The sequence below is a fragment of the Tripterygium wilfordii genome, chromosome 21 (genome assembly GCF_013401445.1).
Source record: "Tripterygium wilfordii isolate XIE 37 chromosome 21, ASM1340144v1, whole genome shotgun sequence".
NCBI lineage: Eukaryota > Viridiplantae > Streptophyta > Magnoliopsida > Celastrales > Celastraceae > Tripterygium > Tripterygium wilfordii.
Genome location: NC_052252.1, coordinates 15,517,353 through 15,640,332, shown reverse-complemented (window position 1 = coordinate 15,640,332; position 122,980 = coordinate 15,517,353). Strand labels below are relative to the sequence as shown.

General features: G+C 36.3%; 17 protein-coding genes and 1 long non-coding RNA gene across 52 annotated transcripts; 7 read left to right on the top strand and 11 right to left on the bottom strand.

Annotated features, from left to right (window-relative positions):
- The first annotated feature begins 3,905 nt into the window (after positions 1 to 3,905).
- Positions 3,906 to 5,362, top strand: LOC119989512. Of its 2 annotated transcripts, none has more exons than XR_005465821.1 (2): positions 3,906 to 4,034; positions 4,991 to 5,362. It is a non-coding gene; the product is annotated as an uncharacterized LOC119989512 (long non-coding RNA). The 2 variants fall into 2 exon arrangements; XR_005465822.1 differs by having other exon boundaries at positions 3,910 to 4,034; positions 4,984 to 5,362.
- Positions 5,363 to 13,865: 8,503 nt separating this feature from the next.
- Positions 13,866 to 16,361, top strand: LOC119990092. Of its 2 annotated transcripts, XM_038835916.1 has the most exons (6): positions 13,866 to 13,983; positions 14,093 to 14,208; positions 14,482 to 14,538; positions 15,119 to 15,330; positions 15,439 to 15,660; positions 15,994 to 16,361. In XM_038835916.1, exons 2-6 carry the CDS (start codon positions 14,100 to 14,102, stop codon positions 16,216 to 16,218), a joined length of 825 nt encoding a protein of 274 aa, XP_038691844.1. In that variant the 5' UTR covers positions 13,866 to 13,983; positions 14,093 to 14,099; the 3' UTR covers positions 16,219 to 16,361. The 2 variants fall into 2 exon arrangements, with proteins under 2 accessions (XP_038691844.1, XP_038691845.1); XM_038835917.1 differs by lacking the exon at positions 13,866 to 13,983 and having other exon boundaries at positions 14,012 to 14,199.
- Positions 16,362 to 18,592: 2,231 nt separating this feature from the next.
- On the top strand, positions 18,593 to 20,006 carry LOC119990097. Of its 2 annotated transcripts, XM_038835932.1 has the most exons (4): positions 18,593 to 18,687; positions 18,786 to 18,867; positions 19,002 to 19,279; positions 19,772 to 20,006. In XM_038835932.1, exons 2-4 carry the CDS (start codon positions 18,790 to 18,792, stop codon positions 19,800 to 19,802), a joined length of 387 nt encoding a protein of 128 aa, XP_038691860.1. In that variant the 5' UTR covers positions 18,593 to 18,687; positions 18,786 to 18,789; the 3' UTR covers positions 19,803 to 20,006. The 2 variants fall into 2 exon arrangements, with proteins under 2 accessions (XP_038691860.1, XP_038691859.1); XM_038835931.1 differs by lacking the exon at positions 18,593 to 18,687 and having other exon boundaries at positions 18,727 to 18,867.
- Positions 20,007 to 26,033: 6,027 nt separating this feature from the next.
- LOC119990096 lies at positions 26,034 to 32,383 on the bottom strand. Of its 6 annotated transcripts, none has more exons than XM_038835928.1 (8): positions 31,132 to 32,372; positions 30,360 to 30,506; positions 29,488 to 29,565; positions 28,938 to 29,076; positions 27,048 to 27,089; positions 26,840 to 26,955; positions 26,522 to 26,740; positions 26,034 to 26,408 (listed from the first exon to the last, which is right to left on the bottom strand). In XM_038835928.1, the coding sequence occupies exons 5-8, from the start codon at positions 27,076 to 27,078 to the stop codon at positions 26,178 to 26,180; spliced, it is 597 nt and encodes a 198-aa protein (XP_038691856.1). In that variant the 5' UTR covers positions 27,079 to 27,089; positions 28,938 to 29,076; positions 29,488 to 29,565; positions 30,360 to 30,506; positions 31,132 to 32,372; the 3' UTR covers positions 26,034 to 26,177. The 6 variants fall into 6 exon arrangements, 4 of the variants coding, with proteins under 4 accessions (XP_038691856.1, XP_038691858.1, XP_038691857.1 ...); XM_038835930.1 differs by having other exon boundaries at positions 32,120 to 32,372; XM_038835929.1 differs by lacking the exon at positions 28,938 to 29,076.
- Positions 27,792 to 29,232, top strand: LOC119990091. 2 transcript variants are annotated; one of them, XM_038835915.1, is made up of 4 exons: positions 27,792 to 27,918; positions 28,257 to 28,543; positions 28,611 to 28,829; positions 29,003 to 29,232. In XM_038835915.1, the coding sequence occupies exons 1-4, from the start codon at positions 27,849 to 27,851 to the stop codon at positions 29,207 to 29,209; spliced, it is 783 nt and encodes a 260-aa protein (XP_038691843.1). In that variant the 5' UTR covers positions 27,792 to 27,848; the 3' UTR covers positions 29,210 to 29,232. The 2 variants fall into 2 exon arrangements, with proteins under 2 accessions (XP_038691843.1, XP_038691842.1); XM_038835914.1 differs by lacking the exon at positions 27,792 to 27,918 and having other exon boundaries at positions 28,111 to 28,543.
- Positions 32,384 to 36,300: 3,917 nt separating the features above from the next.
- LOC119990098 lies at positions 36,301 to 37,872 on the bottom strand. Its single transcript, XM_038835933.1, has 3 exons — positions 37,705 to 37,872; positions 37,283 to 37,560; positions 36,301 to 36,586 (listed from the first exon to the last, which is right to left on the bottom strand). The coding sequence occupies exons 1-3, from the start codon at positions 37,804 to 37,806 to the stop codon at positions 36,568 to 36,570; spliced, it is 399 nt and encodes a 132-aa protein (XP_038691861.1). The 5' UTR covers positions 37,807 to 37,872; the 3' UTR covers positions 36,301 to 36,567.
- A 3,856-nt stretch (positions 37,873 to 41,728) lies between these two features.
- On the bottom strand, positions 41,729 to 43,986 carry LOC119990093. Of its 3 annotated transcripts, none has more exons than XM_038835919.1 (5): positions 43,695 to 43,986; positions 43,425 to 43,493; positions 42,894 to 43,069; positions 42,565 to 42,789; positions 41,729 to 42,103 (listed from the first exon to the last, which is right to left on the bottom strand). In XM_038835919.1, exons 1-5 carry the CDS (start codon positions 43,798 to 43,800, stop codon positions 41,879 to 41,881), a joined length of 801 nt encoding a protein of 266 aa, XP_038691847.1. In that variant the 5' UTR covers positions 43,801 to 43,986; the 3' UTR covers positions 41,729 to 41,878. The 3 variants fall into 3 exon arrangements, with proteins under 3 accessions (XP_038691847.1, XP_038691846.1, XP_038691848.1); XM_038835918.1 differs by having other exon boundaries at positions 41,729 to 42,106; positions 43,695 to 43,974; XM_038835920.1 differs by having other exon boundaries at positions 41,729 to 42,106; positions 43,425 to 43,481; positions 43,695 to 43,969.
- A 4,728-nt stretch (positions 43,987 to 48,714) lies between these two features.
- LOC119990099 lies at positions 48,715 to 63,137 on the top strand. Of its 2 annotated transcripts, none has more exons than XM_038835935.1 (4): positions 48,715 to 49,141; positions 49,387 to 49,443; positions 49,537 to 49,682; positions 62,828 to 63,137. In XM_038835935.1, the coding sequence occupies exons 1-4, from the start codon at positions 49,111 to 49,113 to the stop codon at positions 62,990 to 62,992; spliced, it is 399 nt and encodes a 132-aa protein (XP_038691863.1). In that variant the 5' UTR covers positions 48,715 to 49,110; the 3' UTR covers positions 62,993 to 63,137. The 2 variants fall into 2 exon arrangements, with proteins under 2 accessions (XP_038691863.1, XP_038691862.1); XM_038835934.1 differs by lacking the exon at positions 62,828 to 63,137 and adding an exon at positions 49,763 to 50,290.
- On the top strand, positions 56,196 to 59,770 carry LOC119990094. 5 transcript variants are annotated; one of them, XM_038835923.1, is made up of 7 exons: positions 56,196 to 56,341; positions 56,451 to 56,563; positions 56,807 to 56,863; positions 57,063 to 57,119; positions 58,662 to 58,741; positions 58,817 to 59,035; positions 59,160 to 59,770. In XM_038835923.1, exons 2-7 carry the CDS (start codon positions 56,458 to 56,460, stop codon positions 59,364 to 59,366), a joined length of 726 nt encoding a protein of 241 aa, XP_038691851.1. In that variant the 5' UTR covers positions 56,196 to 56,341; positions 56,451 to 56,457; the 3' UTR covers positions 59,367 to 59,770. The 5 variants fall into 5 exon arrangements, with proteins under 5 accessions (XP_038691851.1, XP_038691850.1, XP_038691849.1 ...); XM_038835922.1 differs by having other exon boundaries at positions 56,200 to 56,341; positions 56,439 to 56,563; XM_038835921.1 differs by having other exon boundaries at positions 56,282 to 56,363; positions 56,483 to 56,563.
- A 176-nt stretch (positions 63,138 to 63,313) lies between the features above and the next one.
- LOC119990100 lies at positions 63,314 to 64,925 on the bottom strand. 2 transcript variants are annotated; one of them, XM_038835938.1, is made up of 3 exons: positions 64,580 to 64,925; positions 64,035 to 64,241; positions 63,314 to 63,570 (listed from the first exon to the last, which is right to left on the bottom strand). In XM_038835938.1, the coding sequence occupies exons 1-3, from the start codon at positions 64,647 to 64,649 to the stop codon at positions 63,527 to 63,529; spliced, it is 321 nt and encodes a 106-aa protein (XP_038691866.1). In that variant the 5' UTR covers positions 64,650 to 64,925; the 3' UTR covers positions 63,314 to 63,526. The 2 variants fall into 2 exon arrangements, with proteins under 2 accessions (XP_038691866.1, XP_038691865.1); XM_038835937.1 differs by lacking the exon at positions 63,314 to 63,570 and having other exon boundaries at positions 63,581 to 64,241; positions 64,580 to 64,921.
- A 533-nt stretch (positions 64,926 to 65,458) lies between these two features.
- LOC119989531 lies at positions 65,459 to 77,530 on the top strand. Of its 11 annotated transcripts, XM_038835129.1 has the most exons (8): positions 65,636 to 65,820; positions 66,065 to 66,121; positions 66,323 to 66,379; positions 69,248 to 69,304; positions 69,856 to 69,935; positions 70,011 to 70,229; positions 73,141 to 73,264; positions 75,310 to 76,134. In XM_038835129.1, exons 1-7 carry the CDS (start codon positions 65,748 to 65,750, stop codon positions 73,237 to 73,239), a joined length of 642 nt encoding a protein of 213 aa, XP_038691057.1. In that variant the 5' UTR covers positions 65,636 to 65,747; the 3' UTR covers positions 73,240 to 73,264; positions 75,310 to 76,134. The 11 variants fall into 11 exon arrangements, 8 of the variants coding, with proteins under 8 accessions (XP_038691056.1, XP_038691054.1, XP_038691055.1 ...); XM_038835128.1 differs by lacking the exons at positions 73,141 to 73,264; positions 75,310 to 76,134 and adding an exon at positions 65,459 to 65,616 and having other exon boundaries at positions 65,741 to 65,820; positions 70,011 to 70,397; XM_038835126.1 differs by lacking the exons at positions 73,141 to 73,264; positions 75,310 to 76,134 and adding an exon at positions 65,459 to 65,616 and having other exon boundaries at positions 65,729 to 65,820; positions 70,011 to 70,397.
- On the bottom strand, positions 76,835 to 78,226 carry LOC119989533. The gene is made up of 3 exons (XM_038835134.1): positions 78,043 to 78,226; positions 77,662 to 77,942; positions 76,835 to 77,107 (listed from the first exon to the last, which is right to left on the bottom strand). Exons 1-3 carry the CDS (start codon positions 78,079 to 78,081, stop codon positions 77,014 to 77,016), a joined length of 414 nt encoding a protein of 137 aa, XP_038691062.1. The 5' UTR covers positions 78,082 to 78,226; the 3' UTR covers positions 76,835 to 77,013.
- A 2,570-nt stretch (positions 78,227 to 80,796) lies between these two features.
- On the bottom strand, positions 80,797 to 82,430 carry LOC119987870. 2 transcript variants are annotated; one of them, XM_038832775.1, is made up of 3 exons: positions 82,114 to 82,430; positions 81,487 to 81,764; positions 80,797 to 81,045 (listed from the first exon to the last, which is right to left on the bottom strand). In XM_038832775.1, the coding sequence occupies exons 1-3, from the start codon at positions 82,306 to 82,308 to the stop codon at positions 81,009 to 81,011; spliced, it is 510 nt and encodes a 169-aa protein (XP_038688703.1). In that variant the 5' UTR covers positions 82,309 to 82,430; the 3' UTR covers positions 80,797 to 81,008. The 2 variants fall into 2 exon arrangements, with proteins under 2 accessions (XP_038688703.1, XP_038688702.1); XM_038832774.1 differs by having other exon boundaries at positions 81,487 to 81,767; positions 82,114 to 82,397.
- Positions 82,431 to 87,022: 4,592 nt separating this feature from the next.
- Positions 87,023 to 91,154, bottom strand: LOC119989294. Of its 3 annotated transcripts, XM_038834730.1 has the most exons (5): positions 90,994 to 91,154; positions 88,901 to 90,647; positions 88,404 to 88,820; positions 88,047 to 88,318; positions 87,023 to 87,464 (listed from the first exon to the last, which is right to left on the bottom strand). In XM_038834730.1, exons 2-5 carry the CDS (start codon positions 90,638 to 90,640, stop codon positions 87,443 to 87,445), a joined length of 2,451 nt encoding a protein of 816 aa, XP_038690658.1. In that variant the 5' UTR covers positions 90,641 to 90,647; positions 90,994 to 91,154; the 3' UTR covers positions 87,023 to 87,442. The 3 variants fall into 3 exon arrangements, with proteins under 3 accessions (XP_038690658.1, XP_038690656.1, XP_038690657.1); XM_038834728.1 differs by lacking the exon at positions 87,023 to 87,464 and having other exon boundaries at positions 87,830 to 88,318; XM_038834729.1 differs by lacking the exon at positions 87,023 to 87,464 and having other exon boundaries at positions 87,830 to 88,318; positions 88,901 to 90,652; positions 90,994 to 91,152.
- An 8,448-nt stretch (positions 91,155 to 99,602) lies between these two features.
- LOC119988477 lies at positions 99,603 to 100,722 on the bottom strand. Of its 4 annotated transcripts, XM_038833528.1 has the most exons (5): positions 100,573 to 100,712; positions 100,383 to 100,493; positions 100,179 to 100,271; positions 99,759 to 100,094; positions 99,603 to 99,721 (listed from the first exon to the last, which is right to left on the bottom strand). In XM_038833528.1, exons 2-4 carry the CDS (start codon positions 100,455 to 100,457, stop codon positions 99,792 to 99,794), a joined length of 471 nt encoding a protein of 156 aa, XP_038689456.1. In that variant the 5' UTR covers positions 100,458 to 100,493; positions 100,573 to 100,712; the 3' UTR covers positions 99,603 to 99,721; positions 99,759 to 99,791. The 4 variants fall into 4 exon arrangements, with proteins under 4 accessions (XP_038689456.1, XP_038689455.1, XP_038689454.1 ...); XM_038833527.1 differs by having other exon boundaries at positions 99,630 to 100,094; positions 100,383 to 100,487; positions 100,573 to 100,722; XM_038833526.1 differs by having other exon boundaries at positions 99,630 to 100,094.
- A 5,972-nt stretch (positions 100,723 to 106,694) lies between these two features.
- Positions 106,695 to 108,180, bottom strand: LOC119989995 (ribonuclease Y-like). The gene is made up of 3 exons (XM_038835794.1): positions 108,023 to 108,180; positions 107,618 to 107,898; positions 106,695 to 106,898 (listed from the first exon to the last, which is right to left on the bottom strand). Exons 1-3 carry the CDS (start codon positions 108,146 to 108,148, stop codon positions 106,862 to 106,864), a joined length of 444 nt encoding a protein of 147 aa, XP_038691722.1. The 5' UTR covers positions 108,149 to 108,180; the 3' UTR covers positions 106,695 to 106,861.
- Positions 108,181 to 114,910: 6,730 nt separating this feature from the next.
- LOC119989705 lies at positions 114,911 to 116,380 on the bottom strand. 2 transcript variants are annotated; one of them, XM_038835381.1, is made up of 5 exons: positions 115,863 to 116,380; positions 115,683 to 115,775; positions 115,531 to 115,602; positions 115,286 to 115,463; positions 114,911 to 115,183 (listed from the first exon to the last, which is right to left on the bottom strand). In XM_038835381.1, the coding sequence occupies exons 1-5, from the start codon at positions 115,983 to 115,985 to the stop codon at positions 115,125 to 115,127; spliced, it is 525 nt and encodes a 174-aa protein (XP_038691309.1). In that variant the 5' UTR covers positions 115,986 to 116,380; the 3' UTR covers positions 114,911 to 115,124. The 2 variants fall into 2 exon arrangements, with proteins under 2 accessions (XP_038691309.1, XP_038691308.1); XM_038835380.1 differs by having other exon boundaries at positions 115,683 to 115,787; positions 115,863 to 116,377.
- A 986-nt stretch (positions 116,381 to 117,366) lies between these two features.
- LOC119988583 lies at positions 117,367 to 122,553 on the bottom strand. The gene is made up of 4 exons (XM_038833665.1): positions 122,535 to 122,553; positions 119,934 to 120,982; positions 118,698 to 118,978; positions 117,367 to 117,572 (listed from the first exon to the last, which is right to left on the bottom strand). Exons 2-4 carry the CDS (start codon positions 120,054 to 120,056, stop codon positions 117,536 to 117,538), a joined length of 441 nt encoding a protein of 146 aa, XP_038689593.1. The 5' UTR covers positions 120,057 to 120,982; positions 122,535 to 122,553; the 3' UTR covers positions 117,367 to 117,535.
- Between the last annotated feature and the right edge of the window lie 427 nt (positions 122,554 to 122,980).

Sequence of the window (122,980 nt, the reverse complement as noted above, 5' to 3'; positions counted from 1 at the left end):
ATGAAGGAAGACAACTATGAGGGGTATAATTTTTATTACTCCCCAGATTGAATAGAAATACATAAAATTGTTCTGATTCCATCTCTTCCACTATGACTTTCTTTTTGTTTAGCCTCTTCTTCACGCGTTCTGTTTTTGCTCTCTTCTTTGAAAGAAATTATCCCAAATCCATATGCTCAAATCCATGAATAGAAATGGCATTTATGATATGCATCCAGATCATATTTTCAATGCACCTACTGCCACTTCAAGAAATAATCATGTGTAGGGTAAAGACTATATGTTGACAGGAAACCACTGTCGTTTCAGGGACAAACTGAAAAAAGAATAATTTATTCAGTGGCAGTAGATTTGCAGATCAACAGTAAGTACATACTACAGTCTGCAGGTTTTACATTTTCCTTAACATCTACAACGTCTGCAAATGCTAACATAACCATGTGTATCAACTTCTGCAAACTGAATTTCTTTGAGACCTTGGAGATGAACCTTGCAGGCAGCCAAACTACACAGATTGTTTCATATAGGAGCACCTAGCTGGATATGCATTTTCCACAGCTCATAAGTTCTGAGTCGCAATTAGCAGTAATTTGCACATAAATTGGTCGTCTGAATTCAGTCTTATGTCTACCAAGCTTTATGAAGTGCTATTTCTCTGATAAAGCTCAATCTCCACCAAAACCAAACTCCTCCACATCCCTACCATATAGATTCCTACACATGCACCCACATGTACACACGACACACTACCTCACAACATTCTCCACCACATCTTAGCAACCAAAAGAAATATCAAAGACATCCACAGTAGATAACTTTAGCTACTTAATTTTTCAAAAAGCATATAGACATTAAGGAGTACTTGCATTAACTGGCTGATTCAAGTGCGTTTTCTCGCCAAGACAGATAATTGAGGTACTGAATATACCAGCGAATTATTCAGTTTGATAAGAACATTCTAGACCAAAACAAAAACATCAATTGATTAAACAAACACATCTGATGGCACCAATAAAATTATCGGACGCATCAAGATGACAAGATGTGATTTCTTCCATAGAAAAATGAACACAGACAACAATGATTATGTCGAATTACCTTAAAAAATTTATGTTAATTCGGTTACGACAAAACCAAACATTGGGGGGGATGTAACCTCTCAAAGAACCAGTGTATGAATAATGCGTCACATAATATTGAACATGATTGTTCCATGCTCAAGTACAAAATTAAATAACTGATTATGCATAGGCATAAACATAAATAAGAAATTACATAACATTTTCGATTTCAATTTGCAATTTGAACATTACTATATCATGAAGTGCGGGCTCAAAGGTGTGGAATTTCTTCTCAATTCACCAACAAAAGACCTCTGTAATCACGTTCTGTGTAAACTGTAAACTAACAATATTCACAAACCATGTAGATTAGGGGTGCATATTGCACAACGCAAGTCTAAGTCCACCTCGAGCAACAAGCACAGTACGAAATAGGCATACATATAGACTTCAGGCTAGAACGAGTCTCATATATATTATCACAAAAAAAGTAAGTCATAGTTGCCATGTAGCAGAGATAATTCTTAGAGTCATAATTGAGTATTGATGAGACAAATTGGCAGGAAAAAATAGCTGCTCGTACACAGATTTGATAGACTAATCACTATATCATCAACATCAACTCTTAACACTGTAGAACATGTTGATTGTAATTACATTATTTAAATCCCAATACTGGCAATCAGCATATAAGTTATAGTCTTCCATCTTCCCTATTTTCATCCTCTCAACAACAATAAGGACCTTCCTCTCCCTTGCTCTACGGAGCTATGAACCAATTCAGAATCAAAGAAATAGGAAAATGAACGCCAAAAAAGACTCATGCATAGTTAGGGAAACCAACAATAATCAGCTTCCTTCTATCCAATCAAAGAAACATGAAATTGCAAGCCAAAAAAACAAAAACACATAGACTAGGGTTTGGGGAAACCAACAGCCATCAGCTTCCTTCCACCACAATAAAAGCAAAAGGCAAAGGCAATTACATGCCCCGAAGACACATATACATAGGCTAGGATTTGGGGAAACCAACAGTAATCAGCTTCCTTCCACCACAATCGAAGAAATAGTAAATTACACACCAGAAAGACACACAGGCATGGGCTAGGGTTTGGGGACAGTAATCGGCCTCCATCATTTCCGCCGCATAAGGAAGCAAGCACCACAAAATCAAGGGAGAGCTGTATGTCAACATTCTCCTAAATCGCCAACTCGTTATGCTCAAGCATTTAGGCACATTCTGGCAAAGAAAAGAGCGAAAATGGAACGCATGAAGAAGAGGCCGAACAAAATGAAAGCCGAAGTGGAAGAGATGGAGTCAGAACGTGCCAGAATGCTTCAGCAGAACAAATTGGCGATGGAGGAGAATGTTGACAAAGCCGATGGAGTCGGAATGTGCGAGAACGCTTCGGCAGAAAAAGTTGCGATTGAGGAGAATGTTGAGTTTAGGGTTTACCTCCGTCGATTTCATGGTGAGCTTAAACTAATAAGTTAAGTGATAAGAAGAGAAGAATAGAAGATAGCCCAACCAAAGTACCAAAGAGCCGAGTAATAGAACAAGGCCTGAAATCATATCAGGCCCAACATACTAAGTCAGCATACGTCTTATTAAAGAGCCCAGGTAATAGAACAAGGCCTGAAATCATATCAAGCCCAATATACCAAGTCAGCTGTCAGCATACGTCTAATAACCCTTCCCCACAAGTCTTGCCTTGTATTTGTCAAAATACAAAGCATTCACAAACGGACATAATCCATGCCAAACTCCTGCTTATAACCCTTCTCCACAAGCTTTGCCTTGTATTTGTCAAAATACAAAGTACTCTCAAACGAATAATTGATGCACAAGACACACTACTTCACAACATTCTCCACCACTTCATAGCAACCAAAAGGAATAGCAAACAAATCTACAACACATAACCAAAGCTCGTCAATAAGGATGGCCACTCATACTACCAAATTTCTCAAATTTAAATTTGAAAATTTGAATAGCATTCGTTGCACACACCGAATGATTAGAAAGCTGATTGAATCGTCTCAAGAGTGTGGGAAAGTAAAAAACCAATCAAATAAGAGGATTTCAAAATCATTCGCAGGGGACTTCCTCAGTCAATTAATTTGATTTGAAACCAAAAGGTTGTCAAATATCATAAGCGTAGTGACCAAAATTCATATGATCCCACTAAACCCTCAAACACGGGCCCAAGGCCAGTACTCTTGTACTTCACAGGTCCATTTGGCATCAAGGCACACTCGACATTCAAAACCGTAGCCCTTCAACTTCCGGACCCACATATCACGAGACCACAAATAAACAAGTCTTACGTCACTTCTGACACTAATGATGGACATCACGTCTAACATCAACTTTACCGTATGTAGGATGTCATTTCTTAACATGATTCAACTGACGCATAAAAGGATACGGCGTCACGACCCTACAACCGTCAAGGCGCCAAGACGACTCACACATCCATTATTGGACCCAACAGGTGACGTATCTTCAGGTATGATCTTGATCATATGATGTCAGATAATTTATGTATGCTTAGTTGATGCAGATAAGAGTTGGAATAGGAGTTGCTATGGGTCCAATTCAGAAGCCCATGAACTTGTCTCTAGAAGCCAAGCCCAGCCCGGCCCAAGCTGTAAACAAGAAGCAATAAATGCAACATGTATACCGGAGAAGATGACACTTTTGGATGATGAAACAAAGCTTCTTTACTTTCTGATGCATTGTGTGGTCGTGAGGCCCAAGGTTGTTTATTCCAAGTTGCAAGAAAGCCCAAAGCCCATCTAACTAAAAGCCCAATTGCTTCTCTCAGTGTCCATTTTGGTTAAAAAGAAAGACCTGGTAGACATGACCAGTAGCTGAGATATTTTGTTGAAATCTTAGTTGTTCGTAGTTTCTTCCTTAGTTCGGGGTCTTTACTTTCGGCACAAGTGCTCGATCGAGGGTTCTCCCCGTTGGTTTGTAATCTCTCTTTCATCTTGATTTTGTAAACTTCCTTCTTATTGTATTTAGGTTGTTAATTTCCGATGGACATGTATAAGTTTGTTGGAGATTAGTTTGTGTTGTTATACTGAGATGATGTTCCTGTTATGGTGCTAGAGCATGATGCTTGGAGACTTTAGACACGCTAGGGCGACCTTTATGGGTTGCTCAGCTTTTCTATTAGTTTTATGGTGATGCACATAACCTGTTCGACTAATGGTCTGAACCAGAATCTGCATCACTTCCATTTTAATTTATGTTATTATTGGTGTCTAGTAGCTGGGAGAGATTCACAGCCTTGTAATGAAGAGAAATTCTCCTCATTCTGGGAGTGATTTTCAGACTTCCTTTGTAACCTGTTTGTTGTCTATTGGAGCATTCCGTGAGTGATTCACGGTAGTGCTTGAAGCTGAGAGAGATACTTAGTCTTGGAAGAAGTCCTCAGACTTTTATGTTTGTATTTTGCTGTTGGTTTGGTCTTTGATGGTATTTGGATTCTTGTATTGTTAGATCTTTGAGAGCTGCTAATATATTCCTACTGTTAGTCCAATCCTTCCACTCTTTGGCCAACACGTATCCTACCTCCATACTCTCTAAACACCTACCCTGACACTCCCATCACTTTTCGCCTACAAACTTCGACACACTGACTTATATGTGACTTTACTCGCATATACTCTGAGATGGACCAAAAAGGACACGGGTTGGTGACATGACTTTCGAGTTGAGACTCACACAATTGCTAGCAGAGACATACTTTTCCGACCCCTCACTAAATACTCAATCAAAACACCATCTCCCGCCGGTCTCTAGTCCACGGTCACCTTTCTCATTCATTATATTGACTTCACCATCAGAGTCTCTACGATTGGGGCACCTCCCAATATGGTCTTAAAAATTCTCATGGTTGCTTTTGTTGTGAAGTTTGCAGGATTCGAAGGTGCAAACGAGCCTCCATATCATCAAGATTGACTTTTTAATGATTGTAGAAATTGTCCCTCCAAGAGGGTCTGCTGATTTTGTCTCATGGCCATCAAGAAGGTAATCATGGTATGGAAATGTAGTTTGAGGCTGCTGCATGATGGGCCAGGAGTTGCTGTTGGCAAATTGTTTTTTCGGGAGACTATGCTATGACTGTACGTGCTCAAATTATATCTGCGTGTATTTTCATGTGTATGTTGTGTCAGCAATACTAGCTATAAAAGTTGGACAATGGCGGATTAATTCTCTGGACACAGATACAGCAATGTCAATAGTCAGCAAAATTCATCAACAGAATATATAGAAGTTCAAAATCATTTTACATCACTCCTTGCTAATTTTGGGGGAACAGGAAGCCGCAGCAAAAAGATTAAAAAAAATGGTGAAATTGTCTTGTGTTTTAATTGTCTTCTTGTTAGCGAATAATCTCCTCGGGTGAGTTATGTTGGAGGTCGTATTGATGGGTGTGAGGGTTGTTTCCATGATCTTATGTTCCTTTAGAATGCAGTCGACATTTGAAAGGGGTTTGGAATGCTTGGACACTGAGTGGTTTGAGGCAATAAGGCAATACAGAAAGTGAACAACTAAAATGCAACTTCTGGGTAGTTAGATCTGGTATGATTACAACTTAATGGATCACAATTACCTTATATGCTTGTGCCATTCAATCAAAATCAATGTAAAGTATAACTAGCTGTAACCAAAGCTTTTCACAAAATGCATTAACCGATCACAATAACCTTATCTGCTCGTGCCATTCATTCAAACCTTATTATAGAACCAGCAGAAAGCTCACATATATATTTGTGTTCCACTACAATTTCCAGCAACTTAACAGAGTACAACATTACATCAAATTATCCAAACTCTTCATATATAAAATTACAGCAACTTAACTTAGCATAAAATTGCAACAGCAAACTTTATCAACTAAACAGCAACACCAGAGCTTTTCCACAGCATCATTCCTGCAATCATAACATTGAAGCAGAACATCGAAACAATTCTTAAAGAGGCACAACATTGAAGCAAAACATAAACAAAAAAAAAATCATTCCCTAAAATATCCAGAACCCACCAAGTCAGTGACAAAATAAGCAGCAACATTGAAAGGACTTTTTAAAGATCACAAACGGGGGGTTTAGTGACAAACAAATAATCATGTGTCAGTTATAAATTTACAAGATCATCTGCAATGAAGATTCTCAAGTAATTGGGGAAACTGGCCTGTTATACTGAAGAGATCATTAGGATCAGGGAACTAGCTGGAGCCCTAAAGTTAAAGCACAAAGTAGAAACTTATTATTAAGATGCTGGTTTTAATCCAAATCGTAGCTCTGAATGACTATTGCAAACCTGATATATGGGAGGGGTTTCGCAAACAGGTAAAGTCCAAACCTTTGCGGACAACTGATGGATGTCAACATTCTCCTCAATGGTCAAATTCTTCTGCTGAAGCATTCTGGCACATTCTAACTCTATCTCTTCCACTTGGGCTTTCTCAACATTCTCCTCAATGGCAACCTTGTTCTGCTGAAGCATTCTGACACATTCTAACTCCATCTCTTCCACTAATTGAGCTTTCTCAACATTCTCCTCAACCGCCAACTTCTTCTGCTGAAGCATTCTGACTCCATTTCTTCCATTTCGGCTTTCATTTTGTTCAGCCTCTTCTTCATGCGTTCCATTTTCGCCCTCTTCTTTGACCTTATTGCAGTCAGCTTCTCCATTGTAGCCTTCAGTTAGTTTTGTTTCAGGAGAACAGATGAGAATCAGCTTCTCCATTGTAGCCTTTTATGTTAGAGAGGTAAAAGGATATGTTAGAGAAGTAAAAGATCTGTATTTCACTCTATGTTGATTGTGTACAACATGCCTTTATATAGGAGTTGAAAAGAAAAGTAAGAAAAATAATGTCAATAAAGTAAATCAAAGATTTTGTTGATATCTTTGACAAATTCAAAGATTTTGTTGATTTGTCAAAGATATCATTGATATTTTGTTGATATCTTTGACATCCCCCCTCAAACTCAAGTTGGTGCAGTAGAAGTAAGCTTGAGTTTGGAAACTAAGTCTCTGAAACGACCTGGCAGGAGTGGCTTGGTGGAGAGATCAGCAGGTTGGTCAAGAGTAGATATTAAGCAGAGTTGAATAGTTCCCTGTGTGACATGCTGACGAGTAAAATGGCAATCAATCTCAATGTGTTTGGTACGCTCATGGTAAACATCATTGCACTTCTATTATCACAAAATAGAGGTGTAGGACTGGGAGATTGAACTCCCATATCTCCAAGAAGTCAACGAAGCCAAACAATTTCTTGAGTGGTAGTAGCAAGTGCACGATATTCAGCCTCCATGCTCGAACGAGCAACTGAAGTCTGCTTCTTGCTTCGCCAACAAATGAGAGAATCCCCTAACAAGATGCAAAAGCCAGTGGTTGATCGTCTATCAGTGGGATCACCAGCCCAATCGGAGTCAGAGTAGGCGCGCAACTCAAGTGAGGAAGCAGCAGAAAAATGAAGGCCATAATAAAGAGTTGCTTTGATATAACGCAATATATGAATGACTGCTTCATAGTGGGAAGAGCGAGGAGCTGACATGAATTGACTAACAACATGTACAGCATAGGCTATATCAGGGCGGGTGACAGTAAGATATATGAGACTACCAACCAATTGTCGATAGAGGGTGATATCACTGAGAGGAGTACCATCAGAAGGTTTAAGCTTGATATTAGGTTCCAGTGGAGTAGAAGTAATCTTACTATCTGTGAGACCTGCCCGAGCAAGTAAATCAGAAGAATACTTAACCTGAGATAAATAGTACCCGGTAGTGTCCGAGAGTACTTCAAGGCCAAGAAAGTAACTTAGAGAACCAAGATCCTTCATCTCAAATTGTTGTTGAAGATATTCCTTAAGATCAGTGATACCAGAATAATCATCTCCTGTAATAATCATGTCATCGACATAAATTAGTAGAAAAACACAGCCTAAGGCTGTCCGACGAACAAAGAATGTTGAGTCATAAGAACTGGATTGAAAACCACGTTGTTGAATAGTAGAGCTAAACTTGGCAAACCATGCGCGTGGAGCTTGTTTGAGGCCATATAAGGCACGACGAAGGCGACAGACTGTATTAGGGGGATGTGAATAGCCAGGAGGAGGTTTCATATAGACTTCTTCAGCAATATCACCATTGAGGAAGGCATTCTTCACATCCATCTGTGACAATGTTCAGCCTCTAGCAGCAGCAATAGCTAACAGACTGCGTACTGAAGTAAGATGAGCAACTGGAGCAAATGTCTCTTCATAATCAATGTCATACTCCTGAGTAAAGCCTTTAGCAACAAGACGGGCTTTGTATCGCTCAATAGAACCATCAGGCTTGGTTTTTATTTTGTAAACCCATTTGCAACCAATAGCAGACTTATCTGGTGGGAGAGAAACAAGATCCCAAGTATGAGATTACTCAAGTGCCTGCAATTCTTCAGACATAGCTTGTTGCCAAACAGGATTAGATTTGGCCTCCGAATAGAACTGAGGCTCATATAAGGTAAGAGTAGTGGCAAAACACTGAAAATCATGAAGTTTAATAGGAAGTTCTCTTACCCGGGTAGAGCGTCGAATAGTAGGGGAACTGGTAGTGTCTGCAGTAGATCCATCAGACAAGGAAGACAGTTCAGGAGCAGGCAAAGTAATTTGAGTGTCACCTGTATGAGACTCAGAGGGAGATGGCTCATTAGGAAATAGATCAACCATGTTAGCGGGAGAAGGAAGAGATAAGAAATGTGATACTGAGGAGAACAAAGTGTTTTCCAGAAATACGACATGACGAGAAATGCGAAGTCGTTTGGAGATAGGATCCCAACATCTATAACCTTTATGTTCTATCCCATACCCAAGAAAACAGCAAAGATGAGTACGAGGTTCTAATTTAGTGTGTTCATGTGGTTGAAGGAGAACAAAACAAACACATCCAAATACTTTGAGTAAATTGTAGTTAGGAACAGACCCATAAAGACGTTCATAAGGCGATTGATTACTAATGACTGATGAAGGAATCCGATTGATGGTAAACACAGCAGTGAGAGCTGCTTCACCCCAAAAACGTGCAGGACAAGAGGCAGAGATAAGAAGAGCCCGAACAGTATCTAATATGTGTCGATGTTTACGTTCGGCTCTTCCATTTTGTTGGGAAGTACCTGGACAAGAGCGCTGACAAATAGTGCCATGGTCATGTAAAATGGTTAAGAATTTAGAATCCTTATATTCCATGGCATTATCAGTGCGAAAAGTTTTAATAGGACATGAAAACTGAGTTTTAATCATCTGAGAAAATTCATGATAGATTGTAGTAAATTCAGAACGAGTTTTCATGAGATAGATCCATGTAAAACGAGAGTAATCATCGACAAAGATTACAAAATATTTGGATCCCCCCATAGAAGCAGTAGGAGAAGGTCTCCAAATGTCAGAGTGCACAAGGTCAAAAGGTGCATGAGAAACAGAATCACTATTATTGAACGATAAAGCAGATTGTTTAGCTAGAGGACAAGTTAAACAATCAAAATGATTATTAGAAACAATTCCCAAATGACTATGAGAAACAAGAGACTGAATACGACTAACAGAAGCATGACCCAATCGAGAATGCCAGAGACTCAAAGAGGAAGCTGGAACTGTGGATGCAGCGAACTGATGACACGGGAGAATAGGATGCAAAGGGTGCAAAGAGATGAGCTCATACAGTCACCCAACTTTACGGCCTGTCCCAAGTGTCTGTCCCGTCTTCGGATCCTGTACAGAACAGCCAGAAGGAGTAAAGAGAATATTAAGACCAAGTTCACATAACTGACCAACGGATAACAAGTTCAAAGTGAGTTGTGGAATAAGAAATGTATTGGACACTGATAGGTTTGGAGTAGATATGTGACCAATATGACTAGCTTTTATCCTTGAACCATTGGCAGTTTGTATAGATGGCAAATGAGAAGAAGAGTGTGTGGAAGTGAAAAGAGTAGAGTCAGCAGTCATATGATTGCAACATGCTGAGTCAAAGAACCATGATGATGATTTACCTGACACAGTGGTGGATGCTGAAATAGAATGGTTACCAGAGTTAAAAAGGAATTGACGAAGTAGTGACTCAAGATCACTGGTCAATTGAGTGGTTGTGGGTACATGTTCAGGACTCTCCTGTGCAGTATGATCAGTTGTGGCAGCGGAAAGATGTGTTCTGGAATGAGTGCCCTGAGTTGATCCACCTTTGCTGGGACAATCTTGTTCATAGTGTCTGAGGAGTGGCAAGTACTGTGTCGAGATGTCGTGGTTGACGGATTGAGAGCCGTGTTTCTTCAGAAACAAGATCATCAAGGGCTTGATCAAGAGTGGGTAATGGCTTCTGATGAAGTAAGGCTGCACGAGTAGGCTCAAAAATATCTTGTAAGGCCATAAGAAATTGAATCAGCCGGCGATGGTATTTATATGTGGTAAAAGCTTTGACATCTTCAGTATTCTTCCAGACTGGTTCAGTAGGAGTGAGTTGATCCCAGAGAAACTGCATTTGAGAGTGAAAGTCAGTGACAGTTTGTCCGGATTGTTGACGTAGCTGATTGAGATTCTGAATTATCTGATATTGATGAGAGAGATCGGTGGCAGTGTAACGATGAGCAAGATAATCCCAGAGAGTTTTGGCAGTATCAAATCGACCAAAGTGAAGATTGATGGAGGATACTGAAGTATTACGAAACCAAGTGATGATTTGATGATTTTTGCTATCCCAAGTTTCTAAACGTTCAGCAAACTTATCATCAGCTTCATCTTTGGACTGTGTAAGTAGAATGAAATCACCAGTGACATATCACCAAAGTCTCCTACCCTTGAGAAAGCTGCACATGGCTTGTGCCCATAAAACGTAGTTACGCCCATCTAACACAATGTTGATGGGTTGAGAGATATCTGACTTGTCCATAAATGCAATAAACAGGTGGAAAAATAACAACCAGATCAAGGAATGACGAAAGAAAGGACTGCAGTAGGCAAGAAAGATGAAATAGAATTTGAAGGTGAGAAACTGATATGAAATAGGACAGTGATTACCAAGGCTTCGATACCATGTTAGAGAGGTAAAAGGATATGTTAGAGAAGTAAAAGATCTGTATTTCACTCTATGTTGATTGTGTACAACATGCCTTTATATAGGAGTTGAAAAGAAAAGTAAGAAAAATAATGTCAATAAAGTAAATCAAAGATTTTGTTGATATATTTGACAAATTCAAAGATTTTGTTGATTTGTCAAAGATATCATTGATATTTTGTTGATATCTTTGACAATAATTACAACCCCATAGAGGATAAATTCATGCGAGCCCGTGACTTAGAACGGATAATATATTTAATGTGTTTAAACTGAGAATTTCAACGGATTCTGCAGTGTTCTCTTTGATCATTGGATTGAGTCATATTGCTTAAGACCTATTTATATAATTTAGAATCTAGAAACATATAATCAGTAAATTATAAATAATAATAAATAGGGAAAAATATTACAATGGATCTCAATCCATCAATGAACAATCTAGCTAACCTAATTATTAGTATTATCTCTTAATGACTCATCGATCATTGCCATTGTTGTGCCCAGAAAAAAGAGATTACTAATGGAAAATTGAAGGCAAGCATAAAACGTTTGAGAGCTGAAATGGTAGAGATCGGTGAAGAACAAAAGAGAATCAAAGAGGGACAGACACAAGTTAGAATCAAATATCAAGAGCTAAAGGCAGAAAAAGCGCAACCCAAGATGGAGACCAATCTCATCTCACAGCAGAGCCTCGGTATCCAACAACGTCTCATTCTACTCTTCAAAATCTTCAAAGCAAAATTTTTAACAAAGATTTTGCAAATGTAGCTCAACTCACTAATTAGTCTCTCCGGTGAGTGTGTGTGTATGTGTATATATATTCTCAGCGCAGCTCAGCTCAATGAAATCGAGGGAGATCGAGTTGGATGTCAACATTCTCCTCAATGGCCAACTTGTTCTGCTGAAGCATTCTGGCACATTGTGACTCTATCTCTTACCACTTGGGCTTTCATTTGGCCATTTTCTGTGTCACCACTGTCCACTGACATGGCCGACCCCGTGGCGTGATTACCTGTTTAAAAGACTAAATTTCTAATATTGAAGACCTGAGTAAACAGATATATATTGTACAACATGAAGTGAAGAATAGGAATGAAGAAAAGAGGTCAATATATATATGCCTGGATAGTCATTTCGTTCTGTTATTGTTTCTAGGCAGGTTTTGTTGCGCTCTTTTATCGCTACTTATACTCGTCTTCAAGGGATCGTACTCATCAAAAACATAAGTAGAGGAGATGCCTTATTAATAGATTGGGAAAAGTCAAATCGACAGAGGGTTACTTACAGGGACGTAGTCAGGAATTTCAATGAGGGGCACCCAAATTTTTTTTTCGGCTATATATATATATATATATATTATTTTATATTATTAAAAATTGACAAATAACAAACAAAATAAAATATCTTTTACAATCATTAGCTCTAATTAGTGACCATGAAATAGTAAAGGAAGTAGCTACAATTTACCTATAATTAACTTTATTTTTCCAATTGAATCTGTGGTCAACAGCTTAAAGGAACCAACTCTTGAGATTTGAGAGAAATAGTTTGTCTAAAAGGCTAAAATAGGCAAATCACAAAAATGAAGGCACAAAATAGGAAAATGAAAAAAATGAAGATAATATATTAATATATAGGCATGCTGCCGTGAGAATAGAACTTGGGTGGCATGCTAAATTATCAAGGTAATAACCACTGAGCAAAATTTATTGGTACTGTAAACGTATCTGTCTATCAGTTACTTGTCTTCCAAACTTGGAAGGAAAGTCCTACTCTCCACACGAGTCCCATTGTTTATTACAGTCGCGCGTTTTTTTTTACGATTGGTAGCACAAAACTACATCGTTTAGGTGTGGTTTTGTTGGGGTGTATTGGTGGTCGTTCGATTTTCTGACACTGGCCTTTCATCATCACCGTTCAAATTGATGCATGCACATTGAATCGCGACAGGTGTTTACTCCTATGTCGTCTTCTCTATTGTTCATTCCTCTCTTTCATCTGCACGATTCACCCCCTCCTTCCACACCTCTGTGTTCGGTTCCATTTCGCAGTTGATTCTGTTTACCAATTTGCATCTAAATCACACACATGTTCGGAACACCTCTGTCCAGTGATCACCATCGACTTCGATACCACTTGTTAGGGAGAATACCGAGTTTATAGATGAGAATTCACGTGCACCTTCATACATTTATACGCACCCATATGCTCGTACAAGCTAACAGACATGTTTGGAACCCATATGCACCGAAAAGGGTAATCTATTAGGTTTTGGGTCTATCCAGGTATATAAACCACTTTTTTTTTTTATTATTATGAGACTCCAGTCACTTGTGAACTCAAAACATATTGGACAAGATTAATGTTTGATAAGCCATGTAGTTATGCTATTCATCCTAGCAATTGGGATCCCAGTGATTCTAATTGCTGAGGTGTATGGACCAGATTTAAAGTACATGTAGAACCCATTACATGCTCTTTAAATCTGATCCATACACTTTAACAATAGGGATTACTGGAATCCCAATTGCTTGGACGAATATATTTTTCATAAGTCGTATATGTATAACTAAGCACCCACTAAATAATACAGAGCAGTACATGCATGTGGGTGCATGTGGACCACTATATAGGGCACTAAATAATACAGAATAATATAATATAATGTATTGGGTTTTAACCGTGGGCTCAAAAAGCTAATCTGAGAGAGATATGTGGTGGACAGCCAGCCGACCGACCTATCTCTCTTTCCATCATCAAGGGAATTGCAAGTATTCGCGCGACATCGTGCGAAATATACATCTTGCATGTTTTTCTCTCTCTTTCTCTATACATACATGTGTGTGCTTTCTGTTTTTCTTATCTGACTAAGATCTTCTTTCCACAATTAATCCCATCTTAATTAGTTTCTTTTGCAGTTAATTAATGGCGTGCCCTGGTTCATCATCAGATCTCTATGAAGAAACTGAAGGGGTAAAGTTCTGGGAAGGTTATAGTACTGATGATCTTCTAGTCTATAATCCGTGTAATCCGTGTAAGTGTTTTATTACTGTCTCTGTGTTAAACGCAGTTTATTCTGTTAGTAGCTAATGCTCCTTTTGGTAGTAAAATTAACCATAAAAAGGAAAAGATAGCTAAGAATTGTCGCTAATTGCTCTAAGATATGGATTTTTTAAGTTGCAGATTCAGAGGTTGACTCAATTAATATTCGGATCTTAGTGTTTGATTCTGAAATGGGTGTTCTTGCGCTGCTTTTGTTCTGTTTGCGACTCTGTTTTAATCTAGTTCAACCTTATGAATGTTGCAGATAATACCGGATTGGATCTTACTGTATCGCAAAAGGATCTCCCTTGGCAAAATCAAGGTACATACTATGTTTAGATGTATGTGTCTATATATATATATATATATATATATATATATATATATATATATATATATATATATATATATATATATATATATATATCCAATGTTTAGGACAACCTATCAAAACGAAGCTCCCACCTCTCACAAATCTTTACCGACCAGCCATAACCTAAATCATGCCAGAAATTGGCTGGAAATTGAGATGGAAGTCGCGGCACTGCCGCCTCTTCCCTTCGTCTATCCAGCCAACTCTGACGTCCTCTCCGACCACCGACGGTACCATTCGACTCATCTAGACGAGGCACACCTTGCCCAACCACTTTCAGGCCTAAAAAGTCGTCAGAATCCGACATCCCATGTACGACTCAAATGGGTCAAATTTTGTGTTCTAATTTTCTTTTCAACTTTAATCCTAGACATTGATTAGATCTAATGATTGAGATAAGACGTCTCTTTATAGGAGAATTCTCATGTACACACATACACACATATATAGAGGAATTATCTTATAAGATCTTAAAATGAGGTCATGTTGCAAGCCAATTAGTATCTATCTTACTAAGGATACTCTACAGAGCTAAATGAAACTTATCGAACTTCACAAAGTCAGTTGAATCACCAACCACTACAAGAATTAGCACCAACGGAAGCTGGGACGAGTAATTCAGTCCGCAAGCGCAGGGGTAAGAATCCATCTCTTCCACCTCCTTCCAGGAACTCTGGAAAAACTCTAGTATCCAATGAGAAAAAGAGAGAAATCGACAAACGATATCGAGAGAAATGCAAGGTAAATGTTGATTTCTTTTTCTCATATCAATGCTCCATGCATGCCTTTTGGTTTTTCTTCATCATCAAATTTGCTTCATTTATTTATTTATTTATTTTTTTGGTGTAGGAAAGCAAAAAGAACATGAAAGGGCTGTTGGATCTGCTTGGTGGGGAAAATGAAATTTTGCATAATGAGAATAGGAATTTGATGATGGAAAAAGAATCCATAAACAAGAGCTTGCAATCGGCAGAAACAGAGACAAAGTACCTGAACATTGAAATTCGCAAGTTGGAGAGTAACATGACCAACCAACAAGTTTTCGTTGATTCATTCTTAAAGAAATTCGAAGTACAATTCCTCTCCCTCCCGGAATATATAACACCAATACATATTTCTTATTGCAATGTTAGCCATATTTCCAGCGTGGATGTGATTTGCAAGTACTTGTTTTCATGTTTTGTGAAGTTTGGTTAGTCATTGTTCGTGCTAATGCTGTGATTAACAAAAGAAGTTTTGGTTGGAATATTGAATTATGTTGAGTTTTGTTAACTCCCACATTCAGCAGTTTTGACATTATTTCTTGCCATGAGAATTCTCGGTTACCATAAAAAAATTAATGATGTGATTTACGAGTTTAGGGCTTATGAATTTGTGCTGATTGTTGTTTAATTCTTTTGACAGGATGATGTGTCGAACAATGTGAATCACCAGCTTGAAATAACAAAGCTTCAGAATGAGATCATGATATTAAGACAAACTAATTGGGATGATTGGTTGATGGGCAAAGTACAACTCGTACAAGACATTGGGAATTTGGAGCATGAGAATAAGGTACTCAGAATTCAAGTTGCTGCACTATGTGAGAAAATTCACAATGATCTTGACACAAAACCATGTATTTTTTGAACTTTCAATTTCAAGTTATTACAATTATTGTTCATCATTATATTGTTTGTATTGAATTATGCACTCAATCAAGACAATTGTGATTTTTCTGTTGTATTTCAATTTTATATATCAATATATGATAAGTTTTACCTTTTCTCCAATATTATGAAAGGTTGGAATGTGGTCCTAGGGGTGTCCATTCGGTTTTCGGATCGGTTTTTAACCAAAATTGAAATGTCCAAATTGATTCGGTTATGATGTTTTAGAATCCATAACCGAACCATATATGTTCGGATAACCAAACCAAAATAACATATTTTTCGGATAAGATCGGATCGGTTTTCGGTTTTCGAATAAATGAAAAAAGTATGAATAAATCTCAAATAGAGTGAGAAAATAATCAATGATCGACTCCAACTTCATCTAACAAAGATTGATAAAAATTCATGATAATGATAATAAATATATTATCTCATCACAATTAAAGAAAAATAAATTTACAAGACTGAGAGAAATAATAAGATCAAAAAAAGAAAGAAAACACACATGAAGATGTTTCCCCCACTTTCGTTTTATCAATAATCAATCTTAAGGTATATGAATTTTAAAATGATAAAGCCACCATGAGTTTCAACTAATCAATCTTAATTTTTAATTTGTGTAATTATTAATCAGAGTTTTACAAATACTACTTGGCATCCAATAGTCCCATATCACAATATGTAACTTATATATATATATAATATATAATATATATATATATATAATATGATATATATAATATATAACATATATATTTATTAATATTATTTGTTTTTTTTTGTTATAACCATAATCGTAACAGAAAAAAACATAACCGCAAAAATATCCAAAAATTTACTAAAATCATAACCATATCCGAATCAAATAATCACAGTTACGGATCGATTTCTCGATTGTGGATCGATTGTGAACACCCCTATGTGGTATAACAACCACCTTACTTACCATTCTAAGAGGTTTCAGCACCATTTGCACTTGACCTGTCAAGTCTTTATTTAATGCATCAAAATTAATTATTCTAAGTTTCTAACTTACTATATAATCAAGAATATTGAAATTACAAGCACAACACTATTTAGACTCAACGTTTATAGGTGCTATTTGGTGAACAATTTGAACCAGCATATAACATACATACTATTTGTTCAACCAAACATTCATTTGAATATAACATATATGCTACAATTTACTTAGTATTTGGCAAATGCTACTCAAACCAACAATTTCAAAAGTTAGCATTTGTGAATTTTAACCAAAATATTAAGAAATACATCTCTCACTTGAGAAAATTGATTGTGTACCTTTACATGTAATGTATCACAGGACCACATTGCATTTTCGACAATTTACTATTGGAACTAAATCAGTATTTCATAATTGTGAGAGAAAAGAAAATCACATAAACTCACACACGACCGGCCCGTGCGTAAAGCAGTCCAAACTAGGGCTTTGGGCACCAAAGCAGCATAATTTAAAAAAAAAAAAGTTATTTATACCCATCCCATTAAGCGAGTGGCCTATCCCAAAATCAACCCAAAAAAAAAAAAAAAACTAGTTCCTTCCCCTTCTTCTCAGGTTTCAACATGCACACATACCGCCCTCTGTTTTGAATTTGGGTGTCACTTAGCATTCGCCTCTGTTTTAACCAATGCCTGCACCTCTGTTTCCATTCTTGACCTAACAAATTTCTTGTTCAGGTGCCTACTTACAAGCCTGAACCCGAGATCGGGAGGCCGAGGCTGATACTATTGGTCTTCAATCATCACTGCTTCCAATCAGACCTATCCCTTACACTTATAGTTATCAAATGTTAGGGATCCTAGTCATCCCAGTAATGAATCTTATCCCTTGATTGATGTAAGTGTATGAGCCCACAAAACTTGGTGATTAAATGAGAGAGTGACACATCTTTTACTGGGATAACTGAGATCTCTATCACTTTTGTATAGTTATAGGTACCCCTCACATCTACTTACGAAGGACTGCGAATAAACGAGAAGCTGAACTTTATTTTCCCTCTCTTTTCTAGCCTTGGTTGTGAAATAAGGACGAGCTCTCTGATGAACAACCATATGTCCGTTTTGTTTGAATAGTTCCCATGCCATGGACATGATTGGTGAGGAGGCTGTGACTGTCCACCTAATTATTCTGAACTACCAAATCCACGAATTATTTAATTAATAAAATAAAACTTCTTAACAAAGAATTAATAATTTGATTTAAAACTTCTGATACAATTTATCCCGCGGCACGCTCTCCCTCGCGCGACTGATGTACCACATCGCGCGACACTTGCAGAATTCCTTTAACAAAGCCAAGTGGACAACCGACTCCAAACCAAATCCTGGCGTTCTTTAGGCATCAATAATTCTCAAAAGTAGGGACAAAACGTGCGCGCGCCTCTCAATTCAATTCGTTCGTAACTTTTGTCTTCAGGAAGCAACGGTAATATTCAGCATTCTTGTTACGCATTCACCATTACATATGTTATACATCCATTCATTTATTATATATGCTTAGCCGCTGATGCACATCTACTTCAGAACCATGAAGCCTTCACGATTGCTTAGTTTGAGATCTTCTGCTCCACGCAATACAAGTCTCAAATTACGTTGCAGAAAATCGGTATTTAATTCAATTAAATGTTGTTGTTCTGCAGCATTAATGCATTCTCTTCTATGTATTAGTCAGATATGTAATTGTTTTGTGTTTTGCATTTTTTTTTTTTTCTTTTTTGGGTTTGTTCCGTTACATTACAGCATGTGCAGAGGAGTAAAATAAAGAGGAAAATACGGCGATTAAGAGCAGAGATGGCGGAGATTAGCAAAGAGCAAAGATGTATTAGAGAGGGTCAAAGGAGAGTGAGAGAGAGGTTTGAGGAGATACAGTCACAGCGCGAGAAGCTCTGGCAGGAAACAGAGCTGATTGCAAAGAATAGCATTGGCATCCAAATGAAGCTAAATTTGATGTCCGGAATCATGAAAGCAAGAACTCAAAATGACTCTGCTCTGGTTGCCCGACTTACCTGCTCTCTACGGTTGGTTTTCTCTTGCTAGCTTCCTATAAGCTTTCTCATTCACAATGTCCACTTCCAGTTTTATTTAACGTTAGGCATACACATGTGATTATAGTGTCATATCAATTACGTACGTGAGAAAAACATTAAGTGGTTAATGTACAAGAATGCATAAGCATGTTGATCTAAGACTAGTGGCAAAGTATTTACATAGAAAACCGATTAATATGATTGAAAAGCCACGTTCTCAGAATCGCGTGAAATTTGATTGAGAGACTCGTTTTCTTTGTAAATAAGTCGCCACTAGTCCTACATCACATGCACGGAGGTGTGCATGAGTAATCTCCGATCATATCTCCCAAAGCATTTAATAGCATGAATGGAAATAGTTTACATGTTATAGTTGAAATCAAAAGATGTCTAGGCATTACTGCATATGACTTCCCTTCAAAGAATGAATTTGATCATACTGCTTACAACATTACTTACATATATGCATCCTCTCATTGGCAGGGAATTGATATCCAAGCCAAACCAATATTGAGAATTGCTTTGACGACTTGTGAGTTGTGATGGTCACTCTTGAGGCATCTTATGGATATCTAGCATGTGTTGGCAGAAGCGTGCGCTTAATATAAAAGATTGCTGTGAGACTATCATGTCATATCAAACAATTGTATGATCGAATTTGATTTAGTAAGAAATGTGAAGGACTATTATTGTATTGGAATATCGTATTAAATTGTGATAGCTTTCTTTAGCATTTTAAAGTAAAGTCCTTCGGAATTTTCAACTAAAGTCTTTTCACAAGATGAGAAAACACTTCAGCATTAAACTAAAATGATGAAAAATCAAAGTAAATGTAAATAGTTATTAAAAAGTAACTTGTGTTTTTGGGGAAGAAAAAAAAGAGTAACCTGTTGAAAACCGAAAATGATAAACATCTCAGCTATTGGTATCCCACCTGTTGAGCTGGACTCATAAGATCCAAAAGTGAATTCATAAGTTTCACATGTCCCACATGATGCATATGAAATTCTATACGTACAACTTAACAACTGAAAAAATTGAAATACCAACAGCTGAGATCTCTATCATAATTGTTTGAGAAACAAAAGTAACTCATGTAACTGCTTCAAATTTTTAAAGTAAAAAAAAAGTACTTATGATGCCTTACAAGGCATTCCAACCCTTCTATCAAGCAGACTAGCAGAGCCTAAGAAAAATAGAAAAATAAAATGCAGGAATTAGAAGGTAGGGGTCACCATTTGGTCTGTGGGCCAAAGTCTGGTCTGGGCCCGAAATTATAGGCAGCCAAGCAGCTGATGCATAATAGAGCTCTCATGTCTTCTATTGTGGAGCTAAGAGCTCTTAGCAAAACATAACCAAAATAAATAACAGACATGATTTCAGTTGAGTCAGAACAATATTCTTCATATGATGTGTTATAAACATTAGTTAAACCATGGACCTTGTTTTGGTTTCGAGTCCTTGTGAGGGCCCAACAGTCGGTCCTGGATTCTTTTGTGGGCTTCTGTTTCAGAGTAATGACAAGGCCCAGGCCTGGTATTAAAGCCTGTTAGCTCTCTATGAAGTGCACGCGCAAAATTAGTTCTGGAAAAACTCTCTGAGGTCCAGAGAGATGAAGTTTATAGTCAACCTTTGCCTCACAGATAGCTTTCTTTTTGGAAAATGACATATTAATATCTTTTTCAAAACTGTTACACATCTAGGTCCACTCCAAAAAAACTTTACTCTTCATAAGTCTATTTTTATTTTTTATAATATTTAAATAATTTAAATTTTATCTTATTCCTTTTTTGTTATTTTTCAAAGAGGATTAGATCTAATATAAATTTCTCTCTTGTTATATGTTATATCTCTCTTATCTCACTACATATTCTCTCTCTACTACATCTCCCTCTTATCACAATAACTATCTCTCTCCTACTGAATCTCTCTCTCTCTCTACTACATCTCTCTCTACTATGTCTTTCTCTCTCTCTCTCTCTCTCATCTCTTTTTGTGGCTATCGTTTTAGTCCAAATATGACTGGACATTATGCGTCTCTATGAGGAGAGTCTAATGGTGATGGTGGTATTGCAAATTGTGGTCGAAATCGACTGAATCTGAAGTTTTTTTTTCAAATTATAACACTGGCCGACCAATGTTACTATTTTAAAATAGTAACATTGGTAACACTGGGTGACTAATGCTACTATTTTGAAATAGTAACATTGACTGACCAATGTTACTATTTTAAAACGGCCATATCCGGTGATAGTTTTGGGTCGTACCTGACTGGGCATTGTGCATCTCAGTGAGGGGATTCTAATGGTAGTGGTGGTATGGCGAATCGCCGCTAAAATCGACCAGATATAGTAACATTAGTAACACTAGCCGATCAATGTGACTGTTTTGAAACAGTAACATTGACCAATGTTACTGTTTAAAACGGCCATATCCGGTGGCCGTTTTGGGCCATACCTGGCTGGGCATTGTGTGCTTCAATGAGGAGAGTCCAACTATGATGATGGTATGACGAACCGCCATCGAAATCGATCGAGTCTGAAGTTTTTTTTCCAAATAATAACATTGGGCGAGATGGATTTATTACCAAAAGTTGTCTTCCCCCATTCCCAAATCGTAGCAATAAAGCATATCACAATTTCAACTCTCAACTGTCAAGTAGCCAAGTCAAGGGACACATGGGTAGGACCTACGTGAGACATGGGTTAAATGTCCAACATGATTTGGTGTGCCACTGCAGCACCATATCACGGCTCCTCTCTCTAACATAATGAGATAGTGAGAGACAGAGGGTCCTCTCTGACTCTCTTCTGGACAAAAAGTGATGCATTGAGAATTGACAGTAGAATGATATCTCTCATGATTGGCCTTCTGAGTTTGAGAGGCAGCAGTGAGCAATACCTGCACTCTGGCAAACCCCATTCATACTCTAAGAAGAGAGGAGAGAGAGAAAGAGAGAGAATAGAAGAGGAGGAGTGTAGGTGTTGTGGGAGGAAGAAGATAAGGGTAAAAATGTAATTAGCATATTAGTGGTACCTTAGAGGGATAAAGTTTTTTGGACTGGACTTAAGTGTCCAAAAGTTTCACAAGTGGTACCGGCTTGAAATTTTCCCCTTTCTTTTCCAAAATTATTATTATTATTATATACATATATATAATACATATATTAAATAGTCAAAGTCGGGCCCAACTCAAAGGCTCGAAGCCCGAGGCCCGACCCAGAGGCCAAAGCCTTAGAGGCTGGGCCGATCCTCATTTTGAGGGCTAGACCTGACCTAAAGCCCGATTTAAGCCTAGGTCAGCAGTGACGAAACCATGAATTTTGATCATTGGGGGCACAAAGGTAGCGCGGGAGTGTAGGGCAATTCCCCCATAATTTTTTTGGGGGTTTTTTTTATGTAATGTATTTACGAATATAGACTGGAAACAAAAAAGAACACATTTTAGAATTAAAAGTAAGAAGAAAATATATTGTAATTTATCACAATTGTTTTTCACGAATTTTTATATTTTGAAAATGTGATATTACAACATCAACAATAGTTCCAAACAACTATTTTTCTATATATCTTTATTTAGAGTCCCCTCTCTCTCTCGAAAAGAAAGAAAAAATTAGAAAACTTTGGGAGAGGAGGAGGAGGCGCCTCCTCCTCTCCCCGCCCCCTCCCCCTCCCCCTCCCCCTCCCCTTATCCTCTTTTGCCCTTTTTTCCTCCCCTCACCCTTCTCCTTCTCCTTTCCTCTCTCTTTTCTCCCTGCCTCCATCTACCCTTCTCTGTTTCTCTCCCCCTCTTCTTTCCTCTTCTTTTCGTCCTATGAGTTAGATCGGCCATTTCTTCACCCAAATATGTTTTATTTTGTTATGTTTTTGTGTTTGAATAAGGATTTCGCAGGTTTTTCTTCTCCAGATTTTGATCTCCTCCATCTATCGCAGATCTTCGATCATTGACGTTCTCGGTGCTTCGACGACATAAATTTGGATTTTTAGTGATGAGATTTTTAGATTTGAGGAAGTTTGGCCTCTCTTGTAGATCCAAGTTGTAATCTGTGTTTTTTTTTCTGTTTAGTATTTGTTACCCGTCTTAGCCCGATAGAGTCGACCCGTTGGACAGTGGTTCGGCGGTGTGTGATGTAATCCAATGTTGTACAGCAATGCCTGGCGATATCTGGTTTATGTTTTATTACTTTGTTCTTTTTTTTTAGTCATTAGGTTGTATTCCACCTTTATGGTGGCCCTGAGTGCCTACGGGCCTCAGTTACTCAATTTATTGGGTAACCTAATACAATGAGGTCTATGACATTCTTTTCAAAAAAAAAAAGAAAACTCGTTTTCTATATAACATACAAGACAATCATAAAAAATTGATCACTCATTCGATTACAAAGTAAAAGGCAGTTGAGCTTGACAATGTAAAGGGCACACAATATAGTTGGGTTAGAGATTAAGGGGCTTCAGAATTGGGCTTGACAAGGTAAAGAGAACACAATAGAGTGGGGTTAGGGGTTGTGACTTAGGAAGATTGGGTCAAAGTTACTTAGTGGGCTTTAGTAAACTGGGGGCCCTATTTTTTTTTTTAACTGAGGGCTTATGTATGAAATCGTCAAGAACACATGTATATTTAGTGAAATTTTCAAAAGCCACTAGGGGCCCGTGCCCTCGATCCGTAAGGCATAGGTCTGCCTCTGCAGGCCGGGTTGGCCCGATGCCGACCCCTATCGGAAGGTATAAAGTCGGAGATGACAGGGATCATTGAGGAAAAGAAAATGCATAGACTAGGAAGAGCGAAGCTAGAGAAGGGAATAGAACTAATATGAAAGCAGAGTGCCACAATCCGTGTTCAGATATTCTGCTTCTCAATTATGCATGCGATGGTGACTTGCTTTGATATTAGTTCTTTCCCTCTCCTTTAAATATCTCTCTGTTTCAATCTCCCTCTTTTGATGTATTCCTTGATAAGATAAAATGTCCTATACAAAAAATTGGGAAAAATCAAAGTGCTTATAAGCTAAAATATAAAATCTCTCAAAATAGAGGACCTTTTAAAAACAAACTCAAACAAGCCTTGCGACATAAAATAAACAATACCTCTACAAGTGTCAAGTTGTTTGGGTTAATTCTTTTTACATGATATCGAAGGAGGCAGAGGCGGCTCTAAGATGAGGCGACCTAATAGTTGACTGTTTATAATGTCTTCACTTTAATGGATGATTATATTAATTGCGGTAACTCAGAGTCATTAAAACTAGTGATTATAAAATTTATTTTTTTATTTAGCTTGTTCTCTTAGTAATATAAAATAATATATATAATTCATGAATCTAGTATTTCAGATCAAGTTACATCCTTGTCCCTTGGGTCCCATATTTTCAAAAAATACTAGTCATATACTAGCATTTAACATTTTTCAAATCAAAAATAAATAAAGTTGAGAGAATTTTTTTTTTTAGAGTTTGCTTAAGACCCTCAAAATCTTAGTTACGCTAGTGGGAGCAAGACCCAAGTATGATGTAAGGTTTATTTACCTTCCCATTTGAGTCATCTATTAGGTTTTTTGGATGTTCTTATGAATAGATCACCATAATGTACAAATTAGTTGGTAATATATGATTTGATATTTTCAGAACTAATTATAAATGTGTAAAATATGTAAGAGCAATTTTCTATATTCCTCACTTTTCTAAATCACCAAGTTTTGCTTTTGTCAGATCCCCATCATATTGTCTGAAGCATATGATTTGATATTTTCAGAACTAATTATAAATGTGTAAGGGCAATTTTGCAAAATATATTTTCAGATCTCTCTGTATTCCTCACTTTTCTAAATCTCCAAGTTTTGCTTTTGTCACATCCTCATTATATCGTCTGAAGCATATGATTTGATATATATACACATATATGCTTTTCATTTTTGTATTAAGGATTATTTTCTTAGCAACATTCATTGCATGTAGCATTTAGCTTTTGAAGTTGACACAGACCAATCATAAAAGCAAGGTGTTGTTGCATGGTTGTCATTAATTTGCTTTTGTTTGTCTTGTCTTCACTCATCCCCACTTTCTGCTACTCCAAGGGTATCATTCTGTGCCATATTATTATTTGACTGGTTTGTTGCTATATATATTTTGTCTATTTGCATTGATCACTTGGACCACAAAAGAAATATTATTTATTTATTTATTTATACTCACACATGTTTTTTTATTATTCAATAGTTTTATTGGAGGAAAACCAAAATACATAATGGTAATGTTTAGCCGTTAATATATCCTTAACAAATGCTCTTGGAACACCCATTATCAATACCCTTGACTCTCTCGTGCACCCAAAATCCAACCACATATGAACCATTCTCATTAGTTTTATATGTTTCTCATCAAGGGCTTAATTATCAAAAAGCAGGTCAAGTCCAATTTGTGCAATAATTATAAGGTACTAAAGTTAGTTGTCAATTAACACAGTTGTGCTAAAAAATCTTGGATTGTCATTAGAAAAATACACCTTTTCTAAGAAAAACAGAGTTTTTTTTTTTTTTTTTTCTTTCTTTCATTCAAAAGATGTCAATTTGGCTGAGAGATTGACCCAAAGTAGTAGATCCAACAAATACCCAGTTGTTCAGCTCATAAACCAGTAAGTTGATTACACTAAAACTAAAATAAAGAATTTATGAAGTGAATACACGATTTTTTTTAAAGATGTACTGTTGTACATTTACATAAACTATTATAAAGAATTAGCCAGAAAACAAGCAGTTGTTTAGCTGATAAACTATTATATGAGATTTATCTTTCCCATATCAGACTCCTAGAAAAACATCCATATATTAAGTTAACCATGAAATTTCCATGAAATATTGAAGTCATGATATCTACCCAATTAATACACCTTATAGATTATGCCGCGTATCCTTGTTGGCCGTCCTCATTAGTGTTTACGGACTCAATTAAGGCTTGGTGTTGTAGTTTGAGCGACCTTTCTTCAACTTCCAATTCTGCAATATTTTCCAGAAGAAGTTGTTTTTCTGAGTCCCAGTTCTCCCGATTCCAGTCTGTTTGTCTTAAGATAGAAATTTCAATCTCAAGTTGTCTGAGTTCAGACACGCGATGGGAAGTGTCGGTAGCAGCCTACAAAGATTAAAGAAAGATACATTTATTCAGAAAGAATAGAGCTGGAAGGCAACAGTACTAAGTCATGCATATATGTTTCTTGTAATTGATTATTAACCCTGATCACTTACCAGCTGATTCGAATATAAATCCACCAGCCATTTCCTAGTCACAATACCATGATTCAAAGTATCGATATTGGATTGAAGTTGTTGGGTTTCCTCGGCTTCTGACTGAAAATGTTGAGCCATTGTGTTTCTTTCGGTCATCAAAACTTGATTTTCCAGCTTCAGACTTGTGTTCTCTTCATTGACAAATTGCAAATTCTCCTTCATTTTATTTTCTTGTTCCTGCATACACTATCACAGACATGAGACCTCAAGTTTTTCAATTGAAAATCCACATTTTGATTAATGTCGATCTGTTCTAGAATAATTCAATCATTTAACCTTTCTTCTCTGGCGGGATGCCTTATCAATCTCTCTCTTTTTTGCACCTTTTTGCTGTAGAGTATTGGACAGCCGAGATGGTCCGGCAGGTTGATTATCGCTTGCTTGATATTTCTCTAATTAACAGCAAGTCAACATTCATGATTCATGAAACAATTAAAACTTGTGAGAGAATTTCTCCAATTAAGAGAGTAACTAATAGAATTACCTTGACTCGGCATAGAGAATTGTCCCTCCATTTCCTGATCATCTACAAATTGCAGAAATAATTCATCACGAATATTGTCAAGTACCACATAACATGTATATTTCTTTTCAAGGCAAGGGAAAATAAGGTCAAATATTTCTAGCTAGTTAAAACTTCCTTGCACTACCAGAAACTAATTATCCAAATCTTAATGTCACTGCCGGACAACAATATTCCATATAATCCCAGAATAAGATTACTAAAACATGAATTATACCCCCAAAATATTGTTTTCATTTTCTGCTTTGGTTTAACTTTTGTTGGGTGAACCTATATGTATATATATAAATCCAAAGTTGACCATATAATAAAGAGTAAACTCTAGCAGCATTGAAAGATATAACAGATCTAACAAATTATGAACAGATCCAAATATTCAAGATCAATCTTCATGTACATGTATCCTTAATTGTTAAACTATTTGAACAAAAGATAAAGGAAGGGTATGCAATTAATGATATAAATTGCTTACCCTCTGAAGTGAAGTCCAAGTTGTTATCCATGGTATCCTTCTACAAATCTTCCCTTTGGTTTATAATCAGTACTTATCAAAGCTGACAAGAGAACCCCTACCGCGAGATGGTGGTGTGGCAATTTGCGACAAACTCGCGATGATTAGACATGATCGCGTGATGATAATACATATGTACCTTTTAAGTTCATGATTAGCACTGTTCTCTCATCACTTTCTGTCTGTACCTCCATTTCGGAGTCTAAGCTTTGAATTATTTTTCTGGTACTCAAGTTCGTCCAAGAGGACTAATGGAGAAATACAGGATACCGACATCCCCAGATTTAACGAGTAGACATCTTCCCTCAACTTTTGGTGATGGTAAGGACAACTTATTCTATCTTTTTCAGACCTTTATTCATCAAATTCTTTGTATCATGAATGTGTTGTTTACTCAAATCAATAAAGATCTTACCAGATCTCTGCTTGTGTGTAGTCCGTATATCTTCCTAGATTATTCTACGGTTCGATTCTGGTGCCATTCCTTTTGAAGTTCTGTTTCTGCCTTTATCTTCGAAGATGTAGTGAAGAAATGGAGATAGACAAAGTCTCCTATATATGGCTTGTTTTTGCATCTTGCACAATCATTGATAGAATAGCAGTCGACAGTCATGTTGAATGTTTTATTGTATCTTATTGTTTTTCTTCTTGTTTTGCAGGCAATATTGGAGCCATTCTTGAAGAATCACAAAAGCGTTTCAGCTTCCCTGAACAAGGTACCTTAGACTTGGGCTTACTTAATGCAGGAGTATCACAATTTACTCAGGTTGCTGGTACAAGCAGAGGAGTAAATGTGACAATTCCAAACCATTCAGATGAACCAATTATATCTTCTCGAATTCCAAATGCATGCGATACTGGAGGAAATTTTCCTAAAAGTGAGACAAAGCTTACCGAGAGCGAAAAGAAAAGATTGTGCGGCAAAGCTTACCGAGAGCGAATGAAGGTAAATTTGTGTCTTTTAAAGAAGTTCATGTCTTGCTTTTTTCACTTGTTTGTATTTCCTCTGGCAGCTTGAAAGAAAGAAGAGGGAGTCTGATTTAGCAGTGGTTGGCAGCGAAAATAAAGTTTGGAAGATGGAGAATGAACGGTTGAGGTCAGAGATCGATGTGATGTATCAAAGTCTGCAAGCAATAGCAGGTGAGAACCAGATACTAAAGACTCAAGTACGTTGTTTGAAGAGAGAGATGAATCAACAAGTAGTTCTCGTGGACGCATTTTCACATAAACAAGTAAGATTTTCCATTTCCTTTATTTCACAGGTTTCTTTGTCCTTTAACATGTCTTGTAGTTTTTGAATATTTCCTTGGTAAAAGAAGATTTTTCCTCTGAGTACTCACCATTGAATGCTCATTGAGTTCCATCTTTGCATTCCAAGTGTCATGTTGAGTTAATTTTCTCACAGCTGCTGCAAAGTCATGAGGATCACCAGCTTTTAATGCTTAGACAAGAAAGAGAGAGACTGCTCGGAAATGTCACCTGGAATCCTCAGATGGAAGAGAAGAAACAACTTTTGGTGAGAAAAGTCAATTTGGAGCATCATAACAGAGCCTTGAAATTTCAAGTTCAAGCTCTGTGCGAGAAGATCTACAACGATAAAAACCATGAATAGAGACAACTATGAGGGGGGTTTTTTTTTTTTTTAAACATGAAATCGTTCTGATTCCATCTCTTCCACTTAGGCTCCTGTTTTGTTTAGCCGCTTCTTCACGGGTTTTGTTTCTACTCACTTCTTTGAAACCTTTGCTCTCAGCTTCTCCAATGTAGCCTCTATTTGGTTTGGATTTTGTAAGGGAGGAACAGATGAGTAGTTGCATAAGGGAGGATAAAAAAAGAAAAGAAATTTGAATGTACCTGGCTCATTAAAATACAAGATCTAATGGTACTGACCTGCCTACTTCTATTTGTCATACAAAGGCACCGTACCCTGTTCTGTGTCTTCACTGACATGACTGATTCTTCAATAATCTGTTAAAATTGTTGGTCACAGTTAAACTAATCAATATTTCAGACTAAAATTGAAGAGAAACATGAGGGAGGAAGGGATAGAGAACTTCCTTTGAGAAGTAAATATGCACATATCTAATTCTTTGTCAAAACATTATGATTAGCAAATAATAATCTTAACATCAGCGCTACAATTCACAACCACAAAAGAAATAATGCCAAATCCATATGCTCAAATCCATGAATAACAATGGCATTTATAAATTATGATATGTAGCCAGATCATACTTTCATTGCACCCACTGCTACTTCAAGAAATAACCATATGTGTAGGGTAAAGACTATATGTTGAAAGGAAACCACTACCGTTTCAGGGACAAACTAAAAAACCAATAATTTATTCAGTGGCGGTAGATTAACAGATCAACAGTAAGTACATACTGCAGTCTGCAGGTTATACATTTCCCTCAACATTTACAAATATATCAACTTCTGCAACCTGAATTTCTTTCAGAATTTGTACATTAACCTTGCAGCCAGCTAAACTACCCAGATTGTCTCATACATGACCACCAAGTTGGATATGCATTTTTCACATCTCATAAGTTTGGAGTCATGATTTATGGATACAATAATATATAAGTAGCTGAATATATTATGACTTAAAACTTTCACATGAAAACATAATACTTTTAAAGAGAGGAGGAGGAAGGGATGTTATAGAGTATAACGTGACCAACTTATTAATTAAGAAATACTTTGTTATGGAAGTCATTATCATTTTAAATCCAAGGTGCACCGGCAGTAATTCGTACCCAAAAAGCTCTGAGCTACGACTTGTCTCGAAGTTCAAATCACATTCCATTGGAAAACCCATTATGAAATATGAAGGATGGAAAAAATCATATGGTGCCCATTCAGCAGTCCACTGTAAGGCAACCAAACTTCAATCATTGTCTACCCTGCAAAGCATAGCCAATTTGTGTCACAAAATTGATTGAACTTGGATACGAATGGTATTTAACAAAGGCAAAAACTGAACTTTTAACAGTTCATCAATATGCCATATTGTCATCCCATGAATGAGATATTACATCAGCTCCATAATTATGAACCTCACTAGCAATAAGGAATATGCTAAAATTTAAAAAACTGCATATACATTATACACTCAAGGGGTCCAGATACGCATGATTCCATTTGAAGCACTCTTACATCTAGAAGCATAACATAGAAGATCAGACAGTCTTTTTGCCAAGCTTTAGAAAGAGGCAGTTAAGAAAATCATCTAATCCAAGTAGAAAACTATAGGACTACTCAAACCCACAAGCATTTCAATAAAGGAAACGAAAAAATGGATATTTTATCAAGAGTTGTTGGATTTAGCCTAAAACCACATCAAGGAGTAGCCTAAAACCTTCTCCTAAATCTATTTACTGGAACAATGTGATGTTACCAGGAATGGATGCCAGCAAAAACATTTATTTAAAGGGATTTGTGAAGAATCAATTTAACAAAATCATGCCACTTATATAAATTGTTTAACACAAGAAACAACTTCAAAGTTTCTCATAAGGATAAATGTACCAAGATTATGAAGCAAGGATTCCTTTGATAAAAGGACTTTCCATGGTCATGTTTTGATACTGAAGTTCCCTATCTTCAGACTATGGCCAACTCTGATAACGTGAGTACCAAAAAGTCCCGTAATTCAAAATAGCAATCTTCCCACTACAAGTAATTAGCAGTAATTTGTGCATAAAGTGGTCTTCTGAATTCAGTCATACGTCTACCAAGCTTTATGAAGTGGTATTTCTCTGAGAAAGCTCAATCTCCACCAAAACCAAACTCCTCCACACGCCTACCATATAGATTCCTACACATGCCCCCACACACATACACAAGACACACTACCTCACAACATTCTCCACCACATCTTAGCAACCAACAGAAATATCAAAGACATCTACAGTAGACAACTTAAGCTACTTAATTTTTCAAAAAGCATATAGACATTAAGGAGTACTTGCATTAGCTGGCCGATTCAAGTTTGTTTTCTCAACAAGACAGATAATTGAATTGAGGTTCTGAGTATATTCTGCATCAGCAGATTGCTCAGTTTTATAAGTACATTCTAGACCAAAACAAAAACATAAATTGATTAAACAAAAACGTCTGATGGCACCAATAAAATTGCCGGACCGGCCCAGACGCATCAAGGTGTGATTTTTTCCATAGAATAATGAACACAGATAGCAATGATTATGCCGAATTACTTTAAATTTTTCTGTTAATTCGGTTACGACAAAACCAGAAGTGTGGGTGGGGGGGCATATAACCACTAAAAGAGCCAGTGTATGAGTAATGTGTAACACAATATTCAACATGATTGTTCCATGCTCAAGTTAAAAATTAAAGATCTGATTATGGCCAGAAGACACATATGCATAGGCTAGGCTAGGATTTGGGGAAACCAACAGTAATCAGATTCCTTCCACCACAATCTGAAGAAATAGCAAATTACACACCAGAAAGACACATAGGCATGGGCTAGGGTTTGGGGACAGTAATCAACCTCCACCATTTCCGCCGCAAAGAAGGCAAGCACCACGAAATCGAGATTGAGGGTCCTCAATCGCCAACTTGTTGTGCTAAAGCCTTTTGACGCAATCTGTCAAAGAAGAGAGCATTTCATATTTCATGGTGCTTGCCTTCTTATGCGGCGGCAATGACTCGGTCTCTGAGCCGCTTCATAATCTTGTTACATTTCTCCTTCTGAGAAACTATCAAGTTGTTTCTTGTGTTAAAACAACCTACAGTAATAAGTTAAGTGATAAGAAGATAGTCCCAAGTAATACATAGAGAGCCCAAGTAATAGAACGAGGCCTCAAATCATGGCAGGCCCAATACACCAAGTCAGCATACGTCTCTTGAAATAGAATCTACGAGACAGGGGACGAATCCTTTCAACTTCTGCTGTTGATCTTCATATCTATCGCCACTGAATAAATTATTCGTTTTTTAGTTTGTTCCTGAAACGGTTTCCTGTCAACTGGAGCAAACATTTCTTTGTAATCAATGCCAAACTCCACCCTTCGCCACAAGCCTTGCCTTGTATTTGTCAACTTTTCTTTCTTTCTTCAGTTTTGTTTTATAGACCCAGTTTGCACCAATCGACCTTTGTCCTTTAGGAAGATCGACCAACTCTCAAGTCCCATTTTTCTCAATGGACCTGATATCTTCATCCATGGCTTTTCACCATTTTGATTCCTTGTTTGCTTAGTGAAAAGATATAGGATCACAATTTGTAAACAGGGGCAAATGATTTAGTCTATCCTCATCTAATTCATCAAGGTTGTCTATCTTGTAGTCCAACATCCATGCTTGTCTTTTTCTCGGGCATAGGGGCTTGTTGAGCTGCTCTGGGCCTCTGCAGATGGTTGAGAAGCACTAGTTATGGCTGCTGGTGAGTCTGGCAGATTTGTGGAAACCGGTGATGGCTGCTAGAACTTGCTTTCTTTCTCTTTTTCTTCAAATGGTGCTGAAATGTGTTGCTTTGAATTATTAACAATCCATGAACGCTTCATTTCTTCATCAAATATAACATCTCGGTTGATGATGGTTTTTAGGTGATGAGATTGCAGAGCTTATAAGTTTCGGACTGCTCATTGACACCAAGAAAGATACATTTTCTCCTTTGTTGTCCAACTTTTGCCTCTTCTCATCTGAATCATGGGTGCCGAGCTGTAGAATTTCTACAGTAGAGCCCACTGTAAAATCAATATGAGTGTCTAAATATTTTTCAACATGAAAAATGTATATAATGTTTTCGATTTATATCCAACGGCTCAGGATTGTCATGCACTTTTCATGTTGAATTTGATTACAAAAAATATATCGTTGGATTCGTAACACCAATCATAATATCAATATAATTTTTCAGATTTTTTATAAAAATTTTAAGTTCCTTATGAAAACAGTGGGGGCTGCTGTAAAAAAAATTACAACAGTCCCCTGTCATCCCTGAATCATGCGCAAAAGCTACGCAACCAAAGACTTTGAAATGATCTACTGCTGACTTTTGTCAATTCCAAGCTTCTTCTGGTGTAATATTCTTGACAAGAAGTGTACGGCACCTATTATTCCCAATGTCCGTGTATGAGCAATGTGTTTCATAATATTCAACATGATTGTCACAGAGACCAGTGGTGGTATTGCGCAATGCAAGCCAAAGTGCACCTTGTGTAGCTTGAAATTAACATAAGTATAGACTTCCAGCTTTAATGCAAATGCAGAGATTTTGCCAATATAAGTCTACGAGGTAAAACATAGTTGATATTAAAACAAAGTGATACTGTGTGAGAGTTATAATAGTGAGTCTCACTTGTCATCTCACTGACAAAAAAATCCGTGCTTATCAAAGAAAACCAAAAAAAAATTCCGCATTTTACACTTGAATTTCTATATAAAACTATAAAAGACAAAGCCTGGACAACAAAATTTAGCGAAACCTCTCTCCTCGTCAGTCATTTCATTAGTGATATCATAAAAGATAAATTAAAAAGATAGGTCATTTTCACTACATATCACAATATCCAAGTGTTCGGACTTTGATGGTCAGTTCCAATGAACCAAAATAAAATACTAATAAAGTTTGTTCACCAAACCATTTTCTATTGAATATATCTTCTTTCTTCTTTAAAGATTCACATAGTTTTTTTTTTCTTTGTTAATATTAATAAGGTTTTAAGGTTTCCATTATATGACCACTCGATAATTGTTCTTTTGGTTTCAATCATGTCAGTTTGTGTTGGTGTTACAAAACTTATTTTATATCGCACACACTATATAAGAAAGGGAGTGGAAAAATCCCAAGAAAAAAAAAACCTAAGAAAAAAAAAGAGAAAATATTGTCGATTTGGTTCGAGCATCGCGCGATTCCGGAACCTATTTTTCTCTCTCATTTTCTTGGAACCGATATTTTAATTAATCTATATAACTAACTATATTTTTGAAGCCCAAACTCTTCGAAACACAATCAGGGGCATACCAAGAGGGAAGTCGGTTCCATTTTGGCATCCTCCTACGGCGGGTAAATACAAACTAAATGTCAACAATGATAATGGCCATGATATTTACAATCTTATACACATTGTAAAATTTAAATCTTTAATTGGATAGCTATATTAAAAATATATAGAAATGCGAGTTCCATTTATAACTTCACTTCAACGGTGGTGTTAGAAATTAATTCACTTATAAATCACTTTGATTTATCTCAACTTTATGAGATATATATTTTATCCTAAACACTCTCTGCACTTGTCAATTCGATTGTGCGAGACCCAACAATTAGACTATACATGTTAGTTCTTTGTGGTATCCCTCACTTTGTAAGTGATCTATAAGGGCATATAAAGCATTCATACGGACATCCAAAATGCCCAACAAATGACCAAATAAGAAAAGTAAGTGTGATATCATATAAAAATTCCAACGCAAATAATTTATAAATGTATTGTTTGTTTTAGGCCTCAAAACCCACACCCAGGGGTGGAGGATGGGGACTACACTTGATTGTAGCCTAGTGCAGATTTTTCTTTTAAAAAAAAACACTTAAGCAGAATCTCGTTCTTTGCCACTGCGTTCTCTCCGCCGTGTCAGATTCTTGATTCTTCTCCGCACCATTCGCGCCTCTTCCAGATAGTTTCTAGGTCTTTCCTTCTTTTATTTTGATCAGAGATATTTTCGTCCTGGGCCTTTACCTTAAAGGCCTGTCTTTACTTACTTGGGCTCTTTATCATGATCTCATTATTGGGCCTATATATTTTCAGGTCCATCTTTTCAAGTCCATCTCTGGACTTCTTCTTTACAATGTTTATTTTATTGTTTTCTTTACAGGTCAAAGACCTGATACATACAAAATGACACAAATGTTACATCTGTGTCGTTTTGTATCAGAAGTATTGCAGAACATGTTGTATTTGAAGGCTCAAGTAGCCGTTGTAACATTACTGTTTTGAAATATATCAGTACATGAATTTCTTCTCTTCTACTTCTTCTTCTTCTTCCTTTCGACTACTTCTTCCTTTTCAACCTATGTTTGATTTCAATGTGTTATCAAGATATTTAACTTTCTTCTGGGAGGTTGTAATTTGTGAAGAGGTGCAATCCAACTTAATTAACAAAATATTTTAATTCACACTTTCACAAATGTTCTAATCTTCTAGAATAAAATAAGAGGTGTAATGTTATAGTTCTTAAAAAAACATTCCGGAGGTGTTGCCCCCGGACCCCGCCAAACTTTCTTGGCCACATCAAAGATATATGTTTTTAGTAGTAGTCTCCCCTAACATTGAATCCTGGCCAAGCCCCTGTCCGCACAATTTTGTTCTTCAAAAGATCTTCTATAATTGAGAGGTGTTGAATATTAACTTATAAGTACTTTGATTTCTCTCAACTTCCCGATATGGGACATTTTATCTTTAACAAGAAATGTATCAAATAGGGACAGATTGAAACATAGAGATATTCAAATGGCGTAGGAGTTTTAAAATGCTAAAGAAAGGAATCGCGCCTTAAAGGAATCAAAGAAATTCCCAGTTCAATGTGTTGGAAGGAGTTGGGTTGTTAAGAGTTGAGTTTAGGATTTGAAATCCTTATTTGGGAGAAAGGTGAGTTGGGATGTGTTGAATGTGTTTTTCTTTCATTCTGCGTCACATTGAATATGGTAGAGACAGTGTCAGGGGATCGATGTAGGGAATTTATGTAAGCTCGATAACAATTTAATATCATATTACAATACAAACATAATCTTTTACATTTCTTACTAAATCAAATTCATACTTGTTTGACATGTAACACTCAAACTTATCTTTTATTTTTAGTTCACGCTTTTTTCAACATACCATATCCATACATAAAACTCCTTCATAACATTACTGGTGTGTGTGTGTGTGTGTGTTAGGCTTGCATACGCCACAAGATTGTCCATCATAATCGTCAAAGCAATTTTCATTGGTTTTACTCGGAAATCAAATACCTGCCAATGAGAGGATGTAAGTAATGTTGTAAGCAGTGATCAAATTCATTCTAGAAAGGGAAGTCATATGCAGTAATGGTTAGACATCTTTTGATTTCAACCGTAACATGTATTGTATTACCATTCATGTTATTAAATGCTTGGAAGATATGATCGGATATTACTCATGCAAACCTTCGTGCATGTGATGTAGGACTAGTGGCAAAATATTTACTAAGAAAACCGTCTTGTCAACCATGTCAAAACGAATTTTCCAATCAAATTTCTCACGATTCTAACATCGTGGCTTTTCAATCATATTAGTTGGTTTTCTTTGTAAATACTTTACCTCTAGTCCTACATCAGCATGCTTACACGTTCTTGTGTATATTAACCACCTAATATTTTTCTCACCTAACTGATAATATCACTATACCCACATGTTTGTACCTGACGTTAAATAGTTGCCCCCTTTTAAACAAGATTTTGAGTTGAGAGTAATGACTTTATACGTACACATACTTGCTTAAAAACCTTTGCATGTGGTTTATATGCTAATTTGAATCATTTATCTAACTTTGGACATATAGACATTTCTTTTCCATTTTCTAGGTAGATTTTTGTAGATATCCGTTCTACTTAGCTTGAACAAAAACTGGAAGTGGAAATTGTGAATTGAGAAAGCTTATAAGAAGCAAGCAATAATGGAAAACCAACCGGAGAGAGCAGGTAAGTCGAGCAACCAAAGCGGAGTCCTTTTGAGCTCTTGCATTTATGATTCCGAACATCAAATTTAGCTTCATTTGGATGTTAATGCTATCCTTTGCAATGAGCTCCGTTTCTTGCTTCAGCTTCTCGCGCTGTGACTGGTTCTCCTCAAGCCTCTCTCTCACTCTCCTTTGACCCTCTCTAATACATCTTTGCTCTTTGCTAATCTCCGCCATCTCTTCTCTTAACTGCCTTATTTTCCTCTTTATTATCCTCCTCTTCACATGCTGAAACGGGCCAAACCAAGAAAAGAAAAGAAAAACAACACAAAACACAAAACAAAAAACAGTTACATATATGACTAATACATAGAATAGAATGCATTACTGCAGAACAACAACATCTAAGAAAGTTAATAATTGATTAAATACCGATTTCGTGCTTCTTCTCAATTTGAGACCTGTATTGCGTGGAGCAGAAGATCGCAAACTAAGCATTGGTAAAGGCTTCATGGTTTTGAAGTAGATGTGCATCAGCGGCTAATTAAGCATATATAAATAAATGAATGAATGTACGTAAAGGTAATGGTGAATGTGTACGCAAGCACGGTGAATATTACCGTTGATTCCTGAAAAGTGAAGACAGAAAACTAACAGATTGAATTGACAAAAGAAAGCACCCTTGATTTGATCATTGGACGTAGCTCCGACGTTTTTTGAATTGAGAGGCGTACGTTATTATGTCCCCACTTTTGACAATTATTAAAAACGCCAGGATTTGGAGTCAATGGTCGGCATGGCTTTGTTAAAGAAATTCTGCTAGCATCGCGCGTCGTAGTACAGCAGTCGCGCGAGGGAGATCGTGCCGCGGTCGGTTGGTGCCTCACAGAGTCACCGAGAAGCCAAGACCAAGATCTGGTGAACGCTGATACCGAGCCGACATGGGATAGCTAATATTTCTATAAAATAAATGGTATTACAAAAATAAAAATGATAAAGATTTCAACTTTTGAGTTGACGGCACAAAATTTGAATTTGTTGGCTCCATATGTCACAAATGATGCACATAAAATCATATGCGTACAATTAAGCAGTTAAGATAGTTGAGATATCAACTATTGAGATACCTATCATATATAACTAAAAAAAAGAGTCAAACAAACACACACGCTATCAATCTTAGCTTTTAGAATTGTACCGTGCATCAAAATTGTATCGGTTGGAGGGTTGAAATTTTTGAGGTTTAATCGGTACGATGAAGGTTGAATCGTTGATTATAATACACAATAAATTAATACATATTTACACTCATATATTATATAAGATAAATTTTATTTATACCACAAAAACTTTTAAGTTTACACCACTTTTAAAATTCTTTTTATTTAGATCCACATCCTTATATGAAATACCTAATACACCGTTAAATGAAAATAAATATCAAAAATATATATTGTTAGGTTAGTTGTGTGTGGATGAGAGGGTCAGTAAATTTGTTCACATTTAAACCATTAGATTTAGGTTATATCATCCAACGGATATCGTATTTTATCTATTATTTTATTAATTAAAGTCTCCCCGCTCTCAATTTCACCAAATTTACACCATTTAATCAATAGGTATAGTCAAATCCAATGCAACCATGCATTGAATGGTGGAGATTTGACGGAATTAGCTGGACTAATTACAGCTCCCCCTATCCCATCAATAACTCCTCTCTCGCAGTTTCTTCTGCAAAAACATCGAACAAGACAATCTTGTTTTTGAAACTTCTAGTGTTGTTTATCTTATTACCAATGTTACTGGATCTATCTACCTTCTTTGACATATCAATTTTAAAAAAACATGAATATTTTTAATATCCCTTTTCTTTCCATCTCATTAGATAATAACCCTTGCATACAAGATCTTGAAATCACCGTCGTGTCGGACCCACTAATAATTGGCCTTAAGATTGATGGCAACGGTGGCAACCCATGAGGAAGAGAGAGGAGTAGTGCACAGTGAGAAGAAAAATGGAAGAGAGAAGTCGTGATGAGAGGGCAGAATAAGATGGAAAAAAAGAGAGGCTTAAACAATTTTATCTTTTTTTTTTTGAGAGAAATACGAACTTCTATTAAAACAACGCAGCACCATACATAGAGGAGTAGACTCCTCGATTACAAGATAAAAATAAAAACACTCCTACTACATCAAGGGTAAAGGATTGACTCAGGGCAACAACAAATGTCGCAAACAGGCTAAAATAGAGTTTAAACTCGTTTGAAGAGGCAGACAGGGGTCTGAAAGCAGCAAAAGCACGATTAAGGATTGCCTTGAAACCTCGCCAGAGAATGGAGCATGTACTGTAGTCTTGAGACATATTCTTTACAACCTGATGCAGAGTAGTCAAAAGACGGACGTCGTCGCCGTCGTCGCCGCCAGATAAAGCCTCATCGTTGTCCAAGAAAATCAGATCTGGACAAGAGAGGAGCCAAACCACCATATCGGTGGACGAAACCCTTAGATCTGAAGGAAAATCCATCAGATCTAGAGGGACAAACACAGAACAAAGGAAAACAGACTAAAATTTAAAAAGTAGAGTTGGAGGTGGAGAAAAGTGGTTGTGGAGGTGAAGGTGGGTATGGAGGTGGTTAGAGAAAGGGAGTGGGGGTGGTTGGGGGTGGGTGTGGAGGTGAGTGGGGGAGGAGGAGGAGAGACCTCTCCTCCTCCACGGCTGCACTTTTGCTGGAGTAGTTGAGAGAGTTTGGAGAGAGAGAGTTTAAGTGTAATTAGATATAAAACAATTTTATCTTTAATTTTGAATAGAACATCACAACCGTTGGATGATATAAACCAAATCTAATGGTTTAAATGTGAACATGACAATTTAATTTTAAATAGAAGTGTGTAAGGGTATTTTAGGTTAATTATTATTAATTTGATTTAAACTTATACTAAATTGGTGTAAATTTATAAAATAAAATTTTGTAGTGTAAATTTAATAATTTTTGACGTGTAAGTAAAATTTCTCATTATATAAATATAAATAAATTAGTTATTTTGTTCTAAGCCCGGCCCAAGCCTTGCCTAGTATTTGTCTATTTGATCACTTGTCTTACTCTTGGAAATATATATTTCAATAATTGTACTTCAAATGAATATTAGGCTTCCAATGGACCGTACAAACACAAAGCTCAGTCCATTGACAGGCAAAACTTCTAAGTTCTAACCCAATAAACTCCCCAACCTTATCCTACCTCCTTCCAATATAGCCGCATATGACATCGTCTTCCATGGATATTGGTTAACTTTAATTTGTGCTTCACCCTGCCATCATAACCAAAGATACACCAACCACAAAGACGCACACATCTTTCTCTTTCAATATAACCCAACCTTATACTCATAAACAATTCAAAACCCATGCATGTGACGTGGAGGTCTTTGCGAATGAGTTTCTGGACTGTTTGGAGCGTTGAAAGTTCAAGAAACGAAGTCCAGTTTAGTGGTTTATCTGTAAACCTAAAAGTGGCCGTAACTTTTTGATCCGCTTGAAGTTATGAGGCCCATAATATCTTTTTAAGGACCGATTTGAAATTCACATGGGGTAACCGGGGTGAAAACAGGTTGAAGAGTTCAAATTAGGACCAGAAAACGGTGTTTAACCTCTCTGCGGAGGTATTTTAGTTTTTTTTGGATTTCTTTATTTGTTGTCAAGTAGTGTTCGGTTTTCTAGACTTTTTAGGGTTTATGATTCATGTATATATGTCATTAGGAGAGTTTTGTGGAAAGATATATTACTTTTGTCTTCAATAAGAATTTTGATTTTATTCAACTCTTTGAGTTTCAAAATTCCGATTGCGTCAGCATGTTGCCCAATCTCCTCTTTTGCCCAAATTCCCCTTCTTCTATCTCCATAAACAACCTCTCAAATCCTATTTCACTATTCTTTTCATTGATGTCGCCAAAGAAGACAAGCCCATATCCACCCCAAGAAGTTTCTGGCAAACTCGATGTCGCAAATCAAATTCCATTTCTAGTTGCCGTCGAGAAATCTCCATCAAACTCGAAGACAAACCCGTATCAAACTCATGTCGCCGTCGAGAATCTTTGTCGGCGGAAAGGTGAACTGGTGAAGCTTGCTGGTTACTTACTTGGACGATTTCTTGTTTTAGAAAACCGGTGGTTTACAATCTAACCTCCAAATCACGGTACAACCGCCTGTTAGGTTTAATGTCTTATAACATGAGCAAAAAAACAGGCCGCACAGCCGATTTCAATATTCTTGATCCCAATAGTAAGTTAGAAACTTGGAATAATTAATTTTGATGTATTAAATAAAGACTTGGTAGGTCTAGTGCGAATGATGCTGAAAAATGAAAACCTCCTAGAATGGTAAGCATGCTATTGCTAGCTATCTTGTTAATTTAGGTGCTTGTTGTACCACATTCCAACCCTTCATAATCTATTAATCTTGGAGAAAAAGAAAAGCATATCATATATTGATACTACATTATTCATATATCTTGTAGGAATACAACTGACCAAGTCTGCCATTGAGTGCATAGTTCAATAAAAATAATATAATGATGAACAATACTTTTAATAATTTGAACTCGAAAATTCATATTTTACATGCTTTCGTGTCAATATCATAGTGTATTTTCTCACATAGTACATCACCTTGTAGTCGGAGAACCTTATTCTCATGCTCCAAATTCCCAATATTATGTACAAGTTGTGCTTTGTCCATAACCCAATTGTCCCAATTAATTTGTCTTAATACCATGATCTCATTCTGAAGCTTTTTGACCTCAAGCTGGTGATTCTCATTATTCGACACATCGTCCTGCTGTCAAAAGAATCAAACAACAATCAACACAAATTCATAAGGCCCAATCATAGCATTAACTTCTTTTTTTTGTGATCGAAAATTCCTCAGCTCAACATGTTTATTGAACAGTTGAACCAGCTCTAAACTCAGGCCACCAACCCACTTGCTGGGCCTAGGAGGAACAAAGCTGTGCAAATTTGATGTTTCCACAGAAATTGGACAATTCAAAGAGGACAATATTGTTGGTATAAGTGGGATAAGCTTTACGACATTCCATATTTGCAAGAAGTTACCATAACTTGACTTCACTATCCCAACCAAAGCTTATTTGTTAAATCACAAACATTAACAATAACAATGAATAACCAAACTTCACAAAACACGAACTTGTAAATCACAACTACACTGAAAATATGGCCAACATTGCAATCACAAATATGTATATGGTGTAATTCAGAAAGGGAGAGGAATTGTACTTGGACTTTCTTTAAGAATGAATCAACGAAAACTTGTTGGTTGGTCATGTTACTCTCCAACTTGCGAATTTCCATGTTCAGGTCCTTTGTCTCTGTTTCTGCCGATTGCAAGCTCTTGTTTATAGATTCTTTTTCCATCATCAAATTTCTATTCTCATTATGCAAATTTGTATTTTCTTGACGACCAAGCTGATCCAACTGCCATTCCATGTTCTTTTTGCTTTCCTACACCCAAAATAACAAATAAATAAAACAAATTCGATGATGAATAAAAACCAAAAGGCATGCATGATGAAGCATTGATATCAGAAAAAGAAATCAACATTTACCTTGCATCTCTCTCGATATCGTCTGTCGATTTCTTTCTTGGAAAGAGGTGGAAGAGATGGATTCCTACCCCCGCACCGGCGGACTGAATGACTCGTCCCAGCTTCAGTTGGTGCTAATCCTTGTAGTGGTTGGTGATTCGACTGATTTTGTGAAGTTTGATAACTTTGATTTAACTCTGTACAGTATCCTCAGTAAGATAGATACTAATTGGCTTGCAACAATATGGATAATTTATTTAGCATGATGCACATAAGTACATGAGACGCCGGATTCCGACAACCATTTCGGCTGAAAATTGGTTGCTGAAAATATGCCTCGTCGGTGATCAGAGAGGACTTTGGAGTTGGCCGAATCAGCATAGGGATAAGGCGGGGGTGCTACGACTTCAATCTCAATTTTCAGTATGATTTAGGCAATGGCTGATCGATAAAGATTTGTGTGGGGTCGGGAGCTTAGTTTTGGTAGGTCAGTCGTCCAAAATGATGGCTATATAAATAAATATATTATCTATCTAAAACAAAGTATATTACCTTGATTTTGCCAAGTGAGATCCTTTTGCAATTCTGCAAAATCGAGTCCGGTATTACCTGCAACAAACACTAAGATTCGAATATCAATTGAGTCAACCTCTGCATCTACAACCTACACAACCCAGATCAGATCTTATATATTTGGAAACCATAACTCTACAATTCTTACCCATCTTTCCCTATTTACGGTTAATATGAACTACCAAAAGTAGCATTAGCTACTAACAGAATAAATTGCCTTTAACACAGAAACAGTAATAAAACACTTACATGGATTATAGACTAGAACATCATCAGTACTATAACCTTCCCAATCATTGTACTCTGCCCCTTCAGTTTCTCTATAGAGATCTGACGATGAACCAGGGTATGACATTACTTAACTGCAAAAGAAACTAATTAAGATCGACGGGGTTAAATGTGAACCGAAGATCTTAATCAGAAAAGAAAAACAGAGAGCACACACACATATATATAGAGAGTGAGACTAACAAGATATATATATTTCGCACGATGTCGCGCGAATACTTGCGATTCCATTGATGATGGAAAGAGAGGTGGGTCGGTCGGCTGTCCATCACCTATCTCTCTCAGATTAGCTTTTTGAGTCAACAGTTAAAATCCAATAAATTATACTCTATTATTTAGGGCCCTAGATGGTCCACACGCATGTACTGCTCTATTTTCTTTTGTGTTAAGGACAGGGAAAGTTGAGTCACCTAATTAATGAGAAAAGAAAGCACACTTGATTTAATCATTCGACGTTTTTGAATTGTGGTGTAGAAGTCGCACGCTGTCGTGGAGAATCGCGCGGTGTGTGGGGACTATGGTTCGAGTGCAACGTCACACTCATACCCTGTTATTTCAACCACGCCACAAAATATGACTAGGGCTGTTATTGGTATGGTAAATTATCCATTGGTATACCGTTACCGACATATTGGTTACCGAAAATCACAGAAAACTGGTATACCGTTACCAATACTTCGGTATGATAAATTTACCGCTACAATTGGTAACGGTAACGGTAAACAAAGTTCAAAATCGGTAAATTTCCCGATTACCGACATATATTAAATATATATTAATATTATTAGTTTTATTTAAATTAATTTGATTATGACCACTAGATTATTCATCTCCTATAATCTAAACCATTGATTAATTGATTTTAGGGTTATAACTTAATCTTATTCTGATTAACTTATTCTTCATATTTACCAGTTTACCACTTACACAGCCCTAATACCTACGACCTCTGTCCTCTGCCTCTCGTCGTTCACCTTACCTTCTTACCTTTCTGACTTTCGAGGTTCGATTTTCGATCAGGAACACAACCTCTACCTCTCATCTGTGCACTGAACGTCTGCACCTTACCTTTGGCTATATCTGATCTCTCCGACTCTCCCTAGTCTTTATCGGCTCTCATCTCTGCCTCGCTCGGTGCTACACGCCTACAACTTTTCAGACGGGACGCTCACGATTTCTACCTATCTCCTGCCACCAGTACACGAGTCTATCATCTCTGCCTAGTCTTTCTCTCTGATCTCTCATCTTGTCGTGCCTCACTACCTCCAAATTGGTAACTGGTAAGTCAAGTGAACAACATAGGCTTTTGAGTTATGATTTCTGAATTTGCCTTGAACTTGCCTTCAATAGTGAAATAGGGAGATTTTTGTAAAAGGATACAGTAGACATGGTCAATCAATTTACTTACATTGTTTCGTTGTGAACTTGCAGTTGTATATATAGTAGACATGGTCAATCAATTTCTTGTTCTACCTTATACCCTGAGCATACTTGTTGGAGTTAAATAACATACGGATTAATGGATATGCTTGAATCTAACAGTTTGGAGGAGCTTGTATTATTGATTTATTGTGTAGACTAATTAACTATTATTATTTTTGGGATAAAATTCTGCATTTGATTCCTTTGTATACTACAGTTTACACTTGTGTTGTTAACAATTGTACACTGTAGGCTTTATTTCATTGTTATTGCAGTCTGTTATTTGTCTATTTAGAATCTTGAATAATTGTAGATTTTATAGGATGGAATCCAGTCACTCAAACAACATGAATATCTCTCAAGCTGACGTTGTTGAGCAACCTATATCCCAACCTACAACCCAAACAGAAGCTCAATCTATTGCACCTCCTCATAAAGGTAAGAAGCCTTCATGGGTGTGGGAATATGCCACTAAGGCTATAAGAACATATTCAGAGGGGACAGAATACCAAGTGGGGGTTTGTAAGACTTGCAAAAAGGAGATAAAAGCCGACAGTAAGAAGTATGGGACAACAGGGCTTGCCAACCACTTATCAAGGCAATGTAAGAAATGTCCAGCTTATGGAAGGAATTTAGTTGTTGAGAAAGGCCAAAGCACTATTTCACAAGAAAGTATGGGGGGTGCACTAGTCCCACATGTATTTAACCAAAAGAAATGTGAGGAGAAGTTAGTTAGATTTATCATCCGTGATGAAATGCCTTTTAGGATTGTTGACGGAGTGGGGTTTCAAGAATTATTGAGTGAGTTGTGCCCTAGGTTTAAGATACCATATAGGCAAAAAGTCCCCTTGTTAGTGTGGGATCAATACAATTTTGAGAAGGGTAAAATAATGAGTATAATAAGGGAACGAAGAGTGAGTATCACAACCGACACTTGGACGTCCATCCAAAACATAAATTACATGGTTGTCACCGCCCATTTTATGGATAGTGATTGGAATTTACAAAAAAGAATAATCAATTTTACAAAGATCACTAGTCATAAGGGTGATGACATAGGGAGGTGTTTGGAGGGGTGTTTGAAAAGTTGGGGGATTGAAAAAGTCTTTAGTATTACGGTTGATAATGCTTCCGCTAATGATGGGGCTATTGAGTATATGAAAAAAAGACTTGGTGAGATGAATACTCTTTTGCTCAAAGGCGAGTATTTGCATATGAGGTGTGCTTGTCACATCCTTAATTTGATTGTTAAGGATGGCTTGAAGGAGCTTTATAGCTCAATTGAAGGCATAAGGAATTGTGTAAAGTACATTCATTCATCCTCGGCAAGGTTAGACAAGTTTAGGGAATATGCCATCATGTTTAAAATGGACCAAATGTCAAATATACCCATGGATGTCCCGACTAGGTGGAATGCAACCTATAAAATGCTTGAAAGTGCCTTGAAGTACAAGAAGGTGTTTGCTAGAATGGTGGAAGAAAATGCTCCTTTCTTGAGTTATTTCAATGAGAAAGATAAGGATGGATTGAAGAGGGTAGGACCACCATGTGAGGAGGATTGGGAGAAGGCAAAGGCCTTTGTTCATTTTTTGAAGAAGTTTTATGATGCTACATTGTCACTTAGTGCAACTAAGTCTTGCACTTCTCACTTAATCTTTGTGATAGTGTCGGACTTGTTGATTGATACTGATATGAAAATTGATGATGATAGTGATCCGGTGTTGCAAAGTGTGGGGATGTCAATGAAGCTAAAATTGAATAAGTATTGGGGAATTTTTGAGAGTGTTAACAAGATGATATATGTAGCCCATGTTCTAAATCCTAGATATAAGCTTGAATTAATACAAATTTCCTTTGAAGACATGGGGAAGGATGTTGCTACAATAAAAAAGAGTGTCGATGACATCAAAAAGTGCTTGCTACAATTATATGATGTATACAAAGGGGCTAGTGGTCAAGATCAATCTTCCACCACTATGGGCACCATCACTCGAGTCAATACAAATTCAGGTTCCCAATCAAGTGGGCTTTCTCATGTTGAGATGAAACTAAAAAGAAAAAGAGAACAAATGGAAGTTGCAGAGATTGCAAATGAAGTGGATAAATACATTTCAGATCCTTGTGAAAAGCTTGATGGTGACTCTTTCGATCTCTTGACTTGGTGGAAGTTGAATCAATCATGGTATCCTATTCTTTCAAAGGTTGCCAAGGATATATTCTCAATCCCAAGTTCGACCGTGGCTAGTGAAAATGCTTTTAGCTTGGGTAGGAGGATTGTGGATCCTTTTAGAGCTTCATTGACCCCAAAGATGGTAGAGGCATTGGTGTGTACTAGTGATTGACTTAGAGCGAATGAATTTAATTTCTATAAAGAGCCAACGGATGAGGAAATTTCTTTATACAAGGAACTTGAAGAATTTGAAAAAAGTAAGCAACTCTTGCACTTTTATTTTAGTTGAATTGTTAATATGTAATAGTTATGTGAATTGTTAATATTTATTTGCATTGTTCACTTGTTTGCATAGGTATGAATTCACAAGCTCTACCTTCCGAACTACCTATTTCGGCTTCACGTCCACCAAATCCACAAGCTTTGTAAGTGCTTATTTTGAACTGTCTGTAACTTTATATGCGTTGTGTAGACTCTGCTTTTGAACTACTTTTTTTCCTATTTATAACTCTTCTTATTTGCTTTTTATTCACATACTGGGCCCATGATAGCAATATGTGAGTGCATGCCTCTTTGAGTTCACTGACCATTGCAAACTAAACCATTTCTACAGCCATGATAGTTCATAGATTTAATTTAACATCTAATTTAATACACTAATATTATATGCAGGTAAGTGTCCCATGCAACAACTTATGACTTATCAATTATGGCTACAGTGAGTTGTGGACACTGCACAAGCCTTCTCTGTTTCTCTTTAAGCAACCAAAAGAAGAAGAATCCAAATGTTTCTCTGTTTCAGGCCAGGATTTGGTGGTGGTTTTGGACTTATGGTGCTGCACTACTGATTACTTTCTTTTTGTTGAGTTTCTTTTGCATTATGTAGACTTTGAGATCCAGTATAACAATTTACTTATTGTGATGTTTTACTTATATTTTAATATTTATCTGAAAGTGGAATGTGGATTATATGTAATGTGGATGTGGATTATCATATATAATTATATATGTGGAATTAAGTGGATGTGGATTTGGTAGAATGGGTAAACAGTTTTTATTGTTTTTAGAATTGACACATTTTTCCCTAAACCCTAAAGGTTATATTCATTGGTAAATTTACCAATTACCGTCTTACCGTTACGGACAGTCGGTATACCGACACTTCTGGTAACGGTAATGGTAACATTTTTTAAGTTACCGAAAGGATCGGTATGGTAACGGTATTCCGTTATTGGTAACGGTAACCGTACCAATAACAGCCCTAAATATGACATTGAGGGATTGGGGATGACTGTGATATTATTATTATTATTATTATTTTTAAGAAGAATGGATTTATTACGAATATGTGAGAGAAGCCAACCAAGTAGAAAGGGGGTCCACCAAGAACCCGGAACACAAACAGCAGAACAAACACAAGAAACAACCACACAGGAAGCCCATCGGAGATGCCTTTCATGTTTCAGTCAAATTTTCAAGACATTGATTGAAGTTGTAAAAACACATTGATTCCTAATTTCATCTGTCACTCGCGCGAATCTCTATTCAAACGTGCGAGTGTCGTGCGAGTGCTTGATGCTCATCTTTGGAAAAATAAAAAAGAAAAGAACAAGAGAGAGAGAGAAATAGGTTCAGGTATCGCGCGATGCTCGTATTGTATCGACAGTTGTTTCTTCTTTTTTTTTGTAATTTTCTTCTTTCATAGCGAATAATTAAAGCTTCTTGTCATCGGTTGATTATCAAGCATTGTTGAGAATTCAAAGGGAAGATTTGCAGAAGGATTCCATGGATAACAACTTGGACTTCACTTCAGAGGGTAGGCAATTTATATCATTAATTACATATCCTTCCTTTATCTTTTGTTCAAATAATTTAACAAGGATGCAATATTGACATGAAGATTTGGATCTTTTGTTAGATCGGATAATTAATTTCTGGTAGTGTAAGTTGTAACTAGCTAGAAACAGTATTTGACCTTATTTTCCCCCTGTATTCAAAAGAAATATACATGTTACGTATTACTTGACAATATTCGTAATGAATTGTTTTTGCATTTCGTAGATGATATGAAAATGGCATCTCTCAACATGGAGGGACACTTCCCTATGTCGAATCAAGGTAATTTTATTAATTACTGTCCTAATTGCAGAAATTCTCTCATGCACAAGTTTTGTTTAATGAATCATGAATGACTTGCTGTTAATTAATCAGAGAGATATCAAGCCAGCGATGATCAACCTGCCGGACCATCTCGGCTGTCCAATACTGGAAGTAGAAGAAGTCAAGGAGCTATTACTGAAGAACAACAACGTGAAAGAAAGAAAGAGATTGATAAAGCATTTCGCATGCGAAGAAAGGTTAAATGATTGCATTATTCTAGAACAGATCGATTTTCAATTCAAAACCCTAAGGTCTCATGTCTGTAATAGTACTGCAGGAACAAGCAAAAAAAATGAAGGAGAATTTGCATATTCTCAATGAAGAGAATACACGTCTAAAGAGGGAAAATCAAGTTTTGATGACCGAATTAAAGAGACTCAATGGCTCAAAATTTGCAGTCAGCAGGCAGGAAAACCCAACAAATCCAATCCGAAATCCTTAGTTTGAAACGCGATATTGCCGGTGGAAAGCACTAACTGATTTCATGAGTTACCCAGAAATTTCTATGGTGTTCCACCGAATATATATAGGCAACTATAACTAAGCAAGCAATTAGAGAAGTATAGTGAAAGAGTTGTGCTGGGCACACCTTGTCAGAGAGCTTATATGTGAAGAGTTGTAATAAAAGTTTATTCGCTAGTATAATAAACGTGAGGTTCTCTTAAGAGTATTTGAGCTTTAAGCAAACTAGCAGTGAACCCACGCTTTGCACGAGCTTTATTTATCATTAACTTTATATATAGTTGAAGAGCATTGCGCGCCCGTTGTTTATCTTGAACTCTGTATATGTGAAGAGTATTGTACGGCGTTATTTATCTTTAACTCTGCATATGTGAAGAACATTGCACGACGTTATTTATATTTAACTCTGTATATGGGTGAAGAAGCTTGAAAATAGCTGTTGATTAGAAGTTTAAACTTTTAGGAGTGTAAACAATCTATCGATTATGATCCTTTTTTAACATAAATTTACCAACCAATCATTGAGATCATGAGATGTCAATTTTTTCAGTTAATAAATTTTTTCTAGCAAAATATGTGATCAATCGATCGATCGATTCGATGGTTTGTTCCATTTCTACCATTTCCAATTTTGATCATCTCAGATATTTTTCAATTGTTCACATGAAAATAGCATTTTATAAAATGAACAATTCTTATTTATATATTCTCTAACGTCGATCTCCCTTCTCCCTTCTCGCTTCTCCCTTCTCTCTTCTTTGACCGACTGGTAATTCAAAACAATCAAATCCTTAATTTTATTATTCTATTCAATATGTCTGAGAATTAATCTAAATCCGTGTCAGTCTCAATTAGGCTGTAATGCGCAACAACATATGAAATATTTCGAACAAAAAACTTCGAAAAACAAAAACCATATCAAATATTTAGATGAGATATCATAAGCATTTTCAATTCGCTAGATTGAAGTGACCCAAGGGGGGTGTAGATCAAAATGGCCTAAGGAGGCTGTCGATCAAAGTCAGAACAAATATGATTTGACTTTTTTGTTCATGCAGGCAAAGGAATAGATAATTGTAAACCTTGACCTCCTGCCTTTGCTTTTGCTGCCACTTTCGTGTCTTCGATCTCCAGGTAACTATAATTTTCATCAGTCGTCACTGTTGCGAATGAAAACAAATGCACATCAAACAATAAAAAACGAAGATAGAACCAAACGAAAAGCAATTGCGAGAGAAGAAAGTGTTATCAATAACCATCGTTCTTCAAATCTAAGAGAACTCATTTCTTCAATATAATTCTTGGATAGACTATCGAAGAAGATGTAGATGTTATGGTAAATGTATAACCTACAGACTGCAGTATCAGTATGTACATACTGTTGATCTACATTGGAGAAGCTTAGAGCAAAGGTTTCAAGGAAGAGAGCAGAAACAGAATGCGTGAAGAAGAGGCTAAACAAAACAGAAGTCTAAGTGGAAGAGAGAGAATCAGAACGATTTCATGTATTTCTATTCAATGTGGTGTGTGAAAAAATATACCCCTTGTAGTTATCTCCATTCATGAATCTTATCGTTGTAGATCTTCTCGCACAGAGCTTGAACTTGAAATTTCAAGGCTCTGTTCTGATGTTCCAAATTGACTTTTCTCTCCAAAAGTTGTTTCTTCTCTTCCATCTGAGCATTCCAGGTGACATTTCCATGCAGTCTAGCTCTTTCTTATCTAAGCTTTAAAAGCTGGCTATCCTCATGACTTTTCAGCAGCTGTGAGAAAACATTACACTTGGAATGCAAAGATGGTAATTATCAATCACTAATAATCGACAAGGCTCATGGTTAGATTAATCGAGTTTTAAGTGATTATGATTGTAGTATGATCGACAACAGCTTTAAAACGTCAAATAGGAAAATATCTTTTACAGAGGAAATATACAAAAACTGCAAGACATGTAAAGCACAAAGAAACCAGAGAAATGAAAGAAATGGAAAATCTTACTAGCTTATGAGAAAATGCATCCACAACAACTTTCTGGTGACTATTTTTTCCCTTCAAACAACATATTTCAGTCTTTAGACCCTGGTTCTCAACCACTCTTGCTTGCAGACTTTGACCCATCACATCGTTCTCTGACCTCATCCGTCCATTATCCCTCTTCAAATTTTTATTTTCGCTGCCAACCCTTAGTAAATCAGACTCCGTATTCTTTTTCTTGAGCTGCCAGAGGATATACAAACAAGTAAAAAAAAGGAAAGATGAACAACTTAATTAAAAGACACAACTTTGTCGCACAACTTTTCTTTTCGCTTGTACCAGCAGCCGGAGTAAAATGTGCTACTCCTACGTTAGGTAAGCGGAATTCATATTGTTATAATTGTGCAAAACTTAACTAGGAGACTCGATGCGACATGATCATCATATTTTTGTCAAACTGTTTAGGGTCTCAAATAAGCATTTTACAATTTTTGGACATTTTCATAATTTCATGTTTTTGTGCTATTCATTTCATTTAAGTTTGTAGCCTACGACTCATTAATTTTTGTTTTGAAGAAATTAATCAAAATTTGATAGTGTTTTTTCTTGTTTGGTGGATTCAAGTTTTGTGTTCTAAGTTAAACATTGGTTTGACCTTAAATGATAGTTTTTGGTATGTTTCCAAAATTTTGGGGCCCTAGCCACTAGGTGTTGAGGGGCCTTGGCCAGCGGCCCATGTCGCCTCACGGCCCCCACCCCACAGACACCCCTGCGTCAATCTATGTATCTAGATAAGTCCAAGGTACCTTTTATAGGGATGCTGAAACGCTTTTGTGATTCTTCAAGAATCGCTCCAATATTGTTTGCAAAACAAAAAGAAAAACAATAACATACTGTAAGCTTTGCGACAAAACATTCAACATGATTGAGATTCTATCAATGGTTGTGCAAGATGCAAAAACAAGCCATGTATAGGAGTCGGTGCCTATCTCCTTTTCTTCAGTAGATCTCCAAAAAGAAGCAGAAACAGAACTTCAAAAGGAAAGGCACCAGAATCGAACCGTAGAATAATCTATTAAGATAGATGAAGCGCGGTGTATTTGATTATACGGGGAATACACAAGCAGAGATCTGGTAAGATCTTGATTGGTTTGAGTAAACAACACAAACATGATACAGAGAATTTGATCAATAAAGGTATGAAAAAGATGGAATAAGTTGTCCTCACCATCTAACGCAGGCATATCAACAAAGGAAAGCAACAACAAATCGAACCAACATTTGATTAAAAGAGTAAAATTCGAATTCTCTAGAGAGAAAAATCTCTAGGGTTTCAATGATAGATAATGATACTAGGGTCGGCTACAACCCTAAAATGAGCTAAAATGAAAAATGAAAAATTATAAAAAAAGATACCCTTTAAAACAGAAAATGACCCATTCGAGACCCGAAACTAGGATGGTTCGGTTCAGAACGTCGTTTCACTTCAGTTAGTCAACATTTCAAAATTTTTAGTTGAGCAACTTCACGTTGAAAATTGATTTCTACTAGTTGATACAAATGATAATTTTCTAGTTTCTACAATTTTCTATTTTGATTATTTCAGCCCTATATCACCACCGCCAATCACCATCACCAAAAGTTGAGGGAAGATGTCTACTAGTCAAATCTGGGGATTTTGGTATCCTGCATTTCTCCATTAGTCCTCTTGGACTACGATCAGAACAATAATTAAAAGCTTAGACTCGGAAATGGAGGTATAGACAGAGAGTGATAAGAGAATTGTGCTAATCACAAACTTAAAAGGTACATATGTCTTATCATCGCACGATCAAGTCTAATCTCCAGGCGATCATGTCCTAATCATCGCGCGACAGATTGTGCGATATTGAACGATAGAACAATGAAGCTGGGAGATGAATGATGATTCAATCTCTCAGCCAAATTGACTTGCCTTTTGAAAGAAAGAAAAAAAAACACTTTCTTGTTTCTTAGAAGAGATTTATGTTGTTCTAATGACTTTAGTGCACAACTTTGTTAATTGACAACTACTTTAGTACCTTATAATTATTTCATAAACTGAGGTTAACCCACTTTATAATTACTTACCTTGCGTTAATTTCTTTCATGATTGGTTTCGTCAACTTCAAAAGTCTCCATGCAATGACATCCTCAGATATTTCTATGGATGAGACAATATATTTGCAAATCAATGACAACCAACCATCCCTTGCGTTAATTTCTTTCATGATTGGTCTTCGTCAACTTCAAAAGGCTACATGCAATGACATCCTCATATCTTTCTTTTTTTGAGATACAACTAAAGTAGATATAATGCTATACTACAACACACTATCCAGAGTATTACATCCAGGCATATAAAAGTGTGTTGTAGTGGACATCCTCATATCTTTCTATATATATATTCCTCTCTCAACAACTTTTGCTTTTGCAACAACCTCATTTTGTATTGTCGGGAGCATATTATTTGTTAGAAAAAATGATAATGAGTGACGTTAGTGCATTAGAGAAATGAAAAAGGTGTTTTGAAATCTTAAAATAAATGTATTTTAAGTTTAAAAAATTAAGTGAGGGAGTGTTCATCACATATGGTAAACATTGATATGTTATAGTTACTCTTTAACAAGTGCCCTTAGAATACCCATTATCAATAGGATGGGAGTGACTCCAATTCTTAGCTCCCATTCCTTCCCAAAAATCATGTGTAAACCATGATTTTTATTTTTAAAAATACAATTTAGAGTTTAGAAATTAATGTTTGGGATTTAGGGTTTAAGGTTTAATATTAGAACTTATGATTTAAAAATTAGATGCGCTAAGCCCAAAGCCACCATGGCTCCGGCACACCCATCGTCTAGTAGTTCCTATCGGCTCCGATATCCACTTGTTAGGAAGATTACCGAGTTTTCAGAAGAGGAGTATCTATAGATAAAAACAAGAGTGCTAGGTTTTCTTGAACACTTCTCAACAGTATATTGTTTACGGCTATCGAGCTAGTGGTGTGCATTTTCATTTATATTGAGTATACAATGTAAAACCTTAGAGAGGGACCACCATGGTGGTTGACAGCTGTACACTTAAATACATACCCAGGAAAGTAAATCAAAGTATATATTAAATCATACTTTAACACACCCCTGCAAACTTGTGAGTGGTAAGGGTCGTTCAACTACTCCAAGTTTGTCTCTGAGACATTGAAACCGAGAATGGGATAGTGGTTTTGTCAAGCAGTCTGCCACTTGATCATGAGAAGGAACATATCGTACATCGAGCTGTTTGGCTAGAACTTTGTCTCGCACAAAGTGAATGTCAACTTCAATATGTTTGGTTCTGGCATGATAGACTGGATTAGATGCTAACGCACTTGCACTTAAGTTGTCACACCATGTGATAGGGATTGAAAAACACTTCAGAGACAGTTCTCGAAGGAGGGATTCGAGCCATGATAGTTCACAAGCTACTTGTGCAAGCGCTCTATACTCTGATTCGGCATTAGACCTGGCCACAACGTGTTGCTTCTTTGAGGACCATGAAACTAGAGTGTCTCCAAGATAAACACAGTGTCCTGCTGTTGATCGCCTATCATCCACACAACAGGCCCAATCTGCATCAGAAAAACCCTGCAGGAGCAACTTAGTACACGGTTTAACATGCAGCCCCATGTCCTTGGTACCTTTCAAATATCTCAGAACTCTTTTCACTCCCTGCCAGTGGATAGTAGTAGGAGCATGAAGAAATTGGCTCAACTTGTTAACAATGAAGGCAATGTCTGGCCTGGTATTGGTTAGATATTGAAGACCTCCAACAATGCTTCTATAGGAGGTTAAATCCTTCAGAGGTGTTCCAGTGGTGAGTGACATTGGTCGTCCAACAACAGCTGGTGTGGGGCATGATTTGGTCTCGGCCATCGTGGTCTTCCTAAGCAGATCATCAATATATCTAGTTTGTGGTGTGCATTTTCATTTATATTGAGTATACAATGTAAAACCTTAGAGAGGGACCACCATGGTGGTTGACAGCTGTACACTTAAATACATACCCAGGAAAGTAAATCAAAGTATATATTAAATCATGCTTTAACATCTATAAGCACCTCCGTGCATGCCTGTGTACCCATGTGCACTTATAGACTAAGATACGTGTTTAGATCTCATATGGGCCCAAAAGTTTAACAAGATATATAACTTAAGTACTCACACTAAAGTTAATGATGAAAAATAAAATACAGAGCAGTACATGCATGCGCACCACATAATATACGAGTATAAAGTTCTGAGTTTTAACTGTTGATTCAAAAAGCTAATCTGAGAGAGAAGTCCTGGAGCAGACCATCGACCGAGCTCTCTCTCCATCGTCCATGGATCGCAAATATTCGCGCGACCTCGTGCGAAATATTTATCTTGTTAGTTTCTCTCTATATATATGTGTGTGTGCGCTCTCTGTTTTTCTTTTCTGATTAAGATCTTCGATTCTCATTTAACCCCGTCGATCTTAATTAGTTTCTTTTGCAGTTAATTAATGGCATACCCTGGTTCATCGTCAGATCTCTATAGAGAAACTGAAGGGGCAGAGTACAATGATTGGGAAGGTTATAGTACTGATGATGTTCTAGTCTATAATCCGTGTAAGTGTTTTATTACTGTTTCTGTGTTAAAAGCAATTTATTCTGTTAGTAGTTAATGTTACTTTTGGTAGTTGATATTAACCGTAAATAGGGAAAGATGGGTAAGAATTGTAGAGTTATGGTTTCCAAATATGTAAGATCTGGTCTGGGTTGTGTAGGTTGTAGATGCAGAGGTTGACTCAATTAGTATTCGAATGTTAGTGTTTGTGGTTTTGATCTAATTAAACCTTATCAATCTTGCAGATAATAGCGGACTCGATTTAGCAGGATTGCAAAAGGATCTCACTTGGCAAAATCAAGGTAATATATTTATTTTTTTAGATATATGCTCTAAGATATGGGTTTTTTAAGTTGCAGATGCAGTGGTTGACTGAACTAATATTCGGATCTCAGTGTTTGATCCTGAAATCGATGTCCTAACAAAACCAGAATATGTAATATTATCCGACACATAGGCAATATATGGTTTTGATCTAATTAAACCTTATGAATCTTGCAGATAATACCGGATTGCATCTTACAAAATTGCAAAAGGATCTCCCTTGGCAAAATCAAGGTAATACACTATATTTAGAGAGAGATATATATAGCCACCGTTTAGGACCTACGAAAATGAAGCTCCCGATCCTCACAAATCTTTACAGACCAGCCACAGTCTGAATCATGCCGGAAATTGGTCAGAAATTGAGATTGAAGTCGCGACACCGCGGCCTCTTCCCTTCGTCGATCCGGCCAACTTCGACGTCCCCTTCAACCACCAACGCTACCATTCAACTCATCTAGACGAGGCACACCTTCCCCAACCAATTTTCAACCTATATAGTCATCGGAATCCGATGTCCCATGCACGACTCGAATGGGTCAAATTTTGTGTTCTAATTTTCTTTTTGATTTTCTTATCAACTTTAATCTCAGTCGCTGATCAGATCCAATGGCTGAGATGAGACTCTCTCTATAGGAGAAGTCTTGTGTACGCATATGCATATATATATATATATGCCGTGATTTAGACAATTATATTGTCAGGGATGTTTTTCTAAACATAAACTGTGAGGATTTTGATTCCAAAATGTACCAAAGTTACCGTTCCAGTGCTTTTGCGTGCCATGACTATGATCATTGTTAATCTTCTCACATATTACTAACAAGCTTAATTAGGACCAGATATATTAGGATTCCAACATCGGATCTCTTTGGAAATTGGCCTGAAGCATCTAGGGCTTCTTTGCGTCTTTGTGCCTCAGATCAATTGGGCTCGGGCTCTCATTGTGCGTTGTATTGTTTGGGCCTTTCCCTTTGTGGGCTAATAGGTTGTTGGTCTTTTCCTCACAAGTCAACAACACTTTCTTTTTTTTTTTCCCCGAGTCAAAAACACTTTTACTTGTTTAAAAGTATTGCTTTATTCTTGTATACAGGACACAAGATTTGACCTGTAGTTGTCCCTGTCTGGTTCTGTAGCTGGCTATATGCGGCTTTTACATTTCTATCCGTTTGTATCTGAATACATTCAAACTTTATCTTCTTGATGCTTCTCTCTCAACTCTCTTCTTCTTCTTCATTCCATCTTCTCCGTCTTTTTTAAACCAAACATGTTTTCTCTTACTTAGAAAACAAAGAATAGAAAATAAAAAATGAAAATGAAAAACAAAAAATGAAAATAGAAATTAGAAATTAGAAAACAAATTAAAGGCACTCTTAAGATTCCAACATCGGATCCTCTTTTGACCCCATAAATCTACAGCCAAATCTAACATCTTTCCATTTCTGGCATCTGATTTTGATAAAAGCATCATCAAACGCTAAAGAAAAAAAAACAAAAGCATCATAAAAGCGAGGGATAGTTGCATGGTTGTCATTAACTTGCTTTTGTTTGTCTTGTCTTCACTCATTCCCACTTGCTGCTACTCCAAGGGTCTATCTTTCTTTGCCATATTATTATTTGATAGGTTTGTCGCTATGTTATGAAAGCGTCAAAAAACTTTAAAATGTTCATTTCAAATCCTAAACAGTTTGACAAAAATATGATGACCTTGTCGAATCGAGTCTCTTAGCCAAGTTTCACACAATTATGATAATATGACTTGCTTGCTTAACGCAGGTGTAGCACATTTTAGCCCGGCTGCTAGTAGAAGGGAAAAGAAAAGATTGTACGACAAATCTTACCACGAGCGAGAGAAGGTAAATATGTGTCTTTTAATTAAGTCGTTCATGTTTTCCTTTTTTTTTTTAACTTGTTTGTATTTCCTCTGGCAGCTTAAAAGAAAGAAGATGGAGTCTGATTTAGTAGTGGTTGGCAGCGACAATAAATATTTAAAGGGAGAGAATGGACGGTTGAGATCAGATAACGATGTGACGTATCAAAGTCTGAAAGCAATAGCAGCTGGGAACCAGATACTTAAGACTCAAGTACGTTGTTTGAAGAGAGATTCAAATCAACAACAAGTTCTCGTGGACGCATTTTCACGTAAACAAGTAAGATTTTCCATTTCCTTTATTTCACTGGTTTCTTTGTCCTTTACATGTCTTGCAGTTTTCGCATATTTCCCCCGTAAAAGAAGATTTTCCTATTTGAGTGCTCATCATTGAATGCTCACAGCTGCTGAAAAGTCATGAGGGTAGCCAGCTTTTAATGCTTAGACAAGAAAGAGATAGACTGCTTGGAAATGTCGCCTGGACTCCTCAGATGGAAGAGCAGAAACAACTTTTGGAAAGAATAGTCAATTTGGAACTTCAAAACAGAGCCTTAAAATTTCAAGTTCAAGCTCTGTGCGAGAAGATCGACAACGATAAGAACCATGAATAGAGACAACTATGAGGGATATATATATATATATATATATATATATATATTTACTCGGAAGCATTACATGTCCATAATTGTCTACACTTCTCCTCATGCCACCTAGATTATGGACACTTATGGACACCAAAATTATGGACACATATCATTTTGGATTTTTACATGAAACGGTTTCGATTCCATCTCTTCCACTCAGGCTTCCGTTTTGTTTAGCCTCTTCTTCACGGGTTTTGTTTCTGCTCTCTTCTTTGAAACCTTTGCCCTCAGCTTCTCTAATGTAGCCTTCATTTGGTTTAGGAGGTTTTGGAGAACAAATGAGAAGTTGCAAAAAGTGAGGATTAAAAAAGAAATTTGAATGTAATTAGCTTATTGAAATACGAAATCTAACGGTATGGACCTCGAGCCTCCTTCTGTTTGTCATACAATGGCGCCGTACCATGTTCTGTGTCCTCACTGACATGATTGATTCTTCAATAATCTGTTAAGAATCTCTGTCGCAGTTAAACAGATCAATATTTCATATTAAAATTCAAGAGAAACAAGAGGAGGAAGGGAGAGAGAACTTCCTCTGAGAAGAATTAACTATATATGTACATATCTAATTCTTTGTCACGACATTATGATTTGGAAATAATAATCTTAACATCAGCTGTACAATTCACAATTTAAAAGAATCATCAGATCAGTCGTTGATAGTGAACACCATGTGAATCGCCAAGCAAGCTTTGAGAATTACCTTTTGAGATGTAGATCCGTGTTCTGCGAGGGGGGCTCTTTTTGTTCATTTTGGAAAACTTTCTCTTCTTCTTCAGTAAGATGAGTGATGATGGGTAAGGTGTTGGACTTTTTTCGCGCTCTCTTTTTCTAATTTTTCAACATCCAAAAGTGATCGGGGATGTTCGGTACAGAAAGTACCAAATGATCGTCCTATACTAAGTCTGAACCGTTGGATGAATCCAACGTCATCCAACGGTCCAACTCTCTACAATTCTTACCCATCTTTCCCTATTTACGGTTAATATGAACTACCAAAAGTAGCATTAACTACTAACAGAATAAATTGCTTTTAACACAGAAACAGTAATAAAACACTTAACACGGATTATAGACTAGAACATCATCAGTACTACAACCTTCCCAATCATTGTACTCTGCCCCTTCAGTTTCTCTATAGAGATCTGACGATGAACCAGGGTATGCCATTAATTAACTGCAAAAGAAACTAATTAAGATCGACGGAGTTAAATGTGAACCGAAGATCTTAATCAGAAAAGAAATACAGAGAGCACACACACATATATATAGAGAGTGAGACTAACAAGATATATATTTAGCACGATGTCGCGCGAATACTTGCGATTCCATTAATGATGGAAAGAGAGGTGGGTCGGTCGGCTGTCCGTCACCTCTCTCTCTCATATTAGCTTTTTGAGTCAATGTTTAAAATCCAATAAATTATATTCTGTATTATTTAGGGCCCTATATGGTCCACGCATGTACTGCTCTATTTTCTTTGGGAAACACTATTTAAACCTCCTATTTTAAACCCCTCCCCTAGATTGTCATGTCATGTCTCCTTTTTTTTTTTCAATTAATATGTCATGTCCCATCTCACTCACATACACACATATATATAGATATATACACATATATATATAACTTTTTAATTATATCTATCTATCAATTGTATATGGATATCCATTGTATATTCTCTGTCCTAATATATTCTTTGTATAGGACAGAGAATCTAGACAGAGAATATATTCTCTGTCCTAATATATTCTCTGTATAGGGCAGATAATATATTCTATGTATAGGACAGAGAATATATTCTCTGTCTGTACATGTGTACACATATATGTCTATAAATTGAGAAGAGTTCACAGAGTATTTTAGAAAGCTGCAAGAGATAGCAGTAGTGTGTGAGAGAAAAACTAGAGATAGTCTTAAAGTAGTCTGTTTTTGAGATAAAAAGAGAGTGAACCTATTGTGGATATGGATTACTTGAGTGATATTTATGCAGCTGCATGTACACCTGAATGGGTTCAATGTAGGCATACTTGTGCAGCTGTATGGGCGACTCCGTAAGCGGAACGATTAGATGCGTACATGCACTCATATGGATTAATCAAATCTTTATTGGAAACTTTTATTCATGTGCTTGAATAAATTATTGTCTATGTCTTACAAAATTATGAAATTAATATAAAACAATATAATTTCTCTTTTCTTTAAACACAAAAATTAAAAAGAAAAATAATAATTAAAAAAACCAAACAGAAAATCTTAATCAAAGCACTTAAATTAATAAATAAATAAATAAATAAATATATATATATATGTGTATGTGAGTGAGATGGGACATGACATATATTAAAAAAAAAAAAAAAAAGACATGACATGACAATCTAAGGGAGATGGTTTAAAATAGGGGGGTTTATTTATCCAAATCCATTTTCTTTTGTGTTAAAGGACATGGAAAGTTGAGTCACCTAATTAATGAGAAAAGAAAGCACACTTGATTTGATCATTCGGCGTTTTTGAATTGTGGTGTAGAAGTCGCACACTGTCGTGGAGAATCGAGCCGTGTCTGGGGACAGTCGTCCGAGTGCAACGTCACACTCATACCTTGTTATTTCAACCACGCCACAAAATATGACATTGAGGGGGGGGGGGGGGGTGGGAATGAGTGTGATATTTCTGTTTTTTTTTTTTTTGTAAGAAGAATGGATTTATTAAGAATAAGGGAGAGAAGCCAACCAAGTACAAAGGGGATCCACCAACAACCCGGAACACAAACTGTTATACTTTGTAATAATAACGTCCTTTGATTATTTGCATACAATGAAGATCAAGAAGGAGAAGGAGAAGGAGAAGAAGTAGAGAGGAAGAAGATGAGAGAAAATGTTGTAAACTTCGTAAATTCAAAAGTATTTGTACAACGGCTACAAATGAGCCTAAATAGAAGAATAAGTACTGACTTCAACGCTACTAGGACAAGACATATGAAATCTAAACTAATTAAATATGTATTGGGCTACAGATATCCAACTAGCTTATAAAGTGAAAAGAGGCTCAATAGAAAGAACCAAAATATTACAAACTTAATAAGCCAAAAAAAAAAAACAATATAAGCCTTCAAGATGAAGGCCCATGCTGGTAAGGGCACAAGACTAACTCTGAATCATCCTCTAAACGAGATGGAGAGTAGCAGCGGAAACATCATGGATTCTCTCACAAACAACAAAACAAACACAAGAAACAAACACAAGACCATCTCGGCTGTCCAATACTGGAAGTGGAAGAAGTCAAGGAGCTATTACTGAAGAACAACAACATGAAAGAAAGAAAGAGATTGATAAAGCATTTCGCATGCGAAGAAAGGTTAAATGATTGCATTATTCTAGAACAGATCGATTTTCAATTCAAAACCCTAAGGTCTCATGTCTGTAATAGTACTGCAGGAACAAGAAAATAAAATGAAGGAGAATTTGCATATTCTCAATGAAGAGAACACACGTCTAAAGAGGGAAAATAAAGTTTTGATGGCCGAAAGAGACTCAATGGCTCAAAATTGGCAGTCAGCAGCCAGGGAAACCCAACGTACAACTTCAATCCGAAATCTTTAGTTTGAAACGCGATATTGCCGGTGGACAGCACTAACTCTCATGAGTTACCCAGAAATTTCTATGGTGTTCCACCGAATATATATAAGCAACTATAAATAAGCAAGCAATTAGAGAAGTATAGTGAAAGAGTTGTGCTGGGCACACCTTGTCAGAGAGCTTAGTGTCTGAGTGTTGTAATAAAAGTTTATTCGCTAGTATAATAAACGTGAGTTTCTCTTAAGAGTATTTGAGCTTTAAACAAACTAGTGGTGAACCTCTAAATCCGTGTCAGACTCAATTAGGCTGTAATGCGCAACAACATATGAAATATTTCGAGCAAAAAACTTCGAAGAACAAAAACCATATCAAATATTTAGATGAGATATCATAAGAATTTTCAATTCGCTAGATTGAAGTGACCCAAGGGGGGTGTCGATCAAAATGGCCTAAGGAGGGTGTCGACCAAAGTCAGAACAAATATGATTGACTTTTTTGTTCATTCAAAGGAATAGCTAATTGTAAATCATGACCTCCTGCCTTTGCTTCTGCTGCCATTTACGTGTCTTCGATCCCCAGGTAACTATAATTCTCATCAATCACTGTTGCAAATGAAAACAAATGCACATCCAACAATAAAAAACGACGATAGAACCAAACGAAAAGCTAATGCGAGAGAAAAAAGTGTTATTAATAACCATCGTTCTTCAAATATAAGAGAACTCATTTCTTCAATATAATTCTTGGTGAGACTATCCAAGAAGATGTAGATGTTATGGTAAATGTATAACCTGCAGACTGTAGTGTGTGTGTGTGTTTTTTATTGTTGTATCTTATTTTGACGTTTTCTAAATTTTCCAGAAAATGAGTTTTCCTTTTCTGAAAAATGAAAATTGAAATTGATTAGCCAAACACCATTTTCCATATTTTTAGAAAAGGGAAATGGAACATGCTTAAACTAAACACCCTATTACTTGTTTATGTGAGAATGCGTCCATGAGAACTACTTGTTGATTCATCTCTCTCTTCAAACAACGTACTTGAGTCTTTAGTATCTGGTTCTCACCTGCTATTGCTTGCAGACTTTGATACATCACATCGATCTTTGACCTCAACCGTTCATTCTCCATCTTCCAAACTTTTACTCCTCTGCTTGTACCAGCAGCCTGAGTAAATTGTGATACTCCTGCATTAAGTAAGCCTAAGTCTAAGGTACCTTGTTCAGGGAAGCTGAAACGCATTTGTGATTCTTCAAGAATGGCTCCAATATTGGCTGCAAAACAAGAAGAAAAACAATAAGATACAACAAAACATTCAACATGACCGTCGACTGCTATTCTATCAATGATTGTGCAAGATGCAAAAACAAGCCATATATAGGAGTCTTTGTCTATCTCCATTTCTTCACTACATCTTCAAAGAGAAAGGCAGAAACATAACTTCAAAAGCAATGGCACCAGAATCGAACCGTAGAATAATCTAGGAAGATATACGGACAACACACAAGCAGAGATCTGGTAAGATCTTTATTAGTTTGAGTAAACAACACAATCATGATACAGAGAATTTGATGAATAAAGGTATGAAAAAGATAGAATAAGTTGTCCTTACCATCACCAAAAGTTGAGGGAAGATGTCTACTAGTCAAATCTGGGGATTTTGGTATCCTGTATTTCTCCATTAGTCCTCTTGGACTACCTCGAGTACCAGAACAATAATTCAAAGCTTAGACTCGGAAATGGAGGTATAGACAGAGAGTGATAAGAGAATTGCGCTAATCACAAACTTAAAAGGTACATATGTCTTATCATCGCGCGATCAAGTCTAATCTTTGGGCGATCATGTCCTAATCATTGCGCGACAGATTGTGCGATATTGAACGATTGAACAATGAAGCTGGGAGATGAATGATGATTCAATCTCTCAGCCAAATTGACTTGCCTTTTGAAAGAAAGAAAAAAACTTTCTTGTTTCTTAGAAAAGATTTATATTGTTCTAATGACTTTAGAGCACAACTTTGTTAATTGAAAACTACTTTAGTACCTTATAATTATTTCATAAACTGGGGTTAACCCACTTTATAATTACGATGAACATTATTTGCACATCATTTTTTACTAAGTACACTCCAATCTAGTGTGTTTTCAAAGGGTAAATGGGGTGTACTTAACAAAAAATGATGTGCAAATAATGTTCATCTATAATTACCTTGCGTTAATTTCTTTCATGATTGGTTTCGTCAAGTCTCCATGCAATGACATCCTCAAATATTTCTAGGGATGAGTCAAGACAATACACAGGCAAATCAATGACAACCAACCATATCCCTTGCGTTAATTTGTTTAGATCTCATATGGGCCCAAAAGTTTAAACGATTAGATTCTGGTTTCAGGTATATCAACCACTTAATTTTCTCATATGGGCCCAAAAGTTTAACAAGATATATAGCTAAGTACTCACACTAAAAAGTTAATGATGAAAAATAAAATACAGAGCAGTACATGCATGCGCACCACATAATATACGAGTATAAAGTTCTGAGTTGACTCAAAAAGCTAATTTGAGAGAGACGTCCTGGAGCAGACGATCGACCGAGCTCTCTCTCCATCGTCCATGGAATCGCAAGTATTCGCGCGACCTCGTGCGAAATATATATATCTTGTTAGTTTCTCTCTCTCTATATATGTGTGTGTGTGCTCTCTGTTTTTCTTTTCTGATTAAGATCTCCGATTCTCATTTAACCCCGTCGATCTTAATTAGTTTCTTTTGCAGTTAATTAATGGCGTCCCCTGGTTCATCGTCAGATCTCTATAGAGAAACTGAAGGGGATGATGTTCTAGTCGATATTCAGCGCAAGTGTTTTATTTCTGTTTCTGTGTTAAAAGCAGTTTATTCTGTTAGTAGTTAATGCTACTTTTGGTAGTTCAGATTAACTGTCAATAGGAAAAGATAGGTAAGAATTGTAGAGTTATGGTCTCCATATATGTAAGATCTGATCTGGGTTGTGTAGGTTGTAGATGCAGAGGTTGACTCAATTAGTATTCGAATGTTAAGTGTTTGTGGTTTTGATCTAATTAAACCTTATCAATCTTGCAGATAATAGCGGACTCGATTTAGCAGGATTGCAAAAGGATCTCACTTGGCAAAATCAAGGTAATATATTTATTTTTTTTAAGATATATGCTCTAAGATATGGGTTTTTTAAGTTGCAAATGCAGTGGTTGACTCAATTAATATTCGGATCTTAGTGTTTGATCCTGAAATCGAAGTCCTAACAAAACCAGAATATGTAATATTATCCGACACATTGGCAATATATGGTTTTGATCTAATTAAACCTTATGAATCTTGCAGATAATACCGGATTGGATCTTACAGCATCGCAAAAGGATCTCCCTTGGCAAAATCAAGGTAATACACTATATTTAGAGAGAGATATATATATATAGCCACCGTTTAGGACCTACGAAAAGGAAGCTCCCGATCCTCACAAATCTTTACCGATCAGCCACAGCCTGAATCATGCCGGAAATTGGTCAGAAATTGAGATTGAAGTTGCGACACCGCTGCCTCTTCCCTTCGTCAATCCGGCCAACTTCGACATCTCCTTCAACCACTAACGTTACCATTCAACTCATCTAGACGAGGCACACCTTCCCCAACCAATTTTCGACCTAAATAGTTGTCGGAATCCGGCGTCCCATGCACAACTCGAATGGGTCAAATTTTGTGTTTGATTTTCTTATCAACTTTAATCTCAGCCGTTGGTCAGATCTAATGGCTGAGATGAGACTTTCTCTCTATAGGAGAAGTCTCTTGTACACATACGCATATATATATATATATATGAATTCTCCTATGTGGACCAAAAAGTGTTGACCAAGTTTGTAGACCAAAATCCAATGGTTGTAATAAACCACAACATAAGTGGGGGCCACACATTTATTATGGGACCCACCACATCTATGGTTGAAAAACAAGTCCACAAACTTGGTCCACACTTTTAGTCCACATAAGAGAATTTTTGTATGTATATATATATATATATGCCGTAATTTAGACAATTATATTGTCAGGAATGTTTTTCCAAACATAAACTGCGAGGATTTTGATTCCAAAATGTAATTGTCGGTGCTGGTACCATATCAACCTCCCACTAATCTCATGCTAAATTAGCAACTACCAAAATTACCGTTCCAGTGCTTTTGCGTCCCATGGCCATTATTATTGTTAATATTCTCACATAGTGCATCAACTTGTACTAACAAGCTTAATTAGGACCAGATATATTAGGATTCCAACATCGGATCCTCTTTCGAAATTGGTCTGAAGCATCTAGGGCTTCTTTGCGTCTTCTTGCCTCAGATCAATTGGGTTCGGGCTCTCATTGTGGGTTGTATTGTTTGGGCCTTTCCCTTTGTGGGCTAATAGGTTCTTGGTCTTTTAACACAAGTCAACAACACTTTTACTTGTTTAATAGTATTGTTTTATTCTTGTACACAGGTCAAAAGATTTGACCTTTAGTTGTCCCTGTCTGGTTTTGTATCATTCGTTATTATTGTTATGTATCATTCATTATTATATATATACACTTATTAAAAAATACACATAAAAGATATATACAAATATATATATATATATATATGCTGTATATATATATTTAGTATTGGGGTGCGAGGGTTGGGGGGACTACAGCCTCCCTCCGCCCCTATATATATGACTTTTACATTTCTATCCGTTTGTATTTGAATACATTCAAACTTTATCTTCTTGATACTTCTCTCTCAACTCTCTTTTTCTTCATTCCGTCTTCTCCGTCTTTTTTAAACCAAACATGTTTTCTCTCTTACTTAGAAAACAAAGATTAGAAAATAAAAAATGAAACTAGAAAATAAAAAACAGAAAACAAATTAAACACACTCTTAAGATTCCAATATCGGATTCCCTTTTGACCATAGTCACCCCATGAATCTACAGCCAAATCTAACATCTTTCCATTTCCGGCATCTGATTTTGACAAAAAGCATCATCAAAGGCTAAAAAAAAAAAACAAAAGCATCATAAAAGCAAGGGATAGTTGCATGGTTGTCATTAATTTGCTTTTGTTTGTTTGTCTTGTCTTCACTCATTCCCACTTGCTGCTACTCCAAGGGTCTATCTTTCTTTGCCATATTATTATTTGATAGGTTTGTCGCTATATATATTTTGTCCATTTGTATTGACTTGGATTACAACAGAAAGATCTATTTATTTATACCCACACATATATTTTTATTGGAGGAAAACCAAAATACATCATGTTTAGCCGTTAATATACTATGAAAAATGATAATTAGTGTCCTTAGGACATTCGATATGAATTAAAATACTGCATTGGAATATGAAAAAAAAACATGTATTTTAAGTTCAAAGTATTAGGTGAGAGAGTGTTTGCATATATATATATATAGTCATTCTTTAACAAATGCCCATAACACACTCCTTATCAACCCTTGGTGTACCCAAAATCCAACCACATATAAACCATCCTCATTAGTTTTATACGTTTCTCATCAAGGGGCATAGTTTATTGTGTTTCCCATCAAAGTTATCAAAAAGCGGGTTAAGCCCAATTTGTGCAATAATTATGAGGTACTAAAGTAGTTGTCAATTAACACAGTTGTGCCCAAAAATCTTGGATTGTCATTAGAAAAATACACCTTTTTCTAAGAAACAACAAAAAAATTTATTTCTTGCAAAAGATAAGTCAATTTGGCTGACAGATTGAATCATCATTCATCTTCCAGCTCCATTGTTCCATCGCCCAAGGTCGCACAAGAATCTATCGCTCGATGACTAGGATATGCTTGGGCGATTTCACTCGAATCTTCCCTTTAAGTCCGTGATTATATAGCACAAATTATCTCATTACTCTCACTGTCTACTACATCTGTAACCGAGAGAGTTAGGTACTGGTACTCAAGTTCATCCAACTTTGGATGCTTCATAAGGACTAATGGAGAAAAACAGGATACCGAGACATCTTCCCTCAAATACACCGCACTTCATCTTTCTTCCTAGATTATTTTACGGTTCGATTCTGGTGCCTTTCCTTTTGAAGTTCTGTTTCCGCCTTTCTCTTTGAAGATCTAGTGAAGAAATGGAGATGGACACGATTCCTATAGATGGCTTGTTTTTGCATCTTGCACAACCCCATTGATAGAAAATCAGTGGACAGTCATGTTGAAGGTTTTATTGCAAGGCTTACAGTATCTTATTGTCTTTCTTCTTGTTTTGCAGGCAATATCCGAGCGATTTTTGAAGAATCACAAAAGCGTTTCAGCTCCCCTAAACAAGTTACCTCAGACTTCTCTAGATACATAGAATGACACAGGGGCGTCCCTACGATGGGGCGACAAGGGCCGCCGGTCATGCCCCTGAATCCCTAGGGCCCCATATTTTTAAAAGAATACCACATTATAGTAACCCAAACTCATTTAAGTAACATAGCATATTTATTTATTTATTTTTCCCGAGAACGCCCTTTTTTAGAGTTCACCCTAGGCCACAGAAGACTCATGTACGTCATTGACGTAGTCAAAACTAACAATTAAGGTCAAACCTATGTTTAACCTAGAATACAAACACAGGAATCTACCAAACAAGAAGAATAAAAACATTATCAAATTTTGACTAATTTCTTCAAAACAAAAGTTAATGAGTCTTAGGCTACAATCTTAAATGAAATGAAAAACATAAAAACGCAAAATTATGAAAGCATCAAAAAACTTTAAAATGTTCATTTCATATCCTAAACAGTTTGACAAAAAAATGGTGACCTCGTCAAATCGAGTCTCTTAGCCAAGATTCACACAATTGTGACAATATGACATGCTTACTTCACGCAGATGTAGCACATTTTACCCTAGCTGCTAGTACAAGGGAAAAGAAAAGATTGTCCGACAAAGCTTACAGCGAGCGAGAGAAGGTAAATTTGTGTCTTTTAATTAAGTCATTCATGTTTTCTTCTTTTTTTTTCACTTGTTTGTATTTCCTCTGGCAGCTTAAAAGAAAGAAGATGGAGTCTGATTTAGTAGTGGTTGGCAGCGAAAATAAATATTTAAAGGGGGAGAACGGACGGTTGAGATCAGATAACGATGTGACGTATCAAAGTCTGCAAGCAATAGCAGCTGGGAACCAGAAACTTAAGACTCAAGTACGTTGTTTGAAGAGAGATGCAAATCAACAAGTAGTTCTCGTGGACGCATTTTCACGTAAACAAGTAAGATTTTCCATTTCCTTTATTTCACTGGTTACTTTGTCCTGTACATGTTTTGTAGTTTTCGCATATTTCCCCCGTAAAAGAAGATTTTCCTATTTGAGTACTCATCATTGAATGCTCATTGAGTTCCATCTTTGCATTCCAAGTGTAAATGTTGAGTTAATTTTCTCACAGCTGCTGAAAAGTCATGAGGGTAGCCAGCTTTTAATGCTTAGACAAGAGAGAGATAGACTGCGTAGAAATGTCGTCTGGAATCCTTAGATGGAAGAGGAGAAACAACTTTTGGAAAGAATAGTCAATTTGGAACATCAGAACAGAGCCTTGAAATTTCAAGTTGAAGCTCTGTGTGAGAAGATCGATAACGATAAGAACCATGAATAGAGACAACTATGAGGGACATATATATATATATATATATATATATATATATATATATATATATATATATGAAATGGTTCTGATTCAATCTCTTCCACTTAGGCTTCCGTTTTGTTTAGCCTCTTCTTCACGGGTTTTGTTTCTGCTCTCTTCTTTGAAACCTTTGCCCTCAACTTCTCTAATGTAGCCTTCATTTGGTTTAGGAGGATTTGGAGAACAAATGAGAAGTTGCAAAAAGGGAGGATTAAAAAAGAAATCTGAATGTAATTAGCTTATTAAAATACGAGATCTAACGGTACGGACCTCGAGCCTCCTTTTGTTTGTCATACAATGGCGTCGTACCCTGTTTTGTGTCCTCACTGACATGACTGATTCTTCAATAATCTGTTAAGAATCTCTATCGCAGTTAAATTGATCAATATTTCAGATTAAAATTCGAGAGAAACAAGAGGAGGAAGGGAGAGAGAACTTCCTCTGAGAAGAATTAAGTATATATGTACATATCTAATTCTTTGTCAAAACATTATGATTTGGAAATAATAATCTTAACATCAGCTATAGAATTCACAATTTAAAAGAATCATCAGATCAGTCGTTGATAGTGAACATCGTATGAATCGCCAAGCAATCAATAAGATGAGTGATGATGGGTAAGGTGTTGGACTCTTTTTGCGCTCTCTTTTTCTAATTTTTCAGCATCCAAAAGTGATCAGGGATGTTCGGTACAGAAAGTACCAGACTGTCGTCATGTATTAAGTTTGAACCGTTGGATGAATCCAACGCCATCCAACGATCCAATTCTCTGCCATATTCTCTCTTACATTAAACTAGTATTTGTTGACTTGTTGGAGCTTGTGCAAGTAGCCTTGCTTTCTCTCTCTCTATTCTCTATACCTGATTAATTTTGGGTGCTGCTATTTAGACCCCCGTTTTTGCTATTTAGACCCCCATTGATTAGACAATTCTGAGTATTGGAGCCGTGTTGATGTTTGATTGTCTTATCTACGTGTGTTAGTGACAAATATAAAGGTAATAATGAGGGAGACAGACAAGACTAGTGACGGTGATTAAGAGAGAGAAAGATCAAGAGAGAGGGAATTATTAATTGTTTAATATATATATATAACTGGAAATACCACAATTATCTAAAAACCTAATTCATATACATTATTATCGTATAAATTATTAAATCCATACATAGATTTTATCAAGCAAGCTTAGTGTTCTTGTTTTTTAGAGAAGTGACAAGGTTAGCAAAGTGCTGTCTTTTTAACCTCGTTTCCCAAAAAATACAACGTAGAGCTAGGCTTTTGACATTTTGCTATAGACTGCATCCTTATTGCTCAACCTTTTGCCTTTGGATTTGTCCTAAATATTTAACCAATTCAAGAGTACGAGAAGGGGGTCACCCCTTGCGTTATTCATTCTCCTAACAACAAATGACCACTAAATATCCAGATTGGGAGGGGGGCTAAATTATCAATTATTCGTCACTCTACATAAAGTCTCTAATGTCTTGAATGACTGAATCAAACACCGAACTTCACTCTTATAGTCTTAGTAGTTTTATCACTACTCCTCTTGCAAGTGTGATATTTACTTTCTAGCTTGAAGACTAGTGAACCACCCGAGTTAATTTAAAACCATTGATCCACCTTCATACCCAAAACCCAAACCCAAACCCAAAAGCTTTATCCAGTGCCCACTCTCCACCTCCAGATCCAGAGACTTACCCAATCGTGTACTTCGTCGGCCGACGCCCGCAGTGTCGCCACCGACACTCCTGCTCAACATTGTTTGTTGCCACAGTAAACTCATACTATTAGCTCTGTTCGATCGAGGTCCAAGGAAGAGGAAGGTGAGGACTGAGGAGGAGGTAATAGTACGATATGATAGAAAGAAATATTAAAGTCGAAGAGATGAGGTGAGAGAGAGTTAGGGAAGAGATTAGGTGAGAGAGAAAAAATGTTGAGTTAGAGATGAGATAAAAGGTGAGAGAGAAAAAAAGGTGTGAGCCGTGAGGTCTGTGTCATGATTACATACAAAGCTATGCCCTATACATTATAAGGGTGAAGAAAGTAAAAAAAGGGGTCCATATAGTCCCGCCGTTAATTTTTTATTCTAAAAGTGGATGGAGCTAGGCTAATGGAGGTTGGGCGTAGATTTGCTTCTTTCTAGTTGTAGCTTCTCTTCATTACTGTGTTGTTGGTTCTTGACAACTAGGAGAAACCAAGCTTCCTTAGGAATGTCTTCTAAAAGAGAATTTTTCTTTACTAGCTGAGGGTGATCGTAGATCAGGAGAGTCCAAAGTCTAACTTTTGATTTCTCTATCAAAGTAATGAAAAACCAAGCAAAAAAGCTTCTCAATCTCTAATGTCTCTAGATTATTTACACATTTGTAGCCTTGTCTGGATTCAACAATAAATCCGTAAATTTCTCAACCCCAATTCAAACCAAAACCCCCATATAAGAGATAGAAGTAACGAAAAGCCAAGATGTGGATCTCAACCTGCTGGACGTTTTCTTGTGGCAGCATCGTGAAGCCAAGATGTGGGAAGAGGATAGTGGTGCGGAGCGACTTTGGTGTACAAGGCAGGGTTTTGGACACCGTGGATGTGGCACAGAAGCTTGAAGTGCTTGTGGAAATGATGCATAGTAGGGGTGTTCAAAAAGACCGCATAAACCGCCCCGACCGACCGCCCCGACCGATTGGTCGGCTTTGTTATAAAAGTTTTTTGATGTTCGGTCAGTTCGGTCGGTGTATACAAACTCAATATTTTAAACAGTCGGTATTCATAATTTTAAAAACATATTTCGGTTAACCGAAACCGACCGAACTTTCTTCTTAAAAGTTAAAATTACACACACACATATATATATATAATACTCCTCAAAGTCAAAGATATCATTAATTATTCTATTGTATTGTCCATTTGTTTAGGTAGGCCCATTAAAGAAACACTTAAACAGTTAAACTAGTGACTACTACCCAATAGCCAGGCCCATTTGTAATTGAAAATGACGACTACCTTTGTCCTTTCGTTTTTTGCTAGGGTTTTAACTTCATTTGTCTTATTGTTCTTGTCTTCTTGATGGCCGCAACACTCCATTGGTTTCCTAGTGCGTTGGTTGGACCTTGATGCCCTTCTCGGCGCTCGCGACTGATATTGAGAGGTTAGTATTGAGCAAGCCCGCTTTTCTCTTGTTAATTCTTGTTAGTTGTTACTATTATAACTTGATTTGCTATTGCATTTGACAGACCCTGTTAGTGAATTTTATTTGGCATTTGCAAATCAGCTTGCTTTGAAAGATGGGTAACGATCCACCAAATCCAACGGAGGGCAATATTATCAATAAGCAACAAGAAGCAGATCCTGGTACTGCAAGAAAGGTTAGTGAACCTACAAAAATTGAAACTTCTAGGAAAAGATCTTGGGTTTGGGATTTTTTTACTGAGGTTACAACTGCAAATGGTAAACGTAGGGCAACATGTGACTTTTGTAGTAAGAGTTATGCAGCTGATCCTAAACAAAATGGTACCACATCTTTGGGGAATCATTTAGTCAATGTTTGCTTATCTTCAGAAAACCCTTTTAGAGAAAAAGAGATTGAGTTGGAGAAGGGTCAGACTACATTGAACTTCGAGCCTCTAAAGCCAGGTGAGACATTGTCCTCACTTACACAATTTAATCCTGTAAGAGCTAAGAAAGCCTTAGCTCGCATGATTGTAAAGGATGAGTTGCCTTTTAGATTTGTCCAGGGGGAGGGGTTTCGAGAATTTTTGGCCGAAATTTGTCCTAAATGGAAAAACATCCCAAGTCGTCTCACAATTTCAAGGGAATGTATTTTGTTGTACGAAAAGCTTGAAGGTGGTAATTTAAATTATAAAATGCTCCATTTTATTTTATTTTTCTATGTAGCTTATGGCCTTATATATGATTTATGATTGTTTATTGCAGAGATTCATGAAAAAGTTCAGGCATTAAACATGGGAGAAAATGTTGTCGAGGAATGCGAGGATCTTGAAGAGATATGATCAAGTGTATGTGAATTTAAGCTAACTTGATTTTTATTACTATTGTTGAAGTATTAAAACTTATGTGTAATTTCATGTGTTCAAACTTCAAACCAGAGTACTTCAGAAGTGCCCCTGCTGCTGTGCCCCTGCTACTGCCAAGCAAGAAGTCTCATGAGAACATGGTGGTTTTGGTGTTTTTGTTGATTATTTTAAATGTTTAACTATATGTATGAAACTCTGTAAAATTTTTATTTTTATTTTTATTGGATTTTTCTTTGATGGTCAGGTATTATGTGATTATGTCAGATATCATATATGGATTAATTAATCATGTTTGTTTAATTTAATGTGATAGAGTCACTATTTACCATTTAGCTATTGCGTATTTGTTATGCATTTGACATTATGGAATCAATTTGTGTACATGTCATAAATTTAGCTATTTGGAACTGTGTGTACATATAAGCATGGAGAAAGAATACTCCAATTTTATTTTTTATGGTCATACAAAAACCGAAAACCGACCGAAAACCGACCTAAATCGATTGGTCGGTTTTACTAATATCAAATTTATCATTGGTCGGTTTTTGGTTGCATCTTATGCAAAAACCGACCGTGTCGGTTTCACCCTCAATGTCGTCAAAAACCGACCGAAACCGACCGCGAACACCCCTAATGCGTAATGCTAAGTAAGATGTGGAGAGCGAGGATTGAAGAGCTTAAGAAAATGATGAATAGTGTTAAATTGTTGAGTGTTGAGTAAGATGGAGAGAGAAAGTAAGGCTTTTTGCACAAACTCCAACAAGGTTTAATGGGAGAGAGAATATGACAGAGAGGTGGACCGTTGGATGAATCCAACGATTCAAAAATAATACAGGACGATAGCCAGGATCTTTTTTGTACCGCGCCTGTCCCCGATCCTCCAAAATAGATATTCTAACCGTAGGCAAAAAAAATTATGTGCATATATTTGACTATTTGTTTTGTTAAGGGGCCGAAAACCGCCTGGGCCTAATTCCAGGTACGCCCAAGAACTTATTTTCTAGATCAGGCCCAGGTCCACAGCTAGGCTCACTTATAGGATTCTGGAAATTTGAAGCAGTGCGAATGGAACAGAGCTCCGACTCACAAGTGTGTCGAAACTTTGGATTCAGGGCTCCACCAGTTTCTGTAGCATTGGCAGCCTATCAATTCCTCGCTCGAACCAGCATCAGTTCCGGCAACCCAATTCAACGAAACCATTGGCGGGTGTAGCGTTGACTTAGCGGGCTGAAGTCGCGAGAGAGACACACTTGGGCTGAAATTTGCCTTGGTTTTTCTTTCTGCTTTGCTGTTTTCTTTCATTGTCTTTCTTTTATAATCAAAGACATAGATTCTCTGCATCAGTCCAACCTCGGCTGCTCTTTTCATCGATCCATTCAAGTTTTTCTCTTAATCAAAACTTCCTATCTTTGAATTCTTTAGAGAAAAAAAGTACAAAAGTTTGTATCTTTAATTGTAGATGTTTTGCTGATTATTAGTTTCAGGATTTGCATCCGGGTGCTTTTGTTTTTGCAAATTACATTGTCTGAGATTCAGATCAAGTCAAAAATCACTGCAGTGCATTAACAAAGTTCACTTCAACAACATCAGAAGAAAGAAAAGTCATTAAGATGTTACTATGTTAGTTCTGACTTGGCCGAACACAATGCATTTTTGTTCATAATAGTCAAATTCTGTGAGCCATCATGTGGAATCAACTTATCAACCTATGCATTCTCTGATGCAACCAGATGGTAGAATAGGTATAGATTTAGTTGACATCCACTCAGGCCAACATGGAACTTCCCAAATCCTAAACAAACACACACCAAGAAGCCATGGCGAAGTTCCACCAGAATATTCGATCCCAACGAGTAATATGAAAGAAGTCACCACCAAATATATACACATTTTATCATTAAATCCAAGCAAGATGAATTCAAAGTCAATACTTAGCAATAGAATAAAAAAAACCAATAGGTCATGCTTAGCTTATTAATTCCAATCAAGACATAGTCAGTTTGTTTTATCATATGCTAGTGGCCTTAAAAACAATGAGACTGGCATGGAGAATAAATCTCAAAGTTGTGAGATAGAGAAACAAACTGGAACAATATGTACAGTTAGAAGAAAGAAAAGCTCATCGGGACAAAAAAAAAAAAGAATGTGAAGAAGTATATGGAAACACTTGAAAGAGAAGTGAACTTATTAAATCATAACTTTTTAACACATCAAGCTACAAAGACACCCATGTAGATACGCATACTACATGTCACATAGGCAACACAACGACTTATCGACAAGCGGAAGAAGACAACGAAGGAAAGAAAGCAGAAGATTGACAGTACTGGCTTTTAGATTTGATTTTCAGTTAATATAGTTGGTCCTCCTTGTAACACCCAGTTTTTTTGCAGCAGAATTCTTCAATGCATTTTGGTCATTCTGATTAGCCATCAAATCACTGGAAACACAAGAGAAACAAAAAAAAAGTGTTAATTGTGTGATAAGAGACATTAACAATAAGTGGCCTGATTCAATACTATGAGAACCATAATGTATCTTCATTATCCTTAGAAACCTTTACAAATGGCCATCAGCACAATGTATCACCGTAACTTGCTATATAATTATAAAGTGCTATTACGATCTGAATCCTTAATACATATCACACATTTCTCCTGCCAACTTATAAGGCTTGCTTCATGTTTAAACATACGGCAAGGAAGTCAGGGAATATCATTAAAAATTTACAATGATCTTCTCTCTTTTCTTTATCAGTCATATGGTAAAGGATGAATCTTTTCAATTTTCTATATGCTGTTTACGCACGCGTTATATACAGTTACCTTATCTTTGTTTTGTGTTGGTCACTAACTCATATATACGAGAACTAAACCCCTAAACCTATTGTTTCTTTAATAGCAGAAACAATAGTTTCATTTTTGGTCAGGCACACATTTACACATAACATACGAATAAACTAATAGTCTAAGAGGAGAGGGAAATGAAAGTAACCGGAGGGATTGAGTGAGTTGAGCAGCCAAATCATAGTTGTTTTGAGCTCTCGCTTTCACGATGCCAAACATAAGACCTATACACACTTGTATGGCAGCGTTCTGCATTTGTGTTGATATTGTTTCCTTCCGAAATTGCTCGCGGTCTGCTTTGATCTTGCCAAACTTCTCTCTCACTTCTCTCTTCCCCTCCCTAATGCATTTCTGTTCCTCACTGATCTCTGCCATCTCTTGCCTCAATCGCTTAATCCCTGCCCTAATCTTCACCTCCAATTTCCTATTCTGCAAAAAACCAAAAAATTGGAAAGTCAGGGCCAAAATCTAGCACTCCAATGTAAATCACAAATCATACAATTGAAAAAACAAAAATTAAGACTCGTAAGATTCTTGAACGCCGTGTCAACCAGATATGACGATTCATGGTTCCTCACTTCCTCTTGCGAGAGGCTTCTGCTAAATTAAATTGAATTGATGAAACAATGCGCTCTTAGCTTATTATATATAGACTTTAGACTATGACGTCAGATATTCCGTATCTTACGGATCCGTTTGGATTTTCGTAAAGAGAACGCACGAGAAGCAACCATTTGCTTTAATGCTTCCAAACTGATAATAGTAGTTAATGACAAAGTGGGCGGGCGTGGTTGCCTCAATTTGTTGTAAATGGAGGCATGGAGCGAACTCGAATCGCTCTCGCGCGATGGACGCCTAATTAAATGTCAGTTGAGTTGTTGCACGTCTTTTCTCGCGCGATATCAAATTTTGTTGTTGTTTGTTCAATACGATTTTTTTTTTAAATTTAAATGCCTAATTAAATTTTCAATACAAATTTAAATTTCGGACATTCCTTCTATATGAATCTAAACTCGGCCATCAGGTCTACATGCACGGAAATTTCCCACCTATAAATTTAATGAATTATATTAGGAGCAATTATCAATAAGTATAAAATTAAGAAAACTTATTCAATAAGGACAACCATAAAAAAATTTAAGAATAAGGATACAGATCTATAAATGACCTATATGTCCATATACTGTTACAAAATTAGAAAGGGTTAACCATGAGCCTTCTTATTTATTCTCTAACATTTTCTCCAACATGACATCATCAGTTTTGGCTTTTTCGTTTTCTTAAACAAAACTTTAGTAAGATTTATCTCTCAAAATACACAACCAATTTAGAAAATATATATATATGTATATTATAAACCACGCATGAAAAACCTTTTCAAACATGATCACTAATAGGTATATTATGATATGAAAAAAATTTGCACATATAAATTTGAGTTATCTATACTAATAGACAACAAACACTTTGGCATCAGAAACACTATAGTAACTTTGAGCCAATATTTTACCATTAAAATGTTCGAATCTTTAAAAAATATTAGAAACAATTATATGAGTTTTTCAATCTTCTTTCCAACGCCACAAAAATCATCACAATCGGAGATGAAACAAGTGAGTTATGGTGGTCCGAACACACTGATATCAAAAATACGACTCCGATACACAAACTTTGAGCCTCGATTTGATCTTTAGAATGTTCGAATCTTCAAATTGATATTACGTATAATTTTATGGGTTTTTTCAGTCCTCTTTTCAATGTCACAAAAATTGTCTCAGTCGAGCTCAAACGAATAAGTTATGACTATCTAATCATACTGATGTTAGAAAAATATTTAATTGTTGATAGAAGTAAAACAATGGTTGAGGGTAGTATGGTCAATAAAAAAATTATTTCAAATAATTTGTCCTTAATAGAATAAATCTTACATTAGTGCCAGATAACCAAAATATTGGTAGCCCAAAGCAATGTTTTAAAAACCGGATTTCGGATCGTGCTGGTTGGCCACCGAAAACCGGTTTAACCGGTTTGACCGGTTGACCGGTTTTATTTGATTAATTAAATTTTTAATAATTAATAAAAAATTATAAAAAACCTGTAAAAATACTAGAAAAATTAGAAAAATACTATAAATTAAAATGCATCCAAATAAATAATAACCACATAATAACACTCTCAATCTCAAATTAAATATAATATTACCAAATGTAATTTTCAATTAACAAACATTTTTATAAAAAATACAAGATAACTATATAAATTATAAAAGTTCAAGTCTAACATAATCATTTAAATCTCAATTAGGTTCAACTTTTACTCTTTTTAAAGAAAATTACTTATTTTTTTATACATTTTTATTTTTTTTTATCAAAAAATTCTCAATTTTGAATTTTTCAAACCGGAGAACCGGTATTTATACTGAAAATCAGCCGGTTGAACCGGTATTTGACCAAACCGGTATTTTACTGATATTTTATTAAATCATACCGGTGACCCCTCCGGTTTCCGGTTCAACCAGTTGAACCGGCCGGCTGAACCGGTATTTTAAAACACTAGCCCAAAGTAGCCAAAATCTATGTGGCATGTTGACTCAACATGCGATAAGGCAAATTTGAAATATGATTTTTTTGGACAAAATACCCTCATTTGTTTAAAACTACACGTTCAAATATGATGGTGACATCATTTTTTTAAAACCTTTCTCTTTCTTAAACAAAATTTCAAAAGGTTTTAATTCTCAAAATACATATTAGATTTATAAAAAAAAATTACATTTTCGAAATAATCGCACAAAGCTCTTTTCAACAAAATTCATTATCAATAGGTTTTATCTAGTCATTCTTAATTCCATTGTCAATAGGTTTGGAGGTAATCTTAAAACGACGGTTGTGTCAGTATGGAGACGTGTCCCAATGGTGATCCCAAGGACCGCTTGGAATAAGGTAATTGGTCAGGCAGGCACTTTCTTTGGTGATTTGTCGGGTGATGGAGGAGAGGAGAGGATTGACTAGACAATACTTGATATGACTTGGTGGATAAAATAGTGAAATGTCTGAGACTTAATGCATTGGGCAAAGCGATTATGCGCGTATGCTATAATGACTGAAGATTTAATTGAGATTTTGAGTTGACATGCCTGCGTTACGTTGTGGGCTTAGTCCATGAGTAATGTTTGGATATGTGGATAAGTGAGCCTTTGGGGCCTAGTGTCGAGACTAACCGAGTTGAGTCAAGGTGTGCTCGACCGAAAAGCCCTAGATGATTTTTTGTCACTACACTTACCAAACCTAACCTTGAAGTGTACTTTTGCTCTTATAGTAAAACAGAGATAATTACAGTCTCAAGCTTCTTTAAATATGGACTCACAATTAAAAGAGAAATAAACACAATATATTTTGGATAGAACAGAGTTCTCTTCATTTCAATCTCACTTGATGCCACGCGTATGCTCTCTGTTCCTTTTAAACAGATACAAGCCAACACAAGCAGAATTCGTCATTGGATTTGGAAATTCTGCTTAGCCACTAAATCACTGGCAACACAAAAGAAACAAAAAGGCTGTTAATTTGTGTAATAGCTGATATTTTTAACAATAAACCTTATTTAGATCTTCATGCTTTTCTTTTCTTTTCGTTTTTCATTTCTTATTATTTTCAATATCTTCTTTTCAATGCTCTTTATTTTCTTCTCTATTTCTACTGTTTGCTTTTCTTCTTCATCTTCTTTTTCTTTTCAATTGTTTTTTTTAACTAATTCAAATTCTCACTCTCAAAGCTCATGCTTTTGAGGCTGAATCTTTATTAATTCTATATATGCTGTATATGCAGTGACGGTAGAGTAACCTTATGTTCCTTTTCTATGTTTTGTAGTTCAAGACCTTATATTAATGTTGATCATGCAGACATTATATACATACATGCACACACATATATAAACCAATAAGTGATTAATTCGAGAGGGAAATCAAACCGACCGAAGAGAATGAGTGAGTTCAGCAACCAAAGCAGTGTCATTTTGAGCTCTTGCTTTTACTAATTTGAACATGATATCTAGTTTCAATTGGATTCCCGCACTCTGGGTCGCTATCAACTCTGTTTCTTTCCACAGTTGCTTGCGCTCTGCTTCAATCTCTTCATATTTTTTCCTTACTTGTCTCTGCCCCTCTTTTATGCACTTCTGTTCCTCACTTATTTCTGCCATCTCCGCTCTTAGCCTAGTAATACCGGCCTTTATTTTCCCATGCAATCTTTTCTTCTGCCCAAATAGCAACTTTAAACAACAGAAAATATTTGGCTAATAAAAATAATTACTGCATTTCTGCTCTAATAAACACTACCTACCAATATTACTTGCAATGAAAAGCAACAACATAGTACGCAGAACCATTGGAAACCTACAACATATAGTCTATGTCTCTCGTGTCATGTCATTGACTCATTGTGTTATATCATTTTCGTGTTAAGCTTGTCATGAGTTAAGTATAATCCTTAGTAATGCATTTCTTCAAACAGTTAATGACTACTACTTGGATTCTCTTTTCAGAACCCAAAAAGGGTGTAATTCTATCACGAACATCATTGATAAAGGTCTGTCAAAATACCTGATTTCTCCTTCTCGATGTTCTTATTTGGGGACTTCTTCTGCTTACAAATTGTGGAGTAGTTTCTTGGCATGGAAGCTGCAGAGTCCTCTGTTCTTTATTGTCGTTGCCTCCTCCTCCTCCTCGTCTTCCTCTATCAGATGTTTTGGTACTTGCACCTGCCAACCAAAGGAATACCCATAAAGAAAGATACATTTTTTTTTTCTTCCTAATCCTCTTTTGGTGGTTTCTGTTACCCTTTCTTGCGAAGGTGAGGATATGCTCTGCGAATTAATGAAGTAAAGATGTTGGATATATAAAGACCGACGTCAGGCACAAAGGCAATCAGCATGTGACGTTGATCTTTTGGGAAGTAAAGAAAAAGATGACATGTATAAGTCGCGCTCACAAGTCGTTGGTATTGATGTATCGTTCGATACTCGTTTGGGGCGCGCGATTTACAGCAAGATAGATAATGCAGGCGTCGTGGACTCCACCTCGGGTTTACACATGATTTTGTACTCTTCTGGTTAGCAGGTATGAATCATAACGATGATGACAAAAAATAATAAAAATAGAATATCTAATGACTCTTCAAACCACTAGTGCATAGCAGCACCAGAGGGGCATGTTTATTTTATTTTATTTTATTTTTTCTATATAGAAAACACTGTCCAGATCTAAATCATTATTGTTTGAATTAATCTACAAATTTGTTAAAAAATTGGGAAAAAAATTAGTTTATGCTAGTACAATTCTCAGTACTTTTTAATGCAGGCAGATCAACAAAGGAAAAAGGAAATCATTAATCAAACCAACGTTTGATGTAAGAACACACTGGAATCCACAAGAAATTGAGAGAAACTCTCTAGGGTTTTCATATATTTGATAGGATAAGATATAATGACCTCTAGGGCCGACTACATCCTTAATATAAAGTAAAACACCAAAATATAAAAAGTTACAAAAACACCCTTAAAACAGAAAACACTTTATTTGAGGCCTTAAACGAAGAAATTTTGCAAAACTAGAGTGGGGCCAGGGCTGTTCTAGCTGTATTCAGAAGAACCGCTTTGTATAGCCCTGGTTCGGTTCAAAACGCCGTTTCGCTTCAGCCAGTCAAATTTCATCGAAAACGGATAATGTTTACAAATTTTCCAATTCTACAGTCACACCCTCAAAAATGATTTATACTAACGGATAAAAAGGGTAATTAACTCCAACTTTCTATTTTTCTTAAATCAACTCCAAATTAACCCAAATCCACTTCAAAACAACTCAAAATCAGTTCCTATCACTTTTCCAGTTTTCCGGGTGAAAATGCTGGCACCTTATGTAGAATTGATTGTATCAGCAAGAAGTGGGAATTATAACAAGGCGAAGAGGGTTGCAGGGATAAAAGAAAACAGAGCACCTGGAACAGCAATCCATGTCACTTGTTGTCCAAACACAATAACAAAAAGTTGGCAGCAAATGCTGCAATCATGGCTACTATAGAACAGAAGAGGCTTACAAGGCCTACTAACAGTCTTTTTGGCAGGGTTTCCAGGCAAACACAATGAAAGATGTTGGAGATAGACCGATTGAGGTACGTACCTGCCTTTCTTGTTAAATCAGGATAAGAGGGTATGAGCTCAGTAATGAACTCAAGAATTCCCAACTCTGCTGTGGAATGAATAATGGGTTTGTTGGGCTTCAAATTATGTCAGTAAGTAACTTGAATAACAAAACTCGTTCCACCATAATAGTTTCACCAGGGCAGCCCGAGAGATTGTATGTCAGTATGTGCATCAACTTCTTCTCAGAAAGCACCTTAGTTTGTTGTTCAATATGTGCTTGATCCAGGAATGAATTGAACCTTTTTGGAATTTACAAGCAATTTTCATTTGCTTGTAAATTAAATAACAGCCAACCATTTTGAAACAACTCCAATTAATTTACTTTTGAAACCCCGTATTTAGTTTACTTTTGAAGACTTCTTATCAAATTTGTTAAAATTTACGAACTATTATTGCCCGAAAGACCTGCACGACTTTAAGTAAAGATCATGTAGTAGTATATATATAGAGAGGGAGACGTCAGGCACAAAGACATGCAGGCAATGGTAATTCAAAATAATTAATAGAAGTCACGCTCACTAGTCAAGTCGTTCGAATCGGTGTATCGCGCGATACTCGTTCGGAGCGCGCGGTTTACAGGAAGATAGATGGTGGACTCCACCTCGGGTTTGCACATGATTTTGTACTCTGTTTCTTTTATTGACAGAGTCTTTGCCTTTACTCCATGGCCTGTCCCCCACAAGAAATTTGGCGGCAAATAGACGACATAGTCTGCAGATTATGGGTTCTCAGTTCTCACACAACTTCATAGAAATTTCATCCATAGACTTTGGTAATAGTTAAACCCAGAATGTTGAAATATGATAGAGACTCCTGACCGATAGAGTATGAACTGATTCCTAAATAAATCTTCATTTCTGGTTAGGAGGTATGATGATGACCTCACTGCTAAATTGTCGCCAATCTGGAGCGGACTGAAATATGAACCTAATAAAGAATTAAAGACGCGTACCAGCAGGTTGGTAATGACGTTTATGACTTGTGAGTTTTCATTGATTACGGTGAATTACTTTTTGGCATATGAACCTAATAAAGATGCGTATTTGGACATTACTTAGGGCCATTGTTGCTTCCTTTTAGAAAATTATTTAGGGGAAATACAACTTTTGGTCACTGAAATATCTAACCAGGTTCAACTCAATCACTCATTTTACAAACGTTTCAATTTGGGTATTCAAAATTTTAAATTATTCCAAACAAGTCATACGGGCAGTTTTCACCCAATTCTGGCAGTCAACCATCCTACGTGACACAATATAGTTAAAATCAATTAATTTAGGCTGATGTGAACAGTCTGTGTTATTATTATAGTTGGTGGTATTGATTTGAGGAGAGATTTGGGTTTTGTGGTTCTTGCAGCAGTTGATTCTATCTAGAATAAGTATTTGGTATTTTGATTTTTTTTGGGTTCATTTTTTCCTTGTGTTATTAATTTTTTTTTTGAAAAATATGACAAATATCCAAGTCATCATGCCACATCAATTAAAATTTCAATTATTTTATTTTTTGATGCCACCTCAACTAATTGCTGCCCGAACTCTCTACAATCTGCTCGTGTGACTAATTTGGAATAGTTTAGAAATTTAGATACCCAAATTAAAACTTTTGTAAAATGAGTGACTGAGTTTAACCTAGTCAAATATTTCAATGACTAAAAATTGTCTTTCCCCAAATTAGTCATGCTTACTTTGCTCAAATATTGCAAATATTTAATAAAATATTATAAAAAATTAAGTAAAGATTTTATGTATTATATTGTATTATTTTAAATAAATTAAATTATTTTAAAAAATGTGCATTTGAACCCTTGACTTTTCTAACCATTCAATTGAATCTTCAAAAAACTTTATGACGGATCAATAGTGAATTCGATGGTCGGTTCTGATAATACTAATTTGCACACAACAACTAGTTTGTAGTAATTAATCATATCCTCGTGTTCTCCCATATCATGAATGACATTGAATATTTTCTCTTGGCATTACAAAACCACAATGTGAAACTGAAAAATGCTTTTGCTTTGCTCATTAAGTTCTATATTAATTATTAAATGAGGATAAGGGCGTAATGAACTCATTAACTCCCAACTTTGCTGCAATAAAAAAATGGGTTTGATGGGATTCAAATTATGTTAGTAACTTGAATAACAAAACTTGTTCCCATAAATAGTTTCACCAGCCCTAGTAGAGCTTGTATATATGTGCATCAACTTCTTCTGATAAAGCGCCTTAATTCCTGGAACTACAAGTGAAATTAGATCAACCAGTGCTTTCTTTTGTGAAGCACAAAACGGTAATATCAATTGTACAGCACATACGGGCCATAACTTGTATGGGACAGTCCGTGATCAAGAGCACTGAGCTGGGCCTAGGACTAGGCCTAGGCCTGATCCGGCCCAATCCGCCTCAATTCACAATGGTCATGATTCATGAATCAGTATTTCTTTTCTTTTTTTAAATTTGGATAAGTGAGCCTCTATTGAACTGTGAATCAAAAATTTTTTCGGTTGGATGACTGATTCGGTTTCAAACCTGCTAAAATCTATCAAAAGTACCCAATTTCACTCCTTTCCATCTCCCTTCCTTTCCTTCTCTCCTTTCTATCGACCCTCGTTTCTGTCCTCTCCATCGCGGACCCTCGTTTCTCTCCTCTCCATCGCCGACCCTGGTTCCCGAACAGCATCGCAGACCGTTATCTTCGTCGAATTGCTGTAACGCTACAAGAAATCAGCTGCCTTGATTATCACGAGTTCGCTCTAGGCACTTCTCCAATACTTTACAGAAATCTTGAGTCTGCTGTCTGCAAGCTATTCTAAGAGTACTCTTCAACAAGCTCAAACAAAAGCAAGAAAAAAAGAACCCATGGGTTCAAGCAACAAAAACTCATGGCTTCAAGCCCTCCCGTCGCTTCAATACAGGTCTAAACAAAAGCAAGAAGAGAAAACCCAAAACCCAAGATTCAATCACAGCCTTCGCGAAAGCAAGAAAGAAAACACCCGTGGCTTCAAGCAAGAAAACCCATAGCTTCAATACGGATCCAAACAAAGGCAAGAAAAGAAAACCCAAGATTCAATCAGAGCCTTACAACAGAGAGGTTTGAATATATCGAAGCGGGCCATGAGACGGCAGCTCACCATATGTTCGATTCTTATCAGCCGTTTAGAGGCTTTTCTCTCTTTTGATAAATCTGCGACCACCACAGATCAATCGGCGCGATAAATTCTCGTCGGTGACCACCAGAAAAAAAGGATAAGCCACCATGATCTACTTTTTTCATATATTTTTGGTAATTGACTTGTTTTACTCATATAGTCTTTGCTAATTTTGATATATTTGTGCCTGCCATCTCTAAATATATTACACGATCTTTACTTCATCAATTCGCAGAAGCCAATCCTCATCTCGTAAGAAAGAATAACAGAAACAAAAAAGAGGGGAAAAAAAAAACTCTATTTCTGGTTACAACTTTGGTTTGCAGGTGTAAATACCAAAACATAGAGGAGGCAATGACACTAAAGGAAAGAAGACTCTGCAGCTTCCTGCCAAGAAACATGTCCTCTTGCTTCTCCGGCTTACCATACGTAGTCCTCTATTTCTTTCCACAGTTGTCTGCTTTAACCTCTATATTTTTTCCCCACTTGTCGTCTCTGCTGCTCTTTTATTTTCTTTGTTCCTCACTGATTTCGGCCATCTCTGTTCTTAGCCTCTAAATAGCAGCCTTTATTTTTCCATTTAATCTTCTTTTCTTCCCAAACTGCAACGTTAAACAACACAAAACATGTAATTGCTAAAAAATTTCTGCATTTATGCTTTAATTAATGCTACGTACGGGGAAAGACAATTTTTGGTCACTGAAATATTTGACCAGGTTCAACTCAGTCACCCATTTTTCAAATGTTTCAATTTGGGTATTCAACTTTCGAAACTGTTCCAAATTAGTCACACGGGCAGATTTCACCCTATTCGGGCAGTCAACCATCCCATGTGGCATAATATAGTCAAAATCAACTAATTTAGGCTGATGTGGCTTGACACTTGTAATGGTAGTTGTAATCAAACCAAAACTTATCACTTTGTTCCAAATAACTCACTGGAATTGTAATTCCATGACATATCAATAACTCAATTAACCAAATAATTTATAAAATAAATAAGAGTCCATATCATTATATTGTCTCAAAAACATAGCTATCACATGCAACAAATAGTCCAAAAACACATTCATAATAATACAAAAAGTGGAACAACCTCCGAGTATTGATTCGTACACCTATTTCATCCATTCTTTTTGACATTTGTGATGGACTCGTGAGTTGCATTTATCATTGCAAAGTACCTGGAGCTTGAGGTTGAACCTTGAAGTGTTGAATATGTATTTGGCAGCCTTCTAGCATTTTCCTTGGTCCTTTTTCCAGGGCTACCAGCTACACCACTGCCCCTTCCCACAATTCTACCTACAGCACCTCTGCCCCTTCCAGCAATTCTACCAGCAGCACCTCTACCCCTTCCAACAGTTTTACCTGCAACACCTCTGCCTGCAACACCTGTACCAGTCAACACCCTTGCCTCATGTGTAACACTGCTACTCCCAGAAGCAACATTTCCAACCTGTTTTTCCAACAATCATAATATAATAAGAAACTAATAACTAAACAATTATGTATTTTTGTCTAAAATTAATAACAAAGGTTACCTGAACATTTGATTGATTCTCACAACGTCTCTTATTGTGTCCTTCTTGTCCACATTTACTACACTTTGTCTTGCCATACCTTCTTCTCAACCTGCTCTTGCTCTTGGGCTCATCATGCTCCCTTCTCCTCTTTTTGGTTGGCCTTCCAACTACAACATTAATTGGAGGAGGAAGAACAGTATCACCACTAGCACTAATCCACAAATTCTCTCCATTTGTTGGCTCTACATTGAACTTGTACACCCTCAAATAGGTTGCTTTAGTATAAGCTTGATGGACAAAATCAGCTGGGTCCTTGTGCAACCAACCAATTGCTGCAACAGCATGTGTACATGGTATACCTGACAGGTCCCAAGCCCTGCATGTACACGTTGCCCTTTCCACATTGACAATGTATTGTTCTGGTTTCTTACTAACCTGGTGAAGGAGAGTACAAATTTTTATAACAAATGCATACAAAAAATATTACACAGGTAGTTTAAATGCAAATATAATACCTGAAATATGGCATGTTGATCATCTCCTGTCCACTTAGCTGTCCATAACCTACTATTTTCAAATTCCTTATCTAGAATCTTGTGTACTTCTGGCACAAGAACCCCTTGCTTTCTCGACATTGTTTCTCTAAGCATCACATGTCTATCCATTGCATCAGCTCTTAATTCCTCAAGCAATGCTATAATTGGCTTATCCCTAGATGGCAATATCATTGAGTTAAAGCTCTCAGACATGTTATTCACAATTGAATCGTTCTTGCTGAAGGTTGAAAATGCAGCTCTAGTCCACAAACAAGGTCTTATGTCACTCAAGTATTTCCAAGCAGCTTCATCTAAGTCTTTAATTTTTTGCATATGGATGTTAAACCCCTGCATTGTAGTTGACTTTGCACATTCATAAACTAGCCACCTAAAGTGAGCTCCAGGCCATTGCTTACTAAAATTGGCATAAATATGCCTAACACAGAACCTATGTTCTATTCTTTGTTGCATCTCTCTTTCCAACCCTTCAATTGCCTGAACCAAGCCCTTCTGCCTATCTGAAATGAAGCACCATCTATTGTTATCAAAACCACCAATATCCAACAAGAGCTTCCTAAGAAACCAATCCCATGAGTCCCCATTTTCCCTCTCCACTATTGCCCAGGCAATAGGGAAAAGGCCATTGCTTCCATCCTGGGCAATTGCAGTAAGTAATTGACCACCATACACAGTTTTTAGAAAACAACCATCTAGCCCAATTAGAGGCCTACACCCTTCGATGAACCCTTTCTTCAATGCTGCTAAGCATACATAGGCTCTCTTGAACACTGCAGGATCTTCAGGCCTAGCCCTATCTACAATGATATTGCATGTACTGCCCCTATTTGTCCTTAAAACCTCACTAAAATAACTCCTCAGTTGTCCATATTGCTCATTGTGCTTACCTTGGATTATATCTAATGCCTTTTTCTTGGCCCTGTAAGCATGAGTCCTTGATATAGCAAGTGACATGTGTTCTTTAGCATAAGTGCATATCTGTGTAGCACTAATTTTTGGCTCACTCCTAATCTTATCCACCAATCTAGTGGCAAGCCATGAGCTATTGGCTTGTTTGTTTGGCATCATTCTGTTACACCTATGCTTCTTAATATAGGTCTTTATTTGGTATGTGGTTTCCCCCCTGATCTGAGAGCACCAAATCATCCATGGACATCCATTATTACACCTAGCCTGACACCTCAATTTGTCATTCCTAACCATTTGTATTTGATAACCCCCATCTACAGCATAACCTCTAACAGCCTCCTTGAAGTCCTTTAAAGTTTTGAATTCCATTCCAAGCTGAAACACATATTCTTTTTCTTTCACCTTAGGATCATACTTTGGATTTCCATGCCCACGTACCCTAACTTCATCATCACTGTCATATTCATGCAATAGCATGCCACAGTCCTCAAACTCGTACACCAATTCTTCATCATGATCATCATCATTGGCTACCTCAACATCATTACCTTGTCCAACATCACTGTCATCACCTACAGCACCACTATCTCCCTCATCAGTACTAGCTCCTTCATCACCACTATATTCTTCCTCATCATTATCTGCCTTACTACTGCTACTTCCTCCTCCCCCTGCATTAGCATTCTTTTCTAAATCTGACATATATGCATCCAGTAATTCATCATCAGAATCATCTAGAGTTAAGTCAGTACTAGGTGTAAACACTTCAGACCTTGTAGCAATAGACTTCATATTGTGCCTAACCTTCAACATAAACATCAATCCAAACACAGTAAATTATGCATTCACTATGACGTAATAAAGAATTTCATTCACTTGATGACAAACAAGGTCATTATATCAATCAGGGCCACTAGATGTAAAAAGAGGAACAAAATCGGGACCACATATATACAACAATCGAGACCACAAAGCTTTTTAAAACAAAAACACAACTAATATTGTTGATTTAGAGACAACAATAGTTGCAGAATAAACAACAGTTGGGTTACCCAAACACTCGAAGTATAAAACCCAGCAAATCTTCAACGAATCTACCCGGCCACAAAATATAAAAACCCAACAAAGATTTGAATGGAAGTAACCTGGATTGTTAATCTCCTTGATCGAGTGTTGAATCGTTGCACAGATCTTGCGTCTCTATGGAATATGGAACTTGAGAAGGTGTGATCTGTGATGTTGAGAGCACCAATTTAGTGTAGTGGCAGAGTGATTTCAAGGTGAAAGGTCTTCACAATTTAGGGTTAGCTTTTTACGGGAATGAATTTTTGGGTACTTTTTGCCCGCTTAATTTTTTCCACATCAGCACATTTGTACATGTCAGAAAATATTAAACGATTTTAATTTTTATTGTCAGGTCAAAGTGCCACGTGGGATAGTTGACTGCCCGAATAGGGCGAAATCTGCCCGTGTGACTAATTTGGAACAGTTTCGAAATTTGAATACCCAAATTGAAACATTTGAAAAATGGGTGACTGAGTTGAACCTGGTCAGATATTTCAGTGACCAAAAGTTGTCTTTCCCCGCTACGTACCTATATTAACAACATGTATATATTGTGTTATATCATTTTCGTGTTAAGCTTGTCATGAGTTAATTTTCATCCTTGTTAAAGCATTTCTTTAAACAGTTAATGGCGTATTTCTATTATTAACAACATTGATAAAGGTCTGTCAAAATACCTGATTTCGCCTAGTCGATGTTCTTATTCGGGGACCTGCTGCTTACAAATTGTGGACTTGTTTCTTGGCGTGGAAGCAGCAGAGTCCTCTATTCATTACTGAGCATTTAATAGACTCCGCCTGCTCCGTCATCGTTAATTGGTCATTTTGACCAATCAATCTATTAGAGCAGAAATGTACTAATTTTTTTTATTATTAGTTATATGTTTTGTGTTGTTTGACGCTGCAGTTTGGGCAGAAGAGAAGATTAAGGGGAAATAAAGGCTGGTATTAAGATGCTAAGAGCAGAGATGACAGAAATCAGTGAGGAACAAAAATGCATAAAAGAGGAACAGAGACAAGTGAGGAAAAAATATGGAAAGATTGAAGCAGAGTGCAAGCAACTGTGGAAAGAAACAGAGTTGATAGTTTGTGCGGGAATCCAATCGAAACTAAATCTCATGTTCAAATTAGTAAAAGCAAGAGCTCGGAATGACATTGCTTTGCTTTTAACGGTTCAGTTTGGGCAAAAGAGGAGTAAATGGGAAAATAAAGGCTGGTATTAATGGATTTTGGGGAGGGCCAGGTGGACCGTCAGATACGATGAGGCAAAATGGAGATTTCCAACCCATCTCCGGTGCCATCAAGGGAGCCATCCATTATTGTGCCATCAAGGTGCATGCATCCAAAATCGAGATTTCCACCGATCTCCGGTGCCATCAAGGGAGCCATCCATTATTGTGCCATCAAGGTGCATGCATCCAAAATCGAGATTTCCACCGATCTCCGGTGCCGTCAAGGGAGCCATCCATTATTGTGCCATCAAGGTGCATGCAGCCAAAATCGAGATTTCCGACCCATCTCCGGTGCCGTCAAGGGAGCCATCCATTATTGTGCCATCAAGATGCATGCAGCCATCTCCAAATGCGCCGGCCTCCCCCCAAATCCGGTATTAGGAGGCTAAGAGCAGTGATGGCAGAAATCAGTGAAGTGAAATCGTCTTTTTGTTCAGTTACATGAGGGAAAAAAAAAATGAAGAGATGGAAGCACAGGCGTAAGCAACATCTAGAAAGAAACAGAGGATTATGCATGGTAAGCGGCTTGTGGGAATTAATGAAGCAAAGATGATGGAATATATAAACGTGAGGGGAAAAGACAATCAGCATGTGAAGTTGAAAGAAAAGTAGGCAGATGGTAATTCAAAATAATTTTACCAGTCGCGCTCAATCACTCTCATGTACGCAAGTAGTCGTTCGGTGATGCCCAAGTAATCATTGGCATCTGTATACAAGTCATGCTCACAAAGTCTTTGCTTTTTACTCGATGGCATGTTCCCACAAGAAATTGGCCCGCAAAGTAGACTCCTATCTTGAAATATGATAAGAGACTCCTAAGTTCAAACCAGCATTGCATTGCATAGCAGCACCAGAGGAGCATGTTTATTTTGTTTCTTCATAGAAAACACAGTCCAGATTCAAACCATTATTGTTGAATTGGTCTCCAAATTTGTAAAAAGATTTGAATTTATTTATTTTATGCTAGTATAGCATCTCAGTACTTTTCCGAGCAAAAATGTCGGTTCCTTATGTGGAATTGATTGTATAAGCAAGAAGTGGGAATTGTAAGAACCATTCTTGCTCTGGCTGCACAGAATGGTTGGATAGTTTTGCAATTAGATGTAAAATCAGCCTTCTTGAATGGGTATCTTGAAGAACAGGTGTATGTGGAGCAGCCCCCAGGCTACATCAAGAAAGGAGAAGAGCACAAAGTTCTTAAATTAAATAAAGCCCTCTATGGGCCGAAGCAGGCTCCCAGAGCCTGGTACAGTAGACTTGATTCCTATCTAATAGGGCAAGGTTTCAGGAGGAGTTATCATGAGCACACGTTGTATGTGAAGAATGATAAGAAAGAGGGAAAACTTATAGTGTCAGTGTATGTTGATGACTTAATTGTCATTGGGGATTCAGAAGAGGCTTTAAATCAGTTCAGAAATGACATGAAGAAAGAATTTGAGATGAATGATCTTGGTTTGTTACATCATTTTCTAGGAATGGAAATAGCACAAGAGAGAGGAAAAATCACTGTGAAGCAGAAAAATTATGTTAATTCTGTGCTTGACAGGTTTGGCATGCATGGCTATAAACCTGTGAGCACTCCCTTGCTGCAAAAGACAACTTCATTAAAGCTGAGAAATCTCCTGATACTGACAGTGGTGAATACAGGTCTCTTATAGGGTGCCTGTTGTATTTATATACTAAAAGGCCTGATATAATGTATGCTGTAAGTTTTCTTTCCAGATTTCATGCAACAACCAAAAGAAGTTCATAAAGGAAGAGCAAAATGAATTCTGAGATATCTGCAGGGTACAAAGGAGTTTGGGCTGGTATATAAATCTGTTAATGAATCTGAACTAATGGGCTACATTGATAGTGATTGGGGAGGGTCCACTATTGACTCAAAAAATACTTCAAGGTATGTGTTCTCCCTTGGCTCTGGTGCCATTTCTTGGCTGTCCAAGAAACAAACTTCTACAACTCAGTCTATTGTTAAAGCTGAATATATTGCAACTGCTCTGGCTGCCAGTCAGTCTCTCTAGCTTCAATTTATTTTGCAGGTAATGGGAACTCCATGTCAGCCTCCCACTCTTATCGGTTGTGACAACATGGCGCCTATAGCCATGAGCACGAATCCTGTTTTTCACAGCAGAAGCAAGCATATTGCTGTGAAGTATCATTTTCTTAGAGAAGTGGTGTCACAAGGTCAAATTCAACTAAATTGTTGTGCTTCTAAAGATCAAGTTGCTGATATCTTCATCAAGGCTCTTCCTAAAGTCAAGTTCTTCAAGTTTAGAGCTATGTTGGGTGTGCGGGAGGTTAATTCCTCACCTCATTAAGGAGGAGTGATAGTTTTATAATGAGTTGAGGTATCTTAGGGTACTTTGGTCTTTTTCTATCTGAAGGGTTTTTATGTATTTTTTGTTTTTTGGTTCATGGTGTTTTCAACGGCTTGTTGGTTGTTGTTCGTTATATAAAAGGATAAACAATTTCATAACTCTCTCAATGTTCTCACTTACTATGCATAGTCTTGGTGCTTCTTATTGATCTCTGTTTAGTGTACTGGTTTCATAAATTTATCAATAAAAAAGGTAAAGAGGGTTACGGGGATAAAAGAAATCAGAGCAACTGGACACAGCAATCCATGCCAATTGTTGTCCAAGCCCAATAAAATATAGAATAATCCAACTTTTTTTTTGCCTTTTATATACAACAAACACGCCCAATATTACTCCATCTCACTATATATGTGAGTGTGTATATATGGTTGGTGTACACAAATATATACGCTCAATACATTCTCCAAAAGAATGTATTTACAATCAAAGGAATATAACTTGTTAAAATTAATCTTTTCTAATTAATATTTTTCATATATATACATATAAGATGTACAATTTTAATGTCTTATTATATATATGAGGTACAATTTTAATTGACCTTAGAAGTTCCTTTGGGTCCCACATGACATCCAACAAAAAAATCTCTTAATTTAATGTCTTATTATATATATGTATGTATATATATGCACAGTATTATATATAAAAGATACAGTTTGTTTAATGCACCTTAAAAAACATGCTATGTATACTTTAATACTAGTATTATATTGTGTGTACGTGTTAGTACTTAATTAGTTGTCTAGCATTGGTTGTCATTTGGTAATTGTCTCACGCCAAACTATATGTGAACACTCTTTTTCTTTCATTTTTTTTTTATTGACTTAAGGGTGGCAATTGCGGGTGCCGGGGCTCTACTGTAAAAAAATTACAGCAGGCCCCGTTGTAATAACAATTTGGGATGAAAAAAAATTTTATTTTATTTTGAAAAAATTATAGATGTGTAGTTTATGATTTAACGAATCCAACGATATATTTTTTGTTCAAAACAAAAATCATATGCTATATGAAAAATGCTTAACAATTTTAGACCGTCGGATATAAACACAAAACATTCGGTGTCTGGATCAAGATGAATTTGATTTTTGTTTCGAACAAAAAATATATCGTTGGATTCGTTAGATCATAAACTACACATCTATAAATTTTTCAAAATAAAATAAAAATTTTTTGTGACTCAAATTACCTACAGCGGGATCTGCTGTAGTTTTTACTACAGCAGACCCCTGCCACCCGGCAATTGCAGACTGCAGTCGTCATATCTGCTTTGTTTGAAAATAAAAGTAGTGTGGATCCCACATGATTGACAATCATTGACAGTCAAGAAAAATCCTATCAACGATATGACATAAAAAAGTACATTAAAAAATGAAAGATTGTGTAGGTGTCAACACCACATAGGTACACTTGTTAGAAGCACACTAATAGTAAAAGCTGCAACAACTGTGGTAAAAAAGAACACGCCTCTTTATGGCTGAGTTCAGAATGGAATTTGGTCGTGGTAGACCCCACACTGAATGAGAGTGCCTGCAGTATCCTTGTATTTACGGGTGGCAGGGGTCCGTTGTAGTAAAAACTACAGCAGATCCCGCTGTAGGTAATTTGGGTTCCAAAAAATTTTTATTTTATTTTGAAAAAATTATAAATGTGTAGTTTATGATCTAACGAATCCAACGATATATTTTTTGTTCGAAACAAAAATTACATTCATCTTGATCCAGACACCGAATGTTTTGATTTTATATCCGACGGTCTAAAATTGTTAAGCATTTTTCATATAGCATATGATTTTTGTTTTGAACAAAAAATATATCGTTGGATTCGTTAGATCATAAACTACACATCTATAATTTTTCAAAATAAAATAAAAAAATTTTTCGTCTCAAATTGTTATTACAGCGGAGTCTGCTGTAATTTTTTTACAGCAGAGCCCCGGCACCCTGTATTTACTGACCGTCAGATTCTCTTTTAAGTGTGGGATCCACACTGTTTTTATTTTCAAGAAAAAAGATTTAACACCCGTAACTCTCTTCAGGGATGATCTTGACCCCACATCCATGTCACTTCATATTCTTTATTTATATCTATAAAACAAACGAACAAAGAAAGCAAAAGGATATCAAATAATGTTTGTCTTTTCAATTTATTTGATGTATATTCTTTTCTTAAAAAAAAATTGCATGTATTACCCTGTTTATTAAAAGATTAGTACTTTTTTTGACCCTTGGTTTGGATTCTTGTGGTGATGTTATATCATATGTGTTTGGTGCTGCCAGCTAAGTTACTTCATTATGGGCTTAAATGCTTTGAATAAGACAAATAGAATATTAGTAGTATGCTAAATTTTGACAAAGCATGCTCTTAAATATTAGTATCCTAAACCAGTTTGATTAAACTTCCAAATTTAATTGGGATAAATATGACTACTTTTAGGTTTATTTAGGATGATATATTTATGTTTTGTGAGGAATTCTTACAAGTACACCAATTATGCGCACTGAATTTATTGTGGGACTCGTCACATCTCTAATTGAAGAACAAGTGAGTAAAGTACTCCTCACTCTTGTTCATCCAATCTCAACTCTCTAACAAACAAACAAAAAAATTTGTTGTGGCAATTGATTCAAATTTAACAGATACTGAGAATTTGCTCTCTCATATTAATATTCATTGTCCATGAAACATACATAAATTACTGGAATTATATAAAAATATATTCAATCAACCTTGGGTTGTTAAGAAGGGGGACAATTCCAATTCAGTCACTGATTAATTCAGTAAACCCTCTCTTAATTTGTTCTCTCAAACAAACAAAAAAAATCCCTCAAAAATATTCGATCTCTGATTGGGATAAATTTTATTTTTGTTTAAAACAAAAAATATGAAAAATATATGGTTGGATTCTTAATTGAAAAATAATACATATTTATGATTTTTTTAAAAAAGAATACATATTTAGTGCGCACCAGTTGCGTCAGTGTTTTTCAACCCGGGACCTACCCCCAGTTCCTGTTCCAAAAGGGTGTCTGTTTTTTTTGTTTTTGTTTTTATTTATATGGGGAATGACATTTGTTATTTATTACTACAAAAGAGGAATATTTTTTATCGCTCTATGTATATTCATTAAATTGTTTATTTAATAATCCCGACAACCCCCTTTCTACCTACGACTAGGTTAACGTCACCAACTGTCCCCGTCGTCTTCGATCGGCCGCTTCCAATATCAATTTAAAATTATTACTCCATTTAAAATTATTAAAGTATGACGCTCAATTATCCTGTTCAAATCCACGCCTCACCGCGCTCTCTCTCTGACTTGGTCTTGAACTTTGCTTGAGTTTGCAATCAGAGTGAGGGGATGTCTTCTTTCGAGATCCCAAGTGTCATTCTTGGCATGCAAGGAAACTTCCTCTGAGATACCAACTGTTATAAATCTTCAATTCATGGCGTGCAATCGCTTCCCCAATTAATTTGCGGATGAGGAATGACAATAGTCAGGGAGGTGGGGTGGAGAGAGGGATGTTTATAATTAATTCAGCTAATTAATTTAACGCGTGCGAGTAATTTTTTCTTAGATTTTGTTTTTCGTCCGAGATTATCCTACGTGTTATCAGAAAATCACGGTAAAGCATTCTTGTGCTCTCCGTTTTATATATAGAATACGATTATGATTCATTAGCATGTTTACCTGCATCTGCATGAGCATCATTTTGCTCTCCTCTATTAATTTAGCCGAAGGATGAAAATAAGTATATTTGAATCTGAAAAAAATAAATTTTTTTTAAGAATTAGGTGAGAAAGTGTTCATCACACATGACATGATATAATATGATGTAGTGAGTCCTTAACAAGTATATTTGTGGCACAGATTATCAATATATTCCCTTATATATAGGTAACAAAGAAAGCAAAAAGATCATTAAAAAGGTTTATCTTTTCAATTTAATTTCTGTATATTCTTTTCATAAAAAAGAAGTGCATGTATTGTTTTTTTATTGAAAGAAATATATATATACCTTTTTATGAGCTTTTATGTATGTGCATTAAATTTTATCTCTCTGTTTTTTTTTTAAATTTTAAAAAATTAATCCAAAACTTGTATAAATAATGTATAGTCTCATTTACTCATTTTTAAAATGAAAAAAAAAGTAGTAATGTCTTCATGTAATGCTACTGAATTTTAATTTTGTTTAATTGATTGGGGGATGCTTTGGGTTTTTAAAGATTCCTGCCTGAGAAGTGATGAAAAACAAAAGCAAATCACGCTGTCTCCCACTAAGATTGGATTGCTGTTCTTCTCTCTCTCTCTCTCTCTCTCTCTCTCTCTCTCTCTCTCTCTCTCTCTCTCCTTAGATTTCGCTTTCCTTCTTTTTTCTATGTCAGTTTCTCTTTTATATTCTTTTCCTTTTGTTTCTCTCTCTGACTATGTCAAAGTAGTTTTGTCTTTTGGATTTATTTTGTTGCATCATCCACGCTAGCCTTGGATAAGCCCCTCACTCTTGTAGCGTTGTGTCTAGTTACAATTAACATATAAGGACCAACCGCAATAGACAAAAAGATAATAAAATAAAATTATATAATGAAAAAAACATCAAAACCCCTATTTGCATTACTGTAATTATACGGAACTTTTATTTAAAATTGATTTTCATTTGCTAATTCTCTCACGTCAAACTATGAAAACTCTTTTTTTCTTTCAATTTTTTTTTATTGAGTTTAGGGTCGACAACCAAATTATGAACTCATCAATAAAGGGCGCGGTGGGTTTTTACCACAATTGTGATACATTTTGATACTGTTATTGTCCAATCACTGAATGTCCTTTTTACCACAATTGTTCCAGCTTTTACTATTAGTGTTCTTCTAACAAGTGTGCCTATGTGGTGTTGACACCTACACATTAGTTTATTAGTCAAAAGATAAGGGCCTTTTTTTGACCTTCAGTTTGGATCCTTGTGGTGTAAATTAAACTTTCAAATTTAATGCTTGATTATGGATTGATTTAGAAGATAATATCTTTACGCTTTATTCTTAAGCCCTCATTAGTCCTCACTCTTGTTTATCCAAGCTCAACTCTCCAACAATCAAACAAACTGGTTGTGTCGAATTTAACTGAAACTGAGATTTTGCTTTCTCATAGTAATATTCATTAGCAAGTTGGGTTGTTAAGAAGGGGGTCAATCCCAATCCAATCACTGATTGATTTAAAAAGAACGCTCTTAATTCGGCTCTATATCTACAATTGGCGGCAAAGAAACTGCCTCATCCTCTAACTGATATATATCTTGAATCCGATGACTGATAAGAAGATGACTGATAACAAGAGAAACCAAGGACAAGCCGGCCAGAAGAGGATTAAACCCCTGTTCATTACTCCTCTCTTCCCAGCAATCTCCTCTGCGATTTCGTCCATCGCCTCCGTCATCTTTTTTATATGCTCTGCCTCCGAATGCATTCGCTTTCTCAGGTATGCCTTGCTCCGTTCCAGGCGTTGGAGATCCGCTGATGTGTTCTCCGATGAGCCTCTTTCTGCCACTTCCGCCTCTATTCGGTTCAGATCCGCGGTTATTTCCTGTTTTGCAAAAAAAAAATAGAAGAATAAATCAATCGGTGAAAGTTGAACAAAAGAAGCTGAATTTGAAAATCTGAGTATTACTTCAAAACTACAACTCTCGGAAGAGGCTCTGCGACTGCTAGCCCTCTTTTTGGCCATCTCCAGTCTCCGCCACTTCAGGCTCGCTCTTATGCTCTGTTTTGTCCGCGAAGCAGCAAATCAATAAGAGGAATCGTGAACGAAAGCACTCAGTCATATAATTTACACACACAAAAATGAATTCGATCTCAATTTTGGAGTAAATACATTAAAGTTCCCGTTCTTCGAAGATCGCTTTCCTAGGGTATTGTTAGCAATCTCCGTCTGCGCCGGCGTTGACATGCCAATAAGTTGATGTTCTCCACTCTCCTCCTGCTTCTTCAAATGCAAACATTTTGTTACTTAGATCGACAACTAATTACATGTATGGATGTAACAATCAAAGCTAGAAACGTACCTTGTAATTCCGTTCGAACTCCGGTGCCGATATAAGAATTCAGAACGTGAGAGGCAGAGCGATGTGTGGCCCTGGCCACGTGCTTCTACTTATACACGCTTAGCTCTGAACTCTACGTTTTCACACTTCTATTGAAAACAAATATAATATTTAATAACGAAGAAAAATTCTCGCGCGCTCTTGACGTGGCTCGCTCGAGAACGCGGTGGCAGGTGGGTCCGCGGCTCTTCCATCCGAACCCCTCTTTGGCCAGAAAATATTCTTCTTCAATTTAGTTCCTCCTTTATTTTCCCTACTTTGATGGTATCATAAAGGAAACGTCTTAATTCTGAGTTTTTTTTTTCCTTCAAATATCCATAATATAAATAATTAATTAGCAATATAACAATTTCATGAATTATTTAGCAAAATGACCATTGATATTGGTAAATAAAATAAAATAAAAACTCCATAATTCTGGACTACCACTTAAAAAGGAAAAAAGAATATATAATTAGATGGCATAGAAGATTCCCAATCACATTTATATTCAGGACCCGTTTGGTTTATCAGGTGTTGCAATGATAATGATAATCCTATCGCATTACTCTGATTGATACATATTTGTTGTAAAATGTAATGGTAATATGATTACAGGTACTGGAAAAGACTTAAAAAAAAAAAAGGAATCAAAATACCAGATTTTTACTGGTATTCCTATTAACAGTGGATCCCAAGCCTCTGCAAAGCATATGCCCCCCTCCTTTCATGTCATGATTTTTCCCCTTCGTGACTCTTTATGTAAAAGTTCAAATAATGCAGGTATGTTAGACCTTTTGAGGCAATTACAGGTCCAAGGAGTCAACAAAAATCCATTTCTATTGACCTAGATATTTTTTTAATGCTTCCATTTATTTTATGTAACCATTCATTTATTTTTTATTTATATAAAAAAAAAAGATCAAAGAGGAAAGAGGAAAGATAGAATGATAAGGAGAGGGTGAAAATGAGGGTATTATTGTCAAATCATTAAGGCTGCGTTTGGTGCACCATTATGAGGCATAATATATTGCATTTCAACCATTTATTGTATTGCACAAACAAACAATATTTTCGGGGTCCAAATTTCAAGGCAATTTCAACATCATAAATTGTTATTTCTGGAATTGTGATCTTTTGTACAATATTGAGACAATTTCCTTCATTGTAAATGTAAATACCCTGAATGGACCCATAAAATTACACCCTCTGCCATCAAGTACTCAGTAATTCACACGACACATTTTTTCTCTATGGCTGTACAACCCTTCGCTGCTACCTGCTACGATTTTCTTCTCCGATCTCGACTGTGATTTTCTTCTCCGGTCTCGACCTACGGCCGATCGACAACGGAGTAGGCGAATCAATTGGCTTTTGCGACGAATCTTCACACATCGGTAATCCCCTCATTTTCTCCTCAACCCTAGGTTATTCAGTCTCTCTCTGTTTTCTTGGTTTAGGGCTTGTGGGTTTTGCTCTCTTTTCTGGGTTTGTGCCAAGAACCATTGGTAAATAGAATTTCTGGGTTTTTTTTTTGGTTTATGCTTGATTTTTGTAGTCAATATTACGATTGGATTTATAAGATTTGTTTATGCTGGATTTGTTTATACTGGATTTGTTTATGCCGGATTTGTTTACATTCGAATAAATATTTTATGGACATACAACTTCCCAAGTATTTGGAGGTTTTGGTACTTATGGTTGTCTTGGACTTTCATTTAGGTGGGTATAAATCTGGTTTTAATCTGCTGCTGCTTCCCCTAGTTGAAACACTAAAATGTTTTTTAATGAGTTATGCAGTGTTTATAATTTATTTTATAATTTTTATCACTATTATATTGCTTTAAAAAGTTATGTCCCTCGATGTAATTTACACAACAATATTAGGACTTTATATTGTTCTAGCAAAAGTGTAACCAAACACCAACAACATTTCAGTAACCATTTATGATACCATTTATTATAATTATTTATTATCTACAATATATGCTACTGACAAAATTGTACATCAAACGGACCCTAATAATGTGAGGACAAATTGATAAAGACATGTGTAATTGTGCCAAAATGGTCTTAAAATTGTCCAAAATGGTACCATTTTAGAATGAGCAATATATGGTTCAAAAATTATCTCGGTCTTTGGGACAAAAAATGTCATTTGGTTTATGTGAAAAATATATGGTTGAAGTACAATATATTGTTAGACAAACATTATCAACCAAAAGGGGGCTATATATACCTCTATTTTTCATTTATATTTATTCACTTTTCATGAAAATTTTGGAAAATATCACATATCATATTACAATTACATTTTATCAACCAAATAACTTTTTAAGATTACCTAGTAATCCAATTCTCACAATTTGATTACTTGCAATGAAAATCGTATTACCATCGCAATACAACCAACCAAACGAGCCATTAGCTTCTTTCTCTTTGAAGCAAGGATAATAAGAAGTCACACCAATGGTGGCTTGACGACTTTATAATGGTCAAGATTCAAGACCCGACAGATTATGCTTATGAGCTTCAAAACTTTAGGTAATGATGCCGTGTCTAGTTATGCTTACAGTGTTGGAGAAAATGGGGGGAGTGTAGTAATTGCAACAATATCTTGTATCAAAATTGGTGTTTCAAAACGCGTAATCACTTTCCTTAAAACATTATTTGTCCCCATCAAATGGTTGCATTGGGTTACAACAAATCTGCCTCCAAGATACATTGAAGCTTGGTCTATGTATCACCTTTTTCTTGGTGCAATGATAGTAGAAGGTCAGAGTACTTTGAGAATAATTAAGAGAGAGAAAGATATTTGTCTTTCTATTTCTACAGCAATAGATGAACAAAAGAAAACTTTTATGAAAAAAGAATATGAGAAAGTTGATGGATAAATTGGATGATGTAAATGGTTACAGAATAACTCTATTTATAGAGTTTGTGGTGACTCTTCACATAAGATATGTCTTTACAATGAATTATCATGTCTTTTCAATGGTGATTCTTCATATATGACACTATAAAAGGATATGTCTTTACAATGTGAAGAGTTGCCTCCAAACCAATTAAAACATGTTTTTTCAAATGAAAAAAATATGTTAAAAAGTCATGCATTTTCAAAGGAAAACAATAAATCAAAATAATTTTGAGCTATCTCTAACATACAGTTCAAATGGTAGATGAGCAAGTTAACAGCCCAATTGGAGCCAATTAAGCAAGCCCGTAGCTATTTCTTTTTCAGATGGAATGATTTTCATGTGATCCTTGTATCGGAGAGAGATTCCCTTTTAGTGACAGTTTTGTATATTTATCTACTTGTTCAATCTACCAGCTACAGTTTTTCCTTGTGTCCAATATTGGGGGGTTCTTATTGGTTACTAATGTGCGTACTGATCGAGCTGCATTTGTTGGAGATGCTAGACTTTAGGGCTATTATGGTAACGGTTATCGTTATCGAACACAAAATATTGTTACCATACCGATCACTTCGGTAACTCAAAAAAGAAATCATTACCGTTACCGGGAGAGTCGGTATACCATCTATCGATAATGGTGAATCGATAATTAGTAAATTTATCAATTGTTAAAACCTAATAAGTGTTACTTGTCACTTGCAGGAAGAAAAAAAATTGATAAAATATATGTCTCTATTTGCGTACATAATACAACTAGAGCTTCAGTGATTGTAGATTGGGTGGAATTGAAGGCGGCTTTCAAATTGTTTGATCCCAAGTTCGACATGAGTAAGAAGCAGGGTTGTGGATTGTGGCTAGTGAAATCCTCCTCTACATACTCCATTTCCCACTAAAACTGAAGGCGGCTTTCAAATTGTTCAAATGCAGTATGTCTACTTCTCCATTCACACGTCTTGAGTCGCAAAGACCAGAGTCACGTGCAGAGGGTGGAGCTTGGCGGAGTCGAGGACCATAGTGGAGCTGTGGAGGTGAGGTTCTGCTTTGTAGATATGAGAGTTGAGACCAGAGACGAGATTTGTGACTCGTTAGGAGTGAGGAGAATAAATGAATAACCCTAAAAATCATCAATGGTGTAGATTAGAGTGGATTAATCTAATGGTCATAATTAAATAAGATTAAAATTAATATATATGTTATGTCGGTAATCGGGAAATTTATCGATTTTGCACTCGGCTTATCATTACCGATATAGAATTCATCGGTAAATTTACCATACCGAAGGATTGGTAATGATATACCAATATTGTGTGATTTTCGGTAACCAATGTGTTGGTAACGGTATACCCACGGATAATTTACCGCTACCATAACAACCCTACTAGACTTTGTGCGAGCATACGATCATTAATATGGTCTTGGATATAGAGCCCACTACATGTTCCACAGAAGTCCCTTACCTGTTACACGGGCTGGGTCGAGGTTCCCACTCCAGTACTGAGTCTACTGACTACTAACGTAGTACACTGTAGTGGAGATGATGGTGTACAGATGTAAGGCCGCCTAACCTGGCCCATGGTTACTAAGCATGTCGGCCTTGTGCTTTGGACTCACATGGGCCGGCCCGGCTCTTGTTAGTTGACTTAGGGGTAGGCGTGGCCCACATCCGGATAGGCTGGCCCACTCTGTGTGAAGCAGTCTGTTAAATCTGCTGAACCGCAGTTCCGAGTACGGAATGCACCATCAAGACATTCAGCAGGTTATTCCCCAATACCTTTTAGCATTTCCATGGTGAGTTGATGTTGGGGACTCCAAATTTTTTGGGGGGAGATGTATTTTGGTGAGATAACTGTAAATGAAAATGATATGTGTTGGTGTAAATTTATTATTGTCTTTTTTTTTTTTTTATCTATATATTGTAGTGGGGCCAATGGACCACAAAGCAAAGCTAGATTTCTTTTGGTTTGGTAGTTATAGTGGGTTCAATTGAAGCCAACATGGGGCAAATAAATTGCCACCATTGTAATGAGGCATGGATGAGCAAAAAGTCGGGTTGTAAAAAAAAAAAAAATTATGCAAATCGAACAGATCGATCTGTCGATCATTATAAAATATATGTTAGTGAGAATCAATCGAAAATCCAAAAAACCGATCAAATCGTCAATAATCGACCGAACGGTTGGTTAAATTTATATCAAAAAATCAAAAAACATCGACCGAACCGACCATTTGATACCCCTGGAAAAAATCATATTTTATTGGTCCAACATGGGAATAAATGAGTAAAATCATGGGCGAAGTTACAGAGGGTACAGGGGGCTTGTGCCTGCCCTGGATTTTGAAAATTTTCTACCATATATAGGTAATAGTCTACTGTCATTTTAGAAAAGTGCTTATGGTATAGCAGTAGTGGACCTATAATTGCTTGTCTTGCCTTAGTTTGAATCTCAGCAGGTGTGTTTTTGCTCTTTTTTTTTTTTTTAATTCTCTCTTATCAATAAAGAATATCTCAATTAGGTGTTCCAATTTCCTTTTTTTTTGAGAAGAGGTATTCAAATTTATTATGTCTTATACTTAATACTATTTAATAGATATTTTATTAATACAAATTATATCATTTATTAAGTCCACACTATCTCTAAAATATCATGTGTGGACTGTGTGTTGGTTATGTTTTTATTCTAAGTACAAGGTCTTTATGCATTGAGTGATACTTCTGTTTTTCATTTTGTTTTTGCTATAATCAATGAGAAATGAGAAATTGAGAAAATTTTCATTAAATATTTACTGAAATTTACCATGACATGGTATAAGCAATGTTTCAATACTATATTTAATTTTTTTTTTATAATTATTACAATGAGTTAACAATGGATATGCAAATCCACTTATGAGGGCATGAATTTTCTCATGTATTTTCACTGGGCCTGGGCTTGGAGGAATTGTGACTTGGGCTTGTGTGAGATGAGGCTACATCTAATAAATATTAGCAGCAAATTCACATGTTAACGATTTCATTGATATTAATTTCTGCAATTTTTTTTCATGGTGCATGAGTAATTAAATATAGTACCTATGTTAACAATTTCAATCAAAATGCTTATGTCCACTAATATTTTCAATACACATTTAGATATGAAAATTTTAAAAACAGCACCAGTAAGATAACATAAGATAATTGATTTTTTTTTTCAACAGATACAAATGATAGGGATAGCATTAAAAGCTTGTTTGAATTGGGATTACAATAATATTTGATGGAAAGAGTGCAAGAACAACCCAAATGACATTAGTACTTAAAATTTGATATAATCAACTGAAAAGTAGTGCATATTATTAACTGTAACATCACTCAGTAGTCACTGCATTGGCTCATTCTGCTTCACTAATAAATCACTGGAAACACAAAGGAAAAAGTGTTAATGGTGTAATCACAGTTTTTAACGACAACTGACTTGATTCAACAAAGTAATTAACTGAGGATTTGTGGATGCAATGCAATTACTTCTACCTTAGAGTTAATAATCTAATTTTTTTTTATCTTAGATATAATAATCTCATTTATTATTCTATCTTTCTTGTGCGACTACATATCTAAAGAAGCATTTGCATTTTTTGGATACACTACCTCTTAAAAGTCTAAGACTCAAAATCATACATCATCGCGGTCGTATAGCCGACCTATAGAAAGTTTCTTTCAACCTTAAAGAAATCATTCGATCACATAAGACCCCGGATGCACTCCTCCACTTTATCCACTCATTTTTACTTCTATTAATTATATATTCACTAACATCTTCTTCATCTTAGAAAATTGAGGCAAGATATCTGAAATCTTTTTTTTTTTTTTTGTTACTTCTCACCTATCGAATTTAATCGTTTATTTGTTCCCTTGTATGCTCTTACTAAACTTACATTCATATATTATGTTATAGTCCTACTTAATTTAGATCTTTTAGACTCTAAGGCTTGCCTCCACATCTCATGTTTCGAGTTAACTCTCAATCTTGTTTTAAACCTAATAACCTGACAACATAGTGATACTTATGCATAAATATAAACATATATATACACAGAAATGTAAAAGAATGTTAGAAAAAGGAAATCGAACCAACCGTAGTGATTGTGTAAGTTGGGCTACCACAACAGAATCATTTTGTGTCCTTGCTTTCGAGATAGCGAACATCAGATTCAGACGCACTTGAATGCTCGCACTTTGCTTCGCAATGACATCTGCTTCCCTCTTGAGTTGGTCTCGCTCTGCCTCAATCTCCTCGTACTTCTTCCTCACTTGACTCTGCCCTTCTTTTATGCATCGTTGTTCCTCCCCAATCTCCACCATCTCCGCCCTCAGACGCTCGATCGCAGCTTTTAGTTTCCTCTTCAATTTCCTATTCTGCTCACAAAGTTTCAAAACTCATACAACAACACATAGAACCCCAATGCAGAATGTAGATGATACATAATCTAGTACAAGAGTATTAATAGTATAACACAGCTTAAGACATTGTAATCAATACCGAGTGTCTCCTTTGCTTTCTTACTCCACCACAATGTCTCTTGCATTGAACCAGCGGAGTGCTCTGCTTTGCAATTCCAATTTCACTTCCCTCCCTAGCTGACATTTTGCAAAATAAACCTTCCATCCGAGCTAATCAGAAATATGTAAATAACACAGCTTGTTAGTTGCTTTTATAGACAAGCCCAATATGCATATACATATATATAGACCAAGTGAATGTTAGTCTTTGTGCGAGTCAATGTTAGTCTTTCTTTAAGTTTAACCCGAAACGACCGTTTGCGTAAAAGACAGTCAAAATCATGCAAGTCTAGCTTTAACAAGTCATTATAATTATAATCGTGCGAAGTCGCTCGAGGTTGAGCTAGGTTGGGTGCGATTTTGCTCGTCAGGGGTCCCCAAGGACAGCTGTGTGGGATCCCATGGTGGTTGTTTCCGTTGTTTAATAAAGGAACCAGATGTTTTGCAATTTTTTTTTCCTGGATTTGTCCGCCAAGTTTGCAGAAATCGCCTGAAAACTTCTTGGTAGGTTAACAACCAACCATCCACCCGGCCCAACTCTTTGTCAATTTACACCACACCCCATGCATGAAATTTGGAGAAGAGAATCAGCATATACTTTGCAGTTTTCATACCATGAAATCTGTTAGAATACATTATGAAAAAGTCACAAACCAACAAGTTTAATTTATTGTGGTGAATGACAAAGCAATTAACATTAGAATGGTATAGGAGTAGGAGGTCTTTGGTTCACAATTTAGCTTTCGCAATTTAAACTTTTATTTGTTATGCCCAAATGTTGACCTTATTTGTTGCGCCATTAGAGTTGTCCAATCCACACGTGAGGGGATTATAAGGATTCAGATTTGTTTGATACAAATAAGAATTGAAAATAAAAGGTTGATTTGACAGCCCGATAGAGAATTCATACAAATTTACGAGAAAGAAGTTCATTTTTGTAGGCTACACATAAAGATATTGCAAGATAGAATAGCAAGCAACAAGAATTCAAACATTAATAGTGGTAAGGATGCATTTCCCATAAACATCACCTCACCTGAGAGTGAAGTATGGAGAATCTTTCAGGTAGCTTCCTTCAACAACAAAGCTATATCTCATGCAAATGTTCGCTACAGAATGAGAGCAACTTCTATATAACATTCAAAATTGCAATTGGATCTCCGGTAGGTACTGCATCTTGATCTGTGCAGTAAATAGAAGCATTAGTTACAACGGGTAACTCCTGATAGTTGATACAGTTCATGTCAAAGTCCTTTGACGGCATAGTTGAAGCTAGCTCAAGAGGAGTGTCTGCACTGTGAGGGTCTGACAGAGCTGTACGACTAAGGATGTCGAAAGATACTTCTGTTGGGATAGCAGAAAGCTACGCTCAGAATGAGTAATTTCAAAACCAAGAAAGTACATGAGAGATCCAAGATCATTCATCAAGGGTCACTGTCGAAATCAGACCAGCAAGAGTCTGGGACTGACAACTGTGCTGAGGATGAAGATGCTTCTATTGGTTTTGAGAACACTTTAGAAGAGTGTGTACGCGTGGAGCCACATTTGGAAGTAGTGAAGATATGTGGAGTTCATTTCTCCACATAAAATACTACAGCTTCCTTCAAATGAGGGCCAGTCATCTGTTGTATTCGCCATCACCACAACAGATTTGATGGTTCTGCAATTTGTTAGAGTCTACAATTCGTATCCAATGATGTGGCACATCTCTCAAGCCATTGGATTCCAATTGTAGACTCTACAATTTGAAACTAATTGCGGAGCCCCCTCATCCCATCACAACGAGAGCTGATGAGAAACCTGGGGAGGAACGGCGGTGCTGCTGGACTGCGCGAGGCTGGTGCGCGACACGTGTGAGAGGAGCAGGTGGTGCACAACTGGGCTAGAGCTCTACAGAGCAGGGGTGCGGCGCTGAGAGCAGTGACGTGCGACAGAGCATGGGCACAGGAAGCAGCGGCGCTTGTGACGACAATGGGACAAGGGGAGTGTCGACGACAGCAGTGGGCTAAGAGGAGAGTCGCCGGGAAAAAAGGGAGAACACTAAACTATCCTTAATTCTAACATAACATAAAACAACTGACAACACAAAATAATATCTCTAACAAAAATTTTATTAAACAAACAAATAATAATTGTCTCAGAATCGTCATCTAGGTTGAAAATTGTTTTGTTTTTTAAGAGGGACTCGTCCAAGACAGATCACATTGGAGTCAATTCTACACGATAAATTCTGGGCTCGTGATCCCAAACGGATCAGACAATTATAGGACATAGGCTTATGAGGGTGGCTTAAAAAAAAATTGTTAGTTAAAAACTAGGAGTCTAGGACCTTTAATTCTGCCAACTTACTACCCAACTAATTCTTCTGTCCGTTTCACTCTCTACCTTATCTTCTTTGGCAAAAAAATTTGTTGTTATTGGGGGTGTTTCCGCTTTCCCAGTTTGACAAAGCTTGCTCTTAAATAGTACGTAATATCCTAAACTTTGACAATGAATGAGCTATAAAAAGCAAAAACATAATCATATTTGCGGTCACATATAAAAGAATTCAATGAATATGAATCTCTGAATACCACTGTAAATAATCATAAACATTGATTGATAATGATGAGTATGACCACATGTACCTATGACTACTTGAATAAGTCACAATTTCTATAAAACAAACAAATTTTTTTTACAATTTTCAATATTAACTTCACGATAAATCAAGGAAATCATAAGTGAATTGGCATATTTTAATTACCCTCGTACCCTAATGGCAAATCATTATCATTTCCCTATTATATTTTGACCATCTATTAGTACTATACACATTAAAGCTGCACATTCAGCAAGAAAATAGCATCAATGTTGCTTAAAATAAGCCGAAGCACATACACATAAAAATTGCATATGCTAGAAAAATTAAAGGGACAAAACCAACATAATAACCAGAAAATATTGCATATCAATGAAAAACATGCTATTTTCTTAAACATTTGCTTATTTTCCTCTCTTTTCTTCTGTTTTTTCTTTAAAACATCTATTATCTTCCCTCGCTTCCAATTAGTTTCTTTCTTCTTCTTCTTCTTCTTTTCCATCTCATTTCAATTTCTACGTTAACTTTTATGTCTATCTTTTCTGTTTCCTCTCCTCCTTTTCATCTTTTACCTTCTCTTTTCTATCATTTGATCCCTTCCTTCTTCTCTCTACCCTCCCTTTCTTGTTCGTCTATGTTTTTCTTGTCCCTATAAAATTTTCTACTTAATTACTCTCTTTTTTCGTTCTTCCCTTCACTTCTTTTCCTCTCTTCTCTTCTCTTCTTTTTTTTCCAATCGAATCACTCACCCTACCTTCCCTCCTCTCATTTCTCTCTCCCCTTCTCCCCTCTCCCTTTTATTTCTTTATATTTTTTTCGTCTCTATAAATTTTTCACTCACCTTCTATGTCTCTTTTTCTTGTTTCCTTCACTTCTTTTCCTATTCTCCATTCTCTATTTTAATCCAATCTCTCTCCATCCCCATTGCGCCCCTCTCCCTTCCCGTAACTTCTATGTCTCTCTTTCTTATTATTCTCTTCCTTTCTTTCTCTCTATTTTTTTTTTCAAATCTTACCTCTTCCTTACTCCCCTTATTATTCCTTTTTATCTTTTCCTCCCTCTGGATTTTCTAATAAACTTCTATGTCTTCCCTTAACCTTTTCTTCTTCTTTTTCTTAATATTTTTCTCAACCAATATATTTATATGACAAAACCAAAATCTTGTACTCTTCAGCAAAGAAACTATTAAAACTATTGAAATACAGAGAAAGCAAAGAAAAAGGAGATTACCTATTAGGCCACTAATTGTCAATATCCAACATATGATTCTACTTAATGCAGGAGGTCAAGTTTAAAAAATTTGCAGTTTATTTACATGTATAAGTAGCATATTGAATCCACTCATTGCAGATAAGCCAAAGCCAAGCCACAAAACCTAAACCAAACCTAGAATAACCAAGATATTCATCACGAAAAATCTGCAAAAAAGCAGCTCAAACTATAACCCTCAAGCTTTTCGACTCAACTCAAGTAAATCAAAACATTCTGTAGTAACCGGATTTCGTCCGATCCGAAAAATAAAAAATAGAAAAAGAACACAAAAAATGCAAAAGCTCATTTCTTTGACCTACAAGCCCATAGATATTCATAATCCCTTTCTTGGATCCTTAAATACTCAAATCTTGACCCAATAAGATCAAATCTTAGAAAATATCTAAAAATAAGAGAATTGTTTTAAAAAAAATGTCACATCTTTTTATTGTTTTTGCTAGAAGAATGGAAAAGTAAAAAATAAGAAAGAAAAAGCCAAGAATAAAAAGAGGGAGACAAAGAGAGAAATGTGACACAAATTGGGGAAAGAAAAAAGAATTAAAAGAAGGAGACAAAGAGAGAAATGTGGCACAAATTGGGGAAATAAAAAGAATGAAAAGAAAGAGACAAAGAGAGAAATGTGGCACAAATTGGGGAAAGAAAAAGAATGAAAAGAAGGAGACAAAGAGAGAAATGTGGCACAAATTGGGGGAAAGAAAAAGAATAAAAAGAAGGAGACAAAGAGAGAAATGTGGCACAAATTGAGGAAAGAAAAAGAATAAGAAGAGGGGAGAAGAGACTTTGGTTTTGGGGGAGGAAACAAAACAAAAAAAAGAAGAGAGGAAGAGAGGAGGCGTGAGAGAAAAGAAGAAAGAAGGAGGCTTTGGCTTTTGGTGAAGCAAAACAAAAAAAGAAGAGAGGAAGAGAAGGAGAGAGGGGGAAAACCGATTCTTTGGATTTTTTTGGTAGAAGCTTCATACCCCTCATATCTTTTACTCAAGTATTGCTCTATTGACACTTTGATTCCAATGTTTGATTCATTTTTAGCATCCTCGGATGTTGACTAAGAATAGACATGGTGTTTCTTGCATTCACCTTGGACATATGTGATGCTTGTGAGTGTTTTCGATACTAATATGTTGAGCCCTTTCTCTTTGCATTTTTTTTCTTCTATTTCTTGTTGGAAAAAGCGGGAGAGACCATATTTGGATTTGATTTTCTTGGTTTGGATACGTGTGAATCTCATAATGTGGTCTTGACTCGATTTAAATCTTGATTTACATTTGAGTATTCTATTTTTCCCTCTCTTTATGTTTGTTTTGTTGGACGAGGCTCGGGCTTGGATATTATTTGGACTAGTTGATGGAGGCTTGAGCAATTTCAAGATTTTGTTTGGTTTATTGCAATTTGTGTATATTTGGCCCCCCATATTGTGTAATTTATCTTATTCATGTCGACTTGTATAATTTCGACATTTATTATTTGTACAAGTGTGGATTATGAATATATAGGCTTAAAATTGAATATAGGTCATTTCAATTGAAGAAATCATAAGTTGATTTCCTTTATTTGAATTATGGACCTTATTTGATTTCATTTATGAATTTGCCATAAGTTGGCAATAATAGGTTAAATTGATAGATGACACTTTTTCAAATAATCATTTGTACCATAAGTTGGTATTTAAAATTAAACCTACCAAAAGTTGGTAGGTCATTTAATCATTTATATCATAAGTTGGTATTTAAAATTAAACCTACCAAAAGTTGGTAGGTCATTTAATCATTTATACCGGTAGGTCATTTTATCATTTATGCCATAAGTTGGTATTTAAAATTAAACCTACCAAAAGTTGGTAGGTCATTTTATCATTTATGCCATAAGTTGGTATTTAAAATTAAACCTACCAAAAGTTGGTAGGTCATTTTATCATTTATGCCATAAGTTGGTATTTAAAATTAAACCTACCAAAAGTTGGTAGGGCATTTTATTAAATAAACCATAAGTTGGTATCTAAAATTAAACCTACCAAAAGTTGGTAGGACATTTTATCATTAACACCATAAGTTGGTGTTTAAAATTAAACCTACCAAAAGTTGGTAGGACATTTTATCATTTAACACCATAAGTTGGTGTTTAAAATTAAACATACCAAAAGTTGGTAGGACATTTTATCATTAACACCATAAGTTGGTGTTTAAAATTAAATCTACCAAAGTTGGTAGTATGGCTCCAAATAAAAACTATCATAAGTTTTAGTAATATTACAATTCTTTTTTTTAATGCCGTCATAAGTTGATAGTATTCTTACAAATCTTTTCCCAAAACTATCATAAGTTAATAGTGTTATTTCAAACCTATTTCCAAATAAAAACCATCATAAATTGATAGTGATATTCCAAGCTTTTTTTTCAAACACTATCATAAGTTGATAAGTGTGTTGAAAGTAATAATTCAAACTTTAACAATTATATCTTGCAAAGAGCAAGTATCCATAAGATAGCCATGAAATTAATTATGGTAACCGTTTTCAAACGGGAGTTGTGGGGTGCCTAACACCTTCCCCACACTCAATCGATCCCCGTACCCTTTTCTCTGGTTCGCAGGTCTTTACGGTGTCCAATTGCACCTTAAATCAATTGGTGCAATTGATTTTCTTTTAAATCTCTGCGACACATTCTATTTTCTTTTAAATCTTTTACACCTTTAACAAAGGATTTTCCCCATTCTGTCATAACTCACAAACAAATCTCTCTTATACCGATAATATACCCCGGCAAAATATGATATCGTCAAATTTTGCCAAGAAAAGGGAAAAAAAAGAAAAAGAAAAAAAAGATAGAAGAAGCCAGAATTATACCTACAACAATATCAAATCTAATTTCGAAGCCATAGAACGATGCACAACATAGAAATCAAGGAATAAACAGGAGATTAAGAACAGGTGAGTCCAAGAATTAAAAGATGTGTAGTAAGATCTTACCAAAAATGGAGAAAGAACTGTGAGAGAGGAAGCCATAGATTGGAGGGCCCGAGTAGAGAGATTGGCAGGTGACAATTCTGGCCAAACTTAAACTCCAAAACGGAATTTGCTTTCCCATAACAAAACATCTCAATATTCATTGTGCACAAAACAAATATAAATTACTTTAATTATACAAAACTTTAGATTCAGTGATTGAGTATTATTGCAACAACACCCATTATTTTATAACCTCTATGCCGTCACGATATATAAGTAAAACCACCATTAATTTGGCTCTATAGCTTCAACTGGGCGCAAAACTGGCTCCTCCTCGATCTGATCGTCTGATAACAAGACAGACCAAAGAAAGCAACACAAATTAAAAATGCGAAAAATCCTCAAACATACACATAAATCAGACATGGGAAACACACAAGGAAACTAACCAAGGAGTACGTTGGCCAGACGAGGAATAACCACCTCGTTGAAGAACCTTATCTCCTCTTTCTCCTCCTCAATCATTGCTCTCTTCCGAGCAACGTATTCCTCCCATGCCTTTGTACGAATTTGTTCTTTCAGGTTTTCCTTGCCCTTTTCTAGGCGTTCTAGAGCCGCCCATGTTTTCTGTTTTTGAAACCAAACCAAATCACCAATCGATGAGATTGTGAGTGCTAATCAAATCATTCATTACCTTTAGAATCCTCATCGAAGGGTTCCTTTCAGAAATTTCAGCATCCAATCGGTTCAGATTCGCATTTATTTCCTGTTTTGCAAAAATTAAAAGGATCAGTGAACTTGAAGTTGAACAATAGAAGCTGAATTTGAACATCGCTATGTACTTACTTCACTACTAAGACTCTCAGAGGAGGCTCTGCGGGCACTCTTTTCGGCCATCTCCAGTACTCCCGGGCGATTCAGACTCGCTCTTCTTCTGCTCTGTTTTGTACACTAAGCAGCAAAGCAATCAGTCTCCAAAAACAGAAGACTCAGTCATGAACTTCAACACAAAATGTATACGATTACCTGGTGTCTCCTGTGCTTTCTTACTCCACAGTGTCTCTTGCATTGAACCAGCGGAGTCCTCTGCTTTGCAAATCCAATTCCATTTCGCACCCTAGCTAATATTTTCCGAAAGAAACCTGCCATCAGATCTAGTCAGAAGTAAGACAGCTTCGTAGTTGCTTGCTTATATAAGTCGATGTAGTATTTCTTTCAGTAATCATCGAGCGAAGTCGCGCGAGATGGGTTCGATTTGACTCGCCAGAACCACCACGGACCATGTTGATTATTTGGCTGGAGATAAATCTTCTTTTTGTCTTGGATTTGTCCTCCAATTTTGCAGAAATCACTTAAAGATTCTTGGTAGGTTAGTTAATGTGAGGGAATAATCCAAGAGGGACATGTGGCAAAGGCCTATTGGACGAGCCAAGAGTATTCCAATTAACGATCCCATGATTTCAGGGCACGATCGGTCTCCAAATCAGTGGTAACTTAGCACCCCCATCAGACCAAGTCACATGGAGTTTGGAGAAGAGAATCAGAATATACTTTGCAGTTTTCATACCATGAAATCCAAGTAGAAGGATTCAGATTTGTCTGATACAAATAATAATTGAAAATAAAGGTGGATTGAGAATCCCAAGAAGAATTCATATGAATATACAACAAATATGTTCAAAGATCTTGCCTTTTGTCGAGTCATCATCAATGGAAAAGACACTTAAACGACCACGTTCGAAGGTACAAACTGAGGCAGCTGTTTAAGGACTGGTCATTGTACAGACATCTTCAAGCTCCGATACCGACTCAAATAGGATAAAGTATATTCTCATAAATATTACAACACATGACTCATGCCAACAATTTGTTGGTAGGATCTATAGGGTTACTCAGTATACACCCAAAGAATAGTGAACGCATATTTCTGTATTATAAAACAAACACTTATCAAAAAAATTACCAAAACATGGTACAAACCATCTTTCAACATTGTTAAAGCCCCTCCTGATGTACATATCTGATAAAGCCCCTCCCTTATATTCAACTAGGACTTTTCCTAAGGCTTTAGTGAGTTGAACTTAACCCACTTGCTAGGTTGTCGGAGGAGCAAACCCGTAAGGGTAATCGGATGTATCCATGAGAACTGAGATTCAAAACGGATAATATAATTGATGTGTATGGGGTGTGGATCTCTAATAAATATTAGATTGAGTTTTTTTTTTTTTTTTTATATATATTTATGATTATAACAATGGAGATGAAACTCTAATTATGACGGCATGAATCGTGTCATACTGTCATTCTCCTGAATATCTTAGCTTACAACCGGAATAATTGGTTCCCATGACCAACTGATTGAGAGTCACTTTCTAATTGAGTATATTGGTGTCTTTCAGCTTAACTTTAGCAACCTTGTTCATGTACTTGTTTTATGAAGGTAATTAATCAACTTGTTAGCAAGATAGATAATTATTCAAACTTTTCGGCTCGTTCACACTTGGAAGCAGATCAACATTCACACCAGCAATCACAACAGACACAAATGGTAGGGATAGCATAAAAAGCTTGTTTGAATAGGGATTACAATAATATTGATGGAAAGAGTGCAAGAACAACCCAAATGACATTAGTACTTAAAATTTGATATGATGAAGTGAAAAGTAGTGCAGATTATTAACTGTAACATCACTCAGTAGTCACTGCATTCGCTCATTCTGCTTCCTTACTAAATCACTGGAAACACAAAGGAAAAAGTGTTAATGTTGTCATCACAGTTTTTAACGACAACTGAATTGATACAAAGTAATTAACTGAGGATTTGTGGATGCAACTTCATTAGTTTATCTCGACAAGACATAAAAAAAAATTTAATAAAACAAAGTGTATGTATATTATGATATTTAATTTACAATTATCATCCGAGCCTTTATCTCATAAACTTGGAGTCGACTACATGACTCTATAAGTAAAATAAAAACAAAGGGAATCCACTACATGTATTCGCTTCCGCAATTCATTTATATTTAGGATCATACTTACATTAATTCCTAGTGATTTCATATATTTTCTTACTACTTTAAGACATGCTTTTTTAGGTCTTTCTCTCCGATAAAAAATTCTCTCGATTCTACTTACCGCTATACCATTATCTCTACGTTGTAGGTGTGCATACCATCTTAAACAGTTTTTTTCACTACTTATTTTCAATTGCAGCTACTCATATCTTCGAGCTAATAATCTAATTTTCTGTCTTAAATCTAATAATGTCATTTATTATTCTATCTTTTCTCATGCGACCACACATCTATTGAAGCATTCACATTTCCACTACATGCATTTTTTTGGATATGTTGCCTCTTAAAAATCTAACACTCAAAATCATACAAAATCGCGGGTCGTATAGCCGACCTATAGAAATTTTCTTTCAACCATAAAGAAATCCTTTCATCGCATAAGACCCTGGATGTGCTCCTCCACTTTATCCACTCATTTTTAATTCTATTAACTACAAGTTCACTAATATCTTCATCATCTTAGAAAATCAAGCCAAGATATTTAGAAACCTTAATTTTTCGTTACTTCTCTCCTATCGAATTTAATCGTTTCTTCATTCCCTTGTATGCTCTTATTAAATTTACATTTCATATATTCTGTTGTAATTCTACTTAATTTAAATCCTTTAGATTTTGAGGCTTGCCTCCACATCTTCAGTTTCGAGTTAACTCTCAATCTTGTTTCATATAGGAACTAAACCTACTAACCTGACAACATAATGATACTTATGCATAAATGTAAACACATATATACACAGAAATGTAAAAAAGTGAGAGACTGAAAGTTGAAGGAAATCAAACCAACCGTAGTGACTGAGTAAGTTGGGCTGCTCCAACGAAATCATTTTGTGCTCTTGCTTTCAAGATTCCGAACATCAAATTTAGACGCACTTGGATGCTCGCACTCTGTTTCGCAATGACTTCTGTTTCCCTCTTGATATGCTCTCGCTCTGCCTCAACCTCTTCGTACTTCTTCCTCACTTGATTCTGCCCTTCTTTTATGCATCGTTGTTCCTCCCCAATCTCCATCATCTCCGCCCTCAGACGCTCGATCATAGCTTTTATTTTCGTCTTCAATTTCCTAGTCTGCTCACAAAATTTCCCAACTCATAAACCAATGTTTTAAAATACCAGTTGAAACGGCCGGTCCAACCGAAAACCGGAGGGGTCACCGGTATGATTTAATAATATATTGATGAAATGCCAATTTCGTCAAATATCAGTCAAATGCTAGTTCAATTGGCCGGTTTCCGACATGAATACCGATTGTCCGGTTTGAAAAAATTCAAAATTGAGAATTTTTCAAAAAAAAAACAAAATATGAAAAATAAGGGTCCGTTTGGTAGACAATATCCACAGTAGCATATATACTAGCATATATTGTGGTAGTATATATGATGGTAAAAAATGATAGCAGATATGATTCCTGATATGCTAATAGTGTTTGATTGTACTTTTATTGATAGCATACATGCTGTTAAAATTGTTGTGTAAGTTACATGCATGGGTATTATGCATTTAATGTTATAATTGATTAAAATAAATATTAAAATAGCATATATTGTGCACCAAATAGGCCCAATAAGTTATAAAAAATAAAAAAAAAACCTAAAAGAGTAAAATTTTAACCTAATTGAAATTTAAATGGTTATGTTGGACTTTAAAATTTATATGATTATGTTGGACTTTCTTATAAGGATGTTTGTTAATTTGAGACTGAGTTTGGTAATATTATGTTTAATTTGAGAATAAGAATGTTATTATTGTGTTTATTACTTTATTTGGATGGATTTTAATTTATAATAGTTTTCTATTCTTTTAAATAATTTATAGGTTATTTTAATAATTTATTATGAATTATAAAATTTTAATTAATTAAATCATACCGGTTAACCAGTCAAACTGGTTGAACTGGTTGCCGGTGGCCCAACTGGTACGATTCGAAATCCAATTTTTAAAACATTGCAAATGAAGCACAACATAATCTAGTACAAGAGTATTAAAAGTATAACACAGCTTAAGATATTGTAAAGAATAGTACCGAGTGTCTCTTGTGCTTTCTTACTCCACAATGTCTCTTGCATTGAACCAGCGGAGTCCTCTGCTTTGCAATTCCAATTCCATTTCCCTCCCTACCTAGCATTTCACAAAATAAACCTGCCATCCGAGCTAATCAGAAATACACAGCTTTATAGTTGCTTTTATAGACAAGCCATATATGTGTGTTTATATATATACAGACCAAGTCAAGGTCGTCTTCCATGATTATTCCCCGTCTTTTAAGGTAACAGCAATGCCCCGTCTTTTATGGAAACGATTCCTTAAAAGACGGGAAACGATTCCTTAAAAGACGGGGCATAATCATGGAAGTCTAACGATAATAATCGAGCGAAGTCGCGCGAGGTTGCGGGAGTTGGCTACGATTCGACTCTTCTGGGACCATCATGGTCGTTGTTTCATTGTTTCATAGACCAAGTACATCTTTTGCAAACAAAATTTCCTGGATTTGTTCTCCAATTTTGTAGAAATCGCTTAAAAATTCTTGGCAACTTCCACCCAACTCTTCGTCAATTTCCACACACTATCAGACCGAGTCACATGGAATTTGGAGAAGAGAATCAGAATACACTTCTGCAGTTTTCATACCATGAAATCCAAGTAGAAGGAACCAGATTTGTTGGATACAATTATTCTTTGACAATCCCAAGGAGAATTCATTCGAATTTACAACAAACTTCTTCAAAGATCTTGCAAAATATAATAGCAAGTATGCCAAGCAACAAGAATTCAAACATCAATAGTGGTAACTGGTAAGGAAGCTTTTCCCATAAACATCACCTCACCTCAGAGTGAAGTCTAGAGAATCTTTCAGGTAGCTTCCTTCAACAACAAAGCTATATCTCATGCAAATGTGTGCTACAGAATGAGAGCAACTTCTATATGACATTCAAAATGGCAATTGAATCTCCGGTAGGTAGCTTATCTTGATCTGCGTGGCAACTGCTGATAGTTGATGCAGTCTATGTCATGGTGCACAACCACATAATAGCTAGCGGCTTATCACTTTCTCAGGAAAATTTGATATTGCAGCTAAAGAAGCAGAATATACAATCAGCAAGATTTCATACAGGTACCTTCTATTAGGCAAGTGTGCAAAGCAACTTTGGCAATCTTTTAAAAAATGACAAAAAGAAAACATATTAAGAGAGTCCAGCGTAAAGGACTCTGTGAATGGAGCAACACATAATCTTACAATCAGCTAATGTACTTGCTCATCAATGTAAAAGACACTTAACCGAGGACGTCTGAAAAGACAAACTGAGGCAGTTGTTAAAGACAGGTCATTCTACAGATGTCCTGTATAAAAGAAGGTGAAACAGGGCGAAAGAAACAGATTTATTCAGCAAATGAGTGACATTGTGCTATGACAAGCTAAACGTAATCATTTTGTCAAAAGAAGGGCTAAAGCTAATCCTTTGTGCAAGGCCCAGATTTTGCAGTCAAATAGAGGCAATTCTAATGCAGCATACCATCATAAGTATAAGCAGCCAGTGAACTCAAAAAAAATAGGTATTCAACCAAGTAATCAACCAGACAATAAACTCAAATTTCAAGGACAACCCGTAGAAAATGGCATATAAACAATAACCAATAACAAATGAATGAAATAACACAATAAGATTACATCTTCAGCACATTAAATAATCATCATGGTTATATTTACAAAAAGAAATCTGAGGGCAGAAGATGTTAAAAGCGAACATGGCGCAACTAGATCTAACTCCGAGTACAAAACAGGTTCTCAACGAGAAGCAAAACTACAAATAACCTTATTTATTAGGGAAATGGCCATCAAATGTAATAGCATTTACCTATAGGCATGCTATTGACAAAAGATCCAATAAAAAGTAAATTTGTCGGCATGGACGTTCAGTCCTTTACCAATAAACAAATTGTGTAAAGCAACGTAAAGGGTGCTGCAGGGGTGGCGTAATGTGGACTTGGGGCCTGTCACTGTAAACGTAGATAGTGGATAATGTTTAATGAGGTGATCTGATAGGGCTTAAACGCCAAAGTGCGACAGAAAAATATAAGAGAAGCTGAATCTGCCAAAAAAAAAAAGTGCCATCAAGTGATATAGGGAAAAAGGGCTCTCCATATGAAGCACAGAAGTAGGGATGCAATAGAAATCAAAGCAAGCAATCAATCAATACAGAACAACTAAAGAAAACCCTATATCATTCTCAGAATATGATATAAAAAAAATAACATGGTAATAAAAATGTAAAAGGTGTGTGGGTGAACTCATCCTTTATCTTAGCATACTCAAATCAACCAAAGTTTGCTCGAACCAGTAATCTGGCAATAATAGCCAAAGAAAGACAAAGTTATACTACACGCCTGTCTATTAATATGCACAGAGATAGAGATGGATACATATAGAAATGTGTAAACCAAAAGAATTTGGGAAATCCAACATAATTACTGAAACAACTGATGGATGCGCACATTCCGTCCAATCACATGTTCATTCACGTCCCTCATAAGTGTGATTCCCAATTTAAAAGAATCATCGAATCAGTCGTTGACAGTGAACACAGTATGAATCGCCAAACGCCAAACAAGCTTTCATGAGAATTACCTTTTGAGATGTAGATCCGTGTTCCGCGAGGGGCTCTTTTTGTTAAAGGGCCGAAAACTGCCTAATCCCAGGTACGTCCAACAACTTATTTTCTCGATCAGGCCCACAGCTAAGTTGGAATGCTATCCCAAGAGGTGCGGCCCACGGCCCATATATAGCTCATGCCTGTCACATCACTGCCCAACAGTCTCATCACGATAAATAGTAAATACTGACAAAACAACTTGTCATCCGTCGCCTGCCCGACCAAACCCCACGGTCTCTCCAAAGCGAGTTGAGAACTCTTCATGTTGGTTATATCTGTCACCAATCTCCTTTGTCGAGGACAAATATCTTTGGCCTCGGTCTCGGTCAAATGTGACGGCCCTGTTTGGTCGGGGTCCACTTCACCAAACGCATCAATAAGTTGAGCATTATCGCTCGTAAAACGAGGTGATAACACCCAG

Bases quoted from the DNA above. Each gene is read 5' to 3' on its own strand.
- LOC119990092 (XM_038835916.1), top strand. From the start codon at position 14,100: ATGGCGTGCCCTGGTTCATCATCAGATCTCTATGAAGAAACTGAAGGG. The intron at 14,539-15,118 runs GTACATACTATG...GATACTCTACAG, and splicing joins TCTCCCTTGGCAAAATCAAG to AGCTAAATGAAACTTATCGA. The intron at 15,331-15,438 runs GTAAATGTTGAT...TTTTTGGTGTAG, and splicing joins GATATCGAGAGAAATGCAAG to GAAAGCAAAAAGAACATGAA.
- LOC119990097 (XM_038835931.1), top strand. From the start codon at position 18,769: ATGCACATCTACTTCAGAACCATGAAGCCTTCACGATTGCTTAGTTTG. The intron at 18,868-19,001 runs GTATTTAATTCA...GTTACATTACAG, and splicing joins AATTACGTTGCAGAAAATCG to CATGTGCAGAGGAGTAAAAT. The intron at 19,280-19,771 runs GTTGGTTTTCTC...TCTCATTGGCAG, and splicing joins CGACTTACCTGCTCTCTACG to GGAATTGATATCCAAGCCAA.
- LOC119990096 (XM_038835926.1), bottom strand. From the start codon at position 27,589: ATGGATAACAACTTGGACTTCACTTCAGAGG. The intron at 27,090-27,558 runs GTAAGCAATTTA...TGCAATTTGTAG, and splicing joins CTTGGACTTCACTTCAGAGG to ATGATCAGGAAATGGAGGGA. The intron at 26,409-26,521 runs GTAAGTGATCAG...TAATCTTTGTAG, and splicing joins ATTTATATTCGAATCAGCTG to GCTGCTACCGACACTTCCCA.
- LOC119990091 (XM_038835914.1), top strand. From the start codon at position 28,130: ATGGAGATAGACAAAGTCTCCTATATATGGCTTGTTTTTGCATCTTGC. The intron at 28,544-28,610 runs GTAAATTTGTGT...TTCCTCTGGCAG, and splicing joins CTTACCGAGAGCGAATGAAG to CTTGAAAGAAAGAAGAGGGA. The intron at 28,830-29,002 runs GTAAGATTTTCC...ATTTTCTCACAG, and splicing joins ACGCATTTTCACATAAACAA to CTGCTGCAAAGTCATGAGGA.
- LOC119990098 (XM_038835933.1), bottom strand. From the start codon at position 37,806: ATGCACATCTACTTCAAAACCATGAAGCCTTTACCAATGCTTAGTTTG. The intron at 37,561-37,704 runs GTATTTAATCAA...GGCCCGTTTCAG, and splicing joins TGAGAAGAAGCACGAAATCG to CATGTGAAGAGGAGGATAAT.
- LOC119990093 (XM_038835918.1), bottom strand. From the start codon at position 43,800: ATGTCATACCCTGGTTCATCGTCAGATCTCTATAGAGAAACTGAAGGG. The intron at 43,494-43,694 runs GTAAGTGTTTTA...TTCGAATCTTAG, and splicing joins TGTTCTAGTCTATAATCCAT to TGTTTGTTGCAGGTAATACC. The intron at 42,107-42,564 runs GTACAATTCCTC...TTCTTTTGACAG, and splicing joins CATTCTTAAAGAAAGTCCAA to CAGGACGATGTGTCGAATAA.
- LOC119990099 (XM_038835935.1), top strand. From the start codon at position 49,111: ATGGATAACAACTTGGACTTCACTTCAGAGG. The intron at 49,142-49,386 runs GTAGGCAATTTA...TGCATTTCGTAG, and splicing joins CTTGGACTTCACTTCAGAGG to ATGATATGAAAATGGCATCT. The intron at 49,444-49,536 runs GTAATTTTATTA...TTAATTAATCAG, and splicing joins CTTCCCTATGTCGAATCAAG to AGAGATATCAAGCCAGCGAT.
- LOC119990094 (XM_038835921.1), top strand. From the start codon at position 56,297: ATGGATCGCAAATATTCGCGCGACCTCGTGCGAAATATTTATCTTGTT. The intron at 57,120-58,661 runs GTAATACACTAT...TGCTTAACGCAG, and splicing joins TCTCCCTTGGCAAAATCAAG to GTGTAGCACATTTTAGCCCG. The intron at 58,742-58,816 runs GTAAATATGTGT...TTCCTCTGGCAG, and splicing joins CTTACCACGAGCGAGAGAAG to CTTAAAAGAAAGAAGATGGA.
- LOC119990100 (XM_038835937.1), bottom strand. From the start codon at position 64,649: ATGGAGAAATACAGGATACCAAAATCCCCAGATTTGACTAGTAGACAT. The intron at 64,242-64,579 runs GTAAGGACAACT...CTTGTTTTGCAG, and splicing joins TCCCTCAACTTTTGGTGATG to CCAATATTGGAGCCATTCTT.
- LOC119989531 (XM_038835128.1), top strand. From the start codon at position 65,748: ATGGCGTCCCCTGGTTCATCGTCAGATCTCTATAGAGAAACTGAAGGG. The intron at 66,380-69,247 runs GTAATACACTAT...CTTGTTTTGCAG, and splicing joins TCTCCCTTGGCAAAATCAAG to GCAATATCCGAGCGATTTTT. The intron at 69,305-69,855 runs TTACCTCAGACT...TACTTCACGCAG, and splicing joins TTTCAGCTCCCCTAAACAAG to ATGTAGCACATTTTACCCTA.
- LOC119989533 (XM_038835134.1), bottom strand. From the start codon at position 78,081: ATGAATCGTCATATCTGGTTGACACGGCGTTCAAGAATC. The intron at 77,943-78,042 runs TTACGAGTCTTA...GGTTTTTTGCAG, and splicing joins TGACACGGCGTTCAAGAATC to AATAGGAAATTGGAGGTGAA. The intron at 77,108-77,661 runs GTTACTTTCATT...TTGTGTTTCCAG, and splicing joins CAACTCACTCAATCCCTCCG to TGATTTGATGGCTAATCAGA.
- LOC119987870 (XM_038832774.1), bottom strand. From the start codon at position 82,308: ATGTATCTTTCTTTATGGGTATTCCTTTGGTTGGCAGGTGCAAGTACC. The intron at 81,768-82,113 runs GTATTTTGACAG...CTATTTGGGCAG, and splicing joins CATCGAGAAGGAGAAATCAG to AAGAAAAGATTGCATGGGAA. The intron at 81,046-81,486 runs GTCGGTTTGATT...TTGTGTTGCCAG, and splicing joins GAACTCACTCATTCTCTTCG to TGATTTAGTGGCTAAGCAGA.
- LOC119989294 (XM_038834728.1), bottom strand. From the start codon at position 90,640: ATGAAGTCTATTGCTACAAGGTCTGAAGTGTTTACACCTAGTACTGAC. The intron at 88,821-88,900 runs GTATTATATTTG...CTCCTTCACCAG, and splicing joins ATCAACATGCCATATTTCAG to GTTAGTAAGAAACCAGAACA. The intron at 88,319-88,403 runs GTAACCTTTGTT...TTGGAAAAACAG, and splicing joins AGAATCAATCAAATGTTCAG to GTTGGAAATGTTGCTTCTGG.
- LOC119988477 (XM_038833527.1), bottom strand. From the start codon at position 100,457: ATGTCAACGCCGGCGCAGACGGAGATTGCTAACAATACCCTAGGAAAG. The intron at 100,272-100,382 runs GTATTTACTCCA...CGGACAAAACAG, and splicing joins CGAAGAACGGGAACTTTAAT to AGCATAAGAGCGAGCCTGAA. The intron at 100,095-100,178 runs GTAATACTCAGA...TTTGCAAAACAG, and splicing joins CCGAGAGTTGTAGTTTTGAA to GAAATAACCGCGGATCTGAA.
- LOC119989995 (XM_038835794.1), bottom strand. From the start codon at position 108,148: ATGGAAGGTTTATTTTGCAAAATGTCAGCTAGGGAGGGAAGTGAAATT. The intron at 107,899-108,022 runs GTATTGATTACA...CTTTGTGAGCAG, and splicing joins GAAAGCAAAGGAGACACTCG to AATAGGAAATTGAAGAGGAA. The intron at 106,899-107,617 runs GTTGGTTCGATT...TTGTGTTTCCAG, and splicing joins CAACTTACACAATCACTACG to TGATTTATTAGTGAAGCAGA.
- LOC119989705 (XM_038835380.1), bottom strand. From the start codon at position 115,985: ATGGCAGGTTTCTTTCGGAAAATATTAGCTAGGGTGCGAAATGGAATT. The intron at 115,603-115,682 runs GTAAGTACATAG...TTTGCAAAACAG, and splicing joins CTGAGAGTCTTAGTAGTGAA to GAAATAAATGCGAATCTGAA. The intron at 115,184-115,285 runs GTTAGTTTCCTT...TCTTGTTATCAG, and splicing joins TCTGGCCAACGTACTCCTTG to ACGATCAGATCGAGGAGGAG.
- LOC119988583 (XM_038833665.1), bottom strand. From the start codon at position 120,056: ATGGCAGGTTTATTTTGTGAAATGCTAGGTAGGGAGGGAAATGGAATT. The intron at 118,979-119,933 runs GTACTATTCTTT...TTTTGTGAGCAG, and splicing joins GAAAGCACAAGAGACACTCG to ACTAGGAAATTGAAGACGAA. The intron at 117,573-118,697 runs GTTGGTTTGATT...TTGTGTTTCCAG, and splicing joins CAACTTACTCAGTCACTACG to TGATTTAGTAAGGAAGCAGA.